This window comes from Ceratotherium simum, chromosome 31, assembly GCF_057802395.1.
Source record: "Ceratotherium simum simum isolate JZ-2026a chromosome 31, ASM5780239v1, whole genome shotgun sequence".
Classification (NCBI taxonomy): Eukaryota; Metazoa; Chordata; class Mammalia; order Perissodactyla; family Rhinocerotidae; genus Ceratotherium; species Ceratotherium simum.
The window spans coordinates 30,811,195-30,935,417 of NC_141930.1; the positions used below are offsets into that span (position 1 = coordinate 30,811,195).

General features: G+C 37.6%; 2 protein-coding genes and 1 long non-coding RNA gene across 6 annotated transcripts; 2 read left to right on the forward strand and 1 right to left on the reverse strand.

Annotated features, from left to right (window-relative positions):
• The first annotated feature begins 5,492 nt into the window (after positions 1 to 5,492).
• Positions 5,493 to 62,218, forward strand: LYPLA1 (lysophospholipase 1). Of its 4 annotated transcripts, XM_004435706.3 has the most exons (9): positions 10,131 to 10,280; positions 11,146 to 11,177; positions 47,446 to 47,511; positions 49,076 to 49,123; positions 50,752 to 50,822; positions 53,996 to 54,069; positions 56,277 to 56,378; positions 57,415 to 57,591; positions 60,470 to 62,218. In XM_004435706.3, exons 1-9 carry the CDS (start codon positions 10,212 to 10,214, stop codon positions 60,521 to 60,523), a joined length of 693 nt encoding a protein of 230 aa, XP_004435763.1. In that variant the 5' UTR covers positions 10,131 to 10,211; the 3' UTR covers positions 60,524 to 62,218. The 4 variants fall into 4 exon arrangements, with proteins under 4 accessions (XP_087276687.1, XP_087276686.1, XP_014647022.1 ...); XM_087420560.1 differs by lacking the exons at positions 10,131 to 10,280; positions 11,146 to 11,177 and adding an exon at positions 5,496 to 5,576; XM_014791536.2 differs by lacking the exon at positions 56,277 to 56,378 and having other exon boundaries at positions 10,130 to 10,280.
• An 11,619-nt stretch (positions 62,219 to 73,837) lies between these two features.
• On the reverse strand, positions 73,838 to 77,830 carry LOC147913057 (uncharacterized). The gene is made up of 2 exons (XR_015549258.1): positions 75,159 to 77,830; positions 73,838 to 74,438 (listed from the first exon to the last, which is right to left on the reverse strand). It is a non-coding gene; the product is annotated as an uncharacterized LOC147913057 (long non-coding RNA).
• Positions 77,831 to 81,852: 4,022 nt separating this feature from the next.
• TCEA1 (transcription elongation factor A1) lies at positions 81,853 to 118,563 on the forward strand. The gene is made up of 10 exons (XM_004435705.3): positions 81,853 to 82,042; positions 89,323 to 89,385; positions 97,139 to 97,244; positions 102,436 to 102,523; positions 105,566 to 105,711; positions 106,853 to 106,909; positions 107,929 to 108,083; positions 110,312 to 110,458; positions 115,169 to 115,240; positions 116,946 to 118,563. Exons 1-10 carry the CDS (start codon positions 81,980 to 81,982, stop codon positions 116,952 to 116,954), a joined length of 906 nt encoding a protein of 301 aa, XP_004435762.2. The 5' UTR covers positions 81,853 to 81,979; the 3' UTR covers positions 116,955 to 118,563.
• Positions 118,564 to 124,223: the final 5,660 nt, after the last annotated feature.

The following is a 124,223-nucleotide window of genomic DNA, read 5'->3' on the forward strand; positions in this document are numbered from 1 at the left end:
TGGTAGTTTTTTTGTTGGTAAGATGCATGAGTTCTTTATATATTTTGGAGATTAAGCCCTTATCAGATGTATGGTTTGCAAATATCTTCTCCCAATTGTTAGCTTGTCTTTTCGTTTTGTTGATGGTTTCCTTTGCTGTGCAGAAGATTTTTAGTTTGATGTAGTCCCATTTGTTTATTTTTTCTATTGTTTCTCTTGCCCGGTCAGACGTGGTGTTTGAAAAGATGTTGCTAAGACTGATGTCGAAGAGCGTACTGCCTATGTTTTCTTCTAGAAGTTTCACAGTTTCAGGTCTTACATTCAAGTCTTTAATCCATTTTGAGTTAATGTTTGTGTATGGTGTAAGGTAAGGGTCTACTTTCATTTTTTTGCATGTGGCTATCCAGTTTTCCCAACACCATTTGTTGAAGAGACTTTCTTTTCCCCATTGTATGTTCTTGGCTCCTTTGTCAAAGATTAGCTGTCCATAGATGTGTGGGTTTATTTCTGGGCTTTTGATTCTATTCCATTGATCTGTGTGTCTGTTTTTGTGCCAGTACCATGCTGTTTTGGTTACTATAGCTTTGTAGTATATTTTGAAATCAGGGAGTGTGATACCTCCAGCTTTGTTCTTTTTTCTCAATATTCCTTTAGCTATTCGGGGTCTTTTGTTGTTCCATATAAATTTTAGGATTCTTTGTTCTATTTCTGTGAAAAATGTTGTTGGAACTTTGATAGGGATTGCATTGAATCTATAGATGGCTTTAGGAAGTATGGATATCTTAACTATGTTAATTCTTCCAATCCAAGAGCACGGAATATCTTTCCATTTCTTTGTGTCTTCTTCAATTTCGTTCAGAAATGTTTTATAATTTTTGGTGTACAGATCTTTCATCTCTTTGGTTAAGTTTATTCCTAGGTATTTTATTCTTTTTGTTGCAATTGTAAATGGGATGGTATTCTTAATTTCTCTTTCTGCTACTTCGTTGTTAGTGTACAGAAATGCAACTGATTTTTGTATGTTGATTTTGTATCCTGCAACTTTACCATATTCGTTTATTACTTCTAAAAGTTTTCTGGTGGATTCTTTAGGGTTTTCTATATGTAAAATCATGTCATCTGCAAATAGTGACAGTTTCACTTCTTCCTTTCCAATTTGGATCCCTTTTATTTCTTTCTCTTGCCTGATTGCTCTGGCTAGGACTTCCAGTACTATGTTAAATAGGAGTGGTGACAGTGGGCATCCTTGTCTGGTTCCTGTTCTTAGAGGGATGGCTTTCAGTTTTTCACCATTGAGGATGATATTAGCTGTGGGTTTGTCATATATGGTCTTTATTATGTTGAGGTACTTTCCTTCTATACCCATTTTATTCAGAGTTTTTATCATAAATGGATGCTGTATCTTGTCAAACGCTTTCTCTGCATCTATTGAGATGGTCATGTGATTTTTATTCTTCATTTCATTAATGTGGTGTATTACGTTGATTGATTTGCAAATGTTAAACCATCCCTGCATCCCTGGAATAAATCCCACTTGATCATGGTGTATAATCTTTTTAACATATTGTTGTATGCGATTTGCTAGTATTTTGTTGAGGATTTCTGCATCGATGTTCATCAGTGATATTGGCCTGTAATTTTCTTTTTTTGTGTTGTCCTTGTCTGGTTTTGGTATCAGGGTAACATCAGCCTCGTAGAATGAGTTATGGAGCTTCCCCCCCCTCCTCAATTTTTTGGAAGAGTTTGAGAAGGATAGGTATTAAGTCTTCTTTGAATGTTTGGTAGAATTCACCAGGGAAGCTGTCTGGTCCTGGACTTTTATTTTTGGGGAGGTTTGTGATTACTGTTTCGATCTCCTTACTGGTGATTGGTCTATTCAAATTCTCTACTTCTTCTTGATCCAGTTTTGGAAGGTTGCATGATTCTAAGAATTTATCCATTTCTTCCAGATTGTCGAATTGGTTGGCATATAGCTTTTCATAGTATTCTCTTATAATCTTTTGTATTTCTGAGGTGTCTGTTGTAACCTCTCCTCTTTCATTTCTGATTTTACTTATTTGTGCCTTCTCTCTTTTTTTCTTGGTGAGTCTAGCTAAAGGTTTGTCAATTTTGTTTATCTTTTCAAAGAACCAGCTCTTGGTTTTATTAATTTTTTCTATTTTTTTTGGTCTCTATTTCATTTCTTTCTGCTCTGATTTTTATTATTTCCCTTCTTCTACTGATTTTGGGCTTTGTTTGTTCTTCTTTGTCCAGTTCCTTTAGGTGCATTGTTAGATTGTTTATTTGAGATTTTTCTTGTTTGTTGAGATAGGCCTGTATCGCTATAAACTTCCCTCTTAGAACTGCATTTGCTGTATCCCATAAATTCTGGCATGTCGTATTTTCATTTTCATTTGTCTCCAGGTATTTTTTGATTTCTTCTTTGATTTCTTCATTAACCCAGTCGTTGTTCAGTAGCATTTTGTTTAATCTCCACGTATTTGTGGTTTTTCTGATTTTCTTCCTATAGTTGATTTCTGGTTTCATACCATTGTGGTCAGAAAAGATGCTTGGTATTATTTCAATCTTCTTAAATTTATGGAGACTTGTTTTGTGGCCTAATATGTGATCAATCCTGGAGAATGTTCCATATGCCTTTGAAAAGAACGTGTATTCTTCGGCTTTTGGATGGAATGCTCTGTATATATCTACTAGGTCCATCTGTTGTAGTGTGTCTTTTTTTTTTTTTTTTAATTTTTATTTATTTTCCCCCAAAGCACCAGTAGATAGTTGTATGTCGCAGTTGCACAGCCTTCTAGTTGCTGTATGCAGGACGCGGCCTCAGCATGGCCGGAGAAGCGGCGCGTCGGTGCACACCCGGGATCCGAACCTGGGCCGCCAGCAGCGGAGCACGTGCACTTAACCACTAAGCCATGGGGCCAGCCCTGTAGTGTGTCGTTTAAGGCCAATGTTTCCTTATTGATCTTCTGTCAGGATGATCTATCCATTGGTGCAAGTTGAGTGTTAAAGTCCCCTACTATTATTGTCTTACTGTCTATTTCTGTTTTTATGTCTGTTAATAATTGCTTTATATATTTAGGTGCACCTACATTGGGTGCGTAGATATTTACAAGTGTTATATCGTCTTGTTGGATTGTTCCCTTGATCATTATGTAATGCCCTTCTTTGTCTCTTTTTACAGTTTTTGTTTTAAAGTCTATTTTGTCTGATATGAGTACTGCTACCCCAGCTTTCTTTTCATTGCCATTTGCATGGAGTATCTTTTTCCATCCCTTCACTTTCAGTTTGTGAGTGTCTTTAGGTCTGAAGTGTGTCTCTTGTATGCAGCATATATATGGGTCTTGCTTTTTTATCCAGTCAGCCACACTATGCCTTTTAATTGGAGCATTTAGTCCATTGACATTTAAAGTAGCTATTGATAAGTATGTACTTACTGCCATTTTTTAACTTTTTTTTTTTCTCAGTCTTTTAGTAGTCCTTCTCTGTTCCTTTCTTCTTCTATACAGAATTGATGGTCACTTTAGTTTGACCTCTGTCTGAAAGCTGTACTCTTTAACTCCCCTCCTCCCTCATGTTTTTGATATCATATCTAACCTCTTTGTTGTGCATTTGTATCCATTACGTACTAATCATGGAAATAAATAATTTTTCCTATTTGTGGTCTTCTCTTTTCCCCTTAAATCAGTCCCTTTAACATTTCTTGTAGCACTGGTTTCTTGGTGACAAACTCCTTTAATTTTTGCTTATCTGGGAAAATTTTGATCTCTCCTTCCATTTTGAATGATAACCTTGCTGGGTAGAGTATTCTTGGCTGTAAGTTTTTTCCTTTTAGCACATTAAATATATCGTGCCATTCTCTTCTAGCCTGTAAGGTTTCTGCTGAGAAGTCAGCTGATAGCCTTATGGGGTTTCCTTTGTATGTAACTTGACATTCTCTTGTGGCTTTTAGGATTCTCTCTTTATCTTTAATTCTGGACATTTTGATTATGATGTGTCTTGGTGTGGGCCTCTTTGGGATTATCTTGTTTGGGGCTCTCTGTGCTTTCTGTACCTGGATGTCTGTTTCCTTCCTTAGGTTAGGGAAGTTTTCATCTATTATTTCTTGAAATAGATTCTCTGACCCCTTGTCTCGCTCTTCTCCTTCCGGGACACCTATAACACGGATGTTAGTGTGCTTGATGTTGTCCCAGAGGTCCCTTAGGCTGTCCTCACTCTTTTTAATTCTTTTCTCTTGTACCTGTTCAGCTTGGGTAATTTCTTCTAGTCTTTCATCCAGCTCACAGATCCGTTCTTCTGTATCCTCTGCTCTGCTTTTGAGTCCCTCTAATGAATTTTTCATTTCCAGTATTGTATTCTTCATTTCTGATTGGTTCTTTTTTATATCTTCCATTTCTTTGTTGACATTCTCACTGAGTTCATCTATTCTTCTCCCCAGATCAGTGAGCATCCTTAACACTCTTAGTTTGAATTCTCTGTCAGGTAGGTTGCTCATTTTTGTTTCACTTAGTTCCTTTTCTGGGGTTTTGTCCTGTTCCCTCACTTGGAATGTATTCCTTTGCTTCCTCGTTTTGCCTCTTTCCCTGTGCTTTTGACTACGTATTAGGTAGGTCAGCTACGTCTCCTGCTCTTGGATAGGTGACCTTACGTAAGTGATGGCTTAGGAGGCTTGCAGTGTGCTTCCCTCAGTTCTCAATGTTCCAGGGGTGACCCCTATGTGGGCTACATGTGTCCTTCTGTTGTGGCCTGTTTGCTCTCCCTGTGGGTGCCCAGGTTGGCCGAGTTATGCGCCTAGCCAGCTGTTGTAATGCTCAGCTGTTTGTAGTTGTTGTGGGCCCTTCAGTCTCTTTATCAGGTGTGGGGAGCCCCAGCACAGTTGGCTGCAAGTTCTGATACCACATTTGTGTTGCAGTATTTCTTTTAAGTGAGTAGGCCCCCAGCGTGGCAGGTTGTTAGGCTCAGGGGCTTACAATTGCTGTAAGCCTCCAGTCTTTAGGTCTCTTGTCAGCTCTCTGAGGATTGCAGCTGGGTGGGGCTGGCCTCAGGCACAGGAGCACCCAATTGTTTCAGGTTTTGGAAGGTGGAGCAAACCTCCTATGTGGGTCTTTGAGAAGCACAAGTCTTCTGCGGCTGAGAAGCCCTGCCACCCACAGGTCCACACACACAGTCAACACAGTCCTGCCCCGTGTGAGCGCCCCGACCTCCCCAAGCGGACCCAGTCTCTCCACGGCGGGAGCCCCACACACTCTGCCACCACCCCACACTCTCCACCTGCTCCTTGTGCACACCCTGCCCCGCTCAAGTCTGCTCAGTTGCCAGGCTGCAGAGAATCCAGTCACCAATCTATGCAGGCCCACAAGTTGCCTGAGGGCTTGTTGTTGGGTGGGGCCAGTCTCTGGGGTGGGCTGCCTGCCCTGGCTGAGCTGGATTAAATTGGTGCTCTAGCGGGTGGGGCAGACCCTGGGCTAGCAGGCCTCAGGGAGAACTCCAATGGCGTCTGTGTCAGCACGCCCACACCAGGCCACAACAATGGCTGCCGCCAACGTCCCAGTCACTGGAGAGGTCCCACCCCTCACCGAGATGCACTCAGGACCCACTAGGTGAGTCTCTTATCACCAAAGCACTGTACACCTTTCTGTCTGGTGATTTTAGGTTGCTTTCTGAAACGGGTAAGTTTGCGCGCAGGCCCTTTAAGAGCCCGCTTTAGTTTCTTTGTGAACCGGGTTTTCTGGGGGTGCTCCCCAATGTTTTAGTAGCAGGCACAGTCAGATATTATGCCGCTGGTCTCGATTGTGCTGGGTCCACAAAATGCCCACAGCGGGGGCGCTCCCCGGCTCAGGGCCCCGCGCCTCCAGGGAGGCTGCGGACCTGTGAGCTGCTCCCGGCGGCCGTGAAGCTGGCGGCTTGTGAAGGCGGCGTTTTTCTCTCCAGAAGGGAGTCTCTGCCTCTTCCACCTCAATTAGGATTGTCCGTTGTTGCAGGAGTTCCTCTCATCCAGTTTTCAGTTCTGTCTTAGGGGTAATTTTTCCACGAGTAGTTGTAAATTGGCTGTGTCCACGGGAGGAGGTGAGTTCAGAGTCTGCTTACGCCGCCATCTTGACACCCCTGTTAATTGTCTTTGAGATTTTGTTATATACCTGTAAACTTGGATCCTAAATTCTTCTAGTTTTCTCAAATATCTGGCTACCATTCTCCAAATGAATGTTTCCAATTTCCTCCAATCCTTCTGACTTGGAATCACTAAGAACAAAGACTGCCCTTGAATCTCCTTGGAGATGACTATACCAGGTACTCCTCACTACCCAGACGTCAGCCAAACTTTGGACTTAAACCTTGGGTACACATCTCACAGTGGAAGAAAGCTCCTTCTGGCATCTCATCCTTTACAAACACTGGAGACCTCCGAATCAAATTGACGAGGAAGAGAAGTAGCTGACACTGATGTAGACTGCTTCCACCCAAGATGCCAGATCAAGACTTCCTACTTTAACTAAACATGAAACTCCTTCTTCTTCTCTTTCTTCCCTTTACTCTGGCATTGGCCTGTAAAGATAACGCCATCGTCTATCTCCCAGGCTACTGCCAAGGGAGGGTAACCTTTCAGAATGCTGGATTTGTCATCAAAAACTCCAATCTTTTCATGATGCTAGACTCCATTAACAGTGCCACCTTAGCAGGAATGGTTTGTGCCCCAACATGATTTATCTTCATCTGTGGTGGTTATCATTCTCCTTGGGCCTATGAATGCTTAGATGGTTGACACATAACCGGCCAATGCCTCCTAGGTTATCTAACTGTGCCCCTAAACTGTTCATAAATAGACTGAGACACTTCATTGGTCAACTCCCCTGAATTTACATCATCAAGTTAGAAAAGACATGCCAGGTAGAAAGCATTCATGATTCAGGATTTGCTTCCTTTGGCAGGTCCCTACTTCCCTTGTTAGGAGTGAGTACAAATAAAGCTTTGATCAGGAATCTCTCCTTAACTCTTGAAAGTGTTGCAGAATTCGCTGCTAAAGCAATAGCTGCCCAGTGAAAATCTTTAGACTCTCAGCCCAAAGTTGTTCTTGATAATAGGATAGCCCTTGATTACTTTTTAGCTGAGCAAGGATATTTCTGTGCTGTGGCCAACACCACCTTCTGCACCTGGATTAGCATTTCTGGGGAAGTTGAAACACAGTTACATAAGATCACTGAGCAAGCCATTTGGCTTAAAAAGGTGACTCCTTCAACAGTGTATTTCTTTGACTTATTGGATTTTGATTGGTTTGGATCTTGGGGATCATGGCTCTGAAGTGCACTCCAGACATTGGGAATTATCCTCCTTATGATAGTCATAGTAGTCTCCCTGATGCACTGTATTCTCTCAAAAGCTTTAAATGCATGTTTGTAGCTGCTAACCACAAAGCAAACGAACTTGAAGTCATGACCTGTGAATACCACAGGGATTCAGCAGCAAACATCATGACCTGTGAACATCACCGGGAGGAACAGTAAAAGCTGGGAGAACTATAGAGTGGTAGCTGGGAGTGGCACTGCCTTAAATTTTGATCACATCTCTTAGTTCTGCTGAGAGTCTCATCCAACGGGGGGAATCGTTAAAAAAGAAAAAACAGGCACAAAACGCTGTCACATATGCTAAGTGCCACATCAATAAATCAAGACTGAATTGCAGTTTCAGTCTCTCATAAGAACGTGACCTTTAACCAGTCAATCTGGAATTACCTGGTCAGCACTAGTGAGTAATGTTCCTGATAGATCCCCACCCAGCTCTTCCCCAAAGGAAGGTGACCTTGCCTGAAATAATCCACTCTTTGCTAGAAACTTCCTTCCCCCCCCCCCCCGTCCCTTCTGCCTATAAAAGCCTTCCATTTTGTACAGCTCCTTGGATCTCCCTTCTATTTGCTAGTTGGGATGCTGCTTGATTCAGGAATTGTTGAATACAGCCAATTATTTCTTCAAATTTACTCAGTTAAATTTTGCTTTTTAACACCTTAGCATAATCATCATCTGAAAATAATGATAATTTTGTCCTTTTTCTATTACTATGTTTATTTCATTCCCTTACCTGGGGAAGAAAGAGATCAATTACTTAGAACCGTAAGGTTTGTTAGAGGATGTAGGTCTTCAGTGAACCTTGCAGGAATAGTAGCTTTTGGATTGGGAAAGGGGGGAGGATGACTGAAATACATTCATAGGTCTCTTAATGACACAGATACATTCTGAGAAATGCGTTGTTAGGCGATTTCGTCCTTGTGCAAACATCATAGAATGTACTTATACACACCTAGATGGTACCGCCTACTACACATCTTATACGGTACTAATCTTATGGGACTACCCTCGTATATGCAGTCCGCCCTCGACCCAAACATTGTTATGCCGCGCATGACTATAGATAAAATCGAGCTGTCCTACTCCGGACTAATGGAAGTCAGTTGATAGAACCGCTTGGTGGCTCCTGGAACTCTACATATTACATCACGGGAAAATTCACAGACCACTGCCTTGGAACATGTTTTGTTCATAGTAAGTATGAAAATAAACAAATGGAATCAGGAAGCCCTGAAGGGGTAATTCTCACACACATACCACGCATTGCAGCCTGCATAACCAGCAGGAAGAAGGAAGAATTATTTTAACAAGGTCTGTTTGTATAAAATTCTTTGTATAAAGTTCTCTCGGTCTGTTTCTTATCCATGATGATAAGAATGTAACTTTTCTTCTGGTACAGCGGAGGACATTTTTCACCTGGGAATTTCATCTCCCGCTTTTAAGAAAAGGAAGGAAGATCTCTCCCTGCCCCAGCAACAACGCACTAATCACGCCTTACAGCCAATAAGAAACCTCCACAACCTCACACTCTTGTTCTTCTCCAATGAACTTTTATTCAAAACAACCCTCCTTAATTTCCTCCTAAAACATAATAAAAGCTAACTTTCCCTTTATCTCTTCCAACTTGCTCATGGTTCACCACAGGTTGTCCAGAATTGCAATTCCTCAGCTATTCTCAAGTAAACTCATTATTTTTTTAGCTTGCCTCAGTTTACCTCTTTATTTAGGTTGACATAAGAGCTAAAGATAGTTTTATTTTCTCCATTAACATCACAACCAAATACTTAAATCACAACCAAATACTCAAAAGCCTGACATAAATGTATACTCGTAGGTGAAATATGAGTCACATTATCATTTTCAATAAATCAGCATCAATTTAACATTTTTGAGCGCCCCCCAAAATTCTCAGCACTCAACTGCAAGACAAGAACGATAAAAAACAGTATGAATAAGACCCCCAGTCCTTCAGCATTCTGGCTATCATATGAATCAAAGTGGAGTGGGTTTTTTTTAAGCATTTTGTTCACCAGCTTCTTTCCCTGTCTCACACTGTACTCCGTGAGGATTATATACATCCTTTAAAGCTTCTCCACTGAATGGTAAACTTCTGAGGCTCAGGGCACTTTGGCTTTTAACGGTTTCCATCTCTTGCGCCCTCCTAGATCATACCATGTATTTGATATGCATTGAGCCACCTGTGCAGAAAAGGGGCAGTCTAGTCTCATGCTTAAATCAGTACTATGTCAATATCCATCAATCAATAAGTTGTGCATTCTCGGTGACAACTGAATGTTTTCTCTTCCAGCTGAAGTTTAAAGGAGGAGGGGAGTCGACTACATTGGTGTAGCCCCAAATGGAAACACAGCAAAAGCTTGACCCTTCTCTCCCAGTCCAGATGAGTCCACCCTGGCTTTAGGAAACAAAGGAGTATGTGGCTTCAGGGCTCATTCTTTTCACTGCCGTGCCTCAAGAGCTGAAGACAAAGCCGGGCTCCAGGGACCACGCAGCCCGGCTGGGGCTGAGACCTCCTTCCCCAGGGTGGCCCGGACGCCCGGCGGGAAAGAGCGGCCAGGCCGCCGGCACCGGGCATGCGCGGGCCGGGGCACGAGAGGGTCAGCTCCCGCCGCGGTTCGGGCGCAGCCAATCTGGCCAACCGAGAAGCCGGACATTGTGACGCGCGGAGAGCGGCGGGGGAGGGGCAGGGCGACAGGTCCCTCGAGGGCAGCGCGGGCGCGCGGAGCCGGCGGAGGGCGGTGCGGCGCCGCGTTGGCGCGCACGCGCCTGAGCGCGCGCCCGGTGGGGCGGGCCGGGACTCGGCGCTCGCACGCCGTTGGGCCGCGGCCGGGCGCCCCTCTCCCTTCCGCCTGCGACGCGCGCTGTCGGTCGAGCCGGTGTATGTGCGGCAATAGCATGTCTGCCCCGCTCCCCGCCATCGTGCCCGCCGCCCGGAAGGCCACCGCTGCGGTGAGTGGCGGCAGCCGCGGCTCGGAGGGGCCCGCTCGGCCCGCTGCCGGCACTGCCCCTCGCGCGGGTGGCGTCGCAGGCCGGCTGGCGGCCGGGGGGCGGCATGGTCGGCGCGGCCCGGGCCCCTGTGTGTGTGTGTGTGTGTGTGTGTGTGTGTGTGTGTGTGTGGGGAGGGCGCTGGGCTGGCGGCCGCCGGAGGGTCGGGCCGCACCGCCCCTCAGCCCCGAGCCCGAGCCGTCCGCATTGCGGAGCGAGTGCGGCCCGCGACCCCCGGACCCCGGCGGCCCGGCCCCAGCCTGTGGGCACCGGCGTTGGCGGACAGGCGCCCCCACTCGAGGTGGCTCTGGTGCGCGTTTCCCTCTTGGTGGCGGATGAGGGAAGTCTTAACTCCTCAAGAAAATGGCTTTATTTTCTTACCTTGCACTCTTGTCCTAAATTAAAGAAGTTTGAAGATTTAGCGTCTTAAGAGATCGCAGGTGCTGTTTTTTAGGGAACTGTGTATATGAGGCGCTCAAACTTATTTTTACCCCCGGAAGGTCCTTTTTCTGATGGAAGAATTCTACAGTATATGTGAGACTTCCATGTTTTGACTTGAAACAAACTATTTTTCTTAGAATATTATCATTTACACTTAAGAATTTCTAGCTGGGACCTCTTTAAGTGCTAAAATCACACGTTAATTATCTTAGGAACTACAGGAGAGAAGCTAAGTATTTTTGCCATTTAAGGGAGGTCTGTGGAGATTAATTAACTTGCTGAAGGTAGTGTTCTGTAATTCTGGCATCCAGACCTAACCAAAGCCGCAGTGTGTATCAATTCCGTGTGGGTTCATTTAGGCATTGCTTATTAATTTTTTCTTTTCTAGGTGATTTTCCTTCATGGATTGGGAGATACAGGGTAGGTACCATTATTAATAACAGTAATGAAATGGGGTCATGTAACTACTTACAGGATCAAAGGTTTAATGTTTAAGAACTCTAGGATTGTATACAAAAAGATTGCTAGTAATATTTATTACAGTCCAGTAATAAGATACAATCTTTTCTTTTTTAAAAACCTCCAGAATTTTCCCCTCAGCATCTTGAATTTGTCCCTTTTCAACTCCTGTTTCTGGAACATATTAAAATTGCAAACTCTTCCTTGAGTTGCTGTGGGTATTGGATACCAGAGATGGGTGGAATGTTTGTAGAGACAGTGTGCAATTGAGAGCCTTCCAGAGGAGTTAAAATTTCAGGGCAGCTTGAGGAGAAGAACTAGCTGTAAGAGAAGTAATAGCAATGTGAGGTATACAGCATTCTGAATGAAAGCTTAGATGTTCCCTTAAAAGAGAAAATCAGTTGAAGGGCGGGGAGGCAACTTGAGAATTTACTTGGCAGTTAATCAAACAAATTTCATTGTGCTAACTTTAGATATATAATTTGTCTTTCACTCAGGCTTTTTCTGTATTGAGAGGTTTTTGTTTTTAATTTGAATCAGTGATTATCTGTTTGAAACTTAGGTAAAATTGTTAGAAATTTGTTGTTATAAAATTGCAGAATTAGAGGAAAACTGAAGATAAATAAATTTTGATAGAGTAGCCAAGAAACTATTAAGTCTTCTTTACAAGGTGGCATTGGGCTAGATTAATTCTTACAAGTGATTCCTAATATTTTTTTATGCCTACTAAGTAGAGGTACATGACCACATGGAAGGCTGTTGGACTCTTTCTGGCAATCAGGTAGTCCTATGAAAATCACAGACTTATATTTTACTATTTATTTATTTATTTGTTTTCCTAAACAGGTTTAGGGAAGCTCTTGTTTTATAACCAAACCCTTCTTGATGCTGAGAGCAGGGAGGAACTTGCTACCCTGTAACTTTCCTGGTAAGGAGAGCTTCTAGGCGTGAAGAGTCAGTGCAAGAAAAAAAAGCTTCAGTGTAAAAAGGTTCTCTGTGGACCCCAGTTTAGCCATAATCCGTAGACTGAAGTTGAGTGAAAATGATGAAAAAAACGAACATGTGAGATTAAAAATACCAAGAGCATCCATGACATGTTGACTCAGAATTAAGTTTATATAAAAAATTAAAGGTCTCCAGTTCTGAAAATACTTTGGGAGATAGCACTAAAGAAAAGCTGATTGGTTCCGTGAATACATGATGAAATTCAGAACCAGCCAATCTGACAAGTGGCAATTTAATGTTTAAAATACTTTTAGAGAACTAGTTGTAGTACATTTATCAGATTAACTTGGAGAATGATGGGAATTAAGTGATTCAGTGTGTTGCTATAAAAATGGGCAGGTTTTGCTTTGTCTTGTTGATTCTTTTTTGCAGAAGCAGCAGTGTGTGCCATCTGGTAACTTAGGTCTTGCAATCTGTGTCCTTTAGATTCCTCATGAAAAAAGTGTTCAGTGGCCGAATACGATTGGGAGACCCTGTATAATTCCATATTTTCTCAATTCTAATATGTCGTTTCCCCCACATTTTTATGTGTCTGAGATTGATATTCATTTTACTACATGTGTGTTTATTGTGGTGGGGATTTTTTTTCCCCATAAAAAGCTGTTTTTTTCAGTTGTGCCTCTTAGAGTATATCTTAGTGTCTAGGAAATATGATATAGCATCTTCTCCTCTTGCAGATTTACAGCATATGCACTAGCATGTTTAAAGCTCTGAAAAGTTGTGCAGGAAACACATCTGACCACCAAAGTGTTCCTACTCCTAGTATGTATAATAAATTAGTGTTCAAAGAAATACATTTTAGACCATACTGTGTTGCATGAGATCAGTTTTCCTTCCAAAATAAACATAGCTTTTATGATTATGAAAATGTTACATTTCTATTGTAAAAAAAATTCAAAATGCAAATATGCTTGAGAAGAGAGTGAACATCAGTTGAAATCCTACAACCCAGAGATACATATTTATTTTTTATAGCATTTAAAGAAAGGTTTTATTTTGAAATGTTTTCAAATTTATAGAAGAGTTGCAAGAATATTACAGATTCCTCAGTACCTTTTACCGGGATTCACGAATCTCTGTTTATCAAATATGTTACTATGTATGCTGAACCCTTTGAGAGTAAATTGCAGATATCATGATTCTTTATTTCCAAAGGCTTTAGCGTGTACCTCCTCAGAACAAGGAGAGTCTCTTATATAACCACAGAATAGTTAACAAATTCAGGAAATTTAGCACTTATTTAATATTATTATCTAATGAACTACATATTCAAACTTTACCAGCTGTCCCAGTAATGTTCTTTATAGTAATCCCCTCCCCCCTGCAGTCCAATTCCCAGTCACACACTGCATTTAGCTCATATATCTCTTTAGTCTCTTTTAATCTGGAACAGTTTCTCAGCTCCTCTTTGTCTTTCATGACATTGACGTTTTTGCAGAGATCAGCCTAGTCCCTCAGCTTAGGTTTGTTTGGCATTTCTTCGTGATTAGATTTAGTTTATGCATTTTTGGTGTGAATACCATCTAGGAGATATGTCATATTCATTGCATCACATCAGGAGACAAGTTATGCTGTTTGTCCCATTATTGATGCCAGCTTGGATCACTTGATGAAGGTGGCATCTTCCAACTTTCTCTGTTGCACTTATTTTCCCTTTGTGGTTAAAGGGCAGGTTGTGGAGAGATACTTTGAGACTATGCAAGTAGTACATCACACTTTGACTCAATATTTTTAGCATCCATTGATCATTCTTCCTTCAGTCAGTTGTTACTATGATGTGATTTTCTAACTCTGTCACTTGTTTTATGTTTATTAGTTTGCCCCTCCCCATTTATTTAGTGTGGACTCATAGATTTATTTAATGGGTTATATCCCATCATTGTTATTATGTTTTAAAATTTTTAACTTTTTCCTTTACCTTACATAAAAATTACAGAAATAGTATTTAGAGCTGCTTATATCCTTCACTCAGATTATGCAATTGTTAACGTTTGTGAAACATTTGAGAATCAGTTGCAGACATATTGCCTCATTACTCCCTAATACATCAGTGTGTATTTTGTAAGGATAAGGACACTCCCATAGACCCACAGTATAATGAGCAATCAAGACGTTAATATTGATCTAATACTACCATCAAATCCACCAACCCCTTCACATTTCCTTGGTTTCACCCAGTAACATCCTTTATGTCCTTTAGACATGATACCTAATGCAACCTGTGATCCTAGATTGGATGCTGGTGATGTTACATTTTATCACTTGGTTAAGACAGTGTCTGCCAGGTTTCTGCATAGTAAAATTAATAAGTATATTTTCTTAAAAAATATTTTATGAGGAGACACTTTGATATTATGAAAATATCTGTTTCTTACCAAATTTTCACCCATGGATTTAGCATCTATTAATGATTCTTGTCTGAATCTATTATTGTGATAATTGCCAAATAATGATCTTTTAAAAAATTCCTTCATTCTAGATTTATTCATTGGCAGTCTACTGTGGGGTAGAGCTTTGCCTTTTCCCTTATATATTATGTATGTTTATGTTCATTTATTTGTTTAAAAATTTTAAATCAGTAGACTCTTGGATTCCTGTTTTGCTCTGAGGGTTACAATGTGTTGTTAAATCTGTCGTTATTTATTTTGATGCTCAGATTGTCCTGTACTTGGCCAGTGAGAGCCCCTTCAAGCTAGCTCTTATGTCTTTGGGACGTGTCCCCATCATTCCTTGAGCACTGCCTTACTTTCTGGTGCAACAGGATTTTTTCCAAGATCATCTTATGTTTTCCCTGCTTCAGTCCTGGACTCAGCCATTTTTTCAAAAGCCCTGATTCCTTTTAATGGAGAAGGTTATTTAGGAAACAAGATCTGAGTGCCATGTGTGCTCATTGCTGGAGTCATTACTTCTAGACCCTTTCAGTGGACAGAACTAGGAATATATCTGTATACATACATATGTATACATTCATCTGTATCGGTTTTGATATTTACATATATTAAAAATTTTGAGTTTACACTGATTCCTCTAGTTTCAGCCCAATACCACAGGTTTATTCTAGCTTTCCTCCTTTCTCTATTTGTACTTCCATGGGAAACCTGGCTTCTGTTCTGGCATTTCTGGCCAGTAATGCAGCTCAGGATGTGCCTTGCTCCGGATGCCCCAGCCCACAGCTATGCTTCATACATGGAAATGCTCTCTCGTAGCCCCCCACTGCTGAGTTTGACACCTGAAAGTTCAGATCCAATTAAGGGGGGAGCAAGGAAGGAGAAAAGGCCAGGTGGAAAGCTTGGCCCTCTTCATGTAAACCCCTCCCCTCCATATAGTCTAGGAGTTATTGGTCTGTATTACAAGTCTGTTTGAGATTTTTCTAGGCTGAGGAGATTGTAAAAGCTTAGAAAAGGAAGTTTCAAAGACAGAAGTGGTTACATGGATCAGCTATTAGCTGAGAGGTCAAACAAGGTGAGGATTGAAAATAGTATTGAATTGGCAACATGGATACATATTGTGACCTTTCATTTGCAAGTCTTCCTATAATCAGGAACTAATAGAATTATAGAGTGTGATTTGGGGATCATTTAGTTACAAGGAATAGAAAAACATTCAACCAATTCAAACAAAAAATGGAATTTATGGAAAGATACAAGGATAACTCACTAGCATATAAACTCTGTGAAGGCAAAGATTTTTTAAAAAATTGCATTGATGGGCCAGCCCTGATGGCCTAATGGTTAAAGTTTGGCACCCACCACTTCGGTGGCCCGGGTTTGCTTCCCGGTCGTGGAACCACACGATGTGTCTGTCAGTTGCCATGCTGTGGTGGCTGCTCACATAGAAGAACTAGAACGGCAGCTTACAACTATGATACACAACTGTGTACTGGGGCTTGGGGAAAAAAAAATGATTGGCAACAGATGTTAGCTCAGGGCCAATCTTTCCCTGCCAAAAAAAAATTCATTGAGGTGTAATTCACATACCATAAAATTCACCTGAGAACAGGGATTTTTTTTGTTTAACTTAATAGGGATTTTTTTCTGTTTAGCTTAATAAATATCCCCAGGGCTTCAACAATACTGGATATGTAGTAGCACTAAGAATTTGTTGAATAAATAAATGAATGAATGAGCAATTAAAGGGCAAGACATATAATGAGCATCAGTAACCAAGTGTATTCGTTTACTAGGACTGTCATAACAAATAACCACAAGCTGGCTGGCTTTACACAGCAGAAATTTATTCTTGTAGGTCAAAGTGCTAGAAGTCAAAAATCAAGGTGTCAGAAGGGCTACAGATACCCCCTCTGAAGGTTCTCAGGGAGAATTCTTTGCCTCTTCCAGTTTGGGATGGCTTCTGGCATTCCTTGGCTTGTGGCAGCATACTTCCAATCTCGGCCTCCTGCTTCATGACCTTTTCTGCTGTTTATCTTTGTTCTCTCCTCTTAAAAGGACACCAGTCACTAGATTTAGGGCCCACTGTAATTCAGTATGATCTCATCTTGATTCTTAACAAATTACATCTGCAAAGAGCCTATTTCCAAATAAGGTCACATTCTGAGGTTCCAGGTGGACATGAATCTTGGGGGGTGCTGTTCAACTAACTACACCAAGGTTATTCTCACTTTTTGTGGTATTGTGGTTTCTCACTTTTGCCTTCTGTATATGTGCACAATTTTCTCTGCTGACACACTTTCTTGTCACCCAAAAGTGGACCATCCTAGCACTGACTTGACATCAACCCTAGTTTTGGTGTTCAGTTAGAATCCAACCCATCTTGGATCATTTTGCTCTTGACCAGTTAGTTGGTAAGACTGATTAGGACTTATAGGGGAGATTCCATAACAGTGATGAGCTACTGGGATGGGGATGAGTAGTGTTTCTTGTGCAAACCTGGAAGGAATTTTTGAGTTTTTAGTTCTACCCCATATTATTATGGGGTAGTGCACATCATGGAAATATACACTACTGTGTAGTCTTTTTTGAAAGAGCACAATTGAGAAGTAGAATAGAGTGAATTTGTAATATTTCTTGGGGTATGCCCTAAAATTCACTTTTTGAACTCATATGAAGCTTTGTGTGTGTGTCTATGTTTTGTTTTTCTTTTCTGTTTTCTAATAAAATGAAATATATTCTGATTAATTGAGGTGTCTGAATATTAGATTTCCTTTAATTGAAGCTTTGTGTTGAATTCTTAAATGTTGAGGTTTCCGTTGACTTTGAAAATTATCAAAAGGACTGGAAACAAGTTGGCCGTACTTTTGTATAATACGATCGGAGTCAGATTTTTATAAACTATGGAATCGTTTAAAATCATCCAGTACAACTAGCTCAGGTTATGGATGGGAAAACTGGGGACTAGAAAGGCATTGATTCTCATACTTTAGCATACATAAAAATCGTCGGGAGAGGGGCTAAGTTTGCACGCTCTGCTTCGGCAGCCTGAGGTTTGCAGATTTGGATCCCCGGTGCGGACGTACACACCGCTTGTCAAGCCATGCTGTAGTGGCATCCCATATACAAAATAGAGGAAGATGGGCACGGATGTTAGCTCAGGGCTAATCTTCCTTAGCAAAAAGAAGAAAATTGGCAAGGGGTGTTAGCTCAGGGCTGATCTTCCTCACCAAAAAAAAAAAAAAAAAAAATCACCTGGAAGACTTGATTATTGGGTCCCAACACCAGGTTTTCTGATTCAGTAGGTCTGGGAAGGAACCCAGGAATTTGCATTTCTTCTTTTTATTGCAGTAACATTGGTTTATAACATTGCATAAATTTCTGTTGTACATTATTATATTTCAATTTCTGTGTGGATTACATCATGTTCACCACCCAAAGACTAATTACAATCCATCACCACATATATGTGCCTAATCACCCGTTTTGCCCTCCTCCCTTCCTGTCTGGTAACTACCAATCAGTCTCTGTCTCTATGTGATTGTTTGTTGTTGTTTTTATCTTCTACTTATGAGTGAGATCATATGGTATTTAACTTGCTCCCTCTGACTTATTTCGCTTAGCATAATAACCTCAGGGTCCATCCATGTTGTCACAAATGGCCGGATTTCATCGTTTGTTATGGCTGAGTAGTAGTCCATTCTGTATATATACCACATCTTCTTTATCCATTCGTCCCTTAATGGGCACCTAGGTTGTATCCAGGTCTTGGCTGTTGTGGATAATGCTGCAGCAAACATAGAGGTGCGTGTATCTTTACGCATTGGTGTTTTCATGTTCTTTGGATAAATACCCAGCAATGGAATAGCTGGATCATATGGTAGTTCTTTTCTTAATTTTTTGAGGAATCTCCATACTGTTTTCCATAGTGGCTGCACCAATTTGCACTCCCACCAGCAGTGTATGCGAGTTTCCTTCTCTCCACATCTTCTCCAACACTTATTGTTTCCTGTCTTGTTAATTATAGCCATTCTGATGGGCGTGAGGTGATATCTCATTGTAGTTTTGATTTGCATTTCCCTCATAATTAGAGATGTTGAACATCTTTTCGTGTGCCTTTTGGCCATCTGTATATCTTCTTTGGAGAAATGTCTGTTCAGATCTTTTGCCCATTTTTTGGTTGGGTTGTTTTTTTGTTGTTGAGATGTATGAGTTCTTTATATGTTTTGGAGATTATTCCCTTATCAGATATATGGTTTGCAAATGTCTTCTGCCAATTGTTAGGTCGCTTTTTCATTTTGTTGATGGTTTCCTTTCCTTGCAGAAACTTCTAGTTTGATATAGTCCCATTTATTTTTTCTATTGTTTCCCTTTCCCGGTTGGACTTGGTACTTGAAAATATGCTGCTAAGACCAATGTCAAAGAGTGTACTGCCTATGTTTTCTTCTAGGAGTTTCATGGTTTCGGGTCTTACATTCAAGTCATTAATCCATTTTGAGTTAATTTTTGCGTATGCTGTAAGATAATGGTCTACTTTCATTCGTTTGCATGTTTCTGTCCAGTTTTTCCCAACACCATTTGTTGAAGAGACTTTCCTTTCCCCATTGTATGTTCTTTGTCAAAGATTAGCTGTCCATAGATGTATGGGTTTATTTCTGGGCTCTAGATTCTGTTCCATTGATCTCTGTGTCTGTTTTTGTGCCAGTACCATGCTGTTTTGGTTACTGTAGCTTTGTAGTATATTTTGAAGTCGGAGAGTGTGATATCTCCAGCTTTGTTCTTTTTTCTCAGGATTCCTTTGGCTATTCAGGGTCTTGTTTTTTTTTTTTTTTTTTTTTTTTTAAAATTTTATTTATTCAGTTTTTTCCCCCCAAAGCCCCAGTAGATAGTTGTACGTCATAGGTTCACATCCTTCTAGTTGCTGTACGTGGGACTCAGCCTCGCGTTGGACGGAGAAGTGGTGCCTCGGGGCGCTCCCGGGATCCGAACCCGGGCCGCCAGCATCAGAGCGCGCGCACTTAACCGCTAAGCCACGGAGCCGGCCCTATTCAGGGTCTTTTGTTGTTCCATATAAAGTTTAGGATTCTTTGTTCTATTTCTGTGAAAAATGTTGTTGGAACTTTAGTAAGGATTGCATTGAATCTATAGATTGCTTTAGGAAGTATGGACATTTTAACTGTTAATTCTTCTAATCCAAGAGCAAGGAATATCTTTCCATTTCTTTGTATTTTCTTCTATTTCTTTCAACAACGTTTTATAGTTTTCAGCGTACAGATCTTTCAGTTCTTTGATTAAGTTTACTCTTAGGTATTTTATTCTTTTTGTTGCGATTATGAATGAGATTGTATTCTTAATTTCTCTTTCTGCTACTTCCTTGTTGTTAGTTGTATAGAAATGCAACTGATTTTTATGTTGATTTTGTATCCTACAACTTTACTGTATTCATTTATTATTTCTAAAAGTTTTTTGGTGGATTCTTTAGGGTTTTCTATATATAAAATCCTGTCATCTGTAAATAGTGATAGTTTCACTTCTTCCTTTCCAATTTGGATCCCTTTTATTTCTTTTTCTTGCCTCATTGCTCTGGCTAAGACTTCCAATACTATGTTAAATAAGAGTGATGAAAGTAGGCATCCTTGTTTGATTCCTGTTCTTAGAGGGATAGCTTTCAGTTTTTCACCGTCAAGAATGATATTAGCTGTGGGTTTGTCATATATGGTCTTTATTATGTTGAGGTACTTTCCTTCTATACCCATTTTATTCAGAGTTTTCATCATAAATGGATGCTGTATCTTGTCAAATGCTTTCTCTGCATCTGTTGAGATGATCATGTGGTTTTTATTTTTCATTTTGTTAATGTGGTGTATCACATTGATTGATTTGTGGGCATTGAACCATCTCTCTATCACTGGAATAAATCCTACTTGATCATAGTGTATGATCTTTTTTTTTTTTTTTGGTGAGGAAGATCGGCCCTGAACTAACATCTACCAATCCTCCTCTTTTTGCTGAGGAAGACTGGCCTTGGGCTAACATCCATGCCCATGTTCCTCCACTTTATATGGGACGCCGCCACAGCATGGCTTGCCAAGCGGTGCATCAGTGCGTGCCCAGGATCCGAACCAGCGAACCCCAGGCTGCTGCAGTGGAGTGCGTGCACTTAACCACTTGCGCCACCGGGCCGGCCCCGCGTATGATCTTTTTAATGTATTGTTGTTTTCAGATTGCTAGTACTTTGTTGAGGATTTTTGCATCATTCATCAGTGATATTGGTCTGTAATTTTCTTTTTTTTATTGTCCTTGTCTGGTTTTGGTATCAGGGTAACGTTGGTTTCGTAGAATGAGTTAGGCAGCTTCCCCTTCTCTTCAGTTTTTTTGGAAGAGTTTGAGAAGGATAGGTATTAAGTTGTCTTTGAATATTTGGTAGAATTCACCAGGGAAGCCATCTGGTCCTGGACTTTTATGTTTTGGGAGATTTTTGATTACCGTTTCAATCTCCTTACTGGTGATTGGTCTATTCAAATTCTCTATTTCTTCTTGATTCGGTTTTGGAAGGTTGTATGATTCTAAGAATTTATCCATTTCTTCTAGATTATCCAATTTGTTGGCATATAGCTTTTCCTAGTATTCTTTTATAGTGTTGTATTTCTGAGGTGTCTGTTGTAATTTCTCCTGTTTAATTTCTGATTTTATTTATTTGAGCCTTCTCTTTTTCTTGGTGCATCTAGCTAAAGGTTTGTCAACTTTGTTTATCTTTTCAAAGAACCAACTGCTAGTTTCATTGATTTTTTTTCTATTTTCTTTTAGTTTCTATTTCATTTATTTCTGCTCTAATTTTTATTATTTCCCTTCTACTGATTTATGGCTTTGTTTGTTCCTCTTTTTTCTAGTTCCTTTAGGTGGGTTTGTGGGGATGGTGGATTGTTAGATTGTTTGAGATTTTTCTTGTTTCTTGAAGCAGGCCTGTATTGCTATAAGCTTCCCTCTTAGAACTGCTTTTGCTGTATCCCATAAATTTTGGCATGTCGTATTTTCATTTTCGTCTCCAGGTATTTTTTGATTTCTCTTTTGATTTCTTTATTGACTCATTCATTGTTCAGTAGCATTTGTTTCATCTCCACATATTTGTGGCTTTTCTGATTTTCTTCCTGCAGTTTCATACCATTGTGGTCAGAAAAGATGCTTGATATTATTTAATTCTTCTTAAATTTATTGAGACTTGTTTTGTGGCCTATTATGTGATCAATCCTGGAGAATGTTCCTTGTGTATTTGAAAAGACTGTGTATTCTGCAGTTTTTGGATGGAATGGTCTGTTTGTATCTACTAAGGCCAGCTGGTCTAATGTGTCATTTAAGGCCAATGTTTCCTTATTGATATTCTGTTTGGATGATCTATCAGTTGGTGTCAGTGGAGTGTTAAAGTCCCCTACTGTTATTGTGTTACTGTCTATTTCTCTTTTTTTGTCTGTTAATAATTGCTTTATATATTTAGGTGCCCTTATGTTGGGTACATACATATTTACAAGTGTTATATCCTCTTGTTGGATTGTTCCTTTGATCATTATGTAGTTCCCTTCTATGTCTCTTGTTACAGTTTTTGTTTTAAAGTCTATTTTGTCTGTTACAAATATTGCTACCCCAGCTTTCTTTTCATTGCCATTTGCATGGAGAATCTTTTTCTATCCTTTCACTTTCGTTTTTTTTTTTTTTTTTTTTTTCCCCCCAAAGCCCCAGTAGATAGTTGTATGTCACAGTTGCACAGCCTTCTAGTTGCTGTATGTGGGACGCGGCCCCAGCATGGCCGGAGAAGCGGTGCGTCTGCGCGCCTGGGATCCGAACCCGGGCCGCCAGCAGCGGAGCGCGCGCACTTAACCGCTAAGCCACGGGGCCGGCCCTATCCTTTCACTTTCAGTTTATGTGTGTATTTAGGACTGAAGTGTGTCTCTTGTGTGCAGCATATATATGGGTCTTGTTTTTCATCCAGTCAGCCACCGTATGCCAATTTTTTTTTTTTTTTGTGAGGGAGATCAGCCCTGAGCTAACATCCGTGCCATTCCTCCTCCTTTTGCTGAGGAAGAGTGGCTCTGAGCTAACATCTATTACCAATCCTCCTCCTTTTTTTTCCCCCCAAAGCCCCAGTAGATAGTTGTATGTTATAGTTGCGCATTCTTCTAGTTGCTGTATGTGGGACACGGCCCCAGCATGGCCAGAGAAGTGGTGCGTCAGTGCGCGCCTGGGATCCGAACCCGGGCCGCCAGCAGCAGAGCGTGTGCACTTAACTGCTAAGCCACGGGGCCGGCCCCACCCTATGCCTTTTAATTGGAGCATTTAGTCCATTGACATTTAAAGTAGTTGTCGATAAGTACGTACTTATTGCCATTTTGTTACTTTTTTTCTGGGTGTTTTAGTAGTTCTTCTCTGTTCCTTGCTTCTTCTCTTGCTGTCTTCCCTTGTGGTTTGATGGCTTTCTTTAGTGTTATGTTTGGATTCCTTTCTTTTAATCTTTTGTGTGTTTGTTACAGGTTTCTGGTTTGTGATTACCGTGAGGTTCATATATAATCTACATATATAGCAATCTGTAGTAAGTTGATGGTCTTTTTAGTTTGACGTCTTTCTAAAAGCTCTACTCTTTTACTCCTCTCCTCCCACATTTTAGGTTTTTGATATATCTATTCTCTTTTTTATGTGTGTGTATCTGTTACTCTCTTATCATGGAAATAGGTAATTTTAGTACTTTTGTCCTTCATATTATCTTCATAGGTGGTTGATCTGCTACCTTTACTGTGTTTTTGCCTTTGCCAATGGTTTTATTGCTTTTTTTTGTTGATAATTTTCTTATTCTTGGTCTTGAGGAATGGTCTTCTCTTGTAAGACTGGTTTCTTGGTAATAAACTCTAATTTTTGCTTGTCTAGGAAACTCTTTATCTTTCCTTCCATTCTGAATGATAACCTTCCTGGGTAGAGTATTCTGGCTGTAGGTTTTTTCCTTTCAGCACATTAAATATATCATGCCACTCCCTTCTAGCCTGTAAGGTTTCTGCTGGGAAGTCAGCTGATGGCCTTATGGCATTTCCTTTGTATGTAACTTGTTGCCCTTTTCTTGTGGCTTTTAGGATTTTCTCTTTATTTTTAATTCTTGACATTTTAATTATGATGTGTCTTGGTGTGGGCCTCTTTCGGTTTATCTAGTTTGGTGCTCTCTATGCTTCCTGTACCTGGGTGTCTGTTTCCTTCCTTACTTTAGGAAAACTTTTACCTATTATTTCTTCAAATAGGTTCTCTGCCCCTTTATCTCTCTCTTTTCCTTCTGGGCCACTTATAATATGAATGTTAGTGCGTTTGATGTTGTTCCAGAGGTCCCTTAGACTGTTCTCGTTCTTTTTAATTCTTTTTCTTTTATCTCTTCAGCTTGAGTGATTTCCTCTAGTCTTTTGTCCAGCTCGCTCATCTGTTCTTCTGTATCATCTACTCTGCCATTGAGTCCCTTTGGTTAATTTTTCATTTGCAGTATTGTATTCTTCATTTCTCATTGATTCTTTTTTATGTTTTCCAATTCGTTGTTGACATTCTCACTGAGTTCATTCATTCTTCTCCCAAGATCAGTGAGCATCCTTATGACTTTTTGTTTGAACTCTTTCTCAGGTAGTTTATTTATCTCTGGTTCATTTAGTTGTTTTTCTGGGGTTTTGTCTTGTTCCGTTATTTGGAATGTATTTCTTTGCTTCCTAATTTTGCCTTTTTCTCTGTGATTATATCTATGTATTAGGTAGGTCAGCTACAGCTCCTGATCTTGGAGAGATGGCTTATGTAAGAGATGCCTTATGAGGCCCAGTGGTGTGCTTTCTTCTTGTCACCGGTTTCAAATGTTCCAGGAGTGACCCCTGTGTGGGCCACATGTGTCCTTCTGTTGTGGCAGGGTTGCTCTTGCTGCAGCCACCCAGGGAGGCTAGGCTGTCCCCCTTGCTGGCTGGTTTTAATGCTCAGCTGTGTGTGGCTGCTATGGACCCTTCAGTCTCTTTATTGGGTGTGTGGCGCCCTAGCACAGTTGGCTGCAAGGTCTAATAGAACATTCCTGTTGCAGTTTTTCTGTTAAGTGTGTAGGCTCCCAGAGTGGCTGGTTGCTAGGCTCAGGGGCTTACAATTGTTGTAGGCTTCAAGCCTAAAAGGCTGTTGCCAGCTCTCTCAGGATTGCAGCTGAGTGGGGCCGACCCCAAGCACAGAAGCACCCAGTGTTTCAGGCTTTGGAAGGTGGGGCTGATCCTCTGTGTGGCTGTTTGAGCGCAAGTCTTCTGCAGCTGACACGCCCTGCCGCCCACAGGGCCACACACACCGTCAATACAGTCCTCCCTCGTGTGCGTGCCCCGATCCTCTGAGATGGAGCCACCCACCTCACTGCAGAGGCCCCACACACTCCACCCACTCCTCTTGCATGCCCTGCCCCACAGATATGGACCCACTTGCCCGGCTGTGGAGGATCCGGGCACCCCATCTATGCAGACCCACAAGTTGCCTGAGGGCTTGCCGTTGGGTGGGGCTATTCCCTACAATGGGCTGCCTGCCCTGGCTGAGCTGGATTAAATTGTTCCTCTAGCGTGGGGCAGACGCTCGGCTTACAGGTCAGGGGAAGAACTTGAATGGCGTCTGCCAGCGTCTGTGTCAATATACCTGTATTAGGTCACAATAATGGCTGCTGCCAACGTCTCAGTCCCTGGAGAGGTCTCTCTTCTCACTTGGATGCACCCAGAGCCTGTCAGGTGAGTCTCTTCACCAAAGGACTGTGCACCATTCTTTCTGGTGATTTTAGTTTGCTTTCCAAAATGGGTGGATTGTGCATGGGCCCTTTAAGAGCAGGCTTTTTATTGCTGATATCCAATAGCTTTTCTGGGGGTGTCCCCTGTTGTTGTTAGTAGCCAGCAAAGCTGGATGTTATAATACTTGTCTGGGTCGTGCTGAGTCCAAAAACTGCGTATAGCAGTAACGCTCCCCTGCTCAGGTCCCCTACTCCTCCAGGGAAGGCTGCGTACTTTAGGATTGCTCCCTGCCAGCCATGAAGGACTGCAGCTTGCGAAGGTAGCTTTTTTGTCTCTCCAGAAAGGAATTTCTGCGTCTCCTGTCTCAGTCAGCCCTGTCCCCTGTTACGGGGGTTCTTTTTATCCAGTTTTAAGTTTTCTCTCAGGGGTAATTGTTCCAAGAGTAGTTGTAAATTTGTTGTGTCCATGGGAGGAGGTGAGTTCAGAGTCCGACTATGCTGCCATCTTGACACCAACTTTGGAATTTGCATTTCCAGCAAGTTCCTAGATGATGCTGATTGTACTGGTCAGAGGACCACACTTTCATGTTCACTGAATGAACTGAGACCACACTTCTAGAAAGAGGCAGAGTTGGGACTAGATGCCAAGATTCCTATTCCTTTTTCTCATGTAAGTCTTCTTAGTATTTCTTGTGTAGAACAAAGGTTGGCAAACAGTGGGCCACAGTTCAATTCTGGCCTACCACTTTTTTAAAAATTTTGTTGTTGCTAATATTATTTATTGATATATGTCACATACCATAAAAGTCACCCTTTTAAAGTGTACAATTCAGTAGTTTTTAGTATATTTACAAAGCTGTGCACCCATCACTACTATCTTAATTCCAGAATATTTTCAAATCCCAAAAAGAAACACCATACTCCTAGCAGATATTCCTCATTTCCTTCCCTGGAAACTATTTTTTTTTTTTTTTTCGTGAGGAAGATCAGCCCTGAGCTAACATCCATGCTAATCCTTCTCCTTTTGCTGAGGAAGACCAGCTGTGAGCTAACGTCTATTGCCAATCCTCCTCCTTTTTTTTTCCCCAGAGCCCCAGTAGATAGTTGTATGTCATAGTTGCACATCTTTCTAGTTGCTGTATGTGGGACGCGGCCTCAGCATGGCCGGAGAAGCAGTGCCTCGGTGTGCGCCCGGGATCCGAACCCAGGCCGCCAGTAGTGGAGCGCACACACTTAACTGCTAAGCCGCGGGGCCGACCCCCAGAAACTATTAATTTCCTTTCCATCTTTATGGATTTACCTATTCTGTACATTTCATATAAATGGTTTCAGACAGTCTGTGACCTTTTGTGTCTGAATTCTTTCACTTAGCATAATGTTTTTCAGATTTATCCATGTTGTGACATGTATCAGTAGTTTATTCCTTTTATTGCCAAATATTCCATTATATGAATATACCACGTTTTAAATTCATCAATTGATTGGCATTTTAATTGTCTCCACTTTTTGGCTATCATGAATAATGCTACTCTGAACATTCACGTGCGAAATTTTACATGGACATAGGTTTTTAGTTCTCTTGGATAATTGTTGAATTAGTGATAACTGTGTTTAACCCTTTGAGGAACTCCCAGACTGTTGTTCACAGTGGCTGCACCATTTTCCATTTCTACCAGCGGTGTTTAGGGTTCTGATTTTTCCACATTTTCACCATTATTTGCTATTCTCTGTCCTTTTGATTATAGCCATCCTATTGGGTGTGAAGTGGCATCTCATTTGGCTTTTATTTGCATTTCCTTATAATTGACGGTGTTGATCATCCTTTCACATGATTGTTGGCCATTCGTATATCTTCTGTGAAGAAATATTTATTCAGGCCCTTTGCCCATTTTAAAAATTGGGCTATTTGGGGCTGGCCCGGTGGCGCAAGCAGTTAAGTGCACGTGCTCTGCTGTGGTGGCCTGGGGTTCGCTGGTTGGGATCCCGGGCAGGCACCGACACAATGCTTGGCAAACCATGCTGTGGCGGCGTCCCATATAAAGTGAAGAAAGATGTGCGTGGATGTTAGCACAGGGCCAGTCTTCCTCAGCAAAAAAAAGAGGAGGATTGGCAGATGGTAGCACAGGGCTGATCTCCTCACAAAAAAAAATAAAAAATAAAAAAAAAATTGGGCTATTTGTCTTTTTCTTGTTACTTGTAAGACTTCTTTGTATATTCTGGATACTCTTATCAGATATATGATTTGCAAATATCATCTCCCATTCTTTGGGTTATCTTTTCACTTTCTTGATAGTATCTGCTAAAGCACAACAGTTTTTAATCCTGGTGAATTCCAATTTATCTTTTTTCTTTGGTTGCTTATGCTTTTGGTATATCTAAGAAATCGTTACCTAATTCAAGATCATGAAGATTTACACCCTTTTTTCTTCTAAGTGTTTTATAAGTTTAGCTCTTACATTTAGGTCTTTGATCCATTTTGACTTAAAATTTATGCATGGTGTGAGGTAAGGGTCCAGCTTCCTTCTTTTGTGTGTGAATATGCAGTTGTCCCAGCTACATTTGTTGAAAAGACTGTTCTTTTGCATTGAATTGTTTTAACACTCTTGTCAAAAATCAATTGACGATAAATGTCCTGGACTTTCAATCCAGTCCATTGATTTGTATGTCTATCTTTATGCCAGTAACACACAATCTTTATAAGGTAGCTTTGTCATAATTTGCAGAAGTTTCTTCCTTTTTAAGGCAGCATAATCATCCATTGTATGCATATACCACATTTTCTTATCTATTCATCGGTCAATGGACACTTGAGTTGTGTCCACGTGTTAGCTCTTGTGAATAATACGGCTATGACTATGGGTGTACAAATGTCTCTTTGAAACCTTGGTTTCAAAGCATATATACCCAGATGTGGAATTGCTGGATCATATGGTAATTCTATTTTTAATCTTTTGAGGACCCACCATACTCTTTTCCACAGCAGCTGTACGATTTTACATCCCCATCAACACTGCATTAGGTTTCCAGTTCCTCCGCATCCGTGCCTATGCTTGGTGTTTTCTGTTTTCTTTTTTTTTTTTTGCAGTTTAAATTTATTTATTTATTTATTTTTTTAATTTTTTGTTTATTGCAGTAACATTGGTTTATAACATTATATAAATTTCAGCTGTACATCATTATACTTCTATTTCTGCGTAGATTCCATCATGTTCACCACCCAAATACTAATTACAACCCATCACCACACACATGTGCCAAATTATCCCTTTCGCCCTCCTCCCTCCCCGTTTCCCCTCTGGTAACCACCAGTCCACTCTCTGTCTCTATGTGTTTATTGTTGTTATTATCTACTGCTTAATGAAGGAAATCACACCGTATTTGACCTTCTCCCTCTGACTTATTTCACTTTGCATAATACCCTCAATGTCCATCCATGTTGTCACAAATCGCTGGATTTCATCATTTCTTATGGCTGAGTAGTATTCCATTGTGTATATATACCACATCTTCTTTATCCATTCGTCCCCTGATGGGGACTTAGGTTGCTTCCAAGTCTTGGCTATTGTGAATAACGCTGCAATGAGCACAGGGGTGCATGTATCTTTATGCATTGATGTTTTCCAGTTCTTTGGATAAATACCCAGCAGTGGAATAGCTGGATCATATGGTAGTTCTATCCTTGATTTTTTGAGGAATCTCCATACTGTTTTCCGTAGTGGCTGCAGCAGTTTGCACTCCCACCAGCAGTGTATGAGAGTTCTCTTCTCTCCACATCCTCTCCAACACGTGTTGTTTCCTGTCTTGTTAATTATAGCAATTCTGACGGGCGTGAGGTGATATGTCATTGTAGTTTTGATTTGCATTTCCCTGATAGTTCATGATTTCGAACATCTTTTCATGTGTCTGTTGGCCATCTGTATATCTTCTTTGGAGAAATGTCTGTTCAGGTCTTTTGCCCATTTTTTAATTGGGTTGGTAGTTTTTTTGTTGTTGAGCTGCATCAGTTCTTTGTATATTTTGGAGATTAAGCCCTTGTCAGCTGTATGGTTTGCACATATCTTCTCCCAATTGTTAGGTTGTCTTTTTGTTTTGTTGTTGGTTTCCTTTGCTGTGCAGAAGCTTTTTAGTTTGACGTAGTTCCATTTGTTTATTTTTTCTATTGTTTCTCTTGCCCGGTCAGACATGGTGCTTGAAAATATGTTGTTAAGCCCGATGTTGAAGAGCGTACTGCCTGTGTTTTCTTCTAGAATTTTCAAGTTTCAGGTCTTACATTCAAGTCTTTAATTCATTTGAAGTTAATTTTTGTGTATGGTGTAAGGTAAGGGTCTACTTTCATTTTTTTGCATGTGGCTATCCAGTTTTCCCAACACCATTTGTTGAAGAGACTTTCTTTTCCCCATTGTATGTTCCTGGCTCCTTTGTCAAAGATTAGCTGTCCAGAGATGTGTGGGTTTATTTCTGGGCTTTCGATTCTATTCCATTGATCTGTGTGTCTGTTTTTGTGCCAGTACCATGCTGTTTTGGTTACTATAGCTTTGTAGTATATTTTGAAATCAGGGAGTGTGATACCTCCAGCTTTGTTCTTTTTTCTCAATATTCCTTTAGCTATTCGGGGTCTTTTGTTGTTCCATATAAATTTTAGGATTCTTTGTTCTATTTCTGTGAAAAATGTTGTTGAAACTTTGATAGGGATTGCATTGAATCTGTAGATGGCTTTAGGAAGTATGGACATCTTAACTATGTTAATTTTTCCAGTCCAAGAGCATGGACTATCTTTCCATTTTTTTGTCTTCTTCACTTTCTTTTAGCAATGTTTTATAGTTTTCCGTGTACAGCTCTTTCACCTCTTTGGTTAAGTTTATTCCTAGGTATTTTATTCTTTTTGTTGCAATTGTAAATGGGATGGTATTCTTAATTTCTCTTTCTGCTACTTCGTTGTTAGTGTATGCAACTCATTTTTGTATGTTGATTTTGTATCCTGCAATTTTACCATATTCGTTTATTACTTCTAAAAGTTTTCTGGTGGTTTCTTTAGGGTTTTCTATATATAAAATCATGTCATCTGCAAATAGCGACAGTTTCACTTCTTCCTTTCCAATTTGGATCCCTTTTATTTCTTTCTCTTGCCTGATGGCTCTGGCTAGGACTTCCAGTACTATGTTAAATAGGAGTGGTGACAGTGGGCATCCTTGTCTGGTTCCTGTTCTTAGAGGGATAGCTTTCAGTTTTTCACCATTGAGGATGATATTAGCTGTAGGTTTGTCATATATGGTCTTTATTATGTTGAGGTACTTTCCTTCTATCCCCATTTTATTCAGAGTTTTTATCATAAATGGATGCTGTATCTTGTCAAATGCTTTCTCTGCATCTATTGAGATGATCATGTGATTTTTATTCTTCATTTTGTTAATGTGGTGTATCACGTTGATTGATTTGTGACTGTTAAACCATCCCTGCATACCTGGAATACATCCCACTTGATCATGGTGTATAATCTTTTTAACATATTGTTGTATGCAATTTGCTAGTATTTTGTTGAGGATTTTTGCATCAGTGTTCATCAGTGATATTGGCCTGTAGTTTTGTTTTTTTGTGTTGTCCTTGTCTGGTTTTGGTATCAGGGTAATGTCAGCTTCATAGAATGAGTTAGGGAGCTTCCCCCCCTCCTCAATTTTTTGGAAGAGTTTGAGAAGGATAGGTATTAAGTCTTCTTTGAATGTTTGGTAGAATTCACCAGGGAAGCCGTCTGGTCCTGGACTTTTATTTTTGGGGAGGTTTGTGATTACTGTTTCGATCTCCTTACTGGTGATTGGTCTATTCAAATTCTTTACTTCTTCTTGATCCAGTTTTGGAAGGTTGTATGATTCTAAGAATTTATCTATTTCTTCTAGATTGTCGCATTGGTTGGCATATAGCTTTTCATAGTATTCTCTTATAATCTTTTGCGTTTCTGAGGTGTCTGTTGTAATCTCTCCTCTTTCATTTCTGATTTTACTTATTTGTGCCTTCTCTCTTTTTTTCTTGGTGAGTCTAGCTAAAGGTTTGTCAATTTTGTTTATCTTTTCAAAGAACCAGCTCTTGGCTTTATTAATTTTTTCTATTTTTTTTTGGTCTCTGTTTCATTTATTTCTGCTCTGATTTTTATTATTTCCCTTCTTTTACTGATTTTGGGCTTTGTTTGTTCTTCTTTGTCCAGTTCCTTTAGGTGCATTGTTAGATTGTTTATTTGAGATTTTTCTTGTTTGTTGAGATAGGCCTGTACTGCTATAAACTTCTCTCTTAGAACCACTTTTGCTGTATCCCCTAAATTCCGGCATGTCGTATTTTCATTTTCATTTGTCTCCAGGTATTTTTGGATTTCTTCTTTGATTTCTTTGTTGACCCAGTCGTTGTTCAGTAGCATTTTGTTTAATCTCCATGTATTTGTGGCTTTCCTGATTTTCTTCCTGTAGTTGATTTCTAGTTTCATACCGTTGTGGTCAGAAAAGTTGCTTGGTATTATTTCAGTTTTCTTAAATTTATGGAGACTTGTTTTGTGGCCTAATATGTGATCAATCCTGGAGAATGTTCCATGTGCATTTGAAAAGAACGTGTATTCTTTGGTTTTTGGATGGAATGCTCTGTATGTATCTACTAGGTCCATCTGTTCTAGTGTATCATTTAAGGCCAATGTTTCCTTATTAATCTTCTCTTTGGATAGCCTATCCGTTGGTGTAAGTGGAGTGTTGAAGTCCCCTACTATTATTGTGTTACTGTCTATTTCTGTTTTTATGTCTGTTAATGATTGCTTTATATATTTAGGTGCACCTACATTGGGTGCATAGATATTTACAAGTTATGTCCTCTTGTTGGATTGTTCCCTTGATCATTATGTAATGCCCTTCTTTGTCTCTTTTTACAGTTTTTGTTTTAAAGTCTGTTTTGTCTGATATGAGTACTGCTATCCCAGCTTTCTTTTCATTGCCATTTGCGTGGAGTATCTTTTTCCATCCCTTCACTTTCAGTTTGTGAGTGTCTTTAGGTCTGAAGTGTGTCTCTTGTATGCAGCATATATATGGGTCTTGTTTTTTTATCCAATCAGCCACCCTATGCCCTTTAATTGGAGCATTTAGTCCATTGACCTTAAAGTAGCTATTGATAAGTATGTACTTACTGCCGCTTTTTAACTTTTGTTTTTCTCAATGTTTTAGTAGTCCTTCTCTGTTCCTCCTCCTTCTATACAGAATTGATGGTCTCTTTAGTTTGACCTCTGTCTGAAAGCTCTACTCTTTAACTCTCCTCCTCCCTCATTTTATGTTTTTGATATCATGTCTAACCTCTTTTTTGTGCATTTGTATCCATTACGTTCTTATCATGGAAATAGATAATTTTTCCAAGTTGTGGTCTTTCCTATTTGTGGTCTTCTCTTTTACCCTTAAATCAGTCCCTTTAACATTTCTTGGAGCACTGGTTTCTTGGTGACAAACTTTAATTTTTGCTTGTCTGGGAAATTTTTGATCTCTTCTTCCATTTTGAATGATAACCTTGCTGGGTAGAGTATTCTTGGCTGTAAGTTTTTTCCTTTTAGCACTTTAAATATATCACGCCACTCTCTTCTAGCCTGTAAGGTTTCTGCTGAGAAGTCAGCTGATAGCCTTGTGGAGTTCCTTTGTATGTAACTCGACTTTCTCTTGTGGCTTTTAGGATTCTCTCTTTATTTTTAATTCTGGACATTTTGATTATGATGTGTCTTGGTGTGGGCCTCTTTGGGTTTTCTTGTTTGTGGCTCTCTGTGCTTCCTGTACCTGGATGTCTGTTTCCTTCCTTAGGTTAGGGAAGTTTTCATCTATTATTTCTTGAAATAGATTCTCTGCCCCTTTGTCTCGCTCTTCTCCTTCCGGGACACCTATAACACGGATGTTAGTGTGCTTGATGTTGTCCCAGAGGTCCCTTAGGCTGTCCTCACTCTTTTTAATTCTTTTCTCTTGTACCTGTTCAGCTTGGGTAATTTCTTCTAGTCTTTCATCCAGCTCACACATCTGTTCTTCTGTATCCTCTACTCTGCTTTTGAGTCCCCCTAGTGAATTTTTCATTTCCAGTATTGTATTCTTCATTTCTGATTGGTTCTTTTTTATATCTTCCATTTCTTTGTTGACGTTCTCACTGAGTTCATCTGTTCTTCTCCCAACATCAGTGAGCATCCTTAACACTCTTAGTTTGAACTCTCTGTCAGGTAGGTTGCTCATTTCTGTTTCACTTAGTTCCTTTTCTGGGGTTTTGTCCTGTTCCCTTATTTGGAATGTATTCCTTTGCTTCCTCGTTTTGCCTCTTTCCCTGTGCTTTTGACTACGTATTAGGTAGGTCAGCAACGTCTCCTGCTCTTGGATAGGTGACCTTATGTAAGTGATGGCTTAGGAGGCCTGCCGTGTGCTTCCCTCAGTTCTCAATGTTCCAGGCGTGACCCCTATGTGGGCTACATGTGTCCTTCTGTTGTGGCCTGTTTGCTCTCCCTGTGGGTGCCCAGGTTGGCCGAGTTATGCTCCTAGCCAGCTGTTGTAATGCTCAGCTGTTTGTAGTTGTTGTGGGCCCTTCAGTCTCTTTATCAGGTGTGGGGAGCCCCAGCACAGTTGGCTGCAAGTTCTGATACCACATTTGTGTTGCAGTATTTCTTTTAAGTGAGTAGGCCCCCAGCGTGGCAGGTTGTTAGGCTCAGGGGCTTACAATTGCTGTAAGCCTCCAGTCTTTAGGTCTCTTGTCAGCTCTCTGAGGATTGCAGCTGGGTGGGGCTGGCCTCAGGCACAGGAGCACCCAATTGTTTCAGGTTTTGGAAGGTGGAGCAAACCTCCTATGTGGGTCTTTGAGAAACACAAGTCTTCTGCGGCTGAGAAGCCCTGCCACCCACAGGTCCACACACACAGTCAACACAGTCCTGCCCCGTGTGCCCGACCTCCTGAAGCAGACCCAGTCTCTCCCCGGCAGGACCCCCGGCGGGAGCCCCACACCCTGCACCACTGCCCCACTGAAGTGGGCTCTGTTGCCAGGCTGCAGAGAATCCAGTCACCAATCTGTTCAGGCCCACAAGTTGCCTGAGGGCTTGTTGTTGGGTGGGGCCAGTCTCTAGGGTGGGCTGCCTGCCCTGGCTGAGCTGGATTAAATCGGTGCTCTAGCAGGTGGGGCCGATCTGGGCTAGCAAGCCCCAGGGAGAACTCCAATGGCGTCTGTGTCAGCACGCCCACACCAGGCCACAACAATGGCCGCCGCCAATGTCCCAGTCCCTGGAGAGGTCTCACCTCTCACCAAGATGCACACAGGGCCTATTAGGTGAGTCTCTTTTCACCAAAGCACTGTGCACCTTTCTTTCTGGTGATTTTAGGTTGCTTTCTGAAACGGGTGAGTTTGCTTGTGGGTCCTTTAAGAACCGGTTTTAATTTCTTTGTGAACCAGCTTTTCTGGGGGTATTCCCCAATGTTTTAGTAACAGGCAAAGTCAGATATTATGCCACTTGTCTCGATTGTGCTGGGTCCACAAAATGCCCACAGCGGGGACTCTCCCTGGCTCAGGGCCCCGCGCCTGCAGGGAGGGCTGCGTACCTTTGGGCTGCTCCCGGGCGGCCGTGAGGCGCTGGGGCTTTCACAAGCGGCGTTTTTCCTCTCCATAAGGGAGTTTCTGCCTCTTCTACCTCAGTTAGGATTGTCCGTTGTTGCAGGAGTTCCTCTTATCCAGTTTTCAGTTCTGTCTCGGGTAATTTTTCCCCGAGTAGTTGTAAATTGGCTGTGTCCGTGGGAGGAGGTGAGTTCAGAGTCTGCCTACGCCGCCATCTTGACTTCTCTCTGTTTTCTTAATAGTAGCCATCCTAATGGGTGTGAGATGGTATCTCATTGTAGGGCTGATTTGCATTTCACTAATGAGTCATATTGAGCATCTTTTCATGCGATTATTGGCCATTTTTATATCTTCTTTAGAGAAATGTCTGCTCAAGTGCTTTATCCATTTTTGAATTGGGTTGTTTGTTTTTTTGTTGAGTTTTAGAAGTTCTCTGGATATTAATCCCTTATCAGATACATTATTTGCAAATATTTTCTCCTATTCTGTGGTTTGCATTTCTATTCTGTGGATAGTATCTTTTGATGAACAAATTTTAAAAATTTTCATGAAGTCCAATTTGCCTATTTTTTTCTTTTGTTACCTGTGCCTTTGCCATCATATCCAAAAAGTCATTGTCAAATATAATGCTGTGAAGCTTTTGTCCTATGTTTTCTTCTAAGAATTTTATTGTTTGAGGTTTTACATTTAGATTCTTGATCCATTTTAAGTTAATTTTTAAATATTGTGTTAGGTAAGGGTCCATCTTAATGGTTTTGCGTGTGGATATCCGGCTTTCCTGGCACCATTTGTTGAAAAGATTGTCTTTTCTCCATTGAATGGTCTTGGCACCCGTGTGAAAAATCATTTGACCATACATGCAGGCATTTATTTCTGGGCTCTCTATTCTGCCCCATTGGTCTGTATCTCTGTTTTTAATGCCAGCACCACACTTTTGATTACTGTAGCTTTGTAGTAAGTTTTGAAATCAGTAAGGATGAGTCTTCCAGTTTTGTTCTTCTTTTTTTCAAGAGTATTTTGGCTATTCAGGATCCCTTCAAATTCTCTAAGAATTTTAGGATGGATTTTTCTGTTTCTGCAAGAAATATCATGAGATTTTGATAGTGACTGCATTGAATGTATAGATTGCTATAGTGTAGTATTGACATTTTAACAGTATTAAGTCTTTCAATTCATGAATATCGGATGTGTTTTCATTTATTCATGTCTTTAATTTCTTTCAGTAATGTTTTGTAGTTTCTATTGTACAAGTCTTTCACCTCTTTGTTTAAATTAATTCTTAAGTGTTTTATTCTTTTTGATGCTTGTAAATGGAATTGTTTTTTTAAATTTCTTTTTAGATTGTTCGTTGTTTGTGTATAGAAATGCAACTGATTTTTGTGTGTTCATTTTGTATCCTACTACTTTGCTGAATTCATTTATTAGTTATAACAGTATTTTTGTCGAATCTTTAGGCTGTTTTGCATATAAGATCACATCTGTGAACAGAGATAATTTTACTTCCTTTCCAGTTTGGATGCCTTTTCTTTCTATTTCTTGCCTAATTGCTTTGGATAGACTTTCTGATACTATGTTGAATAGAAGTGGTGAAAGTGTGCATCCTTGCCTTTTTCCTGATCTTAGACAAAAAGCTTTCAGCATTTCACCATTGAGTATGATGTTTGCTGTGGTTTTTTTCGTATATGGCTTTTATTACGTTGAGGTAGTTTCCTTCTATTTTTATTTTATTGAGTATTTTTATCTTGGAAGTGTTCAATTAACTTGTTAAATGTTTCTCCTTCATCAATTGAGATGATCATGTGGGTTTTTTTCCTTCATTCTGTTGGTGTGGTGTATTACATTGATCAGTTTTGTTATGGTGAACCATACTTGCATTCCAGGAATAAATCTCACCTGGTCATGGTGTATAATCCTATTAATATGCTGCTGAATTCTGTTAGCCAGTATTTTTTGAGGATTTTTTGCATCAATGTTCATAAGGCATATTGGTCTGTAGTTTTCTTCTCTTGTAGTGTTTTTATCTGGCTTTAGTATCGGGGTAATGCTGGCCTCATAGAGTGAATTAGAAAGTGTTCCTTCCTCTCAATTTTTTTGGAAAAGTTTGAGAAGAATTGGTTTTAGTTCTTTAGATATTTGGTAGAATTCACCAGTGAAGCTGTCATATCTGGGACTTCTCTCTTTTAGGAGATTTTTGATTACTAATTCAACTTCCTTACTAGTTACAGGTCTATTCAGATTTTCTATTTCTTTGTGACTTAGTTTTGGTAGGTTTGGTTCTTATAGGAGTTTGTCCATTTCATCTAGGTTATCCAATTTGTTGTTATACAATTGTTCATAGTACTGTCTTATATCTTTTTTCTTTCTGTAGAACCAGAAATGTTCCCACTTTCATTTCTGAATTTAGTAATTTGAGTCTTCTCTCTTTTTTTCTTAGTGCATCTAATTAAAGGTTTGTGGATTTAATTGTTGATCTTTTTGAAGAACCAACTTCTGGTTTCATTGAATTTTCTCTATTATTTTTCTGTTCTCTATTTCATTTATGTTTTCTCTAATCTTTATTATCTCTTTCCTTCTGCTGTCTTTGGCTTTACTTCTTCTTTTTCTATTTCCTTAAGTTGTATATTTAAGTTGTTGATTTGAGATCTTTCTTGTGTTTTAACGTAAGCATTTATAGCTATAAATTTCCCCCTTAGCACCACTTTTGCAGCATCTCATAAGTTTAGGTATGTGGTGTTTTCACTTTCATTCATCTCTAAATGTTTTCTAATTTCCCTTGTGATTTCTTCTTTAATCCGGTTGTTTAAATGTGTGTTGCTTAGGAGTTAATATTCTAAATATATAAAGAATCCATACAACTCAATAGCAAAAAAAACCAAACAATCCAGTTAAAAAATGGACAGAGAAACTGAATAGACGTTTTTCTAAAGACATACAAATGGACTGCAGCTACATGAAAAAGTGCTCAACATCACTAATCATCAGGGAAATGCAAATCACAACCATAATGAGATATCATCTCATACCTGTTAGAATGTCTGTTATCAAAAAGATAGGAAATAGCAAGTGTTGGTGAGGATGTGGAGAAAAGGGAACCTTTGTGCACTGTTGCTAGGAATGTAAATTGGTATAGCCACTATGGAAAACAGTATGGAGGATCCTCAAAAAATTAAAAATTTGACCCATATGATCCAGCAATTCCATTTCTGGGTGTATATCTCAAGGAAATGAAGTCACTGTCTCAGAGATACCTGCACCCTCATGTTAATTGTAGCATTATTTACAATAGACAAGACATGGAAACAACTTAAGTGTCCATCGACAGATGAATGGATAAAGAAAACGTGATGGATATATACAATGGAATATTAATTCAGCCATTAAAAAAACGGAAATCCTGGCATTTGCAATAACATGGATGGACCCAAAGGGCATCATGCTAAGTGAAATAAGTCAGACAGGGAAAGACAAATACTGTATGATCTCACCTATGTGGAATCTAAGAAAAATCCCAAACTTACAGATACAGAGAACAGATTGGTGATTGCCAGAGGTGGGGGAGGGGGTGCCCCAGAATGGGTGAAGATGGTCAAAAAATGCAAACTTCTAGGGGCCGGCCTGGTGGCGCAAGCGGTTGGGTGTGCATGCTCTGCTTCGGCGGCCTGGGGTTCACCGGTTTGGATCCTGGGCACGCATGAATGCACCGCTTGGCAAGCCATGCTGTGGCGGCATCCCATATAAAGTGGAGGAATATGGGCATGGATGTTAGCCCAGGGCCAGTCTTTCTCAGCAAAAAAAAGGACGATTGGCAGATGTTAGCTCAGGGCCGATCTTCCTCAAAAGAAAAAAAGAAAAAGCAAACTTCCAGTTATACGATAAATAGGTTCTGAGGGTGATTATAGTTAACAATACTGTATTGTATATTTGAAAATTGCCTACAGAGTAAACTTTAAAAGTTCTCATCACAAGAAAAAAAATTTACAACTGTGTGAGGTGATGGATGTTAAGTTAACTAAACTTATTAAGGTAATCATTTCACAACATACACATACATCGTTATATTGTACACCCAAAACTAATACAAGGTTATATGTCAATTATATCTTAATAAGAAAAATGAATTAAAAGAACCACAGTGAGATGTTACTTCACACCTACTAGGATGTCTGTAATCAAAAAGACAGATAACAACCAGTGTTGACAAATATTTCAAGAAAGTGGAACTGCTGATGGCAATATAAAATGCTTTGGAAAACATTCTGGCAGTTTCCCAAACTGTGAAACATATGATCCAGCAGTTCCACTCCTAGATATATACTCAAGAGAGTTGGAAACATATGTCCACACAAGAACATGTACACAAATGTCCACCTCAGCATCATTCATGATAGCAAAAAAGTGGAAACAACCCAAATGTCTATCAACTGATTAATGGTTAAACAATTTGTGGTATATCCATACAATGGAGTATTATTAGGCTGTGAAAAGGAATGAAGTATTTATACAACATGGATGAACCTTGATAACATTATGCTAAGTGAAAGGAGCCAGGCACAAAGTATGATTCCATTTACACAAGATGTCCAGAATAGGCGAATCTATAGAGACAGAAAATAGATTAGTGGACTACTGCTCCAGCCTACTACTAGGTCTGAGGGGTTAGGGGGGTAAAGGGAAGTGACTGCTAAGGGGCACAAGGTTTCTTTTAGGGGTGATGAAAATGCTCTAAAATTGATTTTGTTGATGGTTGCAAAGCTCTGTGATATATTAAAAACTAAAAATGGTATGTTTTAAATAGGTAAACTATATGTTATGTTAATTATGTCTCAATAAAACTCTTATGTAAAAACAAAACAAAAAATGAAAGTGTTGTTTAATTTCCTCAATTTTCCAGTTTTACTTTTGTATTGATTTCTAACTTTATCCTGTTGTAGTCCAAGAAGATACTTTGTATGATATGTGTATTTTTTAAAATCTATTGAGGACTTAGTTTGTGGCCTAACTTATGGTCTATTCTGGAAAATGTCCCATGTGCACTTGAGAAGAATGTGTATGCTGTTGTTGGGTAGAGTGCTCTGTACATGTCTGTTAGATGTAGTTGGTTTATTGTGTTAAGTCCTCTGTTTCTTTGCTTATCTTCTGTCTGGTTGTTCTATCCATTAATTGCAAGTGGGGTATTGAAGTCTCCAGCTATTATTGTAGAGCTGTGTATTTCTCCCTTCAGTTCTCTCAGGTTTTGCCTCATATATTTTGATGGTCTGTTATTATGTGTGTAATTGTTTGTAATAGTTATATTTTCTTGCTGTATTGAACCCTTTATTAATATATAATGTTCTTCTTTATCTCTTAACCTTTTTTGATTTGAAGTCTATTTTGTCTGATATTAGTATAGCCATGCTTGCTCTTTTTTGGTTACTGTTTGCATGGAATTATCTTTTTCCATCCATTCACTTTCAACTTGTTTGTGTTTTTGGATCTCAAGTGAGTCTCTTGTACGTAGCATATAGTTAAATCATGTATTCTTATCTATTTTGCCAACTAAAATGTCCAGCAATAGAAGAATATTTGCTAAGTTAGACTTCCAGCCATTTATGTGCAAAAAAGTATATTCTAAAATTGTGGATACAGTATATTTCCATAAAAATAGAAGCATTTTCACTGAAATGTGAATTTTTTCTTTTTTTTCTTGATTGTGCCATAGTATGTGCCTCTTATTTTCTTTTGTTTTGTTTTTTTCCCCTAATTGTAATAAGGAATAAAACCCACTACAGTGTGCATGTGTGTGTGTTATGGGAAAAATATGGCCTATGTCTTACAGCTCCCCCTCTATAGATCCCTTCTTGATCCCCATAGCTGAAAGTAATCTTAGCCTCCTCTTCCAGATTCTGACATTCTTCATAGCTTAAATTTTCATTTGTGTGATGTATTTATATCTTGTTTCTCCTACTAGATTGTAGGTTCACTGAGGACACGGTCCATATCTTAATCTTTGTATCTCTTAATCTTTGTATCTTTTATGCATGTAGAATGGTTATGATTATTTTTTTTTTCATTTTTCTCAGTTTTTTTCTTTAACATGTGTTTTGTTATAAGAAAGGCATTTTCTTGGGCCGTACCATTGAGCTGGAGCTGTTGGCCAAAGACTGTGTGTATTTTGGGGGAAAACTGGTTTATGTGGTTAAAATATAAACAAAAGTAGTTAAAGATAGCAGCGTATCTTAGGAAAAAACACAAAATAGAGATGAGTATTAATAATTGTGAGATTAGGGGCCAGCCCCGTGGCTTAGCTGTTAAGTGCGTGCGCTCCGCTGCTGGCGGCCCAGGTTCGGATCCTGAGCACACACAGACGCACTGCTTGTCAGGCCATGTTGAGGCCACGTCCCACATACAGCAACTAGAAGGATGTGCAACTATGACATACAACTATCTGCTGGGGCTTTTGGGAGAAGTGGAAAAAAAAAAATTGTGAGATTATAATTTTGGGCACAAATAGTGGGTAAAATCATGAATAGTTAAGTTTAATGTGACATTGCTGTGCTGTCTCTATATTTGGGTTGACTAATTGAAAGGGAACTCTTCAGCAGACTCACTCACCCCAAACAGGACCAAGAACTAGTGAGTAAACCAGGAGGCCTTTGACCTTGCAGAGTCTCTATCTGCAAGCCCTTGTACTTCACCACAGTGGACGCTAGCTTCTTTATTCCTAGCCAGATGTATGTGTATGTGTATATGAGAGCTATAAAAGGCCATAAGTATTCAAAAGTCAGATACATAGAACCTTTTGGTATGGAGAAAATAGCCAAGGTTTTACTGTATTAAGATCAATTCTAAAATTAACATACAGAATTTAAAATTTTTTTTTATTCTGGTTCTCTAGTCACCATTAACTTGTCTTCTCAATAAACTTAAAAAGGGGCTTTACTTTATAAAATATAAGGGAAGAAGGCTGACATCCACATTAACCATCCATGTTAAGTCAAGTTTTTATTATATGTAGTAATGTTTTGAGGAACATAATTGAATCTAGTCCATTTTGGCCTCTAATAGGTGGAAAATTGTGTTTTATAAGGTTATTTTTAGTGACTATGCATTCCCAAAGCTATAATTAGCTGAAATAATACCATGATGTTTAGGGCTTATTTAGTTATCCCTGAGGTTACTAGCGCAAATCCTGAAATAGAAAATACAGTAAAGATACCCTTAAGAAATTGAAAAAGATAGCAACTGAAACCGCATACATAAAATCAGTATTGGCAGTGAGTGGAAAGAACATTTTATAACATGGCTATAATGTCTTTTGCAGGGGTAGCAGATAGGTTTTATATTTTAAATGCTGCTTGGATTACCTTGTTGAAAAGTTCTCTGTGTGTGGCATAGAGTGTGGTAAATGTCTGATGTGGGCCCAGGATCTGGGACTGGCAGCCCATATGCCAGATATTTATCCTTGCCGCATAATATTGCTTATTATACATATTAAAATACAAGTACTATTTGTAAAGCTAACTATATACATATTTGGAAGTATTATTCCTAATTCTACTAAAAATATTAGACAAAAATCTTAGAAGTTATTAACACTGAAAAATAAATATATTGAATCACATATCACAGTCAAGTCAATAGTCTGTAATAAATTGAAGTGTAAAACAGAAAAGCCATGAAAAACCCAGTAAAGTGGTTTTCTGACATAGATCTGAAACACATACTTGAGTCAATTAATACAGCACATGCCTTTACACTTGTCTTAGCAGATGGCAGAAGGGGATTCCATCTGCAAAATCTGTTAACCCTGTCCTAAAATTGTTTCCCAAATCTTTTCAGACTTACCTCAGGGAGACGACTCATTTCCCTCAACTTAATCCATCTTTCCCCTTTACCCTCAAAGTCAGTAGAGTCTATATCAGTAATGAGCAGCATGTAGCCCAGGGGCCACATTCATTGGCCTACATTTAATTTCAGGAATCGCTTCATTAAATGGGAAACTGAGGCCCAGAGAAGACCACACTCAGCCAACTCCAGTGACCTCTAGCTGAATACTTTACTAGTGGTTGAATATGACAGGTAGAGAATTTATCAGTTGTTTTGCAACTGTTAATGCAGTTATTAATTGGCTCAGTCTAGGAATCTTTTTGAAGTGGGGGTGTGCTATTTTTAAAAATTATTTTGAAAATTGTATTGGGGTATACTATAGTATTCAAATCTTAAACATTCAGCTGGATAAATTTTTACACACCCATGTAACTGTCAACCTGATGAAGATAGAAAACACTTCTAGTCCCACAGAAGTATTACTCATTCCTTCTGCAGTTGGTACTCTCCCATCACCAGAAGTAACCGTAATTCTGACTTATGTTACTATAGGATAGTTTTTGTCTGTTTGTGTCCATCATATAAGTGGGATCATATGAGATGTCCTCTTCTGTGTCCAGCTCATTTTGCTCATTATATTTGTGAGGTTTATTCACTTGAGTATAATTTTTTTTATTATACATACTTTTGTGTAACTCAAAATTTTTTTTAAAGTGTGTGCGTTTGGTACAAAGAAATCCCATATCGCTGTCACCGAGCTTCCCCAGTTGTTAATCTTTTACCACATTGTGCAATTGTGTATGCACTCAAGCTCCTTTTCTCTCTCTGTATGTGTATGTATGTACTTATTATCTAACGATGAGTCCTTTCTTAACTCTTTTTTTTTTGTGTGAGGAAGATCAGCCCTGAGCTAACATCTGCCAATCCTCCTCTTTTTGCTGAGGAAGACCGGCCCTGGGCTAACATCCATGCCCATCTTCCTCCACTTTATATGGGACGCTGCCACAGCATGGCTTGACAAGCGATGCGTCGGTGCACGCCCGGGATCTGAACCGGCAAACCCCGGGCTGCTGCAGCGGAGTGTGCGCACTTAACTGCCTGCGCCACCGGGCCTGCCCCCTTAACTCTTTTTGATCAACCTCAGGCATGATCTTCCATCACCTCTAAATACTCCAGTGTGTATTTCCCATGCACAAGGATGCTACTACATAACCAAATCAGAAGATCAGCATTGATCCAATACTACCATCCAATCCACAGAAGCCATTCAGGTTTTGCCAGCTCTCCCAACTGTGTCTATTTCCTTCCTCGTCCAAGATCCTTTCCAGGAATGTGTGCTACTTCTAGCTGTCATATCTTCAATGTGAAACAGTTTCGTCAGTCTATCTTTCATATGCTTTTTATTTTTAAAGAGTACAGCCTTACCTTCTGTACATTCTATAAAAGAGTGACCCTCAACTTAGGTCTAATGTTTCCTCATGACTGGGCTCAGGTCATATATTTCTTTTGTTTTTTTTTTTTTTTGGTTAACAGTGTCATTGAGATAAAATATATATACTACCACACAATTCACCCATTTGAATTATGCAATTTAATGGTTTTTAGTGTATTCACAACGCAATGCAATCATTTTTATCACTCCAAAAAGAAACCTTATACTCTTTATCACCTCTCAACCCCCCCATGCCCTCAGCCCTGGGTAACCACTAATGTACTTTCTGTCTCTATAGATTTACCTATCCTGGACATTTCATATAAATGGAATCGTATAATGTGTGGTCTTTGTAACTGGCTTCTTTACTTAACATGTTTTTAAGGTTCATCCATGTTATATTATATGTCAGTACTTCATTCCTTTTTATTGTTGATCATATTCCTTTGAGTGGAATTGCTGGGTCATATGGTAACTTCATGTTGCCAGCAGTATATGAGAATTCTGATTTCTCTGCATCCTCGTTAACACTTGTTATTGTCTGTCTTTTTGATTATAGCCATCCTAGTGGGTGTGAAGTGGTATCTCATTGTGGTTTTTATTTGCATTTACCTATGACTAATAATGTTGAACATCTTTTCCTGACTTTGTTGGCCATTTGTATATTTTTGGAGAAATCTCTCTTCAAGTCCTTTACCCATTTAAATTAGATTGTTTTCTGTTTGTGAGTTGTTAAGAGTTCTTTACATATTATGGATACTGGACCTTTATTAGATTTGCAGATATTTCTCCCATTCTGTAGGTTGTCTTTTTTCTTTCTTCATAGTGTTCTTTGAAGCACAGAAGTTTTTAATTTTGATGATTAAAATTGTTTTCTTTGTTGCTTGTGCTTTTAGTGTCATATCTAAGAAAACAATTGCCAAGTCCAGGGTCACAAAGATAGTCGTATGTTTTCTTCTAGGAGTTTTTTTGGTTTTTTTTGTATGTGTGTGAGGAAGATTAGCCCAGAGCTAACATCCAATGCCAATCCTCCTCTGTTTTTTTTGCTGAGGAAGACCAACCCTAGGCTAACATCTGTGCCCATCTTCCTCTACTTTATGTGAGACGATGCCACAGAATGGCTTGACAAGCAGTGCATCTGTGCGTGCCCGGGATCTGAACCTGTGAACCCCAGGCCGCCGAAGCAGAGCATGTGCCCTTAACCGCTACGCCACTGGGCCAGCCTGTCTTCTAGGAGTTTTATAGTTTTTTTTTTTTTTTTTTTTAAAGATTTTATTTATTTTATTTTTTCCCCCCAAAGCCCCAGTGGATAGTTGTATGTCACAGCCGCACATCCTTCTAGTTGCTGTATGTGGGACTCGGCCTCAGGATGGACGGAGAAGTGGTGCCTCGATGCGCACCCGGGATCCGAACCTGGGCCGCCAGCATCGCAGCGCGCGCACTTAACCACCAAGCCACAGGGCCGGCCCTAGGAGTTTTATAGTTTTATCCATTTAGGTCTTTGGTACATTTTGAGTTAATATTTGTGTATAGTGTGAGATAGGAGTCCAACTTCACCCTGTTGCAAGTGGATATCCACTTATCCCAGGTACTTTTGCTGAAAAGACTATTCATTCTCTATGATTTGTTTTGGCACCCTTTTCAGAAATAAATTGACCAGGGCCGGCCCCGTGGCTTGGTGGTTAAGTGCGCTCGCTCCGCTGCTGGCGGCCTGGATTCGGATCCCAGGCGCGCACTGACGCACCGCTTCTCTGGCCATGCTGAGGCCGCATCCCACATACAGCAACTGGAAGGATGTGCAGCTATGACATACAACTATCTACTGGGGCTTTGGGGGAAAAAAATAAATAAATAAATAATTATTAAGAAAAAAAAAAGAAAGAAAGAAATTGACCATAAATGTAAGAGTTCATTTCTTTATTCTCAAATCTCTTTCATTGATTTGTGTGTCTCCTTATTCCAGTACCTCACTGTCTTTATTACTCTTGCTTTGTAGTAACTTTTGAAATTGGGAAGTGTGAGTCCTCCAACCTTATTCTTTTTCAAGATTGTTTTGACTGTTCTGGGTCTCTTGAGTGTCCAGATAAATTTTAGAATTGGCTTGTTAATTTCTGCAAAGCCAGCTGTGATTCTGATAGAGATTGCATTGACTCTGTACATCAATTTGGGGAGTACTGCCATCTTAAGAATACTAGGTCTTCCAGTCCATGAAGATGGGATGTCCATTTATATAGATTTTTAATTTCTTTCAGCATGTTTTGTAGCTTTTACAGTAAAGTCTCATGCATATATACACACAAGAGATACACACGAACTCACGTATAAACACACATATACACATGCATGAACACATAGACAACTTCTAGAATAGTGCCTGGTTCATAGTGTTATATAAGTGTTAATGTTAATCTGTTATTAATTTTTCTATATGTCCTTAACACTTTTGGGGAAGGTGGATTAAAATAGAGAAATAGTTAACAGAAAAGCATTTAACATGTATTTCCAGAGTGTTTTACACAAAAATGGCTTAAGTTACTTTTGCTTTATCCTTTAATAGAGGTAACATGTAAAAAGTATCAGGTAGAATGTCAAGTGTAAACCATGAGGAAACTGTATATATGTATAATATGATCCCATTTTTGTAAAATCTATATCTATTTCTTAAGTGATATTCATGGAAAAAATTGGAAGGAAATAGATCAAAAGATTAACTGTTTATTTCTGCCTAGAAGGATTATGATGATTTACATTTTTTCAGTTTTTCTCATATTCTGTTTTGAACATATATATGTACATATACACACAAGGAAAGAATGTTCAAGTTGTTATTTTTAATAGTGTAGTAAGCACGAAGAGATATCAGACAGCTGATTTACTTTACTCTTGTGAGGCTTTTTTCTTCATATAAAATGTGAATTATATTATCTGTCTTGCTACTTTGTTAGCTACATTGTTGGGAGATTATAGAGATAAAAAATATATTTATATTTTGTAAATTATAAAGCCCTGTGGAAATAATATGAAAGAAAACACACTGCTCTCTAGAAATCATGAGAGACCATCTTTATCCGTAGGCAAAGCTTAAATAATAGCCTTTGGGTTATTTCTAGGTTGGTGGTGGTATTTTCATAGCATTGATGGTTCACACTTTTAAGATATTTTGAGTTAACATTTTCCTCACAAATTTTTTTAAGTGTTATTCCTTTACTAATTTATTGGGATTTAAAACAGTATCTAATGTCATTATTCAAATAACTTCTCTTCCAGGCATGGATGGGCAGAAGCCTTTGCAGGTATCAGAAGTTCACATATCAAATATATCTGCCCACATGCGTGAGTATTTTTAATCTTTAGGCTTGTGAATCAGAATCTGGAGAGGAACAATTGTGATAGCTTTCCTTTTCCTGAGAAGTATTTGAATATAATTAATTTTTATCTTTTAAATATTCAGTTTAAAAATAAAGATTAGTAAATTCTTTAAAATAGTATCTTGGTCATGTTGAATTTTTTTCTTTTCTTTTGTGTTGAGAAATTTAAAATAATGTTCTCTTGGAGATCAGTTAACTCACAACCAGAAGAATTCTTTTAGATATACAAACATCTGTTAAGTTCTAAGGATATCCAAAAAGTATCTGTGAAGGGGATTTATCTCTCAGGTTTGTCAGAAATCTTTACTATGTTGAAAACACTCCTAAATTTTATTGATTGGAGGCAGTGTGTTGTACTATGGAAAGAACACAGACTTTGGAGTCTGATAGATTTGGTTTCAAATCTGAAAATGTTTGTGGATGTCAAAAAGAAACTAGTAAGTTTTGAGCAAACTCAGAAAATCGATAAGATTGGCAAGTTTTAGGTCAAAAGGTTGCTAAGAAGCAATAGCCATGGAGAAGACAAACAGGATTAGATACATGCTAGTAGGTTGGTAATTCATCCTCAGAAGTGGTAGAAGCAGTAGAGTTGATAAATATGAGAGGGGGAATGGAAAGAGGAAAAATATCTGAGATTAAGTAAGAAAACATTCCTTCCTCTTTTTATCCTGAAATAGAGGGATTAGCTTACCTCTTTAGGTTATAACTGAATACTACCGCTAGGGTTGCTGTGTCCTCTGTTATTCTGGCTCATGCAAGAGACAGAATTCTTGATTATGCTGGAATTTCTGCTATATAGTTATTGGCTCCAAGATTGAATTTGGTTTAAGGCTATTTCCCAACCTAGGGAAGTTTATATTCTCAAAGAAATTTTGATAAGATTTCGTAACCTCTAAGGAAGACTTGTTTCGTGAGTCAAGAGGATAGTGGTGAGATGCAGTTATAGTGTATTTTTTTTTCTTTCCTTTTTGTACCTAGCTATATTCAGGTTGTCCAGCAAATTTTTCATCACAGACTTGAATTGGGTGTAATGAACATTTAGGCAAAACTTATATTTCCCTTATTTTTTTAGAGATCTCTTAAGCTATCAGGTCATAGCTAAGAGGTAGAAGATAAGCAAAAATGTAATCTGAGCATATGGGAATTGATGCTACAGTATCTGTGCAATAAATTGCTCATATCCTTAGTCCATTAGCCAGAGTCTCATATTTTATACATTTTCAACTGTTTTGGTTACTGGTTTTCTTCCTCATGTCTGGTTTGAAAATATTAAGTAAGGATGTTGAGAAAGGAAAATGTTTCTTATTTGCCAAGCTTTCCAGCTGCTGCTTTGTCTTCAGAACACATTTGGAGAGAGTGGAGATTAGAACTGTACTGGTGCAGATGCTGTGAAACAGCTCTTATCTTAAAATTGTAGCATACGGTTTTGTGTAGGCCTCAAGTAATTATCTACCTAATTGATGGAATTTATCAGGTTTTATGCTTTGTTATCTTATTGTCATTTTGCTGGTTTTTTCTTTCCCATGTAGACCAGTTATGCCTGTAACATTAAATATGAACATGGCTATGCCTTCTTGGTAAGTAAGAATTTACTTACTCAATAAGAACTTTTTATTTATACTTAGATTCTTTTTTAATCGGAAGTGCTTTTGTGTATAGCAGTTTTTAATTTGCAAAGTTATTTAATTTGCAAAGTTATATAATTAACTTTGAATTTAACCTTTATTTCATTATTTAAGTTTTTACATTTTAGATTCATGGGTAAACTTAAGGAGCTGCACAACAGGTAGAGAAACAGGAGAGAATGGGTAAATAGGAATACTGTAGAAAATATCTCCTTCTGCTCGGTAAACCATTGTTGATTTCAGTATCCAAACATTTGAATGACCCCACATGGTATACACTCTGAACCATAGCCTCTTCACCCTTCCTGGAGAGCTGGCAGGTTTTTAAGGAAACCACTTCCTTTTCAGCCTCTCAGGGTATTTTTGCGTTCCCGGTATGCTTTGTAGTTAGGAAGTAGAGTCAGTTCTTCGTTCCTCTGAGCCACTTCCAGGCTGTGGTTTCTTCCTGCTGATCTCTGTGACTCCTGCCATCAGGTCTTTTCAAAAATGGCGACTTTGACACCTGATTCATATTTTCCTTTTCACTCCAGCTCTGCTACCATTTTATCTTTTAGGTGACTACAGGGTCCAGTATAAATGGCCCATTCATAACCTTGACTGGCTTGTTACTTCCTTGACTCTTCTCTTCCCCAGTGCCATTTTCTTCTTTCAACTTTAGTCATCCATAGTCATTCCTTGGGCCTTGTCATATGGAACTGTCCCATCTCTGAAACTGTCACTTAATTCAAACTTGACTGTTAAGCATAATTGTTCCTCCTTTTAGTTTGCTTCTCTGTTTCCACACTATTTGTTCTTAGACCTCATCAAGACTTCCAGTCTACTGTCATCTCTACTTGTTCTCACCTGTCTCTAACCCACCCCTGCACTCTCTTTTTTATCTACTTTAGATTTCTTGGCAACATTTACAAGTTCCTGCCTACCTTGCCTTTGGTTCTTTCATCTTCCCTCTCTGGCAGAATGCCCCATCCAGAACCGGAATTTCTACCTAATGTTGCTAGAGACCATGATGAAAGCATATTACCTGATAGAGAAGTAGAAAGGGCCAAAGGAAGGCTTCCCTTGGTCTCTGGTTTGAGGTATCTATAATGCGTGATGAAAAAGTTTTACAGAATATGGATAGAGATCAGTATAAATACCTGTGTTGTATAATAGGTATGAGGTAGTGCATGCAAGGGTGACATGATGAAGTAGCTCTATTCCATTGGATTGACTTACAATATAGTAGAAGGGGAATTCAGTAGCTGGAATTTATTACAAACCTCTTAGGAGTATGGGTTGAGATTCCTGCTTGGGTGTAAGATTGGACTAGGCAATTTCTTAGATGTTCTTATCCTAAAATTAGGTGGCAGCATTAGAATCTGTATCTAGTTGAGGTAAAAGGAACTTATAGAACGTCAGATTCACACATTTAAGTTAATTGTTTGGCCTCTGTAGACGTTTTAATTGGAGTTTCATGTTCTAGAGCATATCTTTTGTTAGCCCTTTTATCCAAACTACCATGAGTTTAGTAAAACATACTTACCAAGAGTAGATATTCTTAGAATCAAATGATTCTTTTAAGATTTTTCCTTATTTTCCAGGTTTGATATTATTGGGCTTTCACCAGATTCACAGGAGGATGAACCTGGAATTAAACAGGCAGCAGAAAATGGTAAGTACAGAAGAGTTTTATAAAGACAAAACCATTCTTAAATATTTTTAGTAGATTCAGTAGTTTTATTGATGTTGATGAAATATTACACAATTGTCTAAACTTCCTTTCTGATCACTCTAACTTGTTTGACATGATCATCCACATACCTATGGTCAATAGAGTCAAGGTGGATGGGCAAGAATGGCATTTATTGAACTTCAACTCTGCCAGATATGTAATTTTGCTTTGATTTACATAGGCAAATGGAGAAAATAGCAAAATGTTTAATTAATAGTTTTGGCCAGTTTTCTTCATTAAGGAGGTTTGAAATAAGAAGGAAAATAATGATATAATAGTGTAATGATATATAATGAAAATTATATTAATGGCTAATTTTAGTGTGATAATAATAGATGCCACTGATTGATCACCTAAGCTATTAAGCTAAGTAATTCTTTTAAATCATCTCATTTAACACTCCTATGAAATAAGTGAAAGTTCTACTTTACAGAATCTCCAAAGTCTGTACTCTGGTTGGTGTTCCGTGCTCCTTTATGAGCCTGATAATTCTGTTTATGTTTTGGGTGAAAGCATAAAGAACACTAAAAATCTGGTTTTAGAAAATGCACAGAAGCATCTTTTTCTTTTACATATATGTACTGAAACATTTACAAATAGACAACATGATGACTGGGATTGACTTCAGAATAATCTGGGTGGTCATGCGGCTGGCACTGATGAAACAAGCCTGGCTGTGAATTGGTAATTGCAGAAGCGAGGTAGTGTGTACCCAGGGAGTTACCGCACACCCTTTCTGTTTTTATATTTGTTTGAAATTTTCCAAAATAGCTTAAAAACCAAAAACCAGTAGGATCGTTTTAAAAAATCTTTTTTTTTTTTTTTTTTTATGTTTTCTTTAGAAGAACACTAAAGAACTTTAAAACGGGAAAGATGCATTCAAAACACTTTGGATATTTAGAAATGTCAAACCAGATCCTGACTTTTAGGATCATCAAAAAGCAAATCAAAGCTAGAATCCTAGAGCTAGAATTTTGTCAAAAAATAATAGATAACAAAAATGCATGTTGGGTATGAGAGTGAGTTGTTAGACCCTGTGGAAGATGGGGAGGAGCTGGGCCTTGTGGAGAAGACAGGTGGGCCAGGTGTGTTCCAGGGTGAAAAGTTCTGTCAGTGATAGAGTTGGCCTGTGACATACTTGCCATTTCTTTCCTCTCTGAGGTGGTGTATGATAGGAGAGAATTAGGCTCAGACTCAGGGCTAGGAAAAAAAGGAGTCTCTGTTTGAGGGCTGAGAGAATATGCTACTGAACAAAGAAGAGAGTGCTCAGGTTAGATCCAGGGCACAGTGCTGCCCTCGACCTTGTACAAAAGGTGTTTGAAGTTAGAACCCACGACTCCACAGCTGACTGCTGATGTTGTAGTTTATTAACTTTGTCTCAGCACTTGGTAACCATGAGGAGTAAAGCTGTGTGAAACTGAGGGAAAACAGTCCCATCAGCTCCCTGGCAGGCTAGCACCTAACATGCACCAGGCCCCAAGCACCGCCTTCCCTCCTCACAGGGCTGTTTCTGCCACTTCTGCATCTTCTTGCCGGCTGAGGCTGTGCACTCTCCCCTAAGTAACTCCCCTCCTACTTCTCAACAGCTCTCTTATTCCTAAGCCTCCTTTACTGTTCTCCATCCCATTCTCCCATGCCCTAGTCAGTAAGAGTACCCCTTGCTTTTCGTATGAGTTCTAACTAAGAACTAAACTTTATGTAAAAAGAATGATTTTGGGCCGGCCCCGTGGCTTAGCAGTTAAGTGCACACGCTCCGCTGCTGGCGGCCCGGGTTCGGATCCCGGGCGTGCACTGACGCACCGCTTCTCGGGCCATGCTGAGGCCGCGTCCCACATACAGCAACTAGAAGGATGTGCAGCTATGACATACAACAATCTACTGGAGCTTTGGGGGGAAAATAAATAAATAAAATCTTAAAAAAAAAAAAAAAAGAAAATGATTTTTAATTTGAGCATTTATATTTTTTCACAGTGTTCTTATAAAAGCAGATTCTTGTTTTTTTGATAAAAAGGAAATATAAAGTTGGAAATTTTAATCTAAAAAAAAAAATGAGGCCAGCCCTGTGGCTTAGCAGTTAAGTGCGTGCGCTCCGCTGCTGGCGGCCCGGGTTCGCATCCCGGGTGCGCACCGACGCACCGCTTCTCTGGCCATGCTGAGGCCGCGTCCCACATACAGCAACTAGAAGGATGTGTAGCTATGACATACAACTATCAACTGGGGCTTTGGGGGAAAAATAAATAAAATTATTAAAAAAATGAAACTCTTGCATGTGTCAAAGGTGAAAGGAGATAAATTTGTAACAGGTGCAGCTATTCCAAAAACACACGACTGATTATAAATAAAAAGGAAATTCTGGGAGTTATCAAGTGTTATATTTAATGATGTGTGTCAAAGTATTTTGCAGAAACAAAAGAATTCATTTTTTTCTCCACATCATTTACAGCTTATAGGAAAAATTAATACTGTGGTTTTTTTTGTTTTACTTTTTTTTTTTTTGTGAGGGAGATTGGCCCTGGGCTAACATCCCATCTTCCTCTACTCTATATGGGACGCCACCACAGCGTGGCTTGACAAGCAGTGCATCGGTGCGCCCCCGGGATCCGAACCTGCGAACCCTGGGCCACCAAAGCGGAGCGTGCACACTTAACCACTACACCACCGGGCTGGCCCTACTGTGGTTTTTTAAAATAATACATTCTATTCTGTATAACTGCTTAAACATTGTAAATCATAAACCGTGTAGTTTACTTAATTACTTAGATTTTAAAATGACAACTTTTAGACAAATGCCTATGGTTCAGAGAGAGAAATATAAAATGTATATGAGCAGAATTAATAGATGAAAGAATATCCTTCTATTGATGAGAAAGAACTGTTGTTTACAAATTATATAACAAATAATTTTAACAGTTTAAGCAGCATTTGCAAAATCTGAGTTTTATCATGAAAATACATTCTAATTTTGTATTTTAATAGAATGCTTCCAGTTTTTCACTTGTTTCAACCTTTAATATACTTGGTGCTTTTCTGTTATTAATTTTTTTCTTATTTAAATTGTATCAATGGGCTTAACTTTGAAAGTATTGGTGATTTAACTTTCGTGTTGTTTTTAGTAAAAGCTTTGATAGAGCAAGAGGTGAAGAATGGCATTCCTTCTCACAGAATTATTTTGGGAGGATTTTCTCAGGTAAGATAAAGTTTGGGTGGTATGTTGGTAGTATATTTATCTAGAAGTCTGTGGTTTTGATCCTTTTTCTGTGGAGGAGCTCTTTTTTTAGATGTTGTTGAAGAGTCTGATTACCTTTATGCTGAATTAAGTTCAAATGGACTAGAAATAATTATCAAGAGAATACTTCATACTCTGGCTTTCTAGTTTTCTCTCTTCAGGAATAGCCTTTACCTCATAGATTATGTCTTGAAAATCAGTTTATTAAGATAATTGATTGCAACCAGGAATGTATTTTCTTAAAATAACCATAGTACACATGCAGTTAGGTTTCTAAGTTAACACTATGTACCCCTTTAAACAAAACTCTAATTTAAACACAAGTATAAGTCCTCTGTCCTGGGAGGAGACTGTTGAAGGAACATTAAGTTAGAAGACAGAATTTCTTCCCTCCTTTTGTCACAGTCAAATTGCCAGTGGTTGAGCCCCGCAGATTTCCCACAGTCGTGGGGGTGAGATCAGAGTAGGGGCCCCCACAGAATGGCCCACAGTGCTGGGGGGAGGTTGTCCCCCCTAGACTCTCTTTTCCCACCGGAGGAACCAAAGGCCCAGGGGACTTGCTCCACGTGGTGCTTTGCTGGCCTGGGGGAGGGGCAGTGCAGTCAGCATGCAGCTACTGCTTTTACCCTGCTAATGTGTCTGTCTGGGTCTCTGTGGTGCAGGGGTGTTTCAGCCTCACCCCATGTTTTAGGATTTTCTCAGTGGTGTCTTATTCTTGAATAATTGTTAGTTGTTCTTGTGAAGGGGAGTGAAGTCAGGAACAACCTGTGTTGCCATCTTGGTGATGTCATTATCCTCCCCCATTTTGTCATATAAAATAGGTTTTAGATATAAATATGTGATGTTTATTTTTGGCATCTTCTCTTTCTGTACTTTTTCTCATGCCCTCTGTACTTTTTCTACAGACACAGTTACCTCATATTGACCTTACATCTTTATTTCAGCTTATCACCTGTTTGCCATGTCACCCATCTCCAAATTGCTCTAGCTTCTAATCTACAAATCTTCTAAATCAACAATTTAGTATTGAGGCTACCTGAATTAGGCCAATGTCAGAATTGTGGAATTATTTAAAAGTAAGAATTCAATAGAAAGATAGGTTGTTGATACAATATAGTAAAAAGATATGTTATTGACTTTGTATTTGTCAAAATTCATAGATAATGTATGTTGTAATACACATTGTGACATAAATGTAGGTACAAAAACGAATGCTTGGTTCAAATAGGAAGCAGATGTAGGAGTCTGTATATTTGAGATTTGTTAATTATAATTTACGGAAACCAGCTCCTAATACCTTAAGGAAGAAAGGATAAGTTGTAAGTCTGTGGGATCACATCAAGGAAACCAAGGATGAGAAGGAAGCAGGACCTCAGGAAATAGCTAGGACTTGGGAAACCGTCCGGTCTTTCTATCTTCATCTCTCTTGCTCTGCTCATCTGCTTCGTTTGCCTCTCCATCTACAGTTGGCTGTCTCACCTTTTGCACCCTATAGCTTTTCCAGTTCTTGAGTTAACATGTTAACAGTTGCGGCCACACAAAGAGACAGAGTGATGGTCACTGAATCCCAATTTCAAAATCCTAGAGAAAGAATAAGACTGTCGTGGATGAGAAAGAATCTCACGTCCTCATGTGGCCCAGGACCCATGGGAATAGTCAGAGTGACGTGGCGTCTAGATGACTGATGGGAATGCAGTTCCCAGAACGCAGGGTGTCGTGAGCTGGGTAGGCAGATAATCTAAAGCTGTCTGCTACATAGTTCTTACTATCTTGAATTCCTGTTTTAGAAAATAGTACCAATTTAAGACTAGAAAATAATAACAATTTAGGAATAGAGTTGATTTTATACCTAAGACCTTTCAGAGGAGAAAACAGGAACTATAAATTCAGAATATTCCTGAGGCAGTTGTAAGTGCAGCAGTTAACTACACTGTTAACTCTGTCTTGACTGATTGGGTAGTTGCTCTGTCCTCACAATGGTCTTCAGTGTAGAGAATCATGTCCTTAGGACACGGTAGGGGGGTGTATTTCTATTAGTCTGCCTGATTTAATTTGACATCAGCCACCCAGTTTGATTTTTTATGGACATTATTAATAACAAGAAATCTCTTAAGAGTTGCCGTTGGCAGAGGATGTGTTCCGTTGACTTGCCCTGCTTCTCTTTCCAGGGAGGAGCTTTGTCTTTATACACTGCTCTTACCACACAGCAGAAACTGGCAGGTGTCACTGCACTCAGCTGCTGGCTTCCACTGCGGGCTTCGTTTCCACAGGTAGCCTGATTGATGCGTGCAATATTGGATTACTGAGCTAGAGATAGCAGATAATGTGGGGAGAGGGTCATCTTTTTTTTAAATTAATAAACCTTATTTTTTTAGTGCAGTTTTAACTTCATAGCAAAATTGAGCAGAAAGTTCCCATATACCCTGTGTCCCCACACATGCATAGCCTCCCCACTGTTGACATCCTGCAGCATAGTGGTACATTTGTTATGATCAACGAACCTACACTGACACATCGTTATCACCCAAAGCCCATAGTTTACATCCGTCATCCTATTTTAAAAAGAATTTTCTTAGTCTTTTGTGATGTATTATTAGGCTTTATCTGTACACTCTACTGTCTTTAGTGTGGATTTCACAGAATGGCATAAGAAATAAGTTCTGTTGTCATAAATCTTATTTTGAAGTGTTTAATACAGTTTAAGGTATATGTAAAAATTAGGGCTATTTTTTACACATAGAAATAATATTTTTGAATGTTCAGTATGCTCACTGCTTGATAGCAGAATTTTGCGATAGAATGTAATTTCTAAATATTCAACAGTGTAAAGCAATATATTCTATCCATGGGACATGTAGACATATTATTTTCAAATTGATCTTTAAATCTAGGGTTGTTTCTTGTCCCTATATAGTAATTCTTTGGTGTCTTGCACATAGTAAGTGCTGTTTATTAACCATCTTATTTAAAGCAATTAAGTAAGAACTGAGAAGACATGATTCAGCTAAAACATACCTCTCATGTCAAGACGCTGTGAACATGGGAAGAATTAAGATACAATCTGCTTCAAGGAACCTGTTCATGGGGAAACATATAGGATAGGGTAATCACAGGTCCTATAAAAGTTTAAATAAGGAGGTATGGGGAGTATAAGAATGGAAGGAATTTTATTTCTGTGGCCAAATATAACCTATAATCTAAGTAATAGCATGTTATATGTGCATATCTATCTACAGTTTTAAATGCCTGGTATCGTGCTCCACACATTTGAATAAATAATAAACAGTTTTGTTTTGTTTTTTGCAGGGTCCTATCAGTGGCGTTAATAGAGATATTTCTATTCTCCAGTGCCATGGAGATTGCGACCCTTTAGTTCCTCTAATGTTTGGTTCTCTTACTGTTGAGAAGCTAAAAACATTGGTAAATCCAGCCAATGTAACCTTCAAAACCTATGAAGGCATGATGCACAGTTCATGTCAACAGGTAAATGTTTGGAAGCAGTGATTATAGAGACATATTTGCAGCTCCTTTCATGTGATATTTTTAAGATAAATAACATTTGACTACTTGGAGGTTTAAAGGAGTTAATTAATTAATTCATATTGAATCATAGGTTAGCAGAACTTAAATCAAAGTTTATTCAATTTAATTCAGCAAACACATTCACTGATTTCCTCTTACATACAAGCATTGTACATAATTCAAAGAAAAAAGACATTCAATTTTATTAAAATTTAAAATAGATTAATTAAAATTAAAAATGTAATAGGGGAGAAGGGTATATATCCAAGTAACTATAGAAAGCAAAACGTGATATGTGTTATATCAGAAGTTTAAAAAAAGTTCTCTGAGAAGCTGAGAAAAGTGAGATTAATTTTATCTTAGGAGGCGCTGAGATCATGATGAAAGAGCTAGATTTTGAGGAATGGGTAGTATTTTCATAGCAGTGTGCGGAGAAAGGACTGTGGGACAGGAGAAGCAAGCTCTCCCGTTGGGCCATAGTCTTATGTAAGGCTGGGTGTCAGGACAGAAGACACAGAGAGGAGAGACTCAGTTGTAGGGAGCTTTTATGTTGTACTGAGGATGGACTTGTTCTCTAGGAAGCCATTGCCATGTTTTGATCAAAGCAAGATGTGATCTAATCTATGTTCTAGAGATAAATGAGGCAGAATCCAGTGGGATTTAGTGACTAATTCTGTAGAGTAGGAAGGAAGGGGGTATCAAAGAGGCCTTAGATTTCTAGCTCAAATGTCTAAGAGGATCAATTCATAAGGTAGGTACAGGCCTGACTTTAGGGTGACAGGAAGGAGATAATAGTGAGTGTAGTGAACATACTGAGATTGATGTACCCCATGATGTCAAAGTGGTTTTGAAAATACTTGTCTGAAGCTCAACCTGAAATAAAGATTTAGAATAATTACCACTTTATTGATCAGTAAAGAATTACCTTGGGAGAATATCATGAGAAAAAAGCCAAGAGATAGAACCTTGGGGGAGTTAGAAAGAGTTAGTTGTTGAATGGGAGTACAGGAGGAGAGAGTCTTAGAGTGGGAGGGAACAATTCAGTTCAGAGTTCAGAGAATGATTCAGGAGAAGTAGGTCAGGAAGAAACTACGCAGTAGTAAGCCACCTGTGACCTTGGGTGTTTGGGGAGATGGAGCCGAACTGCACTGGATTGTGTGAGGTAGATAGGAGGGAAATGAGGAAGTAGAGGCAGTCTCTGTAAACCTCTTAAAGGTTTTGGTAAAGGGGGAGAAGAGTAGGAAGGCTCTTTTTTAATGGGATGGGAGAAAGAGAATTTTGTGGGTGGAGAGGAGGGAGGCAGAAGATGGGATAAATAGAAGATAATTGACTGGGGGAATCTTCAGGGGATCATTAATATAATTAAGTCCTGAAATGGGTAGTGCTTGCCTTGAAAAAGGAGAACACTTCTGAATCAAGATAGAAGAGGGTGGATGAGTATAAATAAGGATTTGGAGGTAGAGAAGAGAGTGGTTGAGAGCTCACATTAGATCCCCTTTATCTTTTCAGTAAAGTAGGAGATGTAGTCATTGATAAGAATGAAGGAGGCCTGGATTGGTCTGGAGGCTTGAAAAGGCCTAGAATAAAAACTGATTGCTAAGCATTGAGGCGGTCCAAGTTCGCATTGTTTTGAAAGCACTCAGCCTGGCTAAATCATTGGCTTTAGGGGCAGAGAAAGCAGGTAGTAACATGATTTTTCCAGAAAGACAAGGAGGCCTAGGGTTCTAGGGTGTTACTGAGAACATAGTTGAACCATAATAAAGCACTGAATCCAGAAAGGGGGATGGGCTGCAGGCTGAGTATCCAGGAGAGACTGAGGTTCTAGAGCAGTGGTTTTCAAAGTAGGCTTCGCATCGCAAGTACCCCAGAGATTAATAAATACAGATGCCCAAACTCCAAACTCAGTGATTCTGATTCAGTACGTTGTGGGTTTGGGGGTGAACTCAGGCATCTGTGTTTGTATGGATGTGTTTTTAAAATAACAGTTCATAGATGATTCTTTTGTGCAGTCACATTGGAGGACGCTGGACTGGATGATTAGGAGCAGAAGGGAGAAGAGGTAGAACGGTAGGAGGTGGTGTCATAGGAAGCTTTCAGGACTTGAGAGTGTTGTCAAATAGACCGCTTTCCTGCTGTGGCTTGCTTTTCTGAGTGACTAAATTATAAAGTTGAAGGTTCTCTGCATTGCTAATTTGTGGGTCTGTGAGGCTAAGCCTTGAAATACTAGAGATGATAGCAGGAAATGTGTTTGAGGGAAGTGAGATAACTGTGAGCCAGATGCAGGAGTCTTCTAGGAAAGTTTCTTCTGTAATAAATATTTGGTATATTCATTTTCATATCTTTCCAGGCCTATGTTAGGTATTTGTTCTCTTTCAAATGGTTGGTTATGAAAGGCACAAAATATTTTATGCTATGGATTTAGCATTTCATTCTAATAAGGGAATGTTAAAAGCTAGGCTTTTCCACTGATGCTTAGTTGACAGTAGTTGTATGCTTACTGAGACTTCTCGGTGTAGGTGTTGTCACTGCTGAAACCCTTTCCAATCCCCTCACCCTCAATGTTTTATTCATTCAAGTATAGCAAAATGTAGACCATTGTCATGGGACTAGATAAGAGATGGGAGCTATCATTTGAATGTACAATAATCATCATCATCGGAAATGTTCTGAAATTTCTATTGGAGTTTCATTTCTCTGCCACAACTTTTTATTTAATTCTAGTAGTAAAAATGTGGTTTCATCTTACCTATGCACACTACAGGTTTATTTAGTGGTATTTTAGTGGGGATTTAATTTCTGATTTATGTAACTGCTTATTAAGTCACTTTATTCCAAACAGGAAATGATGGATATCAAGCAATTCATTGATAAACTCCTACCTCCAGTTGATTGACGTCATTAAGAGGCCTTGTGTAGAAGTACACACCAGCATCACTGTAGTAGAGTATGAACCTTTTCCCGTGCCCCATCTTGAAACTTCTAATGTTTGCAGTGTTAAAATGTTTTGCAAATACACACCAATGACACAGACTAGATAATATCTACTCGTGGGAAATTTGTGATCTTTTAAGTTTCTATACATGTATTTGTATAATATGATCCAGAATATACTAGTATTAAAGTAGCTGAAGCAGCTACCTTCTTTTTCCCACATGTAATTCAGCAAAATAATAAAATACTGCAACCAGATTTTTATTACATCATATGAAAATTATTAGTATGCTTAATGAAAATTTGTTCAGGTATAAATGAGCAGTTAAGCTATAAACAATTTGTGCATGCTGTGACTCAGTATATGGACTTATTCCAAAATTACTCAGTCACCATGCAGTATCTGTATTTTTATATATGTATTCATATATACTTAACGGTTGTAATACATCAGAATGAGATGTTATTACATTATTCCTAATAATAGGGATAATGCTTCTAAGTATCAATAAAGAAGAATATTGCTCTCTTCAATTAATGGCCCTTTTATATTGGGGACCAGGCTTTTCTTTCCCTGTTATCATTTCTATTTAAATTTTTTTCCTCTCTAGAAAAGAAATGTGCTCTTTCTTTTTTTTCATCCTTCATAACAGACCACATACTGCCTCCTTGCCATAGACATCTGCTGTCAATACATACTGTAATTTGACCTTCTGAATCACAGACACGGTGATATTTAAAATGTATTTATACTTATATAAAGAAATCAGACATCACTTCAAACTTCCTACACTACTTTCTTAAACTCTACTTTAGTCCAAAGTTAGACCTATTTAGTTATCAGAATCTTCAGTCCAGGTAACAGGAATAATTCTGTGGTTGTATTTTTCTGTAATTAACTGAAAGAATAATTAGCTCATATTCTAGTATGTTCTGGAATATTTAAGACTGATCTTAAAAACTGTTAATTTCTAAGATGATTCTCCTTGTAGCATGGAGTTTTAGTTTACTTATTTTATACATAGGTTTGAAACCAACTACTGTAGGAAATGAACAATCCATTGGAAAAATTTGCTGTATTTTTGTCTGCCAGTGGACTTATTTGAAATTTTCACTTTAGTCAGATGATTTTTTTAAATTAATTTTTGTGCGAACATGAGTAGCAATTATTTGATTTTAAATAAAATTTTTCAGATTATTGGTAAAAATTATATGAAAAATTAATGTGTAATAAAGGTTAGTCAGAACTCAATATATATGGTATAGTTACCACACAGTTTAATATGTAGCAAAAATGTACACTTGATATTTCTGAACTGTTGTTAATTTTTCTGCTGTATTCCAACTGACTAAAACAATGTTAGGAATGCTTCTTTATAAATGGGTGCTAATTGATAATGGAAATAATTTACTAATGGACTATATAGAATGTTAATAATGAAGCCATATGTTTATGTCTGGATTTAAAATTTTTAAACAATCATTTATTAAGTCATGTTGCTTTACCTTGAAGAATATAAACTGTTGTTTCAGTATACAAATCAGCAAGATCTAATTTATGGCAAGAAAGATTCCGTTGAAATGTTGTGCTGTAATGTGGGGAAAATGTAAATCTTTTTCACAGTTTCTATCAATGTGAAATAAAATTTAATTCTGACTTTTCTGTGACTGCTTTTTTGAATATTATTTTTAACGTTTGGGTTTGCCTTTGAATGGCTTTCTCTAACGAAAAGGAGGAAAATGACAGTGTAATCACAAGACTGTACATTCAGAGAGAAATTTTGACGATGGCGTGGTTGGCCTGGAATGGAACCAGGCATGAGAAAAGCTCTTGTTACTCAATTTTAATAAGCTAAAAAAAAAAATTCTTAAATTTGGTTTTCAGTGTTTCTAACCTATTTAATAAGTTTTGTTTAGGGTTTCCTTTGTCTCTTCCTTTTACCTAGTATTCATGGGATTGTTAAATTAGTGTCATAAATCAGTTATCCAAATAGTTTTTTCTCCTTTTATTGCACTGTTGACTTCTAACTTTTCCCAGTAAAGGAACTCTTTCTGTTCTGTTTCTTCAGCAGTCCTTCAGTTTCTGCTTTTGAATAAAGTGGCCAGCTCACCTTTTTGTGAGGCTGCTTGTTCTATTTTTGGACAGCCCTAATAGTGAGAGCATTCTGCACCAAAATACTGCCTCCCACTTCAGCTCTTTCTGAGATTTATCCTTCACAGCAGCACCTTATTTCATAATAATCTTTTATTTTATCATTCTTTTTAAACTATTGTGTTTATAGTTAGATGTGGTCAGAGTGTGGTATTGTTAATATCTATCGACAAATAACAACAGTGTTTTATATATAGATAAATAATTGGGAAATTTGCCCACTATTGCAGTCACTGTACTAAGTATTTTTTATCTTTTTTTTTTTTTTCCTGAGGGAGGTTTGCCCTGAGCTAACATCTATTGCCAATCTTCCTCTTTTTGCTTGAGGAAGATTAGCCCTGAGCTAACATCTGTGCAAATCTTCCTCTATTTTGTATGTTGGTCGCTGCCACAGCATGGCTGATGAATGGCGTAGGTCCGCGCCCAGGACTGGAACCTGGGCCGCTGAAGCAGAGTGCGCAAATTCAACTTCTAGGCCACAGGGCCGGCCCCAACATTTTATATCTTTTATTCATATAATCCTCACATCAACTTTATCTTCATTTTACAGAAGAGGAAACTGATATCTAGAAAAATGGTTACAGAGCTATTATGTGTAAGAGTCAGGATTCAAAACGATATGCCTAATTCTGTGGTCTACTACCTTGCTTTATGTCCCTGTGAGGTAATTTAAATGCATTGATTGATTGATTGGTTGGTTGGTTGGTTGATTGTGAGGAAGATCAGCCCTGAGCTAACATCCATGCTAATCCTCCTCTTTTTGCTGAGGAAGACCGGCTCTGAGCTAACATCTATTGCCAATCCTCCTCCTTTTTTTTTTCCCCCAAAGCCCCAGTAGATAGCTGTATGTCATAGTTGCACATCCTTTTAGTTGCTGTATGTGGGACGCAGCCTGAGCATGGCCAGAGAAGTGGTGCGTCGGTGCATGCCTGGGATCCCAATCCGGGCCGCCAGTAGTGGAGTGTGCGCACTTAACGCTAAGCCACGAGGCCGGCCCTAAATGCTTTTAAACATAAACTTTTATTTGGCATTATTCAAAACACCTAGAAATGCTGAATAAACTGGTAAAAATCAACTTACAATAAGAAATTGCAATCTCCAGTGCCCAGAGAGAACCAAAAAAGAAACTAAAAACCCACATGGGGCTCAGAAAGTAACTCACCATTATAAAGCCAGGACGCTTTTAGGGGCTGCACTTTTTGCCACAAGGTGAACTAGAAAACAAATCTGACTCCCCAGGAAGGGAAAGGGAAGCCTGTCTATTTTGGCCTTGGCTCTGGATTGAGAGAGAAGGGTGCTCTTCCCTTGAAATTGTTTAACCAGGAACTTGTCCTCATATATATTTGGATTTTGAATTTATACTATTTATATGGCCTGGAAATACATAAGCTTAGAAGGTAACATCAAGAATTTCCTTGGACTGGCTCTGCCCCTCAGATACCTGGAAGAGGCAAATTCTTTATGGAGAGTGACATCCTCAACCTAGGCTGCATAAATTTAGCCCTGTCAAAAGTGAGGCCAACAACCCCAAAGTCCAAACCACATGAGGGAACACTCTACCTGCCACAAATGAATGGCAGGTGACACAAAAGATAAAAGGATCATTAGACTCAGGAACTTAAAGAGATAGTATTAGAGTGTTAAACCAATCAGAGACAAAAGAAGCAAATGAAAATGTAACAGTATCAGAAAATGCAGATTTGAAAAAAAATTTCTAGGAATGAAAAATAGCCACTCAAGTGAAAAATTTTAATGGAGAAGCATTATTCATGACAGTAAACTATTTGAAACAACTTAATGTGGAATAAAAGTGGACCAGCTGAATAAACTATCATACATCTATGCAATGGAATTTTATACAGCTATAGAAAAGGAATGAGGATGTATTAATTTGGAAGGGATTTAGAATACATTATTGATGAAGAAATAAACTGAAAGGGGTGGAGGAAGTAAGACCATATATTTGACTTGGCTAGAATTTGCATTAAAAAAAACGCAAAATGCTAGAAAGATTCTGAAGAATCTAATAGAAGTGGTGATAGAGCATGAAGGAGGAAGAAATGAGGTGGGTAAGGACAGGAGGTGAGCAAGCCTGCCCTGGGTATACTTTTATAATTCAGATTTTTTGTGTGTGGTAAAATATAACAAAAGTTACCACTTTAACCATTTTAAGTGTACAGTTCAGTGGCATTAATTACATTTCACATGTAATTACGGTTTTGCAACCGTCACCATCATCCATTTCCAGAACTTTATCAGCTCCCAAACTGAAATTTCCCTGTATTTATTCTTCAGATTTTGAATTGTGTTATGTTATGACCTACAAAAAAATATTCAAATGGATAAGTTAAACTGCATATTAGACACAACAGAATTGTGTCTGAAATTATGTGTGAAAGAAAGCTCTGAGGAATTTACTCAAGAAATCCCAGCAAGCAAAAGGGAGGGTAAGAGACTAGAAAAATAAAATTAAGAGGTCCAATATAAAGTAATGGAAGTTGCAGAAGGAGAGAACAGAATGGAAGAGAAGCAATATTTGAAGACAGAACGGCTGAAATTTTTCCAGACTTCAGGAAAGATAAGAAACCTCAGATTCAGGAAGCAAAATGAGTTACTAACAGGATAAATAAACTAAATCTCTAAAGAGGCAGACAATTCATGGTGACAAGCAAAACTGAACATCACAGAAAAAGATCTTAATAGCACCTAGAGAAAGCCTACTTAAACTGTCAGACAGTATGGGGGCCAGCCTGGTGGCACAGTGGTTAAGTTTGCACGTTCTGCTTTGACAGCCCAGGGTTTGCTGGTTGGGATCCTGGGTGCAGACCTACTCACTGCTCATCAAGCCATGCTGAGGTGGTGTCCCACATAGAAGAGCTACAACTCCACAACTGATATACTGGGGCTTTGGGGAGAAAAAAAGACGAAGAGGAAGACTGGCAACAGATGTTAGCACAGGGCCAATCTTCCTCAAAAAAAAAAAAAAAATCAGTACACTTGAGAAAAACAAAACCAGAGGTCACAAGATAATGGAATAATATCACAGTTAGAAAATGGCAATTTGGAACTTTCTACATAGGTAAACTCACTTAAGAATGAGGGCAAAAGAAAACTTTTTTTTTTCCCTGAGAAAGATTCACCCTGAGCTAACATCTATGCCAGTCTTCCTCTATTTTATATGTGGGTCACTGCCGCCGACAAGTGGTGTTGGTCTGCGCCTGGGAACCAAACCTGGGCCACCAAAGCGGAGCACGCCAAACTTAACCACAAGACCACTGGGGCTGGCCCAAAAGAAAACCATTTTAAAATAAACAGAATGATTATAAGAAAAAGAATACTGACAGAACTTTAAAAGATGTTCTTTCAGAAGAAGAAAAATGAGCCAGAGGAAAGGAGAGAGATAAAGAATGGGGACCAAAAATGATGGTAAAAATTTAGTTACTAAACAAGCATTAACTATAAAAATAATAATGCTGTTTTGGGAGCTGAAACACTGGATAAAGTACGTGCAAAAATCAACTGTATTTTATATACTAGCAATGAACACATGAAAATCAAAATTAAAAATAAATACTATTTACAATCACTCAAAAGAAAAGAATACTTAAGTGTAAATCTAACAAATCCTGTATAGGATTTGGAGGTTGAAAACTACAAAATGCTGATGAAAGACATCAAAGAAGATCTGTGTTCATAGATTGGAGGACTCAATGTACTAAAGATGTTAATCCTCCTCAAATCGATAGAAAGTTTAATGCAATTCCTATTAGAGTCCCAGCTAGATTGTTGTAGCAATACACAAGACTATTCTAAAATTTATATGGAAAGGCAAAGGAACTAAAATAGTTTAAACAATATTGAAAAGAAATAAAGAGGTCCATTGAATTTCAAGACTTATATAGTGACGGAAATCCAAACTATGTGGTATTGGCAGAGAGACACATAGATGAATTGAACAAAATAAAGCAGACATAGCCCTACACAAGTGCGAGCAAGTGATTTTTGACAAAGGTACAAAAGTAATTCAGTGGAGGAATGATTGTCTTTCAGCAGATGGTGCTGGAGCAATTGGATATCCATAGGCCAAAAAAAATGAACCTCAACCTAAACCTCATATTTATACAGACATTAACTGAAGATGGATCATAGGTTTAAATGTCAAATAGAAAACTATAAAACTTATAGGAGAAAAAATTTATGATCGAGGGCTTGAAGTCTTTCTAAATAAAACAGCAAAAGTATAACCCCTAAAAGAAAAAAAATTAAATAACAACCAAAAGTAATATCCTAAAAAGTAATATGGCTTATCCTGTATTAGTATCAGGTAAAATAAACTTTAAGGCAATGAACACACATCCACACAAAAATTTGTACACAAATGTTCATAGCAGCATTATTCATAACAGTCAAAATGAGGAAAGAACCCAAATGTCCATAACTGATGAATGGATAAATAAAATGTGGTATATCCATACAATAGAATAGTAGTCAGCTATAAAAAGCAATATTACAACATGGATGAATCTTGTAAACATTATGCTAAAGAAGCCAGTTACAAATGACTTCATACTGTATAATTATTTTTATATGAAAGACCAGAATAGACAAATCTATAGAGGAAGTAGATTGCCTAGGGCTGAGAGAGTAGTGGTGGTAGTAATGGGGTGTGACTGCTAATGGGTCTGGGAATCCTTTTAGAGGGAATGAAAATGTTCTAAAATAAGACTGATGGTTGTACAACTCTGTCACTGTACAAAACTATGGAATTTTACACTTTAAATTGGGTGAATCGTATGTGGGTTAATGATTTCTAAATAAAGCTGTTTTTAAAAATAGACTTTAATGCAAAGGGTATTATTAGCGATAAAAATGATCACTACATCATGATAAGAGTGGTGATTCTCCAGGAAGATATGCTAGTCTTAAACACATATGTACCCAATATAGTCTCAAAATATGTAAAACACAAATGACAGTGACATGAGTGAAAGAGGTGGAGCAGGGAATTCCAAGGGCCTGTTCCTCCACAGAAACATCAAAAAACTGGCAAAAACTATCAGAATCAGCTTTATGGAACTCTGGAAAATAGTCAAAGGTTTACAGCAACGAAGTGAATGCTTAATCAAGAAAAAAATGACAACCCAGTAGGAAAGCTTTGTGCCATTTTAACTTACTCTTGCTTAACTCCCCCCTCCTAGGCATGGTGATGGTCTTGAAGATGGCAATCCACATTCTCAGTGTAGACTCCAGATACAGTCACGCACCATATAACAACGTTTCAGTCAACAACGGACCGTATATACTGAGTGGTCCCATAAGATTGGTACCATATAGCCTAGGTTTGTACTAGCCTATACCATCTAGGTTTGTGTAAGTACACTATATGATGTTCATGCAATGATGAAATTGCATAATAACACATTTCTCAAAATGTATCCCCATCGTTAAGCAACGTATGACTGTATTGGAGAGAGCAAAGCAGATCTTGTTTTCAAAGAATTGTGGTTGTTTCTCAGGTGGCTCCTTGAAGGACTAACACAAAGGGTGTGCCTTTATTCTAGAACTTAGAACTAACTTAGAACTCTCAGGTTGGAGAAGTACCTACATGCAGGATGTTGCTCAAAAATATTTAAAAGCAAATGAACCCTGCCACTGCCACCTGAGGCAAAGGATATAAGTTGGGGCAAATAACAGAAACACTGAAAAGCCTGAGAAGAAAGGCAGGGGAGTGAGATGCTCTGGGGAATAAAGTCTTTGAAAAGCTTCCACATATTCCCGGGAATTTAGAAGGCCATGTGCATGTACAGGGCAGGGTTCATGCTCAAAAAGACCTGAGAAGGCTCTTAACTCTCACCTCTGGCTGATCTTGAAGCTCCAGGCAAGCAAGATGTGAAAGTAAAGGCAGGCTTCCAAGCTTCCCAGTTGAATGTTCAAGGCATGCCCCAACACACACAGAGCCCAGCTGCAAAGACTGAGAGTTTTTTTGTTTTTGTTATTGTTTCTTTGTCTCCAGGCATTTAAAGGAAATCTCTCTCAAATTACTAGCTGGACACTAAACTAAAAAACAGACTTAGTGACCACACATGACAATGAATACAGTCTTTACCAAAAAGAGTTTAGAAAATTCACTAAACAAAAACAAACTTAAAAAGAAAAAAACACTATAACCCTCAAGAAACAGCAACAACTCTGATTTCCAGAGTTACTATATTATAATTTTCAAAATGCCTGGTTTTTAACAAAAAATAAATAAAAAGCAGGTAAAGAAACAAGGAACTCTAGCCTATTAACAGGATATAAAAGAAATGAAGATAAACTGTCGCTGAAGAAGCTCAGACACTGAACTGACTAGATAAAGACCTGAAATCAACCCTCTTAAATATGATCAAAGAACTAAAGTAAACCACGGGCAAAAAATTAAAAGAAACCAGGAGAATAATATCTAAATATCAATAGAGAATATTGATAAATAGATAAAAATTATAAAAAGGTATGAAATAGATATCTGGAGCTGAAAGAACAATAATTGAAACAAAAATTCACTAGAGGGAATCTACAGCAGAGTGGAGCAGGCAGAAGAATCAGCAGACTTGAAGATAGGACAACTGAAATTATCCAGTCTAAGGAGCAGAAATAAAAAAGAAGGAATGAAGAAAAATGAACAGAGCCTAAGAAATTGGTGGAAAACCATCAAGTATACCAATATACACATCATGGGAGTCCTAGAAGGAGAAAAGAGAAGGGCAGAAACAAATATTGAAGAAATAATGGCAACCCCACCCCAAATTTGGTGAAAGATATGAATCTACACATCCAAGAAGCTTAATGAACTCAAAGTAGAATAAACTCAAAGATATCCACACTGAGCCAATTGAAATCAAACTGTCAAAAGACAAAGAGAGAATCTGGAAAGCAGCAAGAGTGAAGCAACTCATCATGTCCAAGTTTCCTCCATAAGATTAATAGCTGATTTCTCAGCAGAAATTATGGAGGCCAATAAGCAGTTGACTGTTATATTTAATATGTTGAAAGAAAAAAAAATGTCAAACAATTCTATGTCTGGCAAAACTATACTTCAAAAATGGAGAAATTAAGACATTCAAAGATAAACAAAAGCTAAAGGAATTCAATGCTAGTAGACCTGCCGTATTAGAAATGCTTCAGGCTGAAATGAAAGGAGACTAGACAGTCACTTGAAGCCATAAAGTCACTTGAAGAAATAAAGAACACTTAAAGGTACTTACATATTATACAAATATAAACACCAGTATTATTGTATTTTTGGCTTGTGACTCCTTTTTTTCCCCTACATGATTTAAAAGACAAATGCATAATAAATTAGTTATAAATCTATATTACTGGGCACACATTTTGTAAAGAAAATAACTTAAAAATATGCAGAAAAGGAAATGAGAATGGAGTAAAAATATTATCCTACAAAAAATCAATCACAAAAGAAGGCAGTAATGGAGGAATTGAGGAAGAAAAAAAGTGTAAGACATAGAAAACAAGCAGCAAAATGGCAAAGTAAGTCCTTATCAGTAATTACCTTAAATTAAATAGATTAAACTATTCAATTAAAAGGCAGAGACAGGTAGAATGGATTTAAAAAAAGAGATACAACTATATGATGTCTATCAGAGACTCACTTTAGATCCAAAGACATAAATAGGTTGAAAGCAAAAGGATGGAAAAAGACATTTCATGCAAATAGTAACTGAAAGAGAGCTGAGTGGCTATTCCAGTATAAGACAAAATAGATTTCAAGTCAAAAATTGCTACAAAAGAAAAAGGATATTATATATTGATAAAATGGTCAATCCATCAAGAAGATATAGCAATCATAAACATATATGCACCTTACAACAGAGCCCCAATATATATGAAGCAAAAACTGACACAATTTTAAGGTAGAAATGGACAGTTCTACAATAATAATTGGAGACTTCAATATACACCACTTTCAATAATGGATAGAACAACTAGCCAGAAGATTAATAGGAAAAAGAGGACTTGAACAACACTATAAACCAACTAGACCTAACAGACATATACAGTACACTTTACCGAACAACAAAAGAATAACTTTCTTCCCAAGTACACATGGAACATTCTCCAGGATAACCACATGTTGGGCAAAATAAGTCTCAATAAATTTTAAAAGATTGAAATCATATGAAGTATCTTTCCAACCACAATGGAATAAAGCTAGGTATAAATAACAGGAAAAAAAAGGAAAATTCACAAATGTATGGATATTAAATAACACACTCTCATACAATAAAAGGGTCAAAAATGAATCACAAGAGAACTTAGAAAATATTTTGGGACAAATGAAAACAAAAACACAACATTGCAAAACTATGGAATGCAGTGACTACAGTGCTCAGAAGGTAATTTGCAGCAGTAAATACCTACATTAAAAAAGAAGAAATATCTTACATTAAAAATGTAACTTCATATTTTAAGGAATTGAATAAAGACAAGCAAACTAAATTCAAAGCTATCAGAAGGAAATAGTAAGATTAGATTAGATGTAAATGAAATTCAAAATTAGAAAACCAATAGAACTGACTATGTCAGAAGTTGGTTCTTTGAGAAGAATAAAAAAATTGACAAAACTTTAGCTACACTGACTAAGAAAAAAAAGAAGTGTCAAATTACTAAAATGAGAAATTGAAGTGGGGGGATTACTACCAACCTTATAGAAATAAAAATAACTGTAAGAGAATATTATGAAAAATTGTGTATCAAAAAATTAGATAATCTAGGTGAAATGAACAAATTCCTAGAAACATACAAACTGCTAAAACTGACTTGAGAAGAAATAGAAAATCTGGACAGACCTATAAGAGATTGGATTGAATGAGTAACCAAAACCTCCCAACAAAGAAAAGCCCAAGACCAGATGGCTTCACTGGTGAATTCTACCAAACATTTAAAGAATTAACACTAATCCTTCTCAACTCTTTAAACATAGAAGAGGTGGGGCCGGCCCCATGGCTTAGCGGTTAAGTGCACGCACTCCGCTACTGGTGGCCCGGGTTCAGATCCCGGGCGCGCACCGACGCACTGCTTCTCCAGCCATGCTGAGGCCGCGTCCCACATACAGCAACTAGAAAGATATGCAGCTATGACATACAACTATGTACTGGGGCTTTGGGGGGAAAAATAAATAAATAAAATTATAAAAAAAAAAATAGAAGAGGATGTCACATTTCCTGATGCCTTCTATGAGGCTAGTATTACCCAGATATCAAAGCCACTCAAAGACAACTATAGACCAATATTCTTTATTAGCATAGATACAAAAATCTTAAACAAAATACTAGGAAATCATATCCAGGATCATATTAAAACGATTATATACTATGACCAAGTGGATTTATATCAGGAATGCAAGAGTGGTTCAACATATGGAAATCAATCAATATAATCCACCATATTAACAGAATGAAGAAAAAATGTGACATGATCATCTCAACTGACACAGAAAAAGCACTTGACAAAATCCAACAACTGTTGATGATAAAAATGCTGATAAACTAGGAATAGAAGGAAACTTCCTCCACATGATAAAAGGCATCTGTAAAAACCCCACAGCTAACATCATACTCAATGGTGAAAGACTGAAAGCTCTCCCTCTAATATCAAGAACAAGAGAATGATTCCTGCTTTCACTATTCTATTCAACATTGTATTAGAAGTTCTAGCCAGAGCAATTAAGCAGGAAAAAAAAAAGGTATTCAAATTGGAAAGAAAGAAACAAAATACTTTCTCTGAAAAAATGATCTTATTATGTGGAAAATCCTAAAGAATCAAGAAAAAAATTAGAGCTAATCAACTCAGCAAATTTTGTGGGATACAGATCAAATACAAGGATAAATTGTATTTGTAAACACTAGCAATGAACAATTTGAAAAGGAAATTAAGAAAACAAATCCATTTTCAATAGTATTCAAAAAAATAAAATACCTAGGAATAAATTTAACCAAGGAGGTAAAAGATTTGTATACTGAAAACTACAAAATACTGTGGAAAGAAATTAAAGTATATCTAAATAAATGGAAAGACATTCCATTTTTATGAATTGGAAGACTTAATTTTGTTAAAATGGCAAAGGCAAATCTTCACAACCTTGGATTTGGCAATGGTTTCTTAGATACGACACCTAAATTACAAGCAACAAAAGAAAACAGATAAACTGGACTTGGATAAAATTAAATAGGTTTGCACATCAAAGACAAACCACAGAATAAGAAAGAACATTTGCAAATCATATCTGATAAGAGTTAGTATCCAGAACATACAAAAAACTCTTAAACTTCAACAACAAAAAGACAACCAGGTTAAAGATTGGGCAAAGGAACTGAATAGACATTTCTCCAGATGTACAAATGGGCAACAAGCACATTAAAATATGCTTGACACCAACTATAAGGATGGGCAGCTATGACATACAACTATCTACTGGGGCTTTGGGGGTAAAAAATAAAATAAATAAAATTAAAAAAAAAATATGATTGACACAATTAGTCACTAGGGAAATGCAATTAAAACCACAACGAGATACCATTTCACAGTCACTAGGATGGTTAGAATAAATGTATGGGTAAAAACAAGTGTTGGCAAGGATGTTGAGAAATGGGAACCCTAGTATATTTCTGGTGGGAATGTAAAATGGTACAGCTGCTGTGGAAAACAGATTGGCAGTTCTTCAAAATTAAATAATTGCCATATGACCTAGCAACCCACTCCTAGGTACATAATGAAAAAAATTGAAAATGGGTGTTCACACAAAACTTTGTACAGAAATATTCATAGCAGCACTATTCACAAGAGGGAAAAGGTAGAATAGTGAAAGGTAAGTGGAAGCAATCCACATGTCCGTCCATCAACTGATGAATGAATAAAATGTGGTATATCCATACAATGCAATATTATTCAGCCATAAAATAGAATGAAATACTGATACATGCTACAACATACATAAACCTTGAAAACATTATGCTAAGTGAAAGAAGCCCATCACAAAAGGTTGTGTCGGGGGAAGAGAGAGAATCTCCCTCTGCCCTTTTCTTTAAGGTTCGTATGGCTGGCCAAATAATTAACAAGACAGCTTAGCAGGAGAAAATAATACCAAGTTTAATAACATGTATACATGGGAGAAACTCAGAAATGAGCAACTCGCCCCTCTGTCTAAGCTGCTTGCTTAAGTATTGCAGCTAAAGGCGAGGATCGTGTTGGGGGTGGGTAGTGGCCTGGGACTTCAGAGGGCAGGAGGACAATTCTTTTCAGGGTCATCTGTAGATAATGTGGTCAGGGAGAGACAAGAGTTTTTGATAAAAGAGGCTTGGTGCCTTTCCTATTGTAACCTCTATCCTACATTATCTTTACAGCCATCATGATAGAAGATCTGTTCCAGGAAGGAGCCACCATGTCAAATTCTTTAGGCAGTTAGTGGGGGAGGTCAAATGTCCCTCAGAGAAAACAATCAAGGTAAAGAGATATATTTCAGGGTGGCCAAATCTTGATCTCCCACAGTCCCGCCTTTGAAACTAAAAGTTTCACAGTCCTTTTGAAACTTAAAGAAGTTTCATAGTCCAGAAGCTGAGTTGGTAGATTGTTTCATCTCACTGAACACATTTCTTAGTCCTGATAATAGATCAGTTCAATTCAGTTCCTTTTGGAAGGTGGTGATGCAGGTGGGGTCTCAAGGTTATGCCTATATTGTGGAAGCAAGCAATCAAGTATTTAATAGAAGCATTTCTATGTAAACAAAAGAAAAACAAGGTTAATGGTTGGAGCAAATTGTAAACCAGTTTCTGAGGTCAGAGGACAGCCAGTTAAGATGATTTTTAGATGTCAGGGTCAAAGTATCTTTTGCAGTTTAAAATGTCTCTGATGGTCTCGTCAGGTCATCTCTTAAGTTTATATCAAGTCCATCAGCTTCAGTTTGTAAGGCTTCAGGAAAAAGGGGCAGGTTCAGTTTTCAGTGATTTCAAATGAAAATGATGGAAAAAACCAGAAACGTTAGTTTGGACATCTGTAGCCAGATATTTCAGGAGACTAGAAGAAATCAGGATCCAGTCCCGTCAACAGATATAAAACAAAAACCTCAAAAGACAATAAAACTAGGATCTAATGTCCGCAAATTTATACTATTGTTTTTACTGAAATATAATTTTTCTCTTTAAAATCACCCTCATTTTTATTAAGATAGCCAATTAAAACTAACTAGTTTGCAAAATAAGTCTAGTTCCAATAGAGTTGGCACAATTATTTACATAAGTACAGCAAGAATAGCAATTAATCATATAAGCTCTTTTAAATCTGCTTTGCTGGAACTTTTTATAAGGAATCTCAGATTGAACTTCAAAGGCCTCTCTAGGCCAGGAAAGCCAAGTCAAGGATTTTGTCATCAGACTTCGCCTGCAATACTTACAGATTTGGGTGAATTCCTCTCTTCTGAGGTTCCCCCAAAATATTTCGAGGTTCCTTGTACCTGCCAGATAAGTGACATTCTTTATTTATCCTGGTAAGTGTTGCTTGGAACATAAGGTACCAGGCCAATACTTCCACGTGGCTTTATTTCATAAAGTCCAATCTTCATTCCTCAAAAGCTGTATGGTTATATCGCAAATATGATGTTCCAGTCACAATCTTGGTAATATAACCAGTGTTTCCAATTGTGTCCTGTTATAAGGAGAAGAGATTCTTATTGAACTTATGCAAATAACTATATTGCCATGAAAACAACAATACTCACTAAGAGTTTCCAAATTCGAGGGATCAGGTAGAAAGAAAAAGATAAATATTTCAATTTTACTTGCAAAAGTATCATTTACCAAATTGCTATAAGTCATAGCTAGCTCAGGAGAAAAGAGAAAAAGTTTTCCTTAAATCTGAAAAAAAACAAAACATTAAAAGTTCAGCAATACTTCAAATGAAAAATCATAAAAATTATAATCATCCTTATCAGTTCATTCAGTCCTGTGTAATCCATTCTTGATCCCAATCTTTTTGTTAGCAGCTTCATGAAGTTATCAGTCTCTCCATCGGATTTCTGTAATTTCTTACCAAGTTCAGATTTATGATCAGAAAGTTTGTCAGAAACCTGTACTCCAGTGTAACTGTCAGAGTCCTTTCCATGAATTTTTCTGAAGTTGAAACATTTTGCAAAAGCATTAGAGCAAAGAAATAAGTCTGTAAACAACAAGACCTCAAAATGGCAATTGACAGAGAAATTTGGTTAATTTTGTGACATATAACATTTTAAAATAATAACCAGAATTATGACTGATAACCAGGGCAGATCAGAATTTCAGTAATGTTATACAATTTTAAAACACCTATATGAATAACATTTACCCACATAATACCACCTAAGCAGGCTTATCATCACTTGTCTGACAATGTTTCCTATGTAGTTTAACATACTGAATCAGCCTAATAAGTTTAGTATCTTTCTCCTTATAGGAAGAGAGCAAATTTCTTTGAGAAGTTCCAGGGCCGTTTGAAAATTCTCAAAGAAAAAAAGTAAAAAAAAGACTTTATTTAAGATATGAATTTTGGGAAGCTTGTCAAAAATATAAAAAGTCAAAGCAAACAGAGCATTAACAGTCCAAAAAACCTTAATAGAGAGATTTCAGTCTTTTGAACACAGCAAATTAACAGTTTTTTTTTTTTCTTTTTGGTAGACTTACCCAAAGGTAAAGAAAAATTTTTTATAACCGCTTTATCAAGTTCAAGATTATCCTTTTAAGAGAAATAAGACCAAATTATAATTTTGCACCAGCTTACTTCTGCTATTAGAACTCATTTACTTAATTAAATTCATTTTAATCTTAGCCAACTTGACCATGCAAAAACTCCTTTTCCAGAATTCCTCTTCCACAAACATTCTATAGCTTTCTTTTTACATTCAGAATTTGTCCCATGTCTTTCTTTTCCCTCCTAGTACTTGAGGACAAATTTATCTTTATCAACCAAACAAAATATTTCCATTCTTTGTACTTTTATACATCTTACTTTTCTTGTACACAGACATATTTTTCTTAATTTTTTAGTAACTTCAATCACATATACTAATTAGAAATTTTAACCTTCAGAAACCTTAATTTGTAAGTAAAAACTAAGTAAACAATTATAAACTTCTTTTACATTAGTATCTTGTGGCTTGGAAAATTTATGAACACTTACTTCATCATTTCTGGAAACATGGTACTTTATAGTACAATCTTTTAATAAAACACATGTTTACCAATAGACCCAAAACACCTTTTAGTTTTCCTGTAATGAAAAGCCAAAAGTAGACAAACGTAAGTTTAGCAATTAATGTCTAATATCTTATCTTATTTGGAAATGATCTACTCAGAGAATTTTTATCATAAAATTTAGCAAAACTCTAAAGTTTTAAGTCACCAAAAAGAGTTTGGAAGCTGTAACCACCATAACACATAATTATTGTTTCAAGTTCATCCAACATTTATCTTTTTTTACAACTATTTAGTTACTTATTCCCAATAATTATTTAGATTGCCTATAAGACTTCATAAGATATTAGATAAAATTAGCCTTCATTTAAATTACTATTTTTGTTAACCAGTTCTGTAATAGAAATAACATCAGTTTTTTCCTACAAAATTTCATGTAAATTTCATCACCTCTTATACCTTTAAACATAGTTATCATTAAGACTTTTATCAATAGGTCTTGGTCTTCTAATTTTGGACAAGGGAAGCATTCCCAGTCAGATATTTTAAAACATACTCAGGCAAAGTTGATGTAACCTCTTTATATAAAATTAGCTCAAACATTCCAACCTTTATAATCTTATCAACACTTACACTTTTACATGTTCTCAATTCAATTGTAACCTGAGTCAAGGTCTTAAGGTTAGTCAAATTTTTCCCTTCCTTTTTCTGGCCTTAATTCTTAGGTACCAATTAAGCAATTATGTGAGAGCTCTCAAAACATTTTTTTTTCCCCAATTTAGAAGTTTTTCCAATTCAAAGGATCCGTCGTCTGGCCATTGATGAGTAGGATCTTCATTTGTATATTTATTCCAATAGTGACTCGAACCAATAAGCCTTTTTAAGGAAAGGCCCAGAGGTAACTTTCTCATGCTTAGAATAAATCTTTACCCTGGACACAAGAGGCATCCCTGGTGAGGGCGCAGATGATGTAGCTCCCATGATCCACAGAATTCACTCCCAAAGATATTCAGAGAAAGTAAAGACCTTCGTTGCACAGGCGGTAAAGATGGTGTAGTGAAAACGGTGTCTCCGGTCTCCCACAATAGTGTGGGACGCCTCCAGTCACAGACACCCTAATCTGTGACACCGGGCAGGCGATACTGGAATGGGATTTTTTTCCCGCACTAACAAACAATGAAGGTTAAGACGACAAAAGCCCTTATGGACTGGGCCCTTTCTGACAAGCTCCCCTGAGAGCTTGGCACAGCCAGACAAAGAGACAGTTCGGAACCCCAGTCTTCTTGACTGGCCACCAACGTGCACCCCGGCAAATGCACCTTCCGTATGGTGGAGACCAAGGAGAATATTTTCACTGGTCACAAAGCTAAGTTTTCAGGACACAGAACAAGACAAAGTAAAAACCTCATCCGGTTTTTTTTTCTTATGTGCACAATGACAGCTTTAGCCACGCCTTAGGTCTCTTGGAGCCAGAATAATACCTGGGGGGGAGGTGCCGCGGGGTTGGGGACTGTGTGCTTTACAGAGTACCTCGTCGTTGCACGGGCATTTTCTTGCAGTTTCTTGCAGTTGGTGGGGAACTTGTGTCATCTACCCCATTCCGTGACCCAACTTATCCAGTCACGGGAGTCTTCTGAAAGTGGCGAGCGCCCTAATGGCTCTTAACTGCTCGACCCGTGCCCACCAAATTTGCGGCCTTTTTGGCTTCCAAGATGCCCTTGGCAATGACCTTCACTTCATGTGCATAATAACCCACAGCAAAGTTTGTAGACACCGGTCTGGTGAGACCCGCAAACTCACCAGTCTGTGGGGCCGGCCCGGACAGCAGGCTTATAGGGCCTATGCCTGCGTCCTACCCTATGGTATTTCCTTCTTATGACAAAAGACACAGACAAAAGAGAACTACCTCTGGGAGGAAAAGGGATCAAGATCAAAACCAAGAGTACTCTACCAAATTTAAACCAAGAGTCACTAAAAGCACAAGAAACTAGTTTCCCAAATGTTTTCTCCTGCCAACCTAAATTTAGAAAGAGAAAAAATTCTCACCATTTCCTTCCGCCGGACTCCGCAGATAGAGATTCCGGGAGGCTGACGTGGTAAGAAGTCTTACCTTTTGCCGGCTTTCGTCAGGCGTTCCCGTATCTCATCATCTGCAGTAGTCCAGGGAGAAGGCAGGTCTTCCAGCCAGAGAAGGCAACTTGCCAGCCAGTGTGGCTCCTGGCGACTACGCCAAAACTGTCGGGGGAAGAGAGAGAATCTCTCTCTGCCCTTTTCTTTAAGGTTCATATGGCTGGCCAAATAATTAACAAGACAGGTTAGCAGGAGAAAATAATACCAAGTTTAATAACATGTATACATGGGAGAAACTCAGAAATGAGCAACTCGCCCCTCTGTCTAAGCTGCTTGCTTAAGTATTGCAGCTAAAGGCGAGGAGCGTGTTGGGGGTGGGTAGTGGCCTGGGACTTCAGAGGGCAGGAGGACAATTCTTTTCGGGGTCATCTATAGATAATGTGGTCAGGGAGAGACAAGAGTTTTTGATAAAAGAGGCTTGGTGCCTTTCCTATTGTAACCTCTATCCTACATTATCTTTACAGCCATCATGATAGAAGATCTGTTCCAGGAAGGAGCCACCATGTCAAATTCTTTAGGCAGTTAGTGGGGGAGGTCAAATGTCTGTCAGAGAAAACAACCAAGGTAAAGAGATATATTTCAGGGTGGCCAAATCTTGATCTCCCACAGTTGCATATTGAATGATTCTATTTATATGAAATGATCAGAATATTCAAGTCTATAGAGAGAGAAAGCAGATTAGCGATTGCCAGGGGTTGGGGGGATGAGGAATCAGGAATGACTACTTAAAGGGTACAGGGTTTCTTTTAGAAGTGATGAAAATTTTTGGAAATCTTTTTGGAATTAGATAGATGGTTGCACAACATTGTGATTGTACTAAATGCTACTGAATTGTACATTTTAAACTAGTTAAAACGGCAAATTTTATGTTGCTCAAGTTAATTTGTATATTGGGGCCCACAAAATGGAGGCCACCCCAGTTGCCCAGCCCACATCACATATCTAAACCTAAGTCAGCCTGCACTTATGGGAAATACCTGTCAAGGAAACTTAACATGAACCAGTCACAGTCCTCAAACTCAGCTTTAGCTAGTTTACTTTACCCTAGAAATAGGACCTGCTAGCCTTGTAAGGAAATCCCCCACCTCCTAGCCAATCATGCCCTGTATAGGGGTTGCTTCTTCTAAGGCTCTATAAACTCACTCTTGCCAAAATCCCTCAGGAAGAGGGCCCCACTGCTTGTGGGGTACTGGACTCCCCTAATCCATGGATTGTTTTCTTGTGAATAAAAGACATTAAAATCATTAATAAATTGTTTAGTTTTGTCATTTGACAATGTTATGTGTATTTTACCACAATAAAAAATAATAATAAACTGATTCTTTGGGAAAAAACAAAAACGACAATTATTAGAGTAAATATACAAATCCACAATCATAAATGGAGATTTTTACATACTTATTAACTGATGCATCAAGCAGACAACAAACTGGGATATGAGTACTAGAACAATAAAATTAGCTTCTGGCTAATCGGCCGATATAGAACCTCCTAGTCGCCATTATAGAATACAAATTCTTTCTCAGCACACACAGAATATTCATAAAGGGCCGGCCCTGTGGCTTGGTGGTTAAGTGCGCGCGCTGCAATGCTGGTGGCCCGGGTTCGGGTCCCGGGTGCGCATCAAGGCACCACTTCTCCGTCCATCCTGAGGCCGAGTCCCACATACAGCAACTAGAAGGATGTGCAGCTATGACATACAACTATCTACTGGGGCTTTGGGGGGAAAAAATTAAATAAATAAAATCTTTAAAAAAAAAAAAAAAAAGAATATTCATAAAAATCGACAAAACAAGTCTCAACAAACACCATAGGACCAGTAACTTCCTAATCATATATTCTCACTACAATTTATATTGGGAATCAATAACGAAAAGGTAATTTTAAAAAGAAACGAAGTAAATGAGAAAGGGAAATGGTGCAAATTATTCTTATCCCCAAATAATTGAGCTAGAACTAGGAAAAAATTTGTCATCTTAGTACAGAAAAAACACTACTAGGTGGTGGTTTTTGATTAATGACAGTTAAAATCTGGTGTAGGGATATGTCTGCAAATAGCATGAGTTAGTAGTAAAAGGTGTAATTGGGCCAAGACCTACTGAAGGAGCCTATACTCTCCATTGTTAGTAATATAGCTATTCAATTTTCTACCTTGGCTTTGTGTTCTAAGTCGTAACTCTTAGGGATGTCAGCATCCTCACTGAACTGCACAAGCGGGTAAGATGCCTTATTTAATGTCCTTGAAAACGTTTCTGTCAACTATTATTCAACTACTATATTCAAAGTAATGTCTAACATTCCGCGGCCGGAAACAAACAGGATTGGGGCTCGGTTCTTAAGGAGCTTACAAACGATTTGACTTTAAAAAAGGAAATGCTTAAAACGATCAAATATATATTACAATGAGCTCTTTGGTGGGGGGATGGGGGTTCTGCTTTCCTCGGCAGCCCTCTACCCTGGAGAAAATGCTTGGGTTCGACTGACTTGAGAAACCGCCAACGTTCCATTCTCCAAACCCGTCTCAGTTCAGAGCTCGGTGGATCTCTGCAGGCGCGGGGCTGCGGCCAGAGGCGGACGCGCGGCAAAGCTCGGCCTCGCCTGCAGCGGGCGTTCACGACTGCCTGGCGGGACGCCCTGCCGCCAGCGGGCTCGCGGCCCCATTGACAGCGCCTCGGCCCGCCCCTCCCAGCGATCCGCTGTCGATTGGTAGAGCCTGCACAGCGCGCGCGGCGCTCGATTGGCGCTGCCTGCGGGGGAGGGGCCGCTGACGCCGCCGCCGCCGCCGCCGCGGGCTCGGTGTGTGAGGAAGGGCCTAGGCCGGGCCTGCTGTGGTGGGCTCGCGTCCCGCCGTCCTCTCCGCGCCGGCTTCGCCCACTCCCCGTCCGGAACGGGCTGGGTGCGTGGACCGCCTGCCGCAGCCATGGAGGACGATGTGGTCCGCATTGCCAAGAAGATGGACAAGATGGTGCAGAAGAAGAACGCGGTGAGCGCGCCGGGCGGCGCGGGCCGGCAGGGAGGCCGGGCGGCGGGCGGGCGCCGGAAGCGGTGGGCCCTCGGCCGGGCGCCGGGGGTCCCGCCCGCCCGCCTGCCCTCGCGCGCGGGCAGCTGTCGTGGGCCGCGCCCGCGTCCCGGAGGGCGGCCTGGGGGCGGTGGTGCGGTCCCGCGGCCACGGGCGCTAGGACCCGTTCGTGGTGCTGCCAGGTCCTCGTTAGTCCACTGTCAGGAGCCTGACGAGGCGTTCTCTCCTTGGATTTTCAACTTCCGCGGCAGTGAATCCTCGCTCATTTGGTGTAGGAGTTGCAGAGTATAGAAGGCTCTCACTGCTTGAAAGCAGTCGTTCTCTTTTCCGTATGGTTGGCTGACAGCTAGAAATAACGTCAGGTAGAGGTTTGTAGTGTGTTTTGGGCATCAGGCTGCTAAGGGAGAATGTCCAGTTCCTCGGTCGTATTTTTGAAGACGGGTAAACGTTCACTTGATTGTCTCAGTAACGCTGCATGTTTGTTTAGCAGTTAAAATGGTCAAATAGCCCGGGGTACTTGGCAAGTTCCTAAACGTTTTCACAAAGTGGGTCTTGTGAGGTGGCGGTGTGCCGCAGAGCTGTGGCTAAAGCACGCGCGCTGACCAGGTGGGCCGGTCGAGGGGTCTGGGCAGGTGTCATTGCGGTACTCTCCCGGTGGTTTACAGGTAACGCCAGCGGCGCTGTCTTGTTAGGGGTAAGCGTTCATGTGAACGTATTCTCGGGGTCTTCTATGAGGTCTGTCCGCCAAGCTTCTGCATTTTCGTCCACCTGTGTGTGCCGCTCTCGGTCCCCTGCTTCAGAGTCATCTGTTTCAGTTAACCTTCCATGATTGTCTTCACCTGAATTTGTTCCACCATGCTGAGCACATTTTCAGTGAAATAACTTATTCTCGTCTGTGAAATAAATTCCATGTCAAACTAATGTTAGGGAGGAAACGAACGCTCTGATTTGTACAGCACTTGAGAGTTACAAAGCGTCTGTGCAGAATTCTTTTGAGACTCGCGCCACAGCTGTGGTGTATCAATTTTACAGAATAAGAAATGGAGTCAGAGATTAATTGTTCACCTACTTAAATTAAGTTCTGTGCAATCTGAATTAAGCCAGGACCCAGGTTTTCTACTGGACAGCATGCCAGAGCGGGAAGTCGTGTTTAACACAGAATTCTTAAGACTTCGGACATAGCCTGTTCCTCTTTTCCTTCAACAGGTGCATCGCCCAGCATCTAATTTCATACCCTGTTAATCTGTATTTGCAATTTTGACCTTTTAAAATATTTCCTGTTTGTTTTCTGTTCCAGACGTTGCCCACGCCGTTTATTTTTCCTGTTGATACAGCCCTTTCATCCCCCACTCCAAATGATGAGTTCTGAGTATTTAATAGGCTGAACATTTCTGTTATTTTGTTTAAACTGGAAAGTTTTTCTCTTTGCCTGGAGATCCCTAGACTCCCACAGTGTTCGAAGCTCCGAGGGAAAAAGACCGTTTGTTGGGTGATATTTTCCTGTAACTCAGGCTATAATATGGATCTTTTAATCATCTAATGTATTAGATGTTTGTTTTTGCTTGTTTGTTTTCTTGCTGGGTAATAGGTGTTTCATAAAAAAATGAGTAATTCCTTACTGGGCCAGTATGGAGAAGACCAGTTTGTATATATCTGCAGTTCTCAAATTATGAACGCATTTTCAGATCTTTAGTAATGAATCTGGGGGAGAATGAGGATAAACTTCAGCACATAATCCTCAAATCTCATTTTTCAAATCTCATTTTTCTAATATTTGAAAACTTTACCAGTATGAAAACTTGCCCCTCAAAAAGAAAAGTAAAATTGGGGACGGCCTGGTGGCATAGCGGTGAAGTTTGCACATTCCGCTTCGGTGGCCCGGGGTTCGCGGGTTCGGATCCTGGGCGCGGACCTCCTCACCGCTCCTCAAGCCCCTCTGAGGCGATGTCGCACATAGAAAAGCTACAACTCTACAGCTATGATACACAACTATGTACTGGGGCTTTGGGGAGAACAAAGAAAAAAGAGGAAGATTGGCAACAGATGTTAGCGCAGGGCCAATCTTAAAAAAAAAAAAAAAAAGGTAAAATTGGCTCCTTTACTTTTTTTTCTTCTCCCTTTCCCTATCTTATAGAAATTCAAATAGGCAAATGAAATAAAGAGAAAGGGAAATGATCCGAATGACTGCCCCCCCCACATCCTCAACCCACAAATAGCTTTTTTTTTTTTTTGTGAGGAAGATCAGCCCTGAGCTAACATCCATGCTAATCCTCCTCTTTTTGCTGAGGAAGACTGGCTCTGAGCTAACATCTATACCAATCCTCCTCCTCTTTTTTTTTTTTTTTTTTTTACACCCCCCAAAGCCCCAGTAGATAGTTGTGACATCATAGTTGCACATCCTTCTAGTTGCTGTATGTTGGACGCGGCCTCAGCATGGCAGGAGAAGCGGTGCGTCCGTGTGCGCCCGGGATCCGAACCTGGGCCGCCAGTAGCGGAGCGCGCGCACTTAACCGATAAGCCATGGGGCCGACCCACAAATAGCTTTTTAAATGTTCAGTAATTTAGCAGAACTTATTCTGGGGGTTGTAGGATTATGGTAGTTTATTTCTCTCTCTTTTTTTTGTGGTTTCCAGATTCTCTGAGCTTTTATATTTTTATACTATGAAAAAGTAAACTTTGCTTGAAAAATGATAGTTCTCTGAATTGACAAGTTTAAGTGCTGTTATTGGATGTTGTTTTAATAAAACCATAGGTGTCACATTTAAGAAATAATAAAAACAGCTACAATTTATTGAGCTATCACTCTGAGCCAGGCATTCTGCTAAATACTTAGCTACCTTATCTCATTTATTCTTTGGACATTTTTGCAAGATAAGTATTATCCCCGTTCAAAAAATGAGGAAACTAAGTATTTAGAAAGTTAAGTGAATTATCCTAAGCCAAATAGCTAGAAAGTGGCTAAATGAAGGTGTGAATTTCAGTCTGTTTTACTCCAAATCCAGTACTACTATGGTAATCTACAGTGTCTCTTAGAAGACCCTGACATCTGTGTTTGAACCTTGTGTGGGTACAATTAAGTGAGTATAAGACCAGGAAGTAAGGATATTTGCTCTTCTGGGGCACACAGGTTTCCCTAAATACCCAATCAATATTCTGATCCTAGTACTACCCAGAATGTTGTCCTGATGTGTACACTTGATCTTAAACAGTATTAGCAGTTTTACAAGTGCCCACTCTGAGGCCATGATGGACCACATAATTAGTTCCAAATTTTCAGCTATTAGCTGTTTTTTACTTAGCTTTTTTCTTGTCCTTTTGGCTTGATGTCAATAAGCAAATCTGACTCCTAGTCTGGGTTCAAATTCTGGCTCTTCTGAACTTTAGCTGTGTGATCTTAAGTAAGTTTTTTAACATCTTTAAAATGTTTTTCTTGGTGGTAAATTGGAGATAATTTAGTAAAGCTTAGATGAATGTGAATATAAAATTCTTGCTGGTGCCTAGGATATGGTAAGGGCTAAAGAAACCTGAATTGTCTTTGTAAATGATTTATGACACTAGACTGTAGAAGGAGGAGTGAGGCAAGAAGTTAGAATTTTCAAGTTCTTGGAGAGATTTTGTCAGTGGTGTTGAGATTTGTTTATTTTTTTCATTGAAGACTCAGGGCTGAGTGGAATTAAATTGCAGGGAGAGAAATTGAAATTAGATGTTAGAATTTCCTAGGAGCTAGGATACCTGAAGTGTGTACATTTCTAAGTCTTATCGTACCTGGGTTGGAAAAAAAAACTTTGTTTTCCATATCTGAGTTAGATTTATTAGCATAAATCAAAATTTAGAATGACTACACAATTTTTTATAATAGCTTGAGATATACAATAAAATTCACCCTTTTAAAGTGTACAATTCAGTGGTTTTTAGTATATTCACAGATGTGTGCAACTATCACCACTATCTAATTTTATAACATTTTCATGACTCCAAAAAGAAACTCATACCCATTAAGTAACCCAGTAAGTAGTCACCATATCCGCTCCCCTCTCCCCGCCGCAACCACTCATCTATATTCTGTCTCTACGGATACCTATTCTAGACATTTTGTATAAATGGAGTCATACAGTATGTGTTTGTATAGATGGAATCATACAATATGTGGTCTTTTGTGACCAACTTCTTTCACTTAGTGTTTTCAAGGCTCATCCACGTTATAGCATGTATCAGTACTTCATTCCTTTGTATTACTGAATAGTACTCCACTGTACTGCTGGATATACCACATTTTGTTTATTCATTCATCATTTGATGGACATTTTGGGCTGTTTCCACTTTTTGGCTATTGTGAATAATGCTTCTAAGAACATTCTTGTGCAAGTTTTTATGTGGACATATGTTTTAATTTCTGTTGGGTATATACCTAGGAGTAGAAATGCTGGGTCATATGATAACTATGTTTAACTTTTTGAGGAACTGCCAGACTGTTTTTCAAAGTTGCTGCACCGTTTTACATTCTCACCAGCAGTGTATGAGGGTTCCAGTTTAACCGCACCTTCATCAACACTTGTTATTGTTATTTTTGATTATAACCATTGTAGTGGCTGTAAAGTGGTATCTCACTGTGGTTTTGATGGGCATTTCTCTGATGACTAACGATAATGAACATTTTTTCATTGCTTGTTCGCCATTTGTATATCTTTGGAGAAACGTGTGTTCAGATCCCTTGCCCATTTTTCATTTGAGTATTTGTATTATTGAGTTGTAAGAATTCTTTATATTCTGAATACTAAACTCTTAACAGAGACGGGATTTGCATATATTGTCTCCTTTTCTGTGGGTTGTCTTTTTACTCTTTTGATAGTGTCTCTTGAAGTACAAAGGCTTTTAATTTTTTTTTTTTTTTAAATTCTAATCATTAGTTACTATTTCTTTTATTTATTTATTTATTTTTCCCCCAAAGCCCCAGTAGATAGTTGTATGTCGTAGTTGCACATCTTCTAGTTGCTGTATGTGGGATGCGGCCTCACATGGCCAGAGAAGCGGTGCATTGGTGCGCGCCCGGTATCCGAACCTGGGCCGCCAACAGCGGAGCGCGCGCACTTAACCACTAAGCCACGGGGCTGGCCCAAAAGCTTTTAATTTTGATGAAGTTGTATTTATATATTTTTTCTTTTGTTGCTTATGCTTTTGGTGTGGCATAACTACAAATTTAAGATGACAGTAAAATTATAATTTCTAGTTTATAATGTTGCTAAGCTGTAAGTCAAATATTTATCATTTAGTGTTTCCTTTTTAAAAAAATAAATAGCATCTTTATTTTTTAAACCTTGAAATCTCATAATCATTCTTACTAGGAGGTGTTTGAGTTAATTGAGCTTAAGAAATGCTCACTTAAAATGCTGGCTTATGGCTCTTTGAGAATATTGTTATGGTAGAAATAGGTAATTCTTTTTATATCTTTGTACCCTTTATCAACCATCTCCAATGTGTCACTCTATTTTGATACTTAATATGTGTTATATTACATCATTTGACTACTTTAACTACTTGAGGTCGGTGTATTACACTCACCTACATATAAAGAAGTTGAAGCTTCAAAAGGACAAATAACATTCCCAATATAATTAGGAAATGACAGTGCGTGGATTTGGATTTAGATCTGTCATATATATAGTTTATGTCCTTAACTGTATATTCCATGTTGCTCCCTCCTTTTTACATCTCCTTGAGGAGAAGGATGTTTGTATCCTACACAGTCTTGTATATACTGGCTGCTCAGTACAAGTTTGAATACCATATTTTGTAAAAGTATTTATTTCCATTGACAGGAGTACCAGTGATGTAATCAAGTAGTGTGATAGCTGCTGTTTATTTTTCAGCCAGGACTGTGAACTAAATTGGACTGTGGAAGTTAAGGTAGAATCTTTCTTTCTCTTGCATCATTATCTATAGGAGATGCTGCAATCTAATAGACTTGACCCTTATAGGCAGATAATGGTTGGGAAAGGATAGGCTATAGTTTCTTGTTTGGTAATGCTGTTCACCCGAGTTCACAGAGCAGAGCTGCCACCAGTGGACCTATGGAATGGAAAGGGCAGTATGTAACGGTCAGGAGACTGTAGTGCTTGTCCTTTTATGTTACCCATCAAGTATGACCTTGGGCAACTCACTTTCCTTTTCTTAGTTTAAGTTTCTTTCTTTGTATAATTGAGAGTTTGAAGTACATGCTCAAAGATTTCTGTTTATTTTTAAATTCCCTAAGTCAGAAAAGGTTTCTGTCTTGCTTACTGCTGTATCCTCAGCACAGAGCAGAGCTTGGCACATAGTGTTAATGAGTATTTGTTGAGAGGCAAGAGAGTGTAATTTGACAGAATTGGGTAGATCTCACCTTTTCTAGTTAGTAATCATGTGACCTTGTGCAAGTTTCTTAATTTATCTGGGCTTCAATTTCCTCATCTGTAAAATGGGGATAATAAGATTACCTGCTTCCATAGGATTTATTGTGAAGATGAAATGAGATAATATATGCAAAGTATTTAACACAATACTTGGCACATAGTAACATTCAAAGAAGCTTTTGTCACTGAATTAATGTATGATCGTCTGTTTTTTGCCTTTTTTTGCTCGTTCAGATCATCATAATTGGTTATTTCTTAAAGAACCTTGATTGAAATATTCATCCTGTTTGGTTAGAACACAGTGTAATTATGAGAAAGGTCATAGTTTTATTCCATGTGTATTATTTAGCTTTTTCTTCTTTCCATAACCTGTATCTCTAACCCCAGTCTCACCAAAGAGATCTGAGTAAAAAGGGAGAGTGTGATGAAATTAATGCAAATCTATTGTTTCTACTTGGAAAACAACTTAAACCTTAGGCCACGTTGCTGATGTGGTAGAAGAATCAACTTTATATGTGACAGACAGCATTATGTAAGCCTAAGAAGACTGTGCTTTCTACTCGGGGCACATATAAACAAATACTATTGAAAATAAACTTTCACAAAACAGTATTTAACAAGTGCTGATCATAACCCAGTAAATGGATTTTCTGATCCTCTAAGTGAGTTGCAACGCCTATTTGGAAAACACTACATCTCTCTCTCTCTTTATCTATCTGTCTGTATGTATATCATTCTCACATGAATAAGTGAGCCATAGTGAGTTGTGGATAGGAAAGCATAAACTTAAATCTCTAGTTAGTCCTTGCTTTACTATCTTGGATTTTCAATATGAAATTATTTTATTTTATTTTATAGGCTGGAGCACTGGATTTGCTGAAGGAGCTTAAGAATATCCCCATGACCTTGGAATTATTACAGGTATGTGCCATAATTTTTGAATGAGAATTGTCATAAAATACTGTCATAAAATACCCGAAACATCTTCAATAGCAGTATACGTTTTTTGTACTGTCCTGTTATGTTGTAAACCACTATTCTCTTTTTTTTTAAGATAGTAACGTAAATCAATAATCTACTAAGTTACCATTATAGAAAAACATTGCCTTCCTCAAGAAGAATAAAACCTGAATTTCCAAGGTTGACAATGGGAGTGAAATTGCACTGTGCAAGGAGGTTGGACTCTTGGCCCTGATTCTACTTTCTTGGGCTGTCATTGATAGCTGCTGCCAGCATGAAGCTATCCTCAGGGGTGAGGACAGCAAGGTGCTGCTCTTCTCCCTTTTTCAATATTGGCCACCTGTGTACACAATCAGATGTCTAGTAGACATGGCACAGATTCATTACTGAAGTCTTATTTTAATGTTCCATCAAGACTAAAACATAAAAATAAAACTTTAACAAAAGTCAAAATGTTAAAAAGGAAAGTCAATAGTGATATGAATCTGGCTGTTTTCTACTATACATTTCTTACTATCAATGAGTGCTGTCTTTTATGTTTCTATTTCAAGTCAGAATTTAGGGAAGGGTGATGGGGGTATGTGAACATGGTTGGGAAAAAAAATCACATATTTATTTTCACTAACGTCTAACTCAAATTGAACATCTCTTTCAATTATGAAGGCAGTAAACCACAGTTGTATTAGCAGTATTTATGACTGTAACGGAAAGAAATCACAGATATTTTAACTTCATATAATAGTTGTAAATGTATTGACATCCATTTTTGCTCATTATTGAGGTGGCTGTTATACCTTCTGCTGGGTTTTATTTGATGTTTTAATAAAGGAGCATATACATTTCTTAAATGTATGAGCTTTAAGAAAATATTTTGTAATAGTAATATTATATAATTGGTTTTCTGTGTAATCCTATGTATTTTATTTAATCCATTTTAAAAGCCTTCTGAGAAGAGGTCCATAAGCTTCACATTGCCAAAGGGATCCATGGTGCAAAAAAAAGTTAAGAACTCCTCTAAATGTAGACCCAAGAAAGGGAAACGAGCAAGTCATTAAGCCTGTCTTCTCAGTTCAGATGTCCTGTCCAAGGATCAGCAGTTTCTCTGGCAGATCAACTCTGGGAATAACCTTGCCTTTGAGACAATACCTTATCATCTAGGTATGGCTTTATCTTAGCAGGGGTATGTGGGGATAACCACATCGAAAACAACATAGTAATCCCAGTATTTATTTAAGAGAAATGTGTCGTGTTATAGAGGGTGTGGAGGTTGGGGAGGATTATTATTTATAACACACTTTTGATTTTTTTCGTATGCTTTGTTCCTTGGAAAGTCTGCATATTTATATAGCAAACATTTAAGTTTTTTTAGCATTAGGAATTGTGTTGGGGTTATAAAGATGAATAAGATATGGCTTTTCCCCCTCTTTGAGCTTAAAGTCTGGGAGAGGAAAACTGACATTTAAACAAACAGAAAGGTATAGCTGCCAGATAGATATCTACATAGGATTCATTTGTCAGAGGTAGGGCAGGAAGAAGCATGAAGTTTACTTCTTAATCTGATGACTTAATCTGGGAGGCTCAGCAAAGCCTTCATATAGGCAATAAAGTATAAACTGAGTCTCAGAATATGAATAGGTTCTCCCTAGGCAGATAGGACGAGGAAGGGTATTCCAGCAGAGAAAAACAGTATGTGGAAGCAGTGTGGCATACTAAGTTAAGGTAAAGGAAGGGCAAGTCAGATACAGGTTTGAAATCATAGGCAGGCTGGCATGCAGGGCTGTATATGCAGTCCCGAGAGCAGTCTTGCCAAAAGGTAGGGAGCAGGAAAATGCATGACCAATTTTGCATGGTGGAAAAAATAGGAGGCTGGAAACAGGAAACTTGTTGACTGATGCAGGTACTCAGGGGAGCAGTGATGAGGGCTTGAACTAAGATAGTAGCAGTAGAAGTGGAGAGAAGGGGTACTTGTTAATGATGGACAACCTACAAGAATTGATAGCTGACTGGACGGGGGTGAAGAAGGAGGAGGAATTTAGGATGACTGAGATTTTTGCCATGGTAACTGGCTAGAGGGTACCATTTAACAGTACAGAAAACTTCAAGAAAGGTTATGTGGTGGGGTTGGAATGAGAAGGAAATAAAGGAGAAGTGAAGAGATAAAGGATGGTTTTGGATCCGTTGGGTTTTGAGATGCTTGTGAAACAAATAGATGTCTGATAGGTATATCTTCTAGAGCAGTAATGTCAAATAGAACTTTCTGCAATGACGGAAATGTTCTATATCTGTGTTATCTAATATAGTACTACTAACCACTTGAGGCTGTAGAGCACTTGAAATGTGACTGAAGAACTGAATTTTAAATTTTATTTAATTTTAATTTAAATTAGAATTTGATTTAAAAGCCATATGTGTAAAAGGCTCTAGAATGTAGGCAAAAAGACAGGTTTAGGAAATTTGGGGGAGCGAATAGCATAGGGGTGGATTAGTACCTCGAGGAGGACAGGTAAACAGTGTTAGGATTTAACAGACTGTTTAAATCAAATGAGAACTGAAGAGTCCATTGGAGTTTACAATTAGATTACAGAAACTTTCTGAGTAAAGAGTAAAGGCTAGAGTAAAGGCTAATTGGTGCAGGTGAAGGTGAGGAAGTAAATGAGAAGACAAATACTACACTAGATTGGGCTAGCTTTGTAAATTTTTATATATGGTAGAATCATTCATTCAGTAATTATTAAGTGTCTGCTGTGTGCTAGGACTCATTCTACGTGCTGAATGTAGTGGTGAACAAGACGAAGTCCCTGCCCTCGTGGAAGTTAGGGGGAGGATAGTAAACAGTGCTGTGCTGTGTGCATCTTTTTTCTTTTTCTTTAAGAGCTTTATTGAGATATAATTTACATACTATACAGTTCACTCGTTTAAAGTGTACAATTCAATGGTTTTTAGTATATTCAAAGAATTCTACTATCACTACAATCAATTCTAGAACATTTTCATCACCTCAAAAAGAAACCCCGTACCTTTTAGCAGCCATTCCACGTTTTTCCCCAAATTGCCCCCCACCTTTTGCCCAAGGCAACCACTAATCAGTTTACTTTTTGTTTTTATAGATTTGCCTATTTTGGAGATTTCATATAAATCAAATCACAAAATATGTGACCTTCTGTGTCTGGCTTCTTTTACTTAGCATACTCTTTTCAAAGTTCATTCATGTTGTAGCATGTATCAATACTTCATTCCTTTTTACCACTGAATAATAAATATTCCATTGTATGGATATACCACGTTTTGTTTATCCATTTGTCAGTTGATGGACATTTGGGTTGTTTCCACTTTTTTGGTTGTTACAACTCATGCTGCCATGCACATTCATGTTTGTGTGGGAACATAAGTTTTGGTTTCTTTTGGATAGATGCCTAAAAGAGTGGAAATGCTGAGTCGTATGGTAACTTTATGTTGAATATTTTGAGGACCTGCCAGACTGTTTCCCAAGTGGCTGTCCCATTTTACATTCCCAACAGCAAGTGAATGAGTGTTCTGGTTTTTCCACATTCTTATAAACATTTATTATTATCAGTCTTTGATTATAGCCATCCTAGTGGGTATGAAGTGATCTCTCATTGTGGTGTTTCTTTCCATTTTCCTAATGACAAATGATGTTGAATATCTTTTCATGTGCTTGTTGACCATTTGTGTATCTTGCTTGGAGAAATGTCTGTTCAAATCCTTTGCCAATTTTTAAGTTGGGTAATTTGTCTTTTTATTTTGAGATGTGATATTTCTTTATGTATGCTAGATACAAGTCCCTTGATCAGATACAGAATTTGCAAATATTCTTTCTCATTCTGTGGATTAGCTTTACTTTCTTGGTGGTGGTGTTTGAAGCACAAAAGTTTACAATTCTGTTGTAGTCTAATTTCTGTTTTATTTGGTTGCTTGTGCTTTAGATGTCGTATCTAAGAAACCATTGCCTAATTCAAGGTTGTAAAGATTTATTTCTATGTTTTCTTTTAAGAGTCTTATAGTTTTAGCTCTTACATATAGATCTGTGATTCATTTTGAGTTAATTTTCATGTGTGGTATAAAGAAGAGATCCAGCTTTATTCTTTTACACATGGATATCTAGTTGTTCCACCTTTTAATATTCTTTTCTCCAGTGAATTGTCTTGACATGCTTATTGAAAATTAGTGACCAAAAATATAGGAACTTATTTCTAGATTCTTAAATCTGTTCCATTAATCTGCATGTCACTTCTTATGTAGGATCACCTTGTCTTGATTATTGTAGCTTTGTAGTAAGTTTTGAAATTGGGAATTGTGAGTCCTCCAACTTTGTTCTTCATTTTCAAGATTGTTTTGGCTATTTTGGGTCTCTTGCATTTCCATATGAACTTTAGGATAAACTTCTCAGTTCCTGCACAAAAGGCAGCTGGGATTCTGATAGGGATTGCATTGAATCTGTAGTTCAATTTGATTAGTATTGCAGTCTTAACATTTAAGTCTTCCGATCTGTGAATATGGGATGCCTTCCATTCATTTAGGTCGTCTTTAATTTCTTTCAACAATGTTATAGTAGCTGTATGTTTTTTACCTTAAGATTTAATGGCTATCTTCAGATAATCTTGGCAAAAACTCATGAGTGATCACAAAGGTAATTTTTCTTCTAGAACATAGCAATCTGCTTATTGCCTGTGATGTTGACAGTGTCTCTTGATCTCACTACTCATTCCTTTCTGCTTTACCACCAGTATGCATCTGACCCCCTAAGTTGGCTTAATGCACTCTCCATTTTTCCAAGGTATTGTCTTTCTAACTGTATACCTGGTGTTCTATAGAAACTAGATGGCCAACCAGGGGCAAAGGCACACATTTTCTCTGTCTAGAATTTCAGGATATATAGTTTATCTCAAAAACTTTCATTAGTCCTGCAGTCAAGAAGCCTGTTTAACTCTATAATTCCTAATGTTACTTGAGCACAAAACACTGTATTATAGCCCACCTATTACATCCTGTAAATTATAGTCTACCAGTTTTAGGAGAAATCCTGAGTCTAGAGAATTCTTGGCAAATCTAGACTTGGTTATCCAAGTAAAAGAGCTTCTTAATCCTTTCCTCTGTCTGCTTTCTTCTACTCTTCCCAAAATACCCTCTAACAGGGAAAAAAGAAATCTACCTCAAATCTTTGTTGTTGTTTTTTTTGTGTGTGTGTGTGTGTGTGTGTGAGGAAGATCAGCCCTGAGCTAACATCCATGCCAATCCTCCTCTTTTTGCTGAGGAAGACCGGCTCTGAGCTAACATCTATTGCCAATCCTCCTCCTTTTTTTCCCCAAAGCCCCAGTAGATAGTTGTATGTCGTAGTTGCACATCCTTCTAGTTGCTGTATGTGGGACGCGGCCTCAGCATGGCAGGAGAAGCAGTGCGTTGGTGCGCGCCTGGGATCCGAACCCGGGCCACCAGTAGCGGAGGGCACGCACCTAACCGCTAAGCCACGGGGCCGGCCCCTCAAATCTGTATTTTTCATTCTACCTTAAACAGCCTTGTTTCTTATTATTCTTGACTAGACAATCTCTTCCTTAGGTACGCATGTTTATTACAGATGCCTGTATTCTTTATATGGGTTTTCCTAGGTTCTAAGCAGGAAATCATTGACTCCTTAGTGATCAAAACATCCTGTGATGATTAAAAAGCGGTCAACTTACAGCACACAATTTGTTCAAGCTCTCCTTATACCTTTCCTCATCTCTGACCACCTCCTAAAATTCCATTTTCTTTGCCAATCCGTGTCAGTCCCAAACTTCAGAACTATATTAATAACTCAAGTGATTTCCTCCACTCATTCAAAAAGTAGATTTTCTTCTAGGCCGTGTGTGTGGGGGGAGGGTGAGGAAGAGCCATGAATAGGTGCTGGAGAAGAAGGAGCGCTGCAGGTGTCAGGCAGGGAAGTGGGACCTGACACTAAGTACACCCGCCACAAGCCGAAGCCTTGCTTCCAAGCAGTTAGCTGCGTGCGAAGGTACGGCTCTTGGTCCACACAGTTGTGAGCTGTGCCATCCAGCCCAGGCAGTTGCCTCTGGAAAGTTTTCTGTATTGAAGTGCCTACTTCGTCAGCTGACAAAATAGTGTTTTAGAAAAGTTCTAAAGTAATAAAAGTGTTTTCACTAAAAAAAAGTTTTGAGAGCATCTTATTTTCTAAAAGCCATAAACCACTTTCTGTGCATTAAAAAAACCCCAAAACATTAATCCCGAATGATTTTGGGGTTTTAGAATTGCGGAGTCCCGTTTATCTTTCTGCTCTGGAACCTTATCTGCCTTGCTCAGCTTTCCAAGAGATGTAACACAGGACACTCTGGCCAAACACACATGGTCAGACTTCCATTTCCTTGGATTCCACATGCGTGGATTCAACCAATCTCGGATCAAAAGGCCTGCAGTGGTTGCACCTATACTGAACATGTACAGACTTTTTCCCCCCAAACAATACAATAGAACAACTATTTATGTAGTATTTACATTGTATTAGGTATTATAAGTAATTTAGAGATGATTTAAAGTGTAAGGGAAGATGTGCATAGTTTATATGCAAATACTACACCATTTTTTATAAGGGAGTTGAGCATCTGCAGATTTTGGTGTCCGTGGGGGTCCCGGAACCAAACCCCTGCAAATACGGAGGGACGACTGTATTCTAAATTCTTGAACAAACTTCTGTCCTGAATCTCTGTCATTTTTGAGAGGGTTGAGTAATTTAGAAGGAAACCTTAAGTATCCATTTATTTCTGTGCCTTCAAGTTTGCAGCAGGGGGTCCCTTCTTTTTTCACCACTAAGAATTCCTTTTCTTATTTTTTTCTTTCATAGACCATATGTTTTGAAAGATTGTCTACTAATGACTTGAACTTAGTAAATAATTTACCATTTTTTATCATCCATAATTGGCCTGTCATAGCTTTTGTGTTCTTTGAGGACAATTTGAAAACCATTGATGTACTGGAAAGAGCATGGACTTTGAAAGTGGACAGACCTGAATTAGAATCCCAGTTTTGCCGATTAGTAATGGTGTAATGCTGGGCAAGTTATTTATTGGTACTTCTGATCTCTTCATCTTTAAAAATAGGGATAATGATCTTAACTTTGAAGGGTTGTTAGAAAGATTAATGAATATGATTGCTCCCAGCATAATCCTGGGCACATAATATTACCACATGTTATATTCTGTGAAGTCCATTTTAATATCTGTGATTATACGCTGGTTTTAAGCAAAAAAAAATGCTTTTTAAACCTCTGTGGATGATATTATGTGTATGAGTATCCTCATAAGTTGCAGCAGGTGGTCTAGGAAGTAGTCTATGTAGAAGAATGTATAGAAACAGAGACATGCATGTAGTAGTCCTGATTGCTCCAGCCAGCCTTATATATAAATATAAACATTTTATATTTTATTCTTCTCCTTATGGAAAGACTAATTTCATTTTACTAGTTAACCAGCCTTATTACAGTAGTAAGTTATATGCTTACAGATCTCAGTGATAACCTTGAGGCCAATGTTTGATGTGAAGATGTAGGTATCTTAAGTCTATAGAATACTATTATAAGAATTCAAATAATTGAAGTTTTTTTCTGTTCTAAAATGGAAACAGGAGTCTGGGAAAGAAGAAAATGAAACACTGAATTGTCTGAAATAAAATTGCTTGTACAAATTTTTTTGTTGTTGCCTTGCAGTCCACAAGAATTGGAATGTCAGTAAATGCTATTCGCAAGCAGAGTACAGATGAAGAAGTTACATCTTTAGCAAAGTCTCTCATCAAATCCTGGAAAAAGTTATTAGGTATAATTGATCTTCCCTTATATATATTTATGATGTTCTGGTTTATTCAAACACTTGGTTGTTGCATTTTTTTCTTTATGAGTATAGATATATCGAAATCAATGCCTTATAATAAGGGTGAGGGATGTTAGTTTGACCTCTTGGAGGGTTTTGCTTTTTAAGCTAGTCAAATTTAGCCTTGTTATCTTTCAACACTTTTACCTGCATTGCCTCTTGGAGTCAGAAGAAAAATTTCCCTCAAGAGTAAGGTTGTCATATTTTTCGAAAAGGCTTTTGAAATAATTTTCTAACTTACAGAAAACTTGTAAGAATAATAAAAAGAACTCACATATATCCTTTTTCTAGATAATTTTTAATATTTTCCATATTTGTTTTGTCATATTCTCGCTTCTGTCTTTTTCTCTATATATGTATACTCACACACACACAAATTATTTTTTCTGAAACATCTGAGAGTAGGTTGCATCTGTCATGCTTTACCCTTTAATACTTAAGTGTGTGTTTCCTTGGAACAAGTTTATTTTCTTATGTAATCATAATACAGGAAATTCAGAAAATTTAACATTGGTACAGTACTTTATAGTGCACATTCCACTCTGTCAATTGTCCCAGTAATGTCCTTTCTAGCTTTTTTTTCTCTTCCAGAACAAGATCCAGTCCAGGATCCCATATCTAGTCTCCTAACTTGGAATAGTTCTTAAGTCTTTTTATGTCTTTTATGACATTGACATTTTGAAGAATACAAGTACCCTTCCCCTTTTGTTTTTAATAGCATGTTCTTTATTTGGGATTTATCTGCTAATTGCTCATGATTAGATCAGATTGTGTGCCCACAGTTGGAACTACGTAAGTGTGTTGTGTCCTGCTCAGGGTATCACATCCAGGAGCATTATGTTAGTTTTAATAACCCAGTCAAGGTGTACACTGCATAGTTTATTATTCTTCCTCTTTTATCTAATAGGTATTTTGTGGGAGACACTTTAAGATCCTGAGAGTATCTTTTGCTCCTCATCAGATCCCCCCATTTAGTATCCACTAACTCTTGTCTAAACCACCCTTTACAGTGACGGGTTGCAAAATAGTGATTTTCTAACTCTTCCACTTCTTCAGTATTTGTAAATCATCATTCTCTTATATCAAAGAACCCTCCTTTTACCTCTTAGTTTTTTATTTATCTATTATTAGTGTGGACACATGGATTCCTGTTCTATACAATGGATTATAATCCATTATTGTTCATATTTATTTTGACATTTACATTGTCTCTGTTTTGACCAGTGGGCGCCCCTTCAGACTGGCTCCTAAGCTCCTTTGTCAAGCCCCCTTCAGTTGTTTTTTTTTTAATCTCTTTCTTACATTCTGGCAACACAGAGTGTCTTGGGCTCATCTATCTTCTCTACCCCAGCCCTGAAATCAGCCATTTCTCTAAGCAGTTATCGGCCTTATGGAAGAAAAAATAGAAAGAGCGAACCTTTTAAAATTTCAAAGAACAATAGTAATAACAAAAAACCTATTCTTAGAAGAGCTTGGAAACTAGGAACTAAAAATTGTAAAGCCTATAAAAAAGTCTAGTCTTAAAAAAACTAAATGTAAAATGTGATCCTGTATTGGATTCTGGACCAGAAAAAAACATTGCTATAAAGATCGTTATTGAGATAACTGGCAGAATTTGCATAAGATCTCGAGGTAAGTAAACAATATTGTATCATTGTTAAATTTACTTATTTACTGTGGTTATGTAAATGAATTTCTTTATCTTAGGGAATACACAGGGAAGTATTTAGGGATAAAGGAGCATGATGTCTGTTACTTTTTTTTTAGATGGTTTAAAAGAAATATGTCTGTGTATACACGATGGTGTGAATATGTGTGTGTACGTATAACACAGGTGTATGTGTATATGTAAGGAGGAATGAATGAATGAGGAAGCAAGTGTGCCAAAACGTTAACAGTTGGGGAATCTGAGTAAAGGTCTTTGTACTGTTCTTACAACATTTGTGCAAGTTTCAAATTATTTCAAAATAAAAAGCTTTTTAAAAAAGTCTAGTCTTTAAAGGTTCACTGCAAATGTATGTTTATAGTTAATTTAAATTTTAAATCTAATTCCATATTCTAAAGTAATTAAAATTAGTCATAGGAAGTTGATTGAGAACCATATACCTGCATTTTTTTTCTGAAAAGATGGTTTACATTTTGTGGTAGAAAAGAGTGGACATTGTAGTTATGCTCATTTGATCTTAAATTTAAAGAAGTTTCACTCTTTTATACTTATTTGGAGGTATCCAATTCAGTACAAGTTCTCCTTTAAAAACTTTTTAATTTATGTTAAAAGATTTACATGTTCATTAAATAAAATCAGAAGAGTTGGAGGAGGAAAAAAGTTTTCTTTAAGTCTATCTCTAAATACAACCATCAGTCAATATCTTGTTACATTTCTTGTCCTTTTTCACCCTTGGTGCACAGATTTTGCTTCAACTACAGTTACGCCTAGCTTAACGACGGGGATGCGTTCTGAGAAATGCATTGTTAGGCGATTTCTCCTTTGTGCAAACATCATGGAGTATACTGAAGGGAACAAAATTTGCCACCCCAAAATGTGTCTCTTTAACATGAGAATTATTTTAGGTTAATTATTTTTAAGAAACAAAAGACTCGTAAAGTTTTTCTTGTTACCTCCCCCTTAACTACCTAAAAGAATTCAGATTAAAAAAACCTGTCTCAGGAAGTGAACTGTCACCTTAGCATAGCATGAACTAGGTGCTAGACAGAGAGGAACCAAGTTGGGTTCCCCTCTGTGTTCTTCTGTTTCTGTGTGGCCAAACGCTTGTTTCCAAATATTTGCTCCTTTTCACCTACCTGTGAATTGCCTGCCTTCCCTTTGAAGTCCCTGACTCTCCCCACCCCCAACATCTTTTGTCTTTAGCTGAGGAGGGTATTTAAGGTGAGGGCTTTGGCCGATTTGGTGAGTTACTTGGTTTTCCTGGATTTCTGCCATGTGTACATGTTATTGAACTTTTGTTTTTCTCCTGTTACTCTATCTCATGTCAATTTAATTCTTAGACCAGCCAGAAGAACCTAGAAAGGTAGAGGAAAATGTCTTCCTCCCCTACAGTACTTATACAAACCTAGATGGTATAGCCTACTACACAGCTAGGCTACATGATACTAATCTTATGGGTATATGCAGTCTGTTGTTGACCGAAATATTATCATGTGGCACATGACCGTATAATTTGACTTATGCTATATGTATACTTACTTATATTGCATTTTTAATGAAATTTTTTTTGTATTTTTCCATCATCATCATCATTGTCATTTTTACTGGTATAGAATAATTTATTGGGTGACTATACCATAATTTAATCACTTGCCTGTTAGATTTGTTGTTTTTAACTTTACGGCTATTATAAATAATGTGTTGATGAATATCCTTCTGTTTAAAGCTTTTCTTTAGATTGTTAGCTTGCTTTCTAGAAGATTTACTACTGCTACTAGGTAGCACAGTTTTGAATACTTAAGATATGCAAAGCATTGACCTGTATTAATGCATTTAATCCTCCCAACAATCTGGTGTGCTAGGTACTTTTATAATCCCATCTTATGATGAGGAAATTGAGACACTGAGAGATTAAGCACCTTGTGCACAGTTGAGTGGGTGGTGAGTAGCCAGGCTGGGATCTGATCGCAGATAGTCTTGAGTCCAGAGCTGGAGCATTTCCCTTTGGCTCTGCTGTGTTGCTCATGACACACTGTTCAAATAGTAGGAATGCATTTAAGGCTGTTTATACCTCTTATTGCTCTGCTTTTTGAAAGGATTGCACCACTTCACACCGTGCTGGAGCAATGTGTGGGATCAGTTTTACTGCTCCTCTCACAGCATTGGATCCCTGTTAGCTAGTATTGCATTGTTATATCATCTTTCAAATCTTGCATTGTTATATCATCTTTCTACCTTATTACTTTTGTAATAGTTCGTAGTCCTTGCTATATTCTTTAATGCCAGTATTAATCTTTGTTTTCTGCCTTGCAGTACTATAGCTTCGTTAGGTTTTGGGGCCTTCCAGGTAAACTATAGAGAATAACGGGGGCTGGGGGGCCAATAAAATCAGTATGTGAAAACTAAAGCATATACTTAGGCCATATCATAGGGCACTTGTATTGTATTTTAGGGTTGGTAACCCTTACCTTTACAAGATAAGTTCTGGAATTGTGATTTGGACCATTCTCTATCAGTTAGTTTCATCCCGATTTGCATATTAGAGTCATCTGAGGAACTTTTAAAAATTTTGATGCTCATGCCTCACTGCCAGAGATTTGGGTTGAATGGATTGAGATGGGAGCTTGAACATGAGGATATGCTTAAAAGTTGCCTAGGTGGTCCTGATATACAGTTGAATATATGTTCTTCTATATTCTATACAGAGGGATATGGAGAATTGAATTATTTATGTAGCTCTTATTACTTTATATAGGGATCAAAATGAAGATAAGTGGGGTAAATTTATGTTTTAGATTCAGACATTTTTGAACCCAGCTTCAAGGCTATTTTGGTTGATTTAAACATGAATGTTTCTTTTCAGTGCTAAAATATTGCATTGGCCCAACTTGTTTTACGTACTTTATTTCCTAATGTCTAATTGCTCACCTCCTTAAGTCCTAAAGCTTGTACACTCTGTATTACTTTACAGATTATTTTAGATAGAGGAGGTGCTGGGTAGACCTTACTAATCCTGAAATATTTTCTATGAAAATGTTCTTTGTTTACTATCCCTGCAATATTTATTTATATTTTGGGTACCACCTTAAATTTTTTGACTTCATGAAAAATTATTAAAACAATATTGCTATATATTCTTTTTTGCTTTCATTTTTAAAATGACAGTGCTGATATTTTTTCCATATTCCTTCCTTCTCTTTGTTCTGTATGCTTTCCTCCCTTTTAGGTTCCCATTGGCATATGAATTTGTGGTTTCTGCCAAATGAGTTTATTTGGGAATGCTGACTGAGCATGCATTGTGACAAATAGCCAAGTACATATGCCAGTAGAATAGCTTGCATAAACTTCATTTACCTGTTGAAAACTTAGGATTTTAGTTTTTTTGTTGTTGCATAAATAGCCTCATAACATGCAGTAATTCAGTTTTTTTTTAACAAACTCTAACAATTTAGAGATCTCCTAAATTTTCAGATGGACCATCGACTGATAAAGACCCTGAAGAAAAGAAAAAAGATACTGCAATCACATCACAGAATAGCCCTGAAGCAAGAGAAGAGAGGTATTTTGCTTTATGGAAATTCATTTATGTTGCAAGTCATAGTTTTACTTGATAGTCACTTCCTCCGTGATCTTATGATCCCATATCTGTACTCCTCTTTCTATTTTCTAATCAAACGGAATTAGTAAATGTATACAGCCATATATTCTAAGGTTTCTTACAAGATATCCTGGAAATGTAAAAGAGAGAAGACATTACATAAATAAGAAGAAATTATTTAAATTGTGCTCAACACGTTTAATTGAGTGGAATCTCTAGGATAGCACTGATAATGAAGGTACTGATTAGAGATTCAAATGGTTACTTCATCTGTGTACCACATTTCTTTTTCAGATTTTCTTTGGCCCTGGATCTAATTCTCCTTTTTATGCTTTTTTTCCTTCCTAATGTAGCTATTTTTCATAAGAACTTAAAATGTGAAGTTTAGTAATGAAACTCCTATGAAGCCTTTGCATTTATTCTTTCCTATCACATATCATGAACTGTGCAATATGCAGCATGGTGATATCTAGATTAGTAGATTAAATATGGTTCCTCTGTTCTTGGGAAGCTAACTACAAAGCTTAACACTTGACATTGATTTAGAGCAATGGTTCTCAAAACGTGGTCTCTGGAAGAGCAGGGAACCTGGCAGCTTGTTATAAAAACAAATTTTGGTGGTCTACCCTGGAACTACTAAATCAGGAATTCCGGTGATGGGGCCCAGAAATATGTTTTTAACAAGCTCTTCAAGTGATTCTGATGCACTCAAGTTTGAGGCTACCTATTTTAACTTTATTTCTCAGTATTTTCCCAAAATTGATAATGTATTCCTCATTTTTTAAGTAACAATTATAATACACCATATGCTGTTATTTTATGTATTAGTACTAACTAAACTTGTTGATAAAAGAGGTAAGCTAAAGGTGGGGTTAAACACCAGTTGTTAATAAAGTTTATTCATTTTTTTTCTAACTATTTTGAGATAATTTTGGACTTTTAGAAAATTTTAAGAACAATACGGAGAATTCCCAGTTGCCCCAATGATATTTATATATATATGCACATATGTGTGTATACACACATACACACATGAACTAATTTTATTTTGAAGCAAATAAGAGTCATTTACAGACATTATGCCCTTTATACCCCCAAATACATCATTGTGTATTTCCTAAGAACAAGGATATTTTCTCACATATAACCACAATACAGCTATCAATATCCAGATATTAACATTAATGCAGTGCCTTTTTCTAATCCACAGACCTTATTCATATTTCAGCAATTTTCCCAATAATGTCTTTCATTGCAAGGGAAAAGATTTTTCCAAAATATCATCCAGGATCACATATTGCATTTAGTTATCATATCTTTAGTTTCCTTTAATCTGGAATAATTCTTCAGTGTGTCATTGTTTTTCATGACATTGATTTTTTTTTTAAAAGTGCAGGCCATAATTTATGAATTTTTTAACATATGCTTCCCATTGTCCAATTCATTGACATTTAAAGTCACTGATTTAATGCCTTGAATACAAAATATAAAAGTTTAGACTAATATTTTAAATAGATATTGAAGGAGCAGTAAGTTCTTGGTGTATTTTTATCAGTTTATGTAATTGAAGTTTAGGGATAGAGCCTATCTACAAAAGCATAGAATTATTATCGTGTATGAAGTCTGATAAAGTAAGTGGTTGCTATCTATCCACACACACTCTGAAGAAAATTTTAGAAAGATTGGAGCAACAAGTCTGAATTACCATCTGAAGGAAGATAGAAGGTTAGATCTAAGTGACTTGCAGCTGAGAAAGATGTGACACTTGGAGTGTAAAGTAATGTAGTTTAATGCTAAGAAAGGAGGCACTGGAATGTGAGAAGTGGGGCCAGCAATAGTGAAGCTAGTGAGGAAGAGGCTCCATCAGTCCACCTGGGCTTTCAGTGGATGAGCTCGGTATTTGGCTAAAGGTGCAGAGAGACAAAAGCATATAATTGAAAGATGTATGAAGTGGTATTTTTAAACATTGGTTTGTTCGTTGATTCATCACTGACAGGTGGTATGCTATGTACTGGGAATACAAAGAGGAGTAAGTGCTAGTCTTTGCTCTTGAGAAGCTCAGTCTGGCAGGGGAGAATATATGAAAAGTCATCATAATACAACCCTGTGTGCAGACAGTACTTTGGGAGCACAGGGGAAATCAGAGAAGGCTTCAGGAAGGAACTGACTACACTTAGAAGGTATGCAGAAGGACTGTTTTGCCCACAGTTATCTGTGTGTGAAGTCGGACAGTGAGTTTTATTTTGGAGAGGAGACGAGGAGGTCTCTCCTTGCAGCAGTGCAGCAGGTTAAATCTATGGAGGTGGGTGATTTAATTAGTCTTTGGAAAGGTTAATGGCAGATACCTGTAATGTGGTAAAAGTTAATTGAAACTAGTTAGAAAAGTATTTTGGTGAGAATCTTATTATAAGAAGTTAATCAGAAGCAGTTGAAATGACTACGTTGACTGGAAAATTATTAAACTGTCCTGATTGAGTTGATGTTTCTGGCGAGAAATTGAGACATTTTTATATTGTCATGACTCGCTTTGTACTACACGTTTTTATCTTGAAGGAGGTGTTTTAAATGTATACCTCTTTGGTTGTCTAATTGGGACAGAGTTTTTCAAACATTTATTTCCCCTCTGTTTTTGGTGGAGAGCTGTCATATTCTTTGGTGCTGTCTTTTCACCCCTCTCCTCGTAACCAAGATCCTTGCTTTTCATTTATTGTGTTGAGCTGTAATGTGCATTTTCTCTATTTAAAATATTGTTTAATGTTTAAAAGGAGAATCAAGGTAAAATGTTACTAGTTAAAAAAAGATATTAGACTTGTCTCTCTTTACTGAAATTTTAACTTCTTTTTAATCTATTGTAGGCATTTTTTTTTAAGGCAAGAGTCACTGAAATACTATCTTATTTATTTAGGCCAAAAAATTTTGACTTTAGAGAGTAATCTTAATGATGTTACTTTAAGAGAGTTTTTCCTGATTTCTTTTTGGGGGGTGTGTGTATGTGTTTTTTAGTAGCTCCAGTGGCAACGTAAGCAGCAGAAAGGATGAGACAAATGCTCGAGATACTTACGTTTCATCTTTTCCTCGGGCACCAAGCACTTCTGATTCTGTACGGTTAAAGTGTAGGGAGATGCTTGCTGCAGCTCTCCGAACAGGAGGTAAGTTTAGTGTACGTTGTTTCCTTGCTCCGTCCTCGATTATCACCACTACTGCCGCATGTCCACCTCCATATTTCTGTTTTACCAGCGCCACCCCTTTGATAGCTGCCCAGCACTGCTTAGCTCAGAGAGAAGTGGTTGCTAATGGGGGTTACTGACGGCAGAGAGGTATAGGCGTGCCGGGGCCTCTGCCTATTACTATATAATTCTAGGAAATAGATTTCTTCTAATAAATGGATGTTTCCCCTGATTCATAGTAATTTAAACCTTTTTTCACAAATCTTTTTTCCCCCCCACATTTAGTCTACAAATTAATTACTCCCCACCCCCCAGATTGAAAGTTAATGCTACTGTATTTGGGTCCCGTTGTTCATTGTTAGTATGACATATAGTATGTGTTTTGTATTCACAGTTTTGTTTTCTACTTTTTTTAAGTGGAAAAGAGATCTTGATTTATATATGGGAACTTTAATTTAATTTGAAGGTATCCATTCTTATGTAAAATATTGGCTTTAAAGTTTCGTATGTAGGAATGTTTGTTATCTTATACAAATTCATCCTTTTTCTTTTCTATTGTACTGAACCATAGTTAGTATGACATATTTTTTTTCCTTACTCTGCCCTTTCTAGTTTGATTCCCTTACTGTCTCTTTATATATTTTTTTCTTTTTTCTTCCTAGTTTCTTTTTATTTCCTTCTATCCTTTTGAATATTTGCATAGGAGTCTTCTGAGTGTGTCCGTATATGTGATTGGCAGATGAAATGAATGGTTTCTTTGCATTGAAGCCTGAGTCACAGGAGACAAGACAGTTCTTTCTGTAACTTTCTCTACTCTCTGCTGGAGCAACCAGAATTTATGGAGTTGTGAAATGAGGAATTGCCTGCTAGATCAATTACTTCCCCACTCCTGAGGGATAACGAGTCATCAATGCAGGAGCACTGTGGACATTAGGTGAATCCAGAGGAAGAGTCTAGTGGGTAGTAAAGAGACCAGATTCTAATGAAACTAAACTAAAAGGATTCTTTATGTAAGGCAAATGGGGTTGAAGAAATAGGAACGCAGTTTTATTTACTGTATTGAAATTTTCGTTTAATATGTTACAGTCACTTATTCTTGACAATTCTTTATGCCTGTGTTTAGATGACTACATCGCTATTGGAGCTGATGAAGAAGAATTAGGATCTCAAATTGAGGAAGATATCCTTTGTGTGTATATTCAGAATTGTTTTAAGTAATCTGCTAGGTTAATTATAAGTTTTTCTTCCTTTATAGAATGTTTTTATTTTCATTTTATTTTTATTCTTCAGTTTCCATCTTGATTATTGTTTTGATGGAAAAGGAGAGGGCCATCCATGTCATTTTATTCTTGTTTCCTGTCATTCAAAGGTAAAGCACATAGTGTTGATAATATTTTTATTTTTCTGCCTTGCAAATTAGGAATGTAGCATCTCAACCGAAGTTGTGCAAAAGGGCATGGAAAATACATACACTAATAAGTGTGAAGTAGAGTTTCACATTTGGGGGAACTTAGCAAAGCATACATAATCCCTTGAGCTCATTATCCTGGAGGGAAGTGTGGTTATGGTGGGCACCATGGAGAGCCCTCCTGGAGAGGAGTGTTGCACGTGGGTATGGGGAGCAGGGAACATCTAGGTGACAGTGTGATGGTGGGACTGTCCTGGTTGAGGAAGTGGCCTTGCTCCTCTAGGGATCAGCCTCTGCTGTGGCCTGATCTGTTGAGAAGAAGAACCTGTTAAACTAACTTCTTGCTGAACTGGAGGAGGAAATGAACCTTCAGGGCCACCATGAATGGTCTCTTCTCAGAAGGTCCCCAAGGGAACTCTGTAGTCATTGAAACTTTTAAGATCCTTGGTAGAATTCAGTTTGGGGCAAGTTAAACCTTGTATGAGTTCAAGCTCTTTTTCAAAAGTTTTCTCACTCAGATTGAGTATCTGAGTTACTTATTGAAACCCTTTTAAATTGTGTGCTGCTGGCATTAAACGTTAAGAAGAAAGCATTGCTCATCCATAGCCTAAAAGTACAGTCACCATTATTTGCCAATTACAGATCAAGGAGTCAGGTAGAAACAGTGCCTTGTTGTTAACTTAATCTAAATTGGAAGCAGTTTTTGTGAACTGCTTAGAAATTTCAGGCAGAAAAGGAAAAAAATGTTCTGACCTTTATAATTTAACCTTTTTTCCTTAATGGCCTAGTACCTATATATCAAGAAATAAGGAATACAGACATGAAATACAAAAATAGAGTACGAAGTAGGATATCAAATCTTAAGGATGCAAAGAATCCAAATTTAAGGAAAAATGTACTCTGTGGGAATATTCCTCCTGACTTATTTGCTAGAATGACGGCAGAGGTGAGTATATGTGAACATAACATTTCCTTGATGTTATTCCATGATGTCAAGTGTAAAGTCTCTTTAAATCATAAAGTACTATATGAATACTACATATATAATAAGTTGTTATTAGCTATTCTGATATATTTATACATACTATATACTAGACAAATACTTAAGATGATTGAACTTAAGATGATTGAATCTGTTAGCGTCAATACTTTGTCCCATGATCTTTTGGTGATTGCCTTAAATCATTGTTTGAAAACAAAAGTGTTTTTACTTATTGTGGATTCATGTAGAATCAGAGTTGAATCTCTAATTGCAAATAGACTTTGTAACCTCTAAGCTCTTTTTGTGGTTAAACCCTATATAATTGGTCACATCTTATTGACAATTCCTTAAATTTATATAGGGAATGATGGGGAAAATGAAATTCATAGCTAGCTATTTATAGACATAGCTGTTCACAGATAACAGCTGTAGTGTGTCTGCAATCTCACTGTTTTATTAAGCATCCAAGATAGTGAATTTGTCTTTCTATATGGCTAATAAAAATTGTATTTTTAAAATCCATTTTTTAAAAACCTCATTAAAATAATTTAAAACTTTTACAAAGTAGAGAACATAGTGTAATGAAATCTCATATATTCATCACCCAAGCTTCCAGGTATTTTCAAGAATTTGTCACCCTTTTCTTCTATCCCGTTTTTCTTTTTCCTTCTTTTTCCCTGAATTATTTCCAAGCAAATCCCAGACATTATATTCTTTTACCTCTACATTTTTGAGAGGTATCTTTAAAAATAAGACTTTTTTTTTACATGACTACATTGTCATCACCACATCCAGCAAAGCTAACAATAATTCCTTGGTATTACCTAATACCTAGTTCATATTCATATTTTCCAGATGGTACATTTGCTTTGTATCAGGATCCAAAGTCTACACATTGCCTTTAGTTCGGTCTCTCAAGATTGTGTATATATACGTTTAAATCTAAAGCAGTCTCTTCTCCTACCACTGCTCCCCCACCCTGTTTTTCTTCATGACATTGACCTATTGAAGAAACCAGTTTATTTCTTCTGTATCCCACAGTATGAATTGTCTGTTTCTTCCTCATGATGTTATTTAGTTTTTCTGTCCCCTCTATTTTCTGTAAACTGGAAGCTAGTTCTATAGTTCTGATTACATGCAAGTTCAACTTTTTTTCTGCATAAATACTTCATAAGTGGTGCTTTTTACTTCATATTGCATCACATCAGGAGACAAATAATGTCTTGTTGCTCTGCTCTTAGCATGCTGAGATGGATCAGGGGATTTGGGTACTGACAGTCTGATTCCTCCATTGCAAAGTTCTCCGTCAACCTTGCATCTAATGTGTTCATCCACTGGTGATCCTTGCCTGAATTGGTCATTTTATTAGGAGCTGCAAAATGGTGATTTATAAAATTCTGTCATTCCTTTCACATTTATTAGCTAGATTTCTTTGATAAAGAAGCAATAAACCTTTATAAACTCATGCTCTTACTTACCCTGTTGGTTTGGATAAGAAAGGCAGAGAAGATGTATAATTCTTTCCCTTTAGTTGACAGTTATGAGAATGAGGGGTTGGTGCCCTAGTTACTGCCAGTGCTGATTTTTGGTTGCTGTTTTTGCATGTGTGTGCTCTCCTTTTTTAAGTATCATCATGGACTTGACTTTTTATTTATCCAGTGGGAATTGGTTCTTTACAGTAATTTATTTTGATGGCTGAAGAAATTGTCCTGTCTTTGGCCAGTGGGAGCTTCTTCATGTTAGCTCTTCTGTCCATTTGACTCAACCACAGTAGTCTTTGGTAGCTTCATGCTTTCTGGCACCAGAAGATGACCCTGGCTTATCCTGTGCATTTCTTGACTAAAAACTGGAACCAGACATTCCTGCAAAGGTCCTTGTTTCTTTTTTGGGAAGGGTAATGGTAGAGACTGCAATCTAGATACTAGAGGTGCTCACTGCTACAGGATTACTTTGTTTATAAGCCTTTAAACAGTAATTAAATCCAGTTTTCACATACAACTATTAGTATTTGAAGAAATTTTAAAAGGAAGCAGATTTTTATGAATCCTTTGAGGGAAAATGTTAATTTCTCACTTTAAAACTTTAAAAATTGATTTTGGTTCTATTATTAGTAAGCTAGTTGAACATAAAAAGCATTCAGGATATATGTAGAAGGTGCCTGTAACTGAGTGGTATTGCCACCTCCCTAACAGGAAATGGCTAGCGATGAGCTCAAAGAGATGCGGAAAAACTTGACCAAAGAAGCCATCAGAGAGCATCAGATGGCCAAGACAGGTGGAACCCAGACTGACTTATTTACATGCGGCAAATGTAAAAAGAAGAATTGTACTTACACACAGGTTTGTGATTGCTTACAGATTCTTATTTTCATATTAAGAGTGTTTGCAACTTCTGTTTCAAGGCAAGTAGTAAAGATAATTACCACTACACTTTGATATTTTTCAAGAGGAAATGTGATCTCTTAAAAGTGTAGGAATGCTTTCTTAATACTCACAGATTCTAATTAAGTGAAAAAATGATATATTTATCCTTTCGTGGAAACTACTATGAAAGCTATATAAATTAAATAAAATTTATAAAATATTATAGAATTTAATAAAATGGCCATGTTCTTTCTTTAAGAGTTATTAAGCAGTTGATTATTGGTTAGTATGTAAGCAGGCTGTAATTCTTTTTATTGGGCAGGATTTTATAATTTAAGGAAAATTCTTTGCTCTCCTTCACATGGAGCGTGGGTACTTCTAGTTTAACTGGTTTCCAGATACTTAGTCCTTTTTTGCACATATTGGTGACTTATATTCATATATGCTGTGACTAACCTTTTTGTCCTTGAATAGCTGAAAAGAGCCACATTATAGTTATTTTGGCTATATGTGCATATGTGGAAATGGGTTTTTATCACTGTCATTAACTTCATTTGCCAAATAGGTTTTTTGTGCTGTTATCTATAATCTGCTAAACTCAGAATTTTCCTCTTAAAGAATAACTTATTGTTATGTTTCAGGTTAATAGGGACATTTAGGGAATTGAATTTTCTGACTGACAGAAAATTAAGCAGTTAAAAAAAAACATTACTAAACTGTGTATAAAAAGTTCAGGGTTAAAAATTCAAAAGGTACAAACGATTATGAGTGGAAAGTTTCCCACCCTCTTTTGCTTGCAGCTTCCTGGTTCTCCCCCCTTGAAGGTAAACCAGGATTACTAGTTTGTTGTGTAGCTTTCTACATGTTTTATGCATATACATGCAAATATGAATATATGTTTGTTTTACTGTTTCCTAAATACATGTGGTAGCATATTATGTAAGCTTCTGCCTCTTTTTTATTTTTTAAAGGTGCATAACACTACTTCCAGATATACTTTATTTAACTAATCTAATGTCCTTTACCTTTTTGAAGTCTTTCATTTAGTAATAGTTGTATATCTGATATTTCAGTATTTTATTTTGTAGAAGTATTACTACAGATAGTTACTAACATATTGTATCAGTATATGAAAGTGGTCTCAGAAAATTCTGAGTTTGAATTGCTCTGTTTTCTTTTAATCCGATAGAAAAATTTCAGCAATAAAAATTCTGTCCTAAAAATGCCACATAGTAGAAATTATTAAATATAAATAGAAATGTATTTAAAAGTCAAAGCTTCTTTAAAACCTACAAAGTAGAGGTGATGTATTTACGTAATCAGGTTATAAACAGCTCCAATAAAAAAGTCATTTAACAGGAAAAAACCTAGTTTAGAAATCAAAGTCAGTATCATTTTCTTTCTTTCTCTTTTTTTGTGTGTGTGAGGAAGATTAGCCCTGAGCTAACATCTGTTGCCAATCCTCCTCTTTTGGCTGAGGAAGATTGGCCCTGGGCTAACATCTGTGCCCATCTTCCTCTACTTTATATGTGGGACACCTGCCAGAGCATGGCTTGATAAGCGATGTGTAGGTCCGCACCCGGGAGCCGAACCTGTGAACCCTGGGCCGCTGAAGTGGAGTGCGCGAACTTAACCACTATGCCACTAGGTCGACCCCCAGTATCATTTTCTTAGAATCAAAAAATTCTGTCTTTAGATGGAAAACTTGCAAAGTTGTTGGCAAAACAACAGATATAAAAGATTCAAGTGTGACTCTTGGATAACCAGGAGATCAAAATTTTTTCCAGAGAGCAAAAGTTTCCTTATGTTTACTTTTTGAGCTCTAGATAGCAATATTAAATATATATAAAATATTTCAGAAAGATTTTTCAAATCATTTTTATCTGAAGGCCTTAAATAAGCAGAATGCTGCTGTTTTGAGAATGGCTCAAATGGTTCTTTATCTTCCTTCAGGCTTTTGAATTAAAAGTCATGTTGATAGTGTATGGGAAACATGAAGCTTCTGATCTTTGAAGTGGTAAATACTGGGATTTCATCATCTCATATTAAAATTAAATATACCTTATTCAAAGTGCAATATTGTTATTATTTACATTCTTGCCTTTACCCATCTTCCTTTTCTCCTGCATATCTTAAACTTAAGAATAACTTTTAACTTTAATAATGTTTTGTCATCTTCATTAGGAATTTTAAAGAAACAACCTTTCTGTCTTTGAGACCTTTGGTTCCAGTAATTGTCTTTTGTGGAGAACTTCAGAAGTCTATAATCTTGTGTAGATAAAAATTTTTTAAAATCATATTAGTTTATTTATTTATTTGTTTTTGTTGAGTTCTCTTTTTAATTTATTTTTAAGTTTTTAGTGGTGGTAAAATACACATAACCTAAAATGGACCACCTTAACTGTTTTTAAGTATATGGTTCAATAGTAGTACGTTTGTAATGTTGTGCCAATCTCCAGAACTCTTTTCCTTTTGCAAAACTGAAACTCTATACTTGTTAAACAACAACTCCCCATGCTCCTTTCCCCCCAGCTCTTGGTAGCCACCAGTCTCTGAATTTGACTGCTCTGGGTAGTCAGATGGATGAATGGAGTCACACAGTATTTGTCCTTTTGTCCCCAGCATATTTCACTTAGCATAATGTTTACGGTTTCATCCATATTGTAGCAGGTGTCAGAACTTCCTTCCTTTTTAAGGCTGAATAATAATCCATTGTATGTATATACCACATTTTGTTTATCCATTTGTCTGTTGATGGAGATTGAGTTAATTCCATCTTTTGGGCTATTGTGAATAATGCTGCTATGAACTTGGGTGCACAAATACCTCTTTGAGACCCTTTCAGTTCTTTTGGGTATATACTTAGAAGTGGGGTTGCTGGATCATATTGCCATATTTGCTTTTTTAAAGTAATATAAAGTACCTACTTATAGAAAATATAGAAAAATAATGAACAAGAAATTTAAAATCACCCATTAATCTGCCACCAGAGAGAACAATGACCAATATTTTGGAGCCTGTGGTATTTTGTGGATTTTTTTCTAAATTTAGTTGCAGCTAAATACTGTAGATCGTTTTCTATACTTATTTTCACTTAGCTACTATAATGTACACATTTTCCTTTAGTTGTTTAAAAAAAAATCAAATCTTTGTAAACATCTCAGTAGCTCTATAGTATTCCATCAAACGGATGTACTCTTATTTCATTATTTCCCTGTTTGATGTTTTAAGTTGTTTCCAGTGTTTATGCTGTTATAAAGTTATACTCTTCAAACATACTTGCACAGATTCCCCCCCAACTTTATTGAGGAATAATTGACAAACATAATTGTATATATTAAAGTATATGACATGATTTGGTATACATATTCATTGGGGAATGATTACCTAGATCAAGATAATTAACACATCTATCACTCACATAGTTCACTTTTTTTTTGTTGTGAGAATGCTTAAGATCTACTCTAAACTGTAGTTACCATGCTGTGCATTAGATCCTCAGAACTTATTCTTGTTATAATTGAAAGTTTGTACCCTTTGATCTACATCTCCCCATTTCCCGCTTCCCCCAGCCCCTGGCAACCACCATTCTATTCTATGAAATCAGCCTTTTTTTTTTTAGAAGCCACATATAAGTGATACTGTATAGTGTTTGTCTTTCTCTGTTTGGGGTATTTCATTTGGCATAATGCCCTCCAAGTTCATCCATGTTGTCTCAGATGACAGGATTTCCTTCTGTTTTTATGGCTGAATAGTAGTCCATTGTGTACATATAGCTACTTTTCTTTATCCATTCATTCGTTGAAGGACATTTAAATTGTTTCCATATCTTGGCTGTTGTGAATAATGCTGCAATAAACATGAGAGTGCAGATATCTCTATGAGATAATGATTTTGTTTCCTTCAAATATATATCCAGGAGTGGGATTGCTAGATTATATGGCAGTTTAATTGTTAATTTTTTGAGGAACTGCCATACTGTTTTCCATAATGGCTGTACCAATTTATATTCCCACCAACACTGTACAAAGGTTCCCTTTTCTCTACATCTTCACCAACACTTATCTCTTGTCGTTTTGATAATAGCCATTCTAACAGGTGTGAGGTGATATTTCCTTGTGGTTTTAATTTGCATTTCCCTGATGATTAGTGATGTTGAGCTGTACACAGATCTTCGTGCTTCTAATTACCATCCTAGAATAGATCAGATATCAAGTTCCTAGGTCACAGAGAGTGGATATTTAAGGCTCTTCTCTTGTTGCTGCATAACTTTTACAAAGGTTATGGCAGTTTATATTTGTCAGAATGAAATATTTGTAATTTTTACATCTTTACTAATTATTAAGAGAAAATGGATGTACCTTTTAACATTTCTGTCCTTCTTAGTGATAATAAATATTTTCATATTTATTAGTCATTTATCAAAAATGTAATGTGTGACTTTAGATGATTTTCCCACTTATCTGGGATAAGTGAAACATGAAAAGACAAATGAAGGAAGGACTTAGAAAACTGACGTTGGAAATGTGTGTTCTTTCAGCATTATTTAGCTTATTTGAACTTGTTTCAGGCTCTTATACATTTTATTATACCATTGTGGTTATTATATATCTTCACGTAGAATGTTCTTATTTAGGTTGGACTTGTATTATAAAAAGTAATATTTTTCATTTGATTTTGCTGCAGGTACAAACTCGTAGTGCTGATGAACCTATGACGACGTTTGTTGTCTGCAATGAATGTGGAAATCGATGGAAGGTATGGTGCCTTCTTAGATTCATATTTTACCCATTTATAATAGAGTAATTTCTTCAGGTCTTTTCATAAGTCTACCTAGATATCTAAATATGTACATATGCTCACACTGTCCAGTACTATGGAAGTCCATGACTACCATTTGTAATGGAATATACTATTTTGTGCCCTACTAGAAAAAAAGAATGTTAACTTAATTTTCACACCTTTAGATTGTTTTGGTGCAGGAATAACAGGATTGAACCTTAAATGTATGATTACTGTATCACAGTCCTGTATATACTGTATTCATTCAGTTTCTTCTAGTACTTCCAGAAAATTTGTACATGTATATTACTTGTCTTCATAGATTTTGATTCTGGAAGAATTACTTTACCTTGTTGAAATCCAGGCCAGTGGTTTGAGTTTTTATTTTAGGAATTAAAGATGAGCACTCTCAAGGTTTTGTAGGCTTTTCACTAAGCTTTCATATTGCCTATTTACTCTTGAATTGGCCCCACACAGGCAAGTTTATGTATTTAAATGATTCATTTTTGAGTGACATTTGTGAGTCACAGAAGTATAATTTAAAATTTAGAGAAGAATTACATATCAGTCCTAAAACCATTTTTATTTTTAATAGTGATGGGGATGTTAGGAGTGTGGGCCTGGGGAGGCTCACGTGGTAGGAATACAGTCTTTGGAGCCAAACAGGTTTTGAACTCGTTTGCCACTTACCATTACTAAACTGTAATCTTCTCATATATTAAATGTAAATGATTGCTATATTACAGATTGTGGTGAGGAGTAGAGATAATATATTTAAAGTGCCTGATAATTGTTGCTGTACCAAAAATGCTGGCTATTTTTATTAGTTTTTGTGAAGTTTGTACAGATTTTTTTTTTTCCTAAGTTAGCATTAGACTAAAAAGTCTAATGCTTATTTTGAATTATTCACATAGGTTAAAGCATTTTCTGAAAATCAGAAGTGAATTAAAAGCCATACAATGGGGGAATATCCTTCAGAAATATGGTATGGGACTTTGTGGCCCCAGACACTATTTTTAGGGGTTGAGGCCAGTACGCATTTTATTATATGCAAAGATTTAGTTCTGAGCTGGGAAGGTTACTGGTATTGAGAGTATCTTCATGGTTTGAAGTAGTGTCTCCTATTGTGACTTGGCAGAAGTTGTTTATGTTGGTCTGAGAGAGGGGCATTCATTTTTTTTTTCAATCCTTTTGAGCAAATCTGGCTTTTCCAGGTAGCTCTCTTAGATTGTTTTGCATGGTAGATTATCATCATCATAATCATCATCATTATTATTATTGGGTATATTGCGGTTTCCTTTGAATGCAGGCAGTTTGCAGCATAAGTTCTGACATAGTACCTATTGGATTTAAAGAAGTTGAATTTAATGTAGAAAGCTGATGCCTAGGGTGGCTTATGCTAGAAATTCAAATTTGGAATTAATTTTTTTAACCTAGAAACATTAAGAAGAGAGGTACTTATTAAAAAAAATTTTATACTATTTCTTTAGTTATATATTTCTACTAATTCTAAGTTGGAAAAGTCACTTAAGATGGGTGACTACTCGTGTCTGAAAAATATAGCATCTTTTTCAAAAATGCTTTCTTTAGCGATATAAGATATATGCTGTGTTAAGTGGGGGAGGGGCACCCCATTGTCTGTATTTAAAGGTCTCACAAAATATTTCTTCTTTTTTGACAGTTCTGTTGAGTTGGAAGAATTGGCAAAATGTCTGGACCATTAAGAAAATGGATTTTGTAATTAGCTTTAAAACTAGGCCAAGCAAATAGTTTTCCTGCAAATCAGATTTTTAAAGTAACATACATCCCTTGGGTTAGTCTTTGTTTTTGACATAGCGTCCCTTCCTTAGATGCCTTCTGTAGTTTCAGATCAGTAGGGAGACCACATCATAATTGTAAGGTATCGGTTTCAAAACATTTTATTTTAATTTTTATAAGTAAGTTGATATTAAACTTTTATCAATTAAACTTTTGGCAATTTACTTTTACCATTTTTTTCTTCTTAAAGGAAAATGTACCTTAATTTTTTTTACAGTGTGAAACATACACAGTAGAAATGTTATTCTTTTTAGTTAATATATAATTGGAAATTACATTTTTTTCCCATATTGGCATGTACCTACAAATATTAAAGGAGGAGAAGAGGTAATATAAGTGTATCAAATGTGGTGTGTATTCAACTAATTTTTGACCAGCTTATCTAAATTGTACATAATATTTGAGCTAGCATATGAAATTGATTTTAACTATTATGTTCACAAGTCTGGGATAATTAGATATTATTTGCATTTGTAACTAACCACAATCATCATTTCTTGTAATTTCTTGTACATGTTTATTACTTGTTCTTAATAGATTTTACTTTTGGCAACATGACTTGACTTTGCTGAAATCAGTTTGGTTTTGTTGGTTATTTACCTGTCTGACTTTGTAGTATATTTTAGTTTTGCAGAACACTGTTGTAGTTCAGTAGGCTTTTCATAAGTCCCAACACAGGCAAAGAATGAAAGCTTCTGACCATTTTTTCCCCCTCATAGGAAGACATACTGGGAAGAAAATGTTAGTGTTTTAGTACAGCATAGTTGTTGTAAATAGTTCATGGCTTGATTTTGATTTGGAAATCTGTATGACCAAGGATTAAGTTTAAGGATTATATAAACCATTACAGCTGTGGTCTTTCCATATGGAGGTTGATAGAAAATATTTTGTCCTGTGTCTAATTTGCTGACTTTTTTCTGTTACACAATGAATGAGGTTGCTGAACAAACTGAATATATGGGCTGTAATGCAGTTCGTTTTACAGTACAGATCTTACAGTTAAGCTTTACTTTTTGTTTAAGTGTGTACCATTTGTTCTGCTAGGAATAAGAAAAAGTGATTTTCACATTGGTTCCTTAGGGTGCACTTGCTCTAGCACATCTTAAAGGTCACTGTTACAAAGTCCACATTTTTTCATGATAAATCTATATTCTATCAAACACCTATAGAAAGACCTCAGTACATGCTTTGCACTCCCCTTTCCTCCCTTTTTCCCATTTCTTATTGCAAATCAGTTTGATGTAATACAGAAAACAGAATTTAAAGGTCCATGTTAAGACCCTATATGTAAGAATTGGCCCGCTGGTACCATCCCATCTTTACTTTGTCAGTTTACAGATTAACCTTTTATCATTGGAAAAAAATAAAGTGCATTTTTGAAAGTGAGTTTAAAAAGAATAAAATTAAATTAGTCCCACTTTTAAATTAAGTGATCCATTTTTAAATTTGTAATTCAATAAAGTTTCTTGTTATTAAATGTGTATCACATTTTGTCATTTTATTTAGACATTGAAGCTTGCTTTACCTTTTGTTTAAAAAGTTCCCCTCTCCCAACTACTAAGGTGTTTTTAAAGTGCAGTTTTAATTAAGTAATGCCTATCTGGTTTAAGTAAAAACTAGTATTGAGCACTAGTACAGAGCATATTTCTCTTGTCTGTTTCCTGGACCCTTGGTCAGGGAGGCAGGGGTGGTTCTGAGCAGAGCACGTGAGTGCATCCCACATGTGCATTTAATGTAGTATGAGAGACCAAATAGTCTTACTATTGAAAAATGCTAGTCAGTTATAAAGTAATTGGAAGTAAATGTTATCAAGGGTAATATTTGGTAATATTTATTTCCAGGACAAACTGTGTTAAATTAACATACAAAGGAATTAAGTTAGACAAATTAGTGGGAATTACGAAAAACCATCCTGGGAAAGCAGAAAATAACCACCTTGGTTTTCTTGCTCACCTGGGAGGTGATGAACATTGGTTTATAAGTTTTGGTAAGCCATGGTAAAAGTTCTGAAATATTTATGTACACCCAAACATTGAAATCTGTATATAACTTAAAAATGGAAGAATGTTTAAAGTATTAACAAGACAGCAAAAGAAATAACAGGCTACATTTGAATTTTTATAGGTGTACAATAATTGTCCTTACAGGTCATAGTGTAATTTGGGGATTTAAATTGAATTTACTTCTCTAAATAACAACTACAGTTAAGTGTTGTGATTTAAAGACTTTTAATCAACAAATTATCCACCTCCCTACCCCGCCCCCCCCCACACACATTTAGCTGTAGAAAATTGGTCATCCATGAAGAATTGAATATCCCACTGGGAAATGTGGTGTGAGTAATCACTGACATAAAATTCACGTTTCTGTCAGTTTCAAAAAAAAAACAAAAAAAACAAAAAAAACAAAAATGAAGTACCAACACTGAAGATGCTACTTCACAGTAAATAGGATAGAGTTACTGACAAGTTCCTAGGTAGTAATGGAAGAATAATGTTGAAGAAAGCTTAAGTAAATGAAAGTCAGTCAAAGGTAAGAGAGAAGTGTATTGGTGTCTATGCTAGATAATCAATAGCTGTAACTTAGTAAAGATGGAGTCGATAAGTTTTTATGGGAAACTTGTTCACTGCTGTATCTTTAGCACCTAGAAGAATGCTTGTCACAAAGTAAGTGCTCATGAAATAGTTTCTCTTGGTTATGTTTGTGGCAGTGCATTACATTTCTTCTTGACTGTGTGGGAGCTAAGATGGAAAGAGTGTTCCACAGGTTGAGGACCTGGGAAGTAGGATAGGTAACTACTGGTTGGCAGTGTTTTAGACTCCAACTTTAAAGGAAGAAATGTAAAGAGCTAGAGTCATGGGAGATCTCTTTTGGTACTTTAATTCTGCAAAATAATGCAACGGTTTTTATTACTAATGGAAATTTTTTTTCAAATCAACCTGTGTACTCTTGTATTTGTTTATTCAACTGGTGGATGGAAAATGAAAGCACAGATGACTACCTCAAATGACTTGTTCTGTCCTCTCCCTGGGTGCTATAAAAAGACAGCTAATTATTTTTTTTTTCCATAATGGCCATGATTGCAAAGACATTGCAAATAAACAACATTTCATATGTGATATGCCATACAGTCCAGTTAAACTAGCTCAAGTGTTTCCATAACCGGAGCACTGAGCTGCTTTGGAATAAAAGGGTTTTTTTAACCTTTAAATGTAGTTTACAGTAAATTATTTTTTCAATAATGCCATTCGAAAGTATAGCTGATATAAAAAAAAAAGCAAAAACCGTGAGAGCATTGGGATGGAATGGCATAGCTATATACCTTTCGTCTTTTTGGCACTAGTTCCAAGACATCTTTTCTGATTGATTTAGGGGATACCTTCCCACCTCCATATGACCCTAGTGGGTCTGTCATTCACAGTGTCCCACCCTGCCCCTCGCTCCTTCCCTGGGATTACTATATGAAAGATGGGAGAAACACTGTTTCTGCTGAAATAGCTAAACCAGCAGGAGCTGCATCTGGGGCTCCCTCTACCATTTAGTCTAGAGTATGCAGAGACCCTGTGTGTGTGGTGAAGCCCAGGGAAGGTGAGATGGAGAGAAGGTCTAGATAACATTTAATGTCTGGATCCACCCTTGCAGAAGCTAGAACTACCCTGGACTTTCTGCTTACAAAATCCATCAGTTTCCTTTGTGTTTAAGCTAGTTTGAGATAGATTTCTCTAACAAGCAACTGAAAAAAAATTTAAAAATCCTAAAATGTTTTGGATGAATATTTTAGTTAAGTAAATGTGTAATAATTCTAAATAAAAGTACTGCTATCAGAATATCAAAACCTATGAGAGCACTCAGATTTCAGTTAATTGCAGAAGCATAAGTGATCTGGAAGAAGCAGTAGTCATAGGTCAGTATCAGGCTAATTTATCTCAGGCTTGTTTCACTTGTTCTGTCAATCTTTTTTTTGTCCCCTTAATAATAGCCATCCTAATTCTCTTTTTAAACTCATCAAAACATGTCCATAAGACCAAATGCTTGTTAATCTTCTCCCTGATAAAAAATTTTTTGAGATATAATTGACAGATAACATTGTATTAGTTGTAGGTGTACAACATAATGATTTGATATATGTATATGTTGTGAAATGATTACACACTAGGTTTAATTAACATCCATCACCACACATAGTTACAAGGTTTTTTTCTTGTGATGAGAACTTTTAAGATCTCTCTTAGCAACTTGCAAATATACAATATGGTATTGTTAACTATAGTGACCATGCCATTAATTTAAAAAACTTTTTATGTTTAAATAGACACAGGCATATGTTGTTTTACTGAACTTTGCAGATACTGCATTTTTTGCAAGACCCCCCACCAGCAAAAAGATTATGACTCACTGAAGGCTCAGATGATGGTTAGCACTTTTTAGCAATAAAGTATTTTTTAATTAAGGTATATACATTGTTTTTTTAGACATAATGCTACTGCACACTTAATAGACTACATATAGTGTAAACATTAACTTGTATATGCACTGGGAAACCAAAAAATTCATGTGACTTGCTTTATTGTGATATTCACTTTGTTGCAGTGGTGTGGAACCAAACCTGCAATATCTCCAAAGTATGCCTGTAATTATTATTATTTTTTTGTGTATGAGGAAGAGTGACCCTGAGCTAACATCTGTGCCCGTCTTGCTCTATTTTTTCTATGTGGGTCACTGCCACAGCATGGCTTGATGAGTGGTGTAGGTCCATGCCCGGGATCTGAACCTGCGAACCTGGGCTGCTGAAGTGGAGTGTGCTAAACTTAACCACTACCCCTCCAGGCTGGCCCCCTGTAATTTTTTTATTCAGTCTTCCCATTGTTAGGCTAACCAAGTTTTAACTGTTAGTATTCTTATAGTTAATATTTTGATTATTATCTTTTCCAGAATATTCCACTGGGACAGTTAATTCAAGTGGATAGATTATAATGTCAAGGCCACAATTTCATCTCCCATGAGATTAAGTTGGCATTACTCAGAAAAAACTCTGTTTGATGACTGCTGTACTTTAGATGACTCAAAATAGAAATTTTTGATTATGCACATGTCAGGGAAGAAAGCTTAGATGGTTTAGCTTCAAATTCAGTCACTAATAGAAAAAAAAACCCTCACTGTTTGACTTGTGTAAGACAGCAGTATCATTTTTATATATGAAGACTGGTTTTTTATGAACGTTTATTTTGTCATGTTATATTCAATAAGAAAAACTGTGGTTACCTGAGCCTCTGAGTTCTGAGAGCAGAGTGGATTGGTTGATCGATATTTTTAACTCCCACCTGGTGAAACTGGTTTTATTACCTTTGTCTTTTAGGTCAAAGTCATGAACTAAAGAAAATGATCTCCCTGGCTCTAATTTTCACGATTTTACGTCTGTGTTGTGTGTACATGTTTGTACTGGGCTATCGAGACCTCTTTTCCCAGGAAATTGGCATTGCATAGTGGTTAAGAGCAGGGGCTTTTGATCTGCTCAGATTCATATCTAACTACCACTTGCTACCTGTGGGACTTGGACCAAGGTTCTTCAGCTCTGCCTCATCCGTAAAGGGGAACACCATCCTCTCTTATAGGGTTGTGGGTAAGGACTAAATGATTTGTAAAGACCTTGGTATAGTACCAGCTCAGAGAATGAGGGGAATTTTTTTGGGACAGCCATTATTAACATTATAAATGGGCACATACATATATCCTACAAGTTGATTTTTTCATTTAACTGTTGCTGTTAGAACACTGCCAGTGCATATAGATATGTGGCATTCATTTTCACCATAGAGCCATCTGTGGGTATATACCATTCCCTTTAAAAACTCTTCCCCTGTGGGTGGTTTTTGTTTTAATGTTTTGTAGGATAGATTCTTAGAAGTTTTCTAACTGCTCAGCATGTGGATATATATGTACATTCAGGATGATAGATGTTGCCAGATTGCTTTCCAAAGAGTCATACTAGTTCACCTGCCTGTCAACAGGACATAAATGCCCATTTCCTGACACTTTTGCTAATATTGGATATTCCTTTGATTTTTGCAAATCTAGGGGGAAACAGTAACCACTATCATCTCAATTGTTTTAATTTGTGTTCAGATGATTATCTTTTTGTATTTATTATGCTCATCTTGTTTATTAGCCAGTTGATTTCTGTTGTTTTTATTGTCTTTACTTTTTTGTCTATAGAGTTGTCTTATTAATTTGTAGGCACTCCTAATACATTCTGCATAGTAATCTTTAGTTTGTCTTATAGCTTGATGTTTGTGTTTTAATTCTTTTTATGTTGTCTTTTGTGGTACAGAATTTAAGTTTTTTAAATATAATGCAATCTATCAGTATTTTATGGTTCTAGATTTTATGTTTTGCTTAGGAAGACCTTTTCTATCTGAAGTTATAAAAATATTGCCTATATTTTCTTCCAATATTTTTAGAATGTTCTTTTTAAAAAAACTTTTAGATCTTTAACCATTTGGCATTTATATTTGTTTATATATACATTTTTCCAAATGGAGAGCCATCCATCCCAACAAAATCAGCTTGTTAAATTTTACTTTAAAAATTTTTAAAACCTTGAAATTGCATTGAATTCATAGGATACTTTGGGTCTGGCTTCAGGATTCATTCATATACATAGATGGCACTACAGATTTACCCACTGGATTGGTTCATAGGAGTAGTGAGCTCTATCTACAGTCACGTGGGCTGTGATGATGTCTTTCTGAGTTGTGACATGTTGTGAAACAAATTTGGAATGGAATTTTTATTTTATAGCTATGGGAAGTTCAGTTTTCATGCTATAACTCTCCAGTTCTGTTGTACAAACATTTATTGAATACTGCTCTTACCTAGATACTGTATATACAAATGAGGGATAAAGTGTATTTTCAGTGCCTCTGGAGCTTACAGTGGAATGGGAAAGACAGATATGTAAACAGATGGTTTGTAGTAACTCAGATGATAAATATTTGTACAGGATACGCCTGGAATACTGAAGAATGGCACTCAGTGCAGTGGAAGTATGACTTAGGAGGTCAGGTAAGCGCTCTTGGAGGAGGTAATATGTGACGTGAATCTTAAAGGAATGATAGGAGTTAGCTGGGTGCAGGGTGGCATT

Bases quoted from the DNA above. Each gene is read 5' to 3' on its own strand.
- LYPLA1 (XM_004435706.3), top strand. From the start codon at position 10,212: ATGTGCGGCAATAGCATGTCTGCCCCGCTCCCCGCCATCGTGCCCGCC. The intron at 11,178-47,445 runs GTAGGTACCATT...CTTCTCTTCCAG, and splicing joins CATGGATTGGGAGATACAGG to GCATGGATGGGCAGAAGCCT. The intron at 50,823-53,995 runs GTAAGTACAGAA...TGTTGTTTTTAG, and splicing joins TAAACAGGCAGCAGAAAATG to TAAAAGCTTTGATAGAGCAA.
- TCEA1 (XM_004435705.3), top strand. From the start codon at position 81,980: ATGGAGGACGATGTGGTCCGCATTGCCAAGAAGATGGACAAGATGGTG. The intron at 102,524-105,565 runs GTATTTTGCTTT...TGTGTTTTTTAG, and splicing joins CCTGAAGCAAGAGAAGAGAG to TAGCTCCAGTGGCAACGTAA. The intron at 105,712-106,852 runs GTAAGTTTAGTG...GCCTGTGTTTAG, and splicing joins TGCAGCTCTCCGAACAGGAG to ATGACTACATCGCTATTGGA.